General features: G+C 46.4%; 2 protein-coding genes and 1 long non-coding RNA gene across 3 annotated transcripts; all 3 read left to right on the top strand.

Moving 5' to 3' along the window:
* Positions 1 to 58,498: 58,498 nt before the first annotated feature.
* On the top strand, positions 58,499 to 125,852 carry LOC135908911 (FGGY carbohydrate kinase domain-containing protein-like). The gene is made up of 13 exons (XM_065440741.2): positions 58,499 to 58,560; positions 61,430 to 61,694; positions 68,633 to 68,738; positions 70,680 to 70,831; positions 73,013 to 73,238; positions 84,322 to 84,450; positions 88,308 to 88,399; positions 89,470 to 89,577; positions 90,629 to 90,693; positions 92,735 to 92,885; positions 109,688 to 109,762; positions 119,790 to 119,910; positions 123,282 to 125,852. The coding sequence occupies exons 2-13, from the start codon at positions 61,521 to 61,523 to the stop codon at positions 123,542 to 123,544; spliced, it is 1,662 nt and encodes a 553-aa protein (XP_065296813.1). The 5' UTR covers positions 58,499 to 58,560; positions 61,430 to 61,520; the 3' UTR covers positions 123,545 to 125,852.
* Positions 95,870 to 100,673, top strand: LOC135908943 (uncharacterized). Its single transcript, XR_010566506.2, has 3 exons — positions 95,870 to 97,186; positions 98,129 to 98,256; positions 100,300 to 100,673. It is a non-coding gene; the product is annotated as an uncharacterized lncRNA (long non-coding RNA).
* A 13,931-nt stretch (positions 125,853 to 139,783) lies between the features above and the next one.
* LOC135908956 (uncharacterized) lies at positions 139,784 to 140,980 on the top strand. The gene has a single exon (XM_065440815.1). It carries the CDS (start codon positions 139,784 to 139,786, stop codon positions 140,978 to 140,980), a length of 1,197 nt encoding a protein of 398 aa, XP_065296887.1.
* Positions 140,981 to 144,179: the final 3,199 nt, after the last annotated feature.

The raw sequence follows: 144,179 nt of genomic DNA, 5'->3' as shown, positions 1-144,179 counted from the left end.
CCTCTCTGACTTTCCTCGTGACGTTCTTCCTTGCTGTGTTCTCACCGTACAAGCCGCCTATTTGCCGGTAAGCTTCCCAGTTCTTTTCGTCCCCAGTAACTCAATTATTTCCCTGTGAAAATGCCTAACACTCTCCCTACCCACTTACTTTGTTCCATATTCTTCAGTAGTTTCTCATAATCAATTTTACTCTGAGCCTTCTTCACTTCAATGTTTCTCCAGCCCATATCACCATGCACAGCTTCATTTGTAGTCTTCCCGTGAGCGCCCAGTGCGAGTCGTCTTTAGTCACCATCGAGTGCTAGCCAACAACCGCATTTCCAAATGCAAGTTGTGATATTCTGTATCGATACCCATATTCGGTTTCGAATGGCTATGATCGCTAGTGCCACTCCGTGCCCAACGCTGTAAGTATACCCTGTCATGTTTCCTTTCCCATCACTGGAATAAAGTCATTTTTTTGTCTGGTCCCCGACTATAGCAGTCTGGCTCTGCTCTTTGGGCGCTTTGCACCCGGCCGTTAGGCCAACGCCGTAGCTGTCCAATCCGGCCGCCCCGTGGGAGCAATACCACAAACTAGCGACAAGGTAAAGCGTTTATTCTGCTTGCTGCTTGCCTCTTCGGTTTTATTACTGCTCATACATGGCTTCTGGCAAGCCTCCCCTCCCCCAAAGACGCTACAACTACTTCTACTTCTGCTCCGTCATTCTCAACTACCCCGTCTTTGTTCCCGGTGCTCAGCATGACGTTCGCACCGCCTACGCCGCCTTTCTTTGTTTTACCCGCTATTCCTACGGTACGGAGGTTGACTTGGAAACGTTTTTCTTACTTCTTTCTCCAGGTGACCGAATGCGAAGCGCTACAAGATGAGAGGAGGGCCATTTTACTCAGTAATTTAGGCTTTGACGGGCAGCGACTCTACTTCGACCTGGCGTCGCGAGCGCATCTGATAGCTGCAACATGCGAAGTTATTCTTCGCATCTTCGACCGACATTACGAAGAAAGCAGAAATCTGTGGTAAGTCGTATTAACGGCTCAGTAGTCATTCACTAGGGAACATTCATTACCGCGTTCTTAACTTCATTTTTATTTTCGTTATTATATGTTCGTGCAAGACGCCCCTCGTCCTCCAGGGGGTAGGTTTCGACGGTAGAAAACGTCTTCGCGGAGCACGAACATGCGCAGCATTGGTGTGAATGCGAAATTTCGTCAATGGTTGAATACTTTGCTAACGCAACAATATACTTCGCCTTCTGGACAGAACAGCGTGTACGTTTTTTTTACAAATGCTGCCATTTATTCACGCACACTTAAATTCGCATGCACAAGGGTTATAGTTTTTTCCCTCTGTTCAGGAAATTTTAGGTCAGCAGCAGAGATGCTTCTCCAAGAAGACACCACTCAAATGTCTGCAGCCTCCACCCCTCCCGTTCTTAAGACACACTCAAGATGCTGCCGTGACGTTCTAATACGTAATTTTCTACAAGAGGTATAGATTACTCACATGGTTTCGCTTCATTAACATTTACATACAACACGTTATTTACACCCTATTACACAGCGCCTCATTTTCAAACAGTTTAATCTGATTGCCCTCCTTAGATCCCCAAAGAATATGGGTAATGGAACGAATCGTGCATAAATAATGAAAATAGGAAGAATATGTGGGCCCGTTCTTCTATTGTAAGGTAAGCGCAGTCACATAGGCTCAATTTTGCCATTTCAGTTAAAATGAAATGAGCCCCATTTTCGCGACCACGAAACTCGTACTGACGAAGAAATTTCTCAAGATACTGGGTAAAGTTGCTCATAAACACCGTATGACGAGTTACATCGAGCACCATCTCAAGTATAATTCGCAGTGACCGAAACTGGCTCTCTAAAAGTTTACTAGCGTATCAGGCTAGAAAGTGAATTCTGCGGTTTACGTGCCGAAACCCTAATTTCATAATGAGACATGCTATAATCGGGGAAGCCTGAGTTACTTTAACCATTTGTTTTTCTTTAACGTGCAGCTGAATTAAATACAAGACTGCTGTTTTGCATTTCGCACCCTTAGAAATCGGGCCACCGACGTCTCGATTGAATTGACATCCTCGAGCTCGGCAACGCAACGCTGCTAAGCTAGTGCGGCGGGCATCAGAGTGATCACACCAGGGAGTCTCGAACGTTTAGCCTTATAGTGTTAATATAATCAACTCCAGAGGCAAAGCTCCTCATATCACCCGTGCATTGAAATCTCCAACTGCAAGGGTACAGCCTTATTGCTACACTGTGCGTGTGCAGACGACTAGATGCGACTGAAACTTGACGGCCTCTGAAACTTGACGCCATGTAGATATGTCGCCTGCATACGCATACCTTAAGCCGCCGTAAATATTACGTGCTATGTTTTTAAATTGCCACCCGACTTTTCCGAAAAATAGATTCAACTATAGGCAAAAAAGGAACTCTTAAATTATTTTTTTGGAATGATAGTTTCAATGTTAGCGTTACAGAATTGAATCGTATAAAGATTTAGGTGCCTTTTCGGCAGCCACTTTATTCAGCACTGCTTACCTTCTAATGCATTTAGTGCTAAAACCATTACACCGTCATACCCTCGAACTCTATTCAGCTAAGTAGTGGATAAGGAAATCTATTTTTCAGAAGTAACGAAGAAGACTACGATTTTCCTATGGAAAAAAAAAGACAACTCAGAAAGAAGACGTGAGCAGCGTATGTTTTACGTTTGTATTGTGGGATTCTGGTTTCCGTGTGGCTAATATCTGTTGGGAAATGATGAAAAAGGTATATAACGACCCAGAAAATCCGCGTAATTTTTGTTGCATACCATGCATGCAGTGTTACTTAGTGTGCTGGCTCCATTCACGGCGGTGCGCCCCAGACGTATGTGGGACATCATATATTGGAATTTCGCCCGACAGTACGGGAAATCAAACGCTGCTGTTGATCCCCTTTGAGTTCCTCTACTTACAGAAGCGAACCATTCCTTTACAGATTTGTGACGCAAAGCTAACCAGAAATGTACAGAACGTGAAAAATTTGTGTCTCTTAGCAGTGAACTCAGCCCGACTTGGTTTTGTTTCTGAAGAAGGCGACGCGTGAGGGCACACAGCGAAAAATTTTTTCAAGCACCTAGTGGACAAAAGGAAAGTTTCCGCAAACATATAGATATTTGTACTTCTTCCAACACCTAGTGGATAAAAAGAAAATTTCCGCAAACATACAGATATTTGTAATCCGCTGCAATTGACTGAGACGAATACGTTCTTGAGTTATCTAGTAAAGATATTCTTCAGGTTATATCCCAAAAGCAAAATAATGAAGTATATTTTTTTCACGCTCGCAAAGGAACACGGTTGCTCAAATACGCACAATGTTTAGTGTACAACTGCTGCCATAAGTGTATAACGTAGAGATATATCATTGGCATCATTTGGCACATATATACCAAGAGAACTATCGCTCGTGCATGGTCGATGTGCTTCAATCAGAAAGAACAAAAGTTTTGGAACAACACACTGGAGACACGGTCTTGCAGAAATGTGCTAACGGTAATTTGTTATTTGCTATAGAAACGCAAAATATGTATTTATTAGATATTTATTTGCACTTAGGCCCGTATGTCAATTGCAGAAATTCTTACGGTCAAGGTCAGTGCAGGTCCCCTAAAAATGAAATGCAAGCCTAGGACAAATTTTTGTCCAGAGGTGCTCTGTTTAATTACAGAGGTGCTCTGTTTAAGTTTTTGCTGCCTTTCTCCAGGCAGGTTTCTTGGAGCATTTTCAAGTGCAACTGAACAGACCTCTTAACGAAAATTTGTTGCGGGGACACCGCATCCGCGAGGCCAGATGCAGGTTGAATTTTCATGTCCGGTCAACTGCTGTCCTAATTGTCTGATGAAGTTACTTGACTTGTATAGCTAATAAATTATTCACACAAAGTTATTGATATTGACTTTACCAGGCATCAGTACCTCCATATGAACTTTTGATAGAAAAAAAGATAATAGGTTGCTTTTAGGCATTTTACTTTACCTACGGCGAACGGTGTATGAATGTATGAATGTGCCAATGTATGAATAGATAATGGTTATCAAGGACAAATAAAGAAAAAGAGGTAATCAGGATACCATACGTACTGCGTCTCATCGATACCACAGCCGCTCTTGACTGAACTTCGTTGATTACTCTATGCTTAACCATTTACATTTAAATGTAAACTCCCACGAATTTGCGAGTTCCCCGGATGCGAGTAAAATTTGCTGAGAACGTTACTCTGTGCATGCACATCGGTCATATTTTCCAAATAGCAGGTTTGAGAGTTGCCATTTCTTGTTTGATTGTCTGAAAGCACGTACCTTCTCCTAAGTTATCCTAAGTTCCGCAGTGCATCACACGCATCGCAACCCATTATCACCGCAGTCATGTTTTCAACATTGTAACGCACTACTAAACATGGTTGCTGGCGCTATTTGGCCGTTGTAGACGTTGCGTTATGAAACCGTAATATAATAACATCACTATTTGCGCATTACCGAAAAATTGTTCTTGTATTCAAGCAATGCCTAATTAGTTCCGCCATAAATATGATAATGCTGCCAGCCATGCTTTAAGATTCACAATAGGGAGAAAAGTGAGCTCACTTTTCCTTGCAGGTATAATGACACAAACAAGCGTTAACTTTTCACTATACAATCAAAATAAGGCAAGTCAGACTTTCCCGACATGCAAACTCGTAGCTGCGCAGAAATTTCTCATGAAATTGGAAGAAGAGACAGATAAACGCCGTATAAATAGTTGGAGCACTTGCTCAAGCAACTTTTGTAACGACTAAACTAACGTTCTTGAAACATTACTAGCGTATCACGCAACAGGTTTATGTGATGATGTTTACCTGCCGAAACCACGATTTCCTTATGACGAATGGTATAATGGCCAATTCTGGATAAATGTGGCCTATGTCGTGTTGTTTAACATGCACTTAAGTAAGATAAACCAGTGCTTGTTTAACCCGCTCTCATCGTAATTCGACCGCCATGGCAACTCCCGAGCAAGAGCTCATAAGTTCACCCATGCATTGAAATTGTCAAATGCAAGAGTGCCGATATGTTGCTATTCTGCGCAGGTGCACAAGCACCGAAGACGGAACGTGATTGAGACGAGACACTCAATCAAGGCGATTCCAAGAACCCCTCTGTGCGGTGGTGCCACCTCTATCAGGATGCTGCAAAGGCACTTTATTGTACCGTAAGTGAATCAACGCTGAATAACACCTGGAATGGTAACCGGCTTATACAGATTGCATGGCATGAACTTGAACCCGCCAGAGCTGGGCCACCTCCTCCCACCGGGGGGGGGGGGGGAGTGAAACAAGGGCTAGAGAACCCTGACTTCTTCCCACGAACACCAAATTCGAAACAAATTCGAAAGCCTTGCACGCTGACAACATAGAGTACCAGACCCTCAAGAAATTTACCGAAGCACAAACACATACACTGCCGCTGCCTTACATTACGGTGAAGGTTCCCGACAAAACGTATGCCTCTGCCTCTTGTTACATAGAAAACGGGCAAGTCCACGCCGTGAGCCACAGCGGCTCTGCTTACTGAACAGCCACCGAGCTTGAACTACAAGGAATCGAAGAATATCATAAGAAGCCAACAAACACGGACACCAAGGACAAGATAAGGGAAATTGCTTGTGCTAAATAAAAAAAAATGCAGGAACGATAAATTAATGGAAATAAAAGTAGATGAAAATAACAACTTGTCGCAACTTGGGAACGATCCCAAAACCTTTGCATTTCGCTTGCGATGCTCTACCAATTGAGCTACCGCGACGCTGTTTTCCCATCACTTTCTTGGGTATTTATGTTTCCTAGTAGAACCCTAGGAGTGTTAGCCATTGTCACCACTCACAGAGCTTGGCGGTAGATGTCCCTTACTTCTCGTTTAAGGCATCGAAGAATCCATTCAGCTATGCGTATGGCACATAGAAGCTATGGTTCACATATACCCTGACAGTCAAGAGGTCATAAAGATACTGAACTCCCGATTCTACACGACAACCACAGCGCACCGCATCAAACAAGCCTGCCGCCGCCTTCGGGGTAAGAGACGTGTACGCCTTCTCTTACACGTGACACCAGGCAGCAGCTTCGGTGCAGCGGGGAACACAGCAGCCTATGAAGCTGCAGGCGACTAAATTAGGGAGGAAGGCTATGGCAGCCATGAAGTGAGCCCACCATTGATGAAGAACACCCATAAATAACCGCCATCCATCACTGTGCCACCCCACTATTCTGCCAGACTGAAGCCGGAGCGGAAGCCTCTGCTCCAGGAGTCCATTCCTAGCGCCATTCTACTCATTCCCATTTGCCTTTTCCCAGATCAGCCCAGTTCTAATCTACAAGGCAAGAGCTAAGGTAACCAATACAACGGAGTCCTGAGCAACTGGAGAGGAAGTGAGATGCTCCATCGGCGTAACGGTCAACGTCAACCTGCAAAATCTAATCCGGTGCGGTCCTACCCCAGCCAGCTTCAGGGTGATGCACACCCGACCCCTAAGTGTGGTGCCGTAAGACGACTGACTCACGCATCAATTCAATTCAATTCAATTCAATTTATTTCCCAGAAACATCTGGACGGCTTCCTGGCTAAAAGCTGCTAGAGCAGCTTGACAAAAGGCGCAGGAAGCCGTTACAAGGCATAGCGGACAAGTCACATAAAAAAAAACAGGTATAATCGCAAGCAATGGAATCAAACACGATTTCAGTTTAAGAAATCAGTTCTGCAAGATACGCCAAAGAACAGCAAATTAAGTATTGAAAGAAAGAAACAAAGTTGAGAACAGGTAACGAAAAGACACAAAGTTGAAGTTCATTCTCAAATAACAATTTCAAAATGCACTGTACGCAATCAGTAGGCATGAAAACACAAAATGAAAAAAAAACAATATGTCTTACAACACGATACATAAGCAATCGCAAACACTCTGTACATAACAATACACAATAGGCCAGAAACACGATTTCAAACCAAATGGCCATTCACAATACGCTGGATCTTTTATTTAGTTACAGTTGCACAACATATGTTCGAAGCTGCCTTCTACTATATCCAGCAGTATTTTGGTGCTTGTTAAGTGTTAGGGGAACATTGTGAGCAAGTGACTGAAGTTTGTAATTCGTACGAAAATGTGGTATCGCCCACATATCAGTGCAGCGCGTTTTAAAAGTCGACGAGTAACGTTGTAACGATGCCAGAGAACAGAGGTAATTAACGATTTTAATTGATGAAACATTAAACAACTGCAATAACCGAAGAGAGAGAGAAAGAAACGTTTATTGTACGAAACAGTGTCCCGAGCGAGGACGGGTATCACCCTAAGGTGGGAAGGCTCCTTAGTCCAGGAACCCTCTGGCTTCGACTGCCCTCTTGGCCCTGGCGACGAGTTGTCGTTGGTCTTCCAGGTCCCCGAGGGTTAGCTTGGCCTCCCACGTTTCGAATAGGTCGTTTGCTTCTATTGCTAGTTTCGCGTGCGTCTCTGGTTGCATTTCGCTGCCTTCCTGCCACGGGCATTCGAGGAGCAAGTGGGCCAGAGTGTCGGTACGTTGCAGAGTGGGCAGAGGTATCCGTAGAGCGTCGGGTAGAGGCGATGCATTATCATTCCGTGCGTGTATAACCGAAATTCATACATTTTATCCGCGCGAAGTAAATTATGCTCTAGAAATGCTTCTTTCGTGGTATCTGTGCGTTCAAGATTTGAAATTTGCCGTATAATTCTTTTTTGTATGGTGACAATCTTATTTATATTAGTTTTTGTTGTGGTAGCCCAAACCAGGTTGCAGTAGTTTATGTGTGAGTAAAACAGAGCGTAGTAAATTTGAAGTTTTGCTTGTAGTGGAAGAATACTACGACAGCGCGATAGTACTCGTGTAACTGCAGGTAACTTTCGACAAAGAAATGCGATGTGAGTATCGCATTTCAAAGTTGAAGAAAAAATATATTCCTAGAGTTTTGTGGTCACTGACAATGGCAACAGGCTGGTGTTCATAACTAAGCTGATGGGACGAGGAAACCTTTTTGTTGTTTTCACAGAATATGATCGCCTTCGTTTTAGTTGCATTAATCCTGAGTCGATTCTTTTTTGACCATAAAGACACCTTATTGAGAACTTCATTGCATTTCATAATTGTTTGATCTAAATTAGATCCGCAGACAGTAAAAGTGGTATCATCAGCGTATATCATAAATTTAATTTCGGTGTCTATCAGGACAATGTCATTAATATAAATATTAAATAAAAGTGGACCCAGTACGCTACCCTGAGGCACTCCGTGCGTGAGGGGTAAGAAAGATGATTTGTTATTGTTAATAAAAACACATTGCTGTCGGTCACGCAGGTATGACTCAAGCAAGGCCAAAGGTTTCCCGCGAATCCCGTATTGTGTAAGCTTTGTCGTAAGAACGTCGTGGTGAATGGAATCAAAAGCCTTACAAAAATAAAAAAAGACCTGCTGTATACAATTGTTGTTCAATGTTTCCCAGGATGGTTTCCTTTATGGATAATAACGCTAATTCTGTAGATCTTCCCGCTCGGAAGCCAAATTGAGAATCTGTTATTGCATTTTTTATGTCGAAGAATTTCGTTAATCGTGAAAATATTTTTTCCAACCACTTAGAAAAAACAGATAGAACAGAGATTGGTCTGTAATTCGATGCATTGTTTTTCTCTCCCCCCTTGTATATTACTGATACTCTAGCCTTTTTCATGGCATCGGGAAAAATTCCACTCTCCATCGCTAAGTTAAAGATGTAAGGAAGTGGGGAAGCGATGAACGGCAAAACATGCTGCTTAACGGGTTCAACTTGGATGTTGTCGATATCTAGAGCCTTACTATTTCGCAATATCATAAACGTGCTGTGGATTTCATGTTCGTTGGTTGGTTCGAGAAATATACTGTCAACAAAATTGCTATATTGTGTGCCGATGTCTGGTGGGCTATTATCGGCTACATTTACATTAACAAAGTGAGTATTAAAATAGTCTGCAAGCTCTTTGCCTTTAAGTTCACGGTGGCCTGCAGTTAACGTTTTGATAGAAGGCATACTAGTATTACGACCGAGAATATCATTTATTTTCTTCCAAGCAACACCAGGGCGTTGCCGAGTAATATGTCCAAAAATGTGTAGATAATAGTTTATCGTGGATCTCCGCAACTCTGTGTTAAGCTGATTTCTAAATCTCTTCAATTGTTTGAGCGTTTTTTTCTGAACGCGTCCGCAAAAAAGAATGATAGAGGCGATTTTTATTTTTTATCATGTTTATATGTTCTTGAGTCACCCAAGGCTTCGTATCTTTTTGGATACCTTCATCGCTATGAGCGGGAAATGTCGTGTGTAAATGCGCACAAAAGCCTGCAGGAATTCTGTGTATGCATCATTTACATTGGTTTTATGAAACACAGATGACCAATCATGGTTCATGATGTCTTGTTTAAATGATACGAGCCTGTCCTGTGTAACTCGCTGAACAATCAAAGGCTCAGATCTGGTATCCCTTTCCGTGGAACGAGAGGAGTAAATAAGAAAGACTGAGGCAATGATCGCTTAAATCTGATGCTACTGTGCCAGCACTGCAAATGGTAGTGTCATTATCGGTAATAAGAAGGTCAAGCGCAGTGGAGCTACATTGTGTTACTCGGGTTGCAGTGGTAATTAGGTTGACAAAACCCTATGAAGACAGCGTGGTGTTGAACTCACGGACAGACCAATCTTGGTCCAGGATATTTAAACCAAAGTCCCCACCACAAACTAGGTAATAGTTGTTCTTACTTATGTAATCTAGCAACTATTCCAATAAATCTGAAAAACGCAGCACATCCCCTGTCGGAGGGCGATAGATAACGGAGAAAATTTGCTTTTTGCATACCAGAGTAAGAATATCATAGTCGTCGGTGATTCTGGTAAATTCTGAAACCATTTCGCATTTTTTTCGATCTGTAACATAGGTGGCAACTCCACCTCCTCGTTTACTATTCCGATTTATGTAGAAAGCATTGTAACCGGCTAGATTTAATATTTGGGAATCATTTTGATACCAGCTCTCCGAAAACATGATTATGCTGAACTTGAAAGAAAATTGGTCTAAGAAGAAAGCGATGGAATCCTGTTTGTTGTTGACAGAACGTATATTAATGTGTAGGGCTGATTCACACGATAAATCATAAAGCTGAACTGTGTGTGGCAAACAAAACTCGTGATAGTTCATCGCGTCTTCGCTGTTTTAAGCAGAAGCGGAATTCCCTTCACTGCACCACAGCAGAGCCTCGCACGTCGGCGGGCGCTTCGCTTGGTGTACCGGTAACCTGACGAGCACAGATCTTGCTGACATCATTTATATTCGTTATCGACACAATGGGTGAGTCATCAGCTTCTTTCGCGAAAATCTTCCCATTGTATGACCAAACGCTTTTCCAGTGGTATTCATGTTTCCTTTTGACAGCCATGGCAAGTAGTTTCCTTAGGGCGGGGCAAAGATGTTCGTTCACGTAAACTGGTGTTGTGTTCTGAAGGCCAAGGTCATTGTTCGTTAGTCGAGTTTTCTTCGCTTTCTTAAGCACAGCGTCGCGTTTTGTGCGCGATTTGAACTGGACAATAATATGAGACTTATCAGCGTTGCGCGTAGGCACGCGGTGGCAGACCTCGATATCGCCGTCGTCAATAGGCTCGTTTATTGCAGAGCCAACTTTGGAAAGGATTTCAGTCACAGATTCGTCGTCTTTCCTGATTACTCCCTGTATCTCTAGATTGGCCTTCCTCGAGTATTGCTCCATGTGAACAAAGCGCCTTTCTAAGTCTTGCAGTGTGCTTTCCATCGCTGCGTGCTTTGCGTGAAGCGCCTCGTTCTCAGATGCAAACCTAGCATTTCTTGTAGTCTCAGCGTTCAGTTTTTTTGTTAGCTATTTAATGCTTCCGTGAGCATACTCAAGGCTCTTAGCCAAAGCTTGTTGTTCGATTTTCAATTCACGGACCTCGCTCCGTATTTGGCGCTCGACCGCTTCGCCGTGTTCTTTCAGCTCTGCCCTCATTTCTTCTTTTAGATTCAAAAACTCTGCCTTCATCTCCTCCTTCATTTTACCTATTTCTTTAGCCATTCTGAAAGTTCATACACGGCGGTAAGGAACACAAAGTCGGCGAGAATTTACAAGAACAATATCTTGGCAGGAGCGACGAGCGTAAAGAGAAAGTACTGCGATTCGTGTGTTATTGGTACTGACCTGCAGCACAGGCAGAACGTGATTAACGTGTCCGGAACAGGCTCGTCGCTACTGCCAAGTGTCGGGGCCAAGACGAAGAAGGTGCTTTTGTACTGCCGATGCTGTGACGTAGAGGTTGACGCGGCAGGTCACCGGTGCAGCCGACGATAACACCTTCCTGGTGGTAGACGATGCAAACTTGACGGTTCCGCGCGTAGCGTGGGCCGGGAGCTTGATCCTCGTAGGCGTGCAGTGCGGCTGCGTGGCAGTCACCTGCAGCACAGGCAGAACGTGATTAACGTGTCCGGAACAGGCTCGTCGCTACTGCCAAGGGGACGCCACCAGAAGAATTACCGCTGTGCTCTTATTCGCTAAGGAAGAAGGTGTCTTTCCTTTCACATGATCCCTCACTCACATCTTAGGCCAAAGGCCCTTCTTTCTAATAAATGTTTCCGTCCATCGTGAATATTGCCTCAGAATGGTATTAATGCCCATCAGATCTTTCTGAATGATAGACGGTATCTTTAGGACATTCTCCACATGTACACCCTACCTGTAAATTATTCTTTACGAATAATATTTCCAACATTTGTAGCCGTAAAAATAAATGAAACCTAGAAACAGGGCAGTGAATTTGCGGTTGCCACTTGTTTAATCCAGCTTTTTCACTAATGCATTTAGCGGTAAAACCATTATGAAATCGTACCTCACCCCCGTATTCAGAAATGCGCCTAAGTGGAAGCTCATGGATGACTTGTTCTAAATGACGCTTGTCAGGAGCTGCCCGAAAGAAATGCAATGTGTCTCCTGGACACGTTCACGCCAGCCGTCATTTAGGCGAAATCGAGCACGAGCTTAGAGCTAAGAGAGAGAGAATAAACATTTTTATTAGGTAAATACGGCTTTGGAGAGGCATCCTCATTCCAGAATACCTTGAGCTCGGGCCGCATCCAGGGCACTCGCAATCAGCCGTTGCTGATCCTCGAAGTGGGAGCTGGCCAAGGCTCTCTCTGAAAGCTCCTTTGTGTGGTAAGGGTTCGGAAGATTTAATGAAGCCGCTTTACAAACCCCTACTATGTACCTGAGGGACCAGGGCTCTCCGCAAAAGCGGAATGGCGGAGAGAATGGTGTAGTGGCTATGAGGTGATTTCTGGTTTGGTGGGGGAATGTATTAACCAGTAGAGCTCGGAGGAATCGCTCCTGTTCTATAGGGAGTGATTGTGTGGGGGTGCATAGTTCTGCGGGTTAGCTTGTGGTTTTGTGTGATCTTTTGGTACGAGACTAGAGGGTACATGCGCTCGGGTTCAGATTCCTCGGCGTCTGCTCGTTGGGTGATATCTGGAGCCACGTGGTTGGCGAGCTCGTAGCCAGCAGTGCCGTGATGAGCTGGCGCCCAGACGATCATGACTGATCTCGTTGGTGGCGTTTGATGGTGGATCTGGAGCTTAGTGCCATGAATTTGCCGCTAGCAAAGTTGCGGCATGCGTGTTGGGAGTCGGTCACTATGACTTCAACTTCTGTCTGGGAAAGCGCAAGGGCTATGTCCGCTTCCTCGGCTTGGAGGGGATTGTTTGGGGTGAGCGAAATGCTGCTCCGAGGTTCTTTGTTGACTACGGTGGCTGTTGAGGCTGCGCGTCTGAGGTAGGACCCCGAATCCGTGTAGGCTGAAGTGGGTAAAGTCCCGTATTGCTTTTGTATGACACGGGCCCGGGCCTCCCTTCGCTGTGCGTGGTGCACTCGGTTGAGTGAGCTCGGTCTGAGGCGGCGGATGGCTGACAGGGACAGAGAGCCCCAGGCGTAAGAGGATGGACCTGCCCGCTTCCGTAACCGCCAGTCTTGTTCGCTGACTGGATAAATGTGCCTTGATCAGCTCCTAGGCCATGTTGTGCATTCCTAGTTGTAGTAGGCGTTCTCTGGACGTACTTATCAGCAAGGCACATCGCCTGCTTATATGCCTTTCTGATCATTGTGTTGATTTTCTTGAATTCCGTTGCGTTGAGTAGTGCGTATGGAATAGCGTATATTACTGGAGACGCGACGAAGGCTTGGACAAGCCGAAGCGTGTCCGCCTCCCCATACCTCTTGCCATCGTTGTTATTCGCCACATCATCTGGGTAACTTGGGCTGTGGTTTTCCTAAGCTTGCGAATTGATATTCTGTTGGTGCGATCCGACTGGGAAACCATTTCCAATATCGGTACGCTCTGAGAAAAAACAATGGCGTGTCCCTCCAATTGTATGTTGATAGTGGGCGAGTCTCATGCGTGCTTTTTTTGCCGTAGGACCAGGAGCAGCTCCGAATTTAGGGGGGCGCAGCTGAGGCCGCATGAACTAGCATAGTCGCGCACCACGTCTGCCGCTTCCTGCGGGCGGCTCTCCATTGCCCCGATGGACCCGGTGGACGACCAGGTGGTAATGTCGTCAGCATATAGGGAATGCCGGATCCCCGGGATGTTATCGAGGAGACGTGGAAGCCCTATTAGATCAATACTGAAAAGGAGAGGGGATAACCCTGCGCCCTGTGACGTGCCACGCCCACCCAGTAGGAAGGGGTTTGTGGCTTCGTCGCCGACCTTAAGGATGGCTTTTCTATATGAGAGGAAATCTCTGATATAGGATTGGGTCCTGGCGCCACAACCCAGCGTGGTTAGCCTCTGTAAGATTGCAGTACGCTTGACGTTATCGAACGCCCCTTTAAGAACTAAGGCTCGGATAGCCGTGGGGGAGTTGCGTTTCGCTGGTACAATCACCTCCCCTTTCAGCATAAGTAGGATGTCTTGAGTTGAGAGGTGTGGACGGAATCCTGTCATCGTTGATGGAAGTATCCCCGAGTCATCCCGGAATAGCTGTAGCTGGTTGAGAACTATGTGCTCTGGGAGCTTTCCTACGCACGAAGTGAGGGAGATCGGTCGTAGGTTCTCAATGGCTTGTGGCTTGGCTGGTTTCAGTACCAGACGAACCTCGGCAACCTTCCTGTCCTCTGGAAGCTTTCCTTCCCTCCATACTCCGTTAAGATGAGCGGTAAACTCGAGTAGCGAGGGGTTGTCAAGATTGACAAGTGCCTTATTGGTGATTTGGTTCATTCCCGGGGCTGTGTAGGGTCTCAAGCCCATTATCGCAGCTGTCACTTCCTGTAGATTAATGTCCTCATCTAGGAGTTCGTTTTGGGTGCCGGTGTAGGGTGCCAGAGGCTCCGATGGATGTGTCGGGAAGAACTGGGCATTGAGAGTCCAAAGGAGGTCCACCTCGTTTCCTGGACATTGGTGGATTACTCGGGCCATATTGTGGTGGCATTTCATTTTGCTGCTGGCCGTGTTGATTAAATCCCTCAATAAGTTCCAAGCTGATTCATACCTGAATTTTTTTCTTTTCATTCATTTTATTGTACCCTCAAGATCGAAGTATTAAAGGGGCTAAGACAGGGGTTAGTAGTCTATCATGCAACGTACTCTTTAAGGAAATATACTCTGCCGAAATAATAGAGAAGACGGGCGTTTTCATTTGGCAAAAAGAAAATTTGAGTATATAGACGTCAGCTGCGTATAATTTAAGTGCGACTTAGTGATCGCTCTTTCCATGGGCGCGGTGTACTTTGAAATATGGAGAGAAATATGCCTGCAGAACGCAGGGCATGAGCAGAGCTCGTGCGACGTGGCTACAGTGCAGTTCTCATTAAAATTTCGGCTCCATTCGCACAGTTGTCGCATGTCGTACGCTAACCACATAACATGTAGGAAAATTTTCGTAACTCAACGGAGTCATCAGAAAATGAAAGATGTTGTTCGTTGCCTCTTTTCGTTGCCATGTATTCAGAACAGCTATGTTCTAATGTATTCACAAGTCGATCTAGTTGTGCATTTATCTATTGAAGAAACGACAATAGAGTACCAGCTTGTGCTTATAATGTGACGATTTTAATTGCGATAGCAGTTACATGGACACTCAAGTCGCATTTCTGCCGTAGCAGTCGGCGTCACCGTGAGGTTCTGTATGAGTGAAAGCTTGTGAGGGTGAGCCGTAGAACTTGGTTTAATTTAGCGTGCGCGAGTGAGGAACGCGGCCAGCGTGCGTGCCCTCTCCCGTGTCTTGCGAGGCAGGCGAGGGTCGAGGGGCGCTCTTCTCTGGCTGCTGCTACGGTGCCACGATGTATTCATCGCCCCGCACTACTAACCGAGTGGAGGCAACCGTGGCGTTGACTACGGCGACAGCCACTCGAATCGCGCACGCCGTAGCAGACGCCTTAGGCGTGCGCCGCAGGGACGCGTTGCCTGCGCTCCTGTATCTGGACACCAGCCTGCGACGTAGCTAAATTGCGCGCCCGTGCGGGCCTCATCTTCAGAGCGTTCAGCAATGTTTGTAGAGTGCGCATTGTGCTGGTAGCTTGGTATGCACTGTGCTGTCGACGTTTCGTACGCCTAGAAGCAACAGGTGCCCGGATGTCAATTGGTTTGCGGCTCCTGTCGAGATTCCTAACTCAAGCGTTTTCACAGACAGTTTTCGCTGTCATCGATCTACGCGTGTTCCCGTTTACCTGTATGCGCCTGACACCGTGCGGGTTAATTTACGTGAAACACGTTGACGGGTTACTTGGTTTGAATTCATAATAGAATGTGGGAGGCGCGACTGAAGAATGGCGTAGAAAAAAGCAGACACACAAGGACAGCGCTGCCTCCGTGTGTTTGCTTCTTTCCACGTCCTTGTTATGTCCTCGTTAAGTCACTACCACGAATTCTGTCATTGTTAATTAGATTAGTAAGCGAATGTATATAAATTTAGAAGGCCGCGGCACCTTCTATCCTTACTTCGTACAGCTATCTACTAATTTGCTATCGCAATCGGCACTTCGCATTTCCGGCCGAACTGCGAATGTTTGGCGGGAATATTGCACAGACTACAGGTAAAACTATGAAATAGGACATTTGTTTTTGTACCGCTACTTGACGTACTGTAAGCTAAATGCTTAGGGTTATTTCGCGGCAGCTGGCCACATACACCCAAGTATTTTTTTTACGTAAACTGGATCGTTACAGCTGCAAAATGCGCTGGCGTGCCGTTGCAACAATATCGTGACGGTGCCGAGTATTGAACCGAAAAAACAAAAAGAGAAACAAAAGTAAAAATAAGGGGAGTGGCTATAATTTTCATCTGTTTTCAAGGGCTTGAGCTTGCAATTAAGTTTAATTATAAAAGCGTATTATACACTATAGGTGTCATGCTTGGGAACGATTTCTTCACCAAAATTTTCTAGAGAGTATTCGGAATATATAGATGGAGATGCCCTTTGGAAAGAACTAGCCGGCATAAGTCGTTTCTACCGTTGAAGGATGGGTAGCTGGCAATAACACGTTATTTTTGGATGCTAGTTAATATTTGCACATTTTTCTTATGACATCAAATGAGTTTTTTTTTTGCGCACTGTTATTCAAGTGAGATGAAGTTTTATGTGTGGGTGGGTGGTATCTTTGAAAAATGAGCCAACAGCTGCACTAATGAATTTTTCGGAGGCTGTTGTTTTGCACTTCTTTTCCTGAAAGCATAGTTTTCGATTGATGTTTTTTCTGACGCGAAAGAAACTATATCATGGTGTTGATGTTTTCTTGCCGCTATCTTTACATCGCGTGATGTATAACTTAGCAGGTGAAGGCAAGGCGCTTGAAGGCAATTGAAGCAGTAAGCAGCTGAAGCAAGAAAAAGACTGAAGCGTCTGCCCTTACAAACCAGCATATGCTGCAACCTTGATCAAAACATCACGACAATTGAAACCCTTAATAAAACGAACTTATTTCCATGGTTCTTGAATTTCAGCCTAATGACAGTCCACTTATCATGGCGTGACATAAAGTGCTCCCGAGAAATTAGGAAAGATATGCGATAGCTGGGGTGGGGGGGGGGGGAGGCTGCATGCCGATGTCTCACACTGACATAAACAAATTTTACTATTGTTATTTACCAATTATATGGACGCTATGGTTTAATTTTCACCGCTCGCGTCGAAGTGAAGTTCTATATGAACCCGAAGTGCGATTATGTCACACTTCGCGCTCCGATTGCTCTGGGTGCGAGAACAAGCGGGCCAGGATTAACTGATAACGACCGCGGCCTAATACGCTTCATCCTCCTGCGTGTCCATTGGTCGAAGGCACGCTAACGTGGCGGACGTGGGAGGGCGATGTGGAGGTGGGCGGCCGTGGCTACGGATGGTTTTCCGTGCGGTTCAGCGCATACATTGGCAGTGCTCTACCTTGTAGTTAATCTGTGCCGGAGGCATAGTTTAGGCGAGCAGAGATGGCTGTTTCCTTCGCGTGCCTAATGGTGGAGGTAGCGTGATAGCAAGTATGGGACAGGCATTGAAGCAAGGTGCAAACCCCAAGGTTGGCTTCCTTACATGGGCGTTCTTCTTCATGCCAGTGTTTTCATGTTTACTCTTGCCGACGCCACATTGTCCTTGTACATTTTGTTCATTTTAGGTCTATGAACAATGCTTTATGAATTGTTTAACACTTTGCTATCGCTAGAACAAAGTTCTCCTTCTGGTCCGAACGGCGTATTTTTTTTTACAAATGCTGCTATTTAATCACGCGCATTTAAATTCGCATGCACAGGGGCTCTAGTATTCTCCCTCTTCTCAGCAAATTTTATTTCAGTGGCAGTAATACTCCTCCAAGGAGACACCACTATAGTTTATGCAGCCCCCCCTCCCCCCCTTCTTAAGGCACACTTAAGACGTTCCCGCGGCACTCTAACATATAGTTTGCTACAAGAGCTATAGATTACTCACACCTATTCGACTTCAATTGTCATTACCTACAACACGTTATTTACACCTTTTACAGAGCGCCTTATTTTCAATGCAATCGAAGTGCTTTCCTTAGGTCACCATTGAATATGGGTAATCGAACGAACAGTTCATAAAGAATGGAAATAGAGAGAATATGTGGGCCCATTCTTCTATTCAAAGTTAATTACAGCTACAATGGTCGAAATTTCCCAATGCAGGTAAAATGAACTGAGCCCCATTTCCGGAGCAAGTAAACTGGTACTGACGTGTAAATTTCTCAAAATAGTGGGTAACGTTGCGCATAAACACCATATAACGAGTTTGCTCGAGCACCAGCTCACGCAAATTTTGCAGTGAACCAAACTGCCTTTTTTGAAACTTTGCTGGCGCCTCAGGCTCGAAATTGAATTATGGGTTTTACGTGCAGAAAGGAAAATTTGATTATGAGACACGCTATAAACGGAGATTCTTGAGTTCATTTAACCGTTGGCTGTTCTTTTATGTGACCCTAAATTAAATACAATGGTGTTGTTTTGCATCTCGCACCCATCGAAATTCAACCGCTGGCGCCGCGATTGAACGGATGACCTTGAACTCGGCAACGCAACGCCACTAAGCTGCCGCGGCGGGCATCACAGTCACACCAGGGAGTCTCAAACATTTCGCCATATAGTGTTTACATAATGAACTCCTGAGGCAAAGCTCCTCACGTTACCCATGCATTGAAATTTGAGACTGCAAGGGCGCGGACATGTTGGTACGCTGTGCATGCGCAGACTACGAGATGCGATTCAGGCGAGTCGTGCAATTAACCCGATGCGGAGCCTCCCTCATTATCGTCACGCCATGCAGACGTGGCGCCTGCACACCGATGCTTTAACCCATCATAAATATCACGTGACAATTTTTTAAATGGCCATCCAACCTTTCCGAAAAATAGATTCAATTATAAGCAAAAAAGAGGCTATTCGAGATTATTGTTTTTCAATGACATTTTCAATAATGTTAGCATGACAGAATTGAATCGTAGAAAGACGGCGGAGCCATTTTGGTAGCCACTTTATTTAGCACTGCTTTTCCTCTATTGCGTTTAGCGGCAAGACCATTATACCATCATGCCTTCGAGCTCAATTAAGCTAGGTAGTGGATGAGCATATATATTTTTCAGCACGAAAGAAAAAAACTAGCATTTTTTATTCCAAAAAAAAGAAAATGTCAGAAAGAAGACGCGAGCTGCGGATATTTCTCGCAGGTATTACTGGATCCACGTTTCCATTTTCTTGAAGCGTTTCGAGAAAAGAAGAGATAGTTATTTGAAGACCGCAGGGCAGCTTTAGAGGTTCTGTAACGTTTCAAGAGTGGAGTCCATTTGAGAATGTTGGCTTTATTGACGCTAGATCGTTGTCGACTCCTTTCACATATGCCATCGTTTTCACTTGAAAACATGTAGGCAAATGTCCTTCACAGTACGGGAAGTTAGATGCTGCTGCAGATGCCGTTTGACTCGCACTACTTACGGATGCAAACCATTCTTTACAGGTGGGTGCCCCAAAGCTAACCAGAAATTAGTAGGACGCGAAAAATTTGTGTCTTTTAGCAGCGAATTCATCCTGATCTCGTTTTCTTTTCTTATGAAGGAGAAGCATTAGGGCGCACAAGACATTATTTTTTCCAACACTTACTGGACAAAAAGAAAGCTACCGCAGACATATGGATATTTGTGCACCCGCTGAAGCTGACTTAAATGAAGTCGTTACTGAGTTATCTAGTAAATATATTCCACAGCCTTAATCCGAACCCCAAAATAATGTGTTATTTACATTTGTAGCGTAAAGCTACACTACGGGGGTTGGAGCCGAGTTTCTCATGCGTGTGCGCCTGCAATACTGCGCATGCTTCGCCCTCACCGCTGCCGACTGCGGCGCATTCCAGAGGTGTGACGTCACAGTCTCGGCAGACGCGCCGTGTGCGTCCGCTTCTGCACTTAAGGCCTAAACATAGTCTGACGTAGCGTGAACGCGCGCACACGTTACGCCACGTTGGTGAGAACAACAGCGCCCGTAGTTCGACCGATGGTTCGACGCAATGGCGTCGCCAACGTAACCAGACGTGATCCACCAGGCTAACGTGCTCCGACGCCCACTGCGTTTAATGACGCTCGCCCGCGCGCCGGTAACGTCGGACAACGCGCCCTTACGATTGCGGCGCCGCGCGGCACTGCGCATGCGCTAGGAGGGCGCACCGTGCGTATAAATGCGCGGGCGAGACGTTTGATGTAGCGCGCTCGACATGCAGGTTACGGAGAGTCAAGCCGCTCCCAGTAAGCGAGAAAGAGTGGAAAATTAATCAAACATGACCGTACCTTTGCGCTACGTATATCCTGGCATAGCTGAGCTAAGCCACTGCCAAATTTTTCACGCTCGCAATGGAACACGGTTGCTAGAATCCTCACATTTATCATTTTAGAACTTGTGCCATATGCGAATAATGTGCATGCGTCATGAGCCAGAGACGCCACCGAAGCGAGTGAAGGCGGTTGTGCATGTTATCATTCGTCCATTTGGCGACGAGTATGTCTTTATTGGATGCAACCTAGTTTCTTGTGCTTTCGGTGTATTCTTGTCTTCCTTCTGCCCTTCGATACGACCGCAATACTCTATTGGACTACGGAAAGTCGAAAATTTTTGTTTTACAGTCTGAGCTGCCTTTCAAGCAATTTAGGCTTACGGCATGGCACATTGCGTTGTGACGTAGTAAGCAAAAAAAGAACAGCTCAGCCGCTGTGGCCAGGTTGCTTGACGTGCACTCGAGCATCCTTGCACATGTTTGCGACGCTTTATATGGGCCCCAACGTTACTGTCATTTGTTTCGTTACTTTCTGGGCACGGTCGCTGAAACTGACATTTGTGACGCAGCTGGCGAGAAAGCAGCTTCGCCGCGGTGACGCAGTCAGTTTAACGTGTACTGCATTTTACTCGGACAAGTTGCTATGGCAGCCAGACATGTGTACCACCTTGCATTCATGGGACAGAAAGTTGCTTTGCCTAAGCGTTCGGGCTGTGTCATCAATCATTTCCTGCACCTGAGCGTTGCTAGGGAAATTATTTGTGAGTGGTACCTGCCCTTTGTGAGTACGGCGTATGCACCTTGTAAGGGGCGGAAAGTCGGTGGCAGTGGAAGAAGACAAGTGGGATGAGTTTGAAAGCCGATCAGCCCAACTCACCTTTGTTGGATTCGTTCAAGGGACCTTCATTACTGCTTTCCTCTCGCTCCACTCGATTTTTGACTGTGATTGCGTCCCTTGGTCGTTTGCAGCTGCTTCAGGCCGTTAATATCGGGGTGTCACTACACGTGGTAGGCTTTGTCATCTGGATGTGGACGTGTCCGTGGATTTATCTCGTTTCTTTGAATTCATTTATCTTTGGATTGACCGGTATATGTCTGCGTTCGTTTCCGTGGAAGCCGTCGGCTATTTTGACCCGTAATATTGTGGCTGGCTGGTGCTGTTCCCAGTTTTGTTGTTAGCGGGAAGATTCCTGGAATGACTAGCGTATCCCATTTTACGCATAAAGTGTGATTTGTTGAAGGGCTTGCGCTGCCTGGCTGGACAGCTTGGGTCCGTAACAATGTGATCGCGTCCACACAGCACACACTTCTGTTGGCATTGGTGGTCCTCCGTTTGGTTTTTGTATCCGTAGTTCATGCACCGAGCACTCTCCAGCGTGGGACAAATGTCTACCCAGTGCCTCGTTTTGAGACATATGCTGCATACTTGAGGTAGTGGTCGGTAGGTTCAATATACTAGTTCTCCTCCTTAATAATTATTTGCTCTTCGTACTTCCAGCCCATCGAAAGTGATGATAGCGGCCGTCAACTTTCTGAGGATGCGTGCAAATAGAATCGGTGCTTGCTCTAATCTGCGGCTTCATGCATGTGGAAACTTACTCAGAACCTACGCATATTACCGGTTGTTGGCACTGAAGCATCTGCCCCCTACAAACCGGCACATTCTTCAGCCTTGATCTAAACATCTCGGTAAATGCAACTCTTAATAAAAGGAACCTTTTTCCGTAGTCCCTTGAGCTTCCGCTTAATGAAAGTCCACTGAGCATAGCGTGACATGAAGTGCTCTAGAGAAATTAGGAAAGATATCGGATAGCTGCGGTATACCAATGTTCCACACGTGCTGAAAGAATTTTTACTGTTGCAATATAGCAATGAAATGGACACTCTAGGTGAATATTCACCATCGTCGTCGAAGCGAGCTTCCGTACGAAGCAGAAGTCAGGTTAGATCACGCCTCGCATTTCGTTTCCTCTGGATGCGAGAGTAAGCAGGCGAGGAATAACTGATAAGGACCGCGGCTGGATACGGTTCGTTTCGCTGCGTGCCCATTGGTCGAAGTCAAGCAAACACGGGGGAGGTGGGAGAGTGATGTGGAGGAAGACGGCCGTTGCTACGGATGCTTTTCCGTGCGGTTGATCGCATACGCTGGCGGCACTCTACCTTGGAGTTAATATGTGCCGGGGATATAGCCTAAGCGAGCAGAGAAGGCTGGTCCCTCCGCGTGCCTAGTGTTCGAGGTCGCGTATTTCAAAGGGAGAGACAGGCACTGAAGCCAGGGGCAAATCCCAAGGTTGACATCCTGATATCGCCGTTCTTCATCATGTCAGCATTCTTCTCGTTTGTTCTTGCCCAGGCGAAATTGTGCTTTTCAAATGTATTAATAGGTGAATTTTTCGTGTGACTTATGCTGCTGATAAGTCTATGAACAATACTTTAGGAATTCTTTAATATTTTGCTATCGCTACAATATACTGCGCCTTCTGGGCATAACGGCGTATTTCTTTACAAATGCTGCTATTTAATGAGGCTCATTTAAATTCGCATGTTTTTGTACAGCTCTCACAACGATCTACGGCCCAGATTGCGTGGCGATGCAAGTTTTAGTACTTTCACATACAGGGTACAATATGTTCCATTTCCATGAATCCCCAAGTGTGTTGCATGCTAAGTTACGATAAGAACTAATGCATCGGCACGGCAGTTGAATTCACAAAGTGTTTCGGTTCCCGCGATTACCCTGAAATATGTGGTATGTTCAACGACACTAATGAACAATGCATCAGCACAACGTAATGCTTTGATATTAAAGTCATCCGAGAAAACGCCTCCGTCCAAACCTATCCCTCTGCGACTATGAGAATTTATTATGAAACCGGAGCAAAGAAAAAAAGAAAAACAAACAAATTAAGCAACAACTCGCATCGGCACGGCAGTCGAAGTCATAAACTGTTTCCACTCCCGCAATCTCCTGAAGTGTGCGGTATGTTGACCTTGCTCAACGACGCTAATGAACAATGAATCGGAACGATGTAATGCCTTGCCACTAAAGTCATCCGAGAAGACACCTCACTTCCGAACGTATGCCCCTGCGACTATACAAATTGACACGTGTATTTATATTTATCGGGCGACCAGGTTTCACCACCTATCAAATCTTATCGCGCAGCGCGGGACACGCTTGCATGTATCCGAAGTTTCTGGAAAGTTATCGATGCTTCTATCCGCAGTCTGTTGTTGCCGAACCTTGTGATATCTGATTTATTCGCCTGACGCGAATGATGTAGAACTTTATGGAAGGCACGCGGGTCCCAACGATTAGTCTGGAACATTCGACGATTGTGTATAAAAGCCGACGCGCTTGAACCGCTGATCAGATTTTCGACGATCGCCGACTGTGTTCCATTCATCCATTCATCCATTCATCCATTCCATCCATTCAAAGTCCTCAGCGACCATCACGCCTTCTGTTGGCTAGCGAATTTAAAGGATCCCTCAGGACGGCTGGCACGGTGGAGCCTCAGACTACAAGAATACGACATCACCGTAACATACAAGTCCGGACGAAAACACTCAGACGCCGATTGCCTATCCCGCGCCCCCATTGACCCGCCGCCGCAAGAGGACGAGGATGACGACGCCTTCCTTGGAATAATAAGCGCGGAAGACTTCGCCGAATAACAACGAGCGGACCCGGAACTTAAAGACCTCGTCGATTATTTGGAAGGGCACACCGACGTTGTCCCCAGGGCATTTAAGCGCGGATTATCTTCCTTCACGCTTCAAGACAGTCTACTCGTGAAGAAGAACTTCTCGCCAGTCCGCGCCAATTACCTTCTTGTTGTCCCGTCAGGACTTCGTCCAGAAGTATTGCATGCCCTACATGACGATCCGACCGCTGGACACCTCGGATTTTCCCGGACACTATCGAGGATACAAGAAAAGTATTATTGGCCGCGCCTGACCGCCGACGTCGCCCGTTATGTCAGAACATGCCGAGACTGTCAGCGACGCAAGACACCGCCGACAAGGCCAGCCGGATTACTACAGCCAATCGAGCCTCCTTGCCGACCATTCCAGCAGATCGGGATGGACTTGCTGGGACCCTTTCCGACGTCAATAACCGGAAATAAGTGGATCGTCGTGGCGACGGACTACCTCACCCGCTTCGCTGAAACAAAAGCACTGCCGAAAGGTAGCGCAGCCGAAGTGGCGAAATTCTTTGTCGAAAACATCCTGCTGCGACATGGCGCCCCAGAAGTCCTCATCACCGACCGAGGAACGGCCTTTACAGCGGAGCTCACCCAAGCCATTCTGAAATACAGTCAGACAAGGCACAGGAGGACAACGGCTTACCACCCGCAGACGAATGGTCTTACGGAGCGGCTGAATAAGACCCTCGCCGACATGCTAGCGATGTACGTCGACGTCGAACACAAGACCTGGGATGCCGTCCTGCCGTACGTAACATTCGCTTATAACACGGCGGTGCAAGAAACAACACAGATCACGCCGTTCAAGTTGGTTTACGGCAGGAACCCGACGACGACGCTCGACGCCATGCTGCCGCACGTAACGGACGAAGAAAATCTTGACGTCGCTACCTATCTCCAGCGCGCCGAAGAAGCCCGACAGCTCGCCCGCCTACGAATCAAGAACCAGCAGAGAACCGACAGCCGACACTACAATCTCCGACGACGCTTCGTCGAGTACCAGCCCGGCGACCGTGTTTGGGTATGGACCTCTATACGCCGACGAGGACTGAGCGAGAAGCTTTTGCGTCGCTATTTTGGACCGTACAAGATCATCCGACGTATTGGTGCACTGGACTACGAGGTCGTGCCAGACGGAATTTCGCTGTCACAGCGGCGCCGCTCACGACCAGAAATTGTCCACGTTGTGCGGCTCAGGCCGTACCACCAGCGTTGACGAACTTTGGGACTTCGCGCAACTGACCTTTGGACTTTATTTCTTTTCTTTGTTTCGTTACTTATGTTGAATAAGTGTCCCTTTGTGTTTCGCTCTCTTTGTAGCATCGGGACGATGCTTTTTAAGAGGGGGATATTGACACGTGTATTTATATTTATCGGGCGACCAGGTTTCACCACCTATCAAATCTTATCGCGCAGCGCGGGACACGCTTGCATGTATCCGAAGTTTCTGGAAAGTTATCGATGCTTCTATCCGCAGTCTGTTGTTGCCGAACCTTGTGATATCTGATTTATTCGCCTGACGCGAATGATGTAGAACTTTATGGAAGGCACGCGGGTCCCAACGATTAGTCTGGAACATTCGACGATTGTGTATAAAAGCCGACGCGCTTGAACCGCTGATCAGATTTTCGACGATCGCCGACTGTGTTCGCCGCTTTCGTTGTGCTATAAGTATAGCCTGTTTTGTGGGCACAGGTTCGCCCAATAAAAGCTAGTTTTGTATTCCACCGTACTGCTTCTTTCTTCGCCGTCACTACCACGTGACAAAATTTAACATGGTACCGTCGCAACAAAATAGCAACAAACTCACCTTGGTCAGGGCTTCTTCGCCTTGCCGGCCACGAATTCTGTCAATTGTGTTGCAAGCTCGGCTAGGGACGAACGGCGCTAACAGCTTTCTGCTCCGTAGTACCTATGCGAAGAGAAATCTCAAGGACCGAAAGTCCCCACGTTTCTCTCTCGCGACTACTGCTCCTCGCGCATGCGCAGAAAGAGCGGAGAAATCCATTTATGATGTGCTCGTCATGTGGTAGGATTGAAAAGGAGAGCTCGCATGCGCCGCAGCCACAGTTGAGGCGGCAGTATGGACGGCGATAATTCTGATAAACAGCAGGTCTGGAGTCGACATCGGAACGAGATGAAGAGGAAACGAATCGCCCAGGAAACAGGCGAACAGCGCGCCGAAGGACTGGCTAAACACCGCAACATAGCTAGGCAACCAGACTAACCTGGACTTGCAATCAAGAATAACCAAGGTTTACCATGCTATGGCTTAGCTTTCGCTACGTATATCCTGGCATAGCCGAACTAAGTCACTCTACACTGTACTAAGCCACAGGTACATTGTCGCAATGTGGTTGAAAAATAGTTTTGCTGGATGTATAAGAGGTATTTTTCTCACATTTTTTATCACATTGCGTACAGGTCCTTAGTTATACATCATGCGATCTACAGGTAGCTGCAAGGAAACAAGCAGACTGCGATATAGTTTCTTTCGCGCCACAGAAGATCAGAACTGTGTGGAAAAGTGTGCCTCCGGTAAAAGAAGTACATATTAGCTTCCCTCAAAAAATGGATTCGTGTAGGTGTTGGTTCGTTTTTACATGAGACCACCCACTGAGGCAAAGAGAACTTCATCGCACATGAATAACAGTAGGCAGATATAAATCACCTTGATGCCGTAAGAAAAATAACCCATTTAAAATCGGTATCCAAAAATAACGTTTTCTTCACAGTTCCTCATTGCTCACCGAATGAACGAAGTTATACTGCCGAGTTGTTTGCGAAGAGGAATCACAGCTATATATCCCGCAGACGCTCCAGAACAATTTTTCTGCCGAAATCCTTGCCGTTCATAACACCTTTATTATGTATTATACTTCTGTAACTGAAAACAATTTGCAAGCTCGAGTTTTTGAAAACCGTCGAAAATTAGGCCCGCCCAACATTTTGTCTTTTTGTTTCTTCAATGCAATACTCTGCACCTTTACCATAGTGTTGCAGCGGAACCCCAAGCTATTTTGTAGTTTCAATGCTGCAGTTCAGGGAACGAAATATTCGGGTGTATGTGGCCAGCTACGGCGCCCTAAGCCTAGGCATTATTTCTGGAATTTGAAGAAACTTCGTGTGACTTCGACGAATTCAGCGCTGAAGTAACGACCTTTTGAGTATATACAAGACCTCATAGCAGGAGACAGTTAAATTGACGGTGGTGCAATCTTCCTTCGTCTAATTGTCGTATAAATGGCTACCACTAATACCGATTCGCCTTTCCGGCGAAACCTCAGCCTCTCTCTCTCTTCTTTTGGGGAGACCGACAGTAAGCGCTGCTGCGCACGACTACTCTTGATCCTTATATCGAGTGAATTTGGCTCTGCCTCATTTCGGTTACGGAGTGAATTATACAGTGTTCCCCAATTACCATGCGCCAAGTCCTAAAAGAAGAGCAGTTCCGTTACTCAAAATAACCTAGTGCATATTGTTTCCAGCACAGTGCAGTAGCCTCCAGTAATTATTTCGTTATTGAGATTTATTTCACCTAAAATATTGCCTGGCATGTAAATGACGTAATTTGCTACAAAGCCTGTCCTTAAATCGAAATTTTTTTTTATTTCTGCTCTGCATCACCCACATGTGCCTTATTTGCAAGCAATATAATGAAAGTGCCAAGTTTGGTTCACCGATGAATACGGGTAATACTAAAAACCCTGCATAAAAAATTAATATAAGTTGAATGTGCGGGCGCGATTTGTTTTTTTTTTCTTTTTTGCAACTGGGATCACAGGTACAAGCGAAAAATTTTCGTCGTGCATTAAAAAAGAGGATGGGTTCAATTTTCGCCGCATGTAAAGTCGGAGTGGTGTAGACGTTTGTCGAGATACTCGAAAAGACGCCTGATAAATGCCGCATAACGAGTTAGGACACGTGCTCACGCAATTTTTCTAATGGCTCAAAGAGTCTCTCTCTTTCCCTCCCCATTCCCCTCCCCACGTGTAGGGTAGCAAATTGGACTCAGTCTGGTTAACCTCCCTGCCTTTCCTTCTTCCCTTCTCTCTCCCTCTCTTTTCTAATGCTCAAACGGACGCTTCTGAGGCAGTGCTCGCTCATCACGCTAGATATTGAATTGTGGGCTTTTACGTACCAAACAGTTTTTGATTACGAGGCGTGTTATAATGCGGGAATCTGGATCAACTTTAAGAATGACGGGTTGCGTAACGCGACCCTAACTTCCAGTACATGGGCGTATTTTCTTCTTTTATGCGAAGCATATTACGAGAGCTCAACCCAGCTCCTCAGGCGCGGCGGGTGTCGCCTTGAAACCACGTGACACTGTGACGTCACGACAGAGGAGAAGTGTTTGTGGCTCAACTCTTGCAAGACGGGCTGGGTGGGAATCGAACCAAGGTCTCCGGAGTGTGGGACGGAGACGCTACCACTGAGCCACGAGTACGATGCCTGAAAGCGGTACAAAAGCGCCTCTAGTGAATGCGGTGTTGCCTTAGAAACGAGCTGTTTCTAAGGCGTGCGTCTCTTGCTCAGGCGCACATTTCGTTGCCGCGCCGAGCGCTGCTTTGCTCGACGCTCACCGCGTCCAATGCGGGGCGCGTAGTCGCTGCCCTGTAGCCCATTGTCTTACACCCCTTGGCGGGTCGACGGGAACGCTGTCGCGTTCCACTCTTGAAGGCGAAGCAGTAATGCATGAGTTGTTTCTTCGTCTAGCCGAACCAAATATAGCCAAGCAACAGCAGTTCACCAGGCTAAACAGTGGTTCAACAACTAAAATAAAGGCTAGTATGCTTCGCATCCTGGGCTTAACCTTACCTAAGCCACAGCCATTTTTTTATTACGCTTATATCAAGATTCACTCGTCGTGGCCCCGCTCGCATGCAGGACCTTGAGCTCAACAAACGAACGCCATAGGCACTAAGCTAACGCGTTGGGTATCACCCTAGAAACTCCAACATTTAACCATTCAGTTATTACAGCCAAATTCTAGAGAACAAGCTCTCCATGGCACCCATGCAATTAAATCGACAGCTGTGAGGGCACCGCCATGTTAGTATTTTGCATCGTCGAGCCGGCGCAGACGACGAGACAAAATTAAGACGAGACGCGCAATCAACGCAGCAAGGAGCCTACCTCAGTATGGTGGCGCGATATAGTTCAGGTATCTGCAAACGCGTCATTTAACGCACCATAAAATTTTTCAAAATGTTTGTTGAAAATGCATCCAATCTTACTGAAAAAACAAAAGAAATGTTACCTTCACATATTTTCCCTGCGCACGTGCTAGTTGTAATTGACTTTTTTTGAATAATATTTTTCATGTTTTTACCGCAACAAACGTGAGTCGTAAACACATGGAAGTTTACTGTTGCCACTTTTTCAGCCCAGATTTACTCTGATGCGTTTAGAAATATAATCATTGGGACGTGATATCTTAGTGCGCTATCAAGCTATGTTATGGCTAAGGATTTATACTGTGCAAGAACAAAGAAGACAGGACTTGCACTTTTGCTAACAAAAAGAAAATGTCTAGATCAGAACAGACGTTATCTTATATAAAGATTATTTGACTAGCGTTGCCGTTAGCCCAGTTGCCTCTTGGATGTTAAGAGAAACTTATGTAAAGGTTGAAGGGCACCTATGGAGTTTGCGTGACATAGCAAGACTGCGTTTTTCATTAGATCGCCGGCTCTATCGCAAACACCAACCGCTGTGCGAACTTTAGCAAACCGCGGAGGTAATCCCTTTCCGCAATGTCACCATAGAGTGAGAAATGAAACAAAAGGGGACATTCGGCAAAAGCTGGCCACAGGAAACACGCAAAGACTAGTGTTTATGCCATCCGTTAGCTGACGCGAGCATCGGAAGAAAAATCGACCCACGATCAGGTTTCTTGGTAATGCGATCTTTCAGTGGAGCTGCTGCCTTATTTCCACAACAGGCATCCGCACACAGAACACGCAGTGCCGAACGCAGATGGTTCTGCGTTTTGGACTGGGCAGTGCACACCGCGATCCGCCGCTGTCCAGCCGGCGTTCCGGCGACGCTCCATTGCGCCATCTCCAAAGCAAGTTGACCGAGGCTAGTATGTGCGTGCAAACCAGATGTTTTCATATTTGATGGCATTGTTCGGGATAAGTCAGGTATTTTCTACGCAACGTGTACGTTAAAAGCGAATTGGTTTGATGAGTAATGCCGCCCATTCATCACTTTCACGCGCTTCGCCTCTACACACAGTACTTTATTAATAATAATAATAATAATAATAATAATAATAATAATAATAATAATAATAATAATAATAATAATAATAATAATGTTTATTGCCACACAATATACAAAACAACACAATCAGGCCGGTCTAAGCCTTAGTTGGCTTGTAGGACCGTGCCAATGAATATGATAGACAAGGCAAAAGATGTACAAAAATTGATGAGAGATGAAAAAAAATAGAAAAAAAATGAAAGGCAAAAAATAAGAACAAGATAACATTTGTTTATCTACATACAACAAAAATTGAAGAGGTAAATATTGCGATGCAAGAAAAAAGCAATGTACAAGAGGGTAATTTTACTCTAGCTGTTTTAGGATGTGCTTGAGCGTTCTTTTTGATGTCGCGTTAAATAACTCTTCTGGTAGTTTGTTAAATATGTCAGGCACATAAGCACAGCGTCTGGCCGCGCCATACCTTGTGGCTGAACGTGGAACAACATAACGGAGATGTTTTCTAAGCTCCCTTGCGGCGGCACGTTTTTGTTTGAAATCGGAATTCCAGAAATGTTTAAGGACAACTGTTTCTATAAGTAATGAATGGAAGTTTGGTAGCCCAAGTTCACGGAAGATGTTTGCAGATGTTACTATTGGGGAATTGTACGCAACGTTTTTAAGAATGTTTTTTATAATCCGGTCAACCCTGCATCTCCAACGATCCGAGCAAAAGCCAAAGACTGTAATGCCATACCTTAACACACTGTAACCTAGTGCCTGTGCTATAATCTTTTTTACAGACAAGGGCGCAATACTTTTGATATTAAATAACAGCCAGGCTACTGACCTCAGTTTGGAACAAACAAGTGATAAGTGATGTTGCCACGATAAATTACTATCAAAATAGATTCCGAGATATTTCACACAATCCACGTATGGAATAGGTGCGCATTTACAATGAACACAGTCTGACTCATGCAAGTAGAGAGGCAAGTTAATAACAGTAGTCTTAAGTGGGGAGCGAAAACAAAGGAGTTTTGTTTTTTGGGCATTTACAACAATTCCATTATTATAGAACCAAAGCATTGCCTTGTGCACGTCATTTTGCAACATTTCAGTGGATGTTTTATAAGAAAGGTGTTTCGCTAATAATACAGTGTCGTCAGCATACTGGAATACTGAACATTTCGAAATTGCCAAAGGGAAGTCGTTAACAAAGATATTAAACAACAATGGCGACATAATGGACCCCTGAGGAACTCCAGCTTCTACCGACAGCTTAGAGCTAAATATGCCCTTATCATCCGTAGAGACCACCTGAAATCTGTTGCTCAAATAATTTTCGAGAACTTTGTAAAAAGGCCCACGAAATCCCCAAAAATGCAGTTTACTTAACAAGATTTGATGATTCAGGGTGTCAAACGCTTTCGCTACATCTAAAAATAGCGCACATGTGAAAAGATTATGATCAAATGCCGAAAACAGTTCATCTGAAAATTCCTCAAGCAGTGCCACAGTACCACGCCCTAAAACAAAGCCAAACTGTCGATTGGTCAGGATAGAAAATTTGTTAAGAAAAGAAGACATAGTGTGGAAAAGAAATTTTTCTAAGACCTGAGCAATAATCGGCAATATTGAAATTGGTCGATAGTTTTCAATACTATCTTTCTTCCCTGACTTGTGTAGTGGCACAATAACTGCAGTTTTTAAGCATTCTGGAATTTCGTCGCCTTCCAAAAAACCATTCAGTATATGAAGGATAATATCCGACAGCGCATTGAAATTCCTCCTGATGGTGTGTAAAGAAATTCCATCATATCCAGTGGGCTTGTTAGGACGGAAACTGAAAATAATTGCCTCCAGATCACCCTTCAAAATTTTCGGAAGGAAAGCCGACGCAGATACGGAATGCCCTAACGGTGAAGTGCTTGTATATGGGGAAAGGGCCCTTTGGGACGCTTTAACAAAGTGCCTGTTGAAAGCATCAGCCACTTCTGTGGGAGGTTGTTGAAAAACACCGAAAATAGAACGGCTATTGGAACTCACTCCTCTGAGATGATTTACCAAAGACCAAGTTTTGCTTACATTATTTGAAGATTGTTGGAATTTATAAAAAAAGTAACGGCGTTTGGCGCCACGCAGAAGAGCAACAACTCTATTTCTTGCCGACTTGTATTCTAATCGCAGTCTTTGGTTTCTGGGATTTCTTTTGCAGCGTTTCCACAAGTTGTCTCGATACGAAATGGAAGCAAGAATTTCCGTGTTCATCCAGCAGTGACCCTTCCTTATCGGCTTAGCTATCAGCCGTGTGCAACGCAATTCAAAATTTTTCATTTGCATGCAGAACCTTTCATATACTTTGGCCGAAGAATCTTCTTTGGCTAAGGATGACCAGTCAAAAGAAACGATAAGGTTATCAAGCTTGGATTGATTAACAGTAGGGACAAGGCATTTACGCTGCCCAGATCCAGTTTCCACCGATAACTTTCTAGACGCGTCTGGTAGAACTAGACGACATGCTACGAAATAGTGGTCCGCCATGCGTTGTAGAATAGTACATGACCTAAATGAACAGCAGGGAGCTCTGATCGCTATGTGATCTAAACAAGATTGCACTAGGCTATTATTAACTAATTCCGCTCTAGTAGGAGCTGCAATTGTACATTCCAGACCATAAGCGGACAACGTAGATAAATAATCACAAACAGTCACTTTTTCAGGGCATAAAATATTGATATTCAAGTCTCCGATCAAGCAAAATTGATCCACTGAGCTCCACTGCCGCAGAGCTTCTTCAAGCTCAACAAGAAAACGTGACAGGCTGCATGAGGGTGGTCGATATATCGATAAGATATGGACAGAAAATGACCTTTTACAAACTTTGACCATCATAGATTCGGCATGTACAAAAGATGCATCAATAGAAGAAACTTCACAGTTGTCGTTTACGTAGAGAGCAATGCCCCCGCCACGACGCCCGCTTCGTGTGACAAAATGTGCGGAAAAGCCCTGTAATGTAAACGTATCAAGACAAGCCTGGGAAACATTGATTTCTGTAATCACAAATGCGTCTACAAAGTTAGCTGCGGATTCAGCCTGAAATTTAAATTCGTCCCAGTATTTACGAAGACTTCGAATATTAACGCTCATAATGGTAAAATCTTCATCAGAGCTGCACAGAAATTCTGTTTTAAATGAACTGAAGTCTGGTAGTTCGCTGAAAGAAAAAGGCATGTTGGCTAAGCAATGTTCTCCAGGTCTGCTTGTTTACCAATTCGAACAAGAGACGCTGTTTCATTCTTTTTCACGAAGATCTTGCCTCCTTTCGTCCAACAAAACTGATAACCCTCCTCTTTTGCCTTCGTTCTCGCTTTCCAGAAGAGATCACGGTTAACTTTGGTCAAGTTATCATTGAAGTAGATCTTTGGAAAAGATGCACTTTCACGTAGTTTCTTCAGCTTTCCCCGCGCTTCAAGCCATTTTTCCTTCCAAATTACAGATTTAAAGCGCACCAAGACCACGGGTGTACCACTGATTTTGACTTTTAAGCGGTGTACGGCTGCAATATCGTCAGATGAAAACCCCGAGAGGTCCAGATTTGCTGCCATTTGCGTGATTGTTTGCGTTAGGCTTTCATTACTTTTCACTGGCAAACCGTGGATCTCAAGATTCTTTAGTCTGCTGTACTGCTCACTTTCATTTTGATTTTCTTCTAGCTTTTGTATTGCCGCTGCCTGAGTTACCACCGTTGTTTTCAGAGCTTCCAGTTTAGCGCAATCGGACATTTGACGTTCCTGAATGTCCTTTTGTTGTTTCCAAACAGAATCATACTTCTCAGAAAAAAACAACACCGATCCTTCGAGTTCCTTAACTGTTTTCGATACAGCCGTGAACTCTTCCTGCAGTAGTAGGAGAGAATCAACCTTCTTATGCAGAATCGGCAATGATTGCAAATTTTTTCTGATTTCCCTTAGCTCATCCAACAGTGATGACTCAGAACCACTGTTATCTTCCAGTTCAGCCTCTGTGCCGCTGTTTAGTTTCTTGTTACTTCTGCACGTTTTACAGACCCACGCATCTCTCTTAGCATTCCCCATAGTAGTGAAAGTGTTAGCTGCTATTCCAGAACACGACTGTCCTAGATGATATGAATATTTGCATTGAGCACACACCATTATTTTTCCATCAGTAGGCAGAGCCTTATGACAGGAAATGCAGCTGTCGTCGTTTCCCATTGTTCACAGCAAACTAGTTGGACAATATAAACATATGCCAATATACAACAGCAGGGAAACTAATCTACAAAACAGGGGTTAGAAGGGGAAAACTGTTCATTGAAGGAATTCTTGTCGGCTAGTATCGCTCACCAGGCGAAGCGCAGCAATCATTAGTGGCACGCCGTAACTGTCACTGGAACTGGCAGCTTGTGTTGCCTCGCAGAGGGCAGCCCAAGGCGACCACTATGAGGAGCAGGGGGCGGAGGCAGGCACTTTTACGTTGACGGCAGCAAGCAGCGACGCACGCGCACCAGCGTTGCCCGGGGTAGTGCTGCAGTAGTCTTGTGGGAAAAAAAAAAAAGGAGCCGTGCGCGTGTCTACTGTTCGTCAGTGAGAGGACGTCGTCCACGTCCCGCAGCAACCGTCGTCGTAGCTGCCAGCTTGTTGCCTCGCAGAGGGCAGCCCAACTATGACGAGCAGGGAGGCGAGGCAGGCACTTTTACGTTGTCGGCAGCAAGCAGCGACGCACGCGCACCAGCGTTGCCCGGGGTAGTGCTGCAGTAGTCTTGCGGAAAAAAAAAAGGAGCCGTGCGCGTGCCTACTGTTCGTCAGTGAGAGGACGTCGTCCACGTCCCGCAGCAACCGTCGTCGTAGCTGCCAGCTTGTTGCCTCGCAGAGGGCAGCCCAACTATGACGAGCAGGGAGGCGAGGCAGGCTCTTTTACGTTGTCGGCAGCAAGCAGCGACGCACGCGCACCAGCGTTGCCCAGGGTAGTGCTGCAGTAGTCTTGCGGAAAAAAAAAAGGAGCCGTGCGCGTGCCTACTGTTCGTCAGTGAGAGGACGTCGTCCACGTCCCGCAGCAACCGTCATCGTAGCTGCCAGCTTGTTGCCTCGCAGAGGGCAGCCCAACTATGACGAGCAGGGAGGCGAGGCAGGCTCTTTTACGTTGTCGGCAGCAAGCAGCGACGCACGCGCACCAGCGTTGCCCGGGGTAGTGCTGCAGTAGTCTTGCGGAAAAAAAAAGGAGCCGTGCGCGTGCCTACTGTTCGTCAGTGAGAGGACGTCGTCCACGTACCGCAGCAACCGTCGTCGTAGCTGCCAGCTTGTTGCCTCGCAGAGGGCAGCCCAACTATGACGAGCAGGGAGGCGAGGCAGGCTCTTTTACGTTGTCGGCAGCAAGCAGCGACACACCCGCACCAGCGTTGCCCGGGGTAGTGCTGCAGTAGTCTTGCGGAAAAAAAAAAGGAGCCGTGCGCGTGCCTACTGTTCGTCAGTGAGAGGACGTCGTCCACGTCCCGCAGCAACCGTCGTCGTAGCTGCCAGCTTGTTGCCTCGCAGAGGGCAGCCCAACTATGACGAGCAGGGAGGCGAGGCAGGCTCTTTTACGTTGTCGGCAGCAAGCAGCGACGCACGCGCACCAGCGTTGCCCAGGGTAGTGCTGCAGTAGTCTTGCGGAAAAAAAAAAGGAGCCGTGCGCGTGCCTACTGTTCGTCAGTGAGAGGACGTCGTCCACGTCCCGCAGCAACCGTCGTCGTAGCTGCCAGCTTGTTGCCTCGCAGAGGGCAGCCCAACTATGACGAGCAGGGAGGCGAGGCAGGCTCTTTTACGTTGTCGGCAGCAAGCAGCGACGCACGCGCACCAGCGTTGCCCGGGGTAGTGCTGCAGTAGTCTTGCGGAAAAAAAAAGGAGCCGTGCGCGTGCCTACTGTTCGTCAGTGAGAGGACGTCGTCCACGTCCCGCAGCAACCGTCGTCGTAGCTGCCAGCTTGTTGCCTCGCAGAGGGCAGCCCAACTATGACGAGCAGGGAGGCTAGGCAGGCTCTTTTACGTTGTCGGCAGCAAGCAGCGACGCACGCGCACCAGCGTTGCCCAGGGTAGTGCTGCAGTAGTCTTGCGGAAAAAAAAAGGAGCCGTGCGCGTGCCTACTGTTCGTCAGTGAGAGGACGTCGTCCACGTCCCGCAGCAACCGTCGTCGTAGCTGCCAGCTTGTTGCCTCGCAGAGGGCAGCCCAACTATGACGAGCAGGGAGGCGAGGCAGGCTCTTTTACGTTGTCGGCAGCAAGCAGCGACGCACGCGCACCAGCGTTGCCCAGGGTAGTGCTGCATAATAGTGCTGCTTAATAATAATAATAATAATAATAATAATAATTAATTATATTATTATTATTATTATTATTATTATTATTATTATTATTATTATTATTATTATTATTATTATTTCTTTTGAACACATATATACAATTAACACGAAAGGGAAAGCGAGGAGCAGGCTGGCATCTGCCACCGGAAGGGGAACAACGCCTGCCTACTCTTCAGACACAGAAATGGAAGATAGGAAGGAGGGGAGAAAAGAGGAAAGGAAGAACAACTGGACAAATCTAAAGAATAAAGTAGAAAGCAGTACTGATCACACTCAGTAGGGACTGTAACTGAAGGTCACGCTACTACAGATTGTTGAATATAATAGTTTCGATGCTACAAACGTGAACCTAAGTTAGTTAACTCAAGGAAATAAGTAGAGCGCGATGAGCCTGATCACGTTTAGACGCACAACCACTGGGGTACAAACATTCGTCAAGTGTCGTACAGCGCAGGCCAAGGAGACAACAGTCTCTCTCTAGCGACATTCGCTGCGCACTGAATATGGGACACTCAAATATAAGATGCTGAAGTGTCTAGAAGCAAGCACAAGATATACACGATGGACTTGCCACACTTCATTGCCTGTATAAACGTTCGTGCACGTTCACGCAGCCAACCTTCAGCTTAAATAGTTGTGCTCTAGCGTGACGAGGCAAGTCTCCACCGCGAGCACGGGGCGAGAACGTTCTATTTGCGACGCGCTGGTCTTGATGCTGCTTGAGAAGATGGCGACAAATCAGCAGACGAGCGTTTCCAAGCTTTCTGGACAGTCACAGTTGTCATGAGCGCAAGTTTCAGCCAGCCGATCAGCCTATTCATTTCCGACGATTCGTACGTGGGAAAGTATCCATTGAGCAACGAGAGATACCCCGCGTGACGAAATTTTGCGCGCAGAGTCAGTAATGCTGCCCACAAGTGGACGCTCAATCTCACTGCGTTGTAACCTGCTAAGGGCAGTGCGGGAGTCCGTAAAGACGGCAATTTTTGATGCAGTCTTGCACGTATTTCAGTGCAACAATAATCACTGCTAGCTCAGCAGTTATTGACGATGTTCGATGAGGTATTTGAAAGATACGCTGCACTCGAGTCGAAGGGCAGAAAAAAGCTACAGAGGCGCCTTGACCGTCCATGTGTAGAGAGGCATCTGTAAATACTTGAAGATAACCTGGAAAGTATTCGATCATGTGAGACTCAGCGAATTCGAATATTGCCGAAACAGGCATATCCGATTTTTGTGCATGTCAGTGATTGTGAGGTAAATGGGGAATATGTGTTTCGTGACATGTCTTGGAGGCGGCGGCGTAACTGAAGCAGCATGTTAAGAAATGTCAGTGATGTTCATAAATAATGCCGCCATTTTTACCATGCAAGATAACGGGTGGCGAATGAGACCATCAAGGAGCGAAATTACTTATTTATTGTTTTTTATATAAATACTGCAGCCGAGAAGGGCTATTGCTTGAGTGGGTGAATACAACACGTGGAAAATAGAAAACACCATACAAAAGAAGCATGTGTGAGTAACGTGGCTGAGGGGAGTACTCAGTTGCATCCCCAAATTTTCTATGTGGTAAACAATGGATGGAACCAGGCAGGTGATTCCAGAGTTCAATTTCCTTAGGAAAAAAATTGTATGTAAAAGTGTTGGTGCGAGCAAGAAAATAGCGATAAGTTTAAGTGATTGCAGTTTCTCGCGATAAGGAGCTTTGCACAGATCAAATATGTGTTAGGGGAAGCATAACGTGGAGAGTAAAATAGAGAGTGTAGAAGTTTCAGAGAACTAATAGGACGACGGTGAAAAAGAGGTGTTAAACCGAGAATCTGCAGTTGAGATGACAGTGAAAACATGGTGTCATGGGGGCGGTATATGGATAGAAAATGTCGATATAAAAGCATACGTTGTGTTTATTTTATGTAATGCTTTTTAGATAAAAGTTTTCATATTCCCAATTCCTTTCGATATATGTAAAGAAACTTATATATCGGTGGCAGGGCACTAATGGAGTGTGTTTGACATAGGAAGAGTGCGCTTTTCGCTAAATTTTCGGCTCCATTAGCACTGGAAATCCACGAACTCCAATCTTGCCTAGCCGCTGACATAATCGCATGCACCAACATCACTTTATGGAATGTATATGAGTGTTTTCTCTGTTGTGCGGGAAGTAGTCAAGCTTTCTGTGAAGCTTTTTTCCCCTACATCCCACATCCCGCTGATGACATATAAAGCTTGTTATTTTTTTTTAACTCTGCTGCGTCAGCTATGCTGCTGACGTTTTCAACTTCTATAAAGAACATTACCTTGCAGCGCACACTTGCCGCCACCGATGAAATTCCTCCCAGAAAGCTCCAGCAGCCCGAGACGCGAGGTGCCTCGTCATAGTACGGGCGACACCTCGAGATCCCTGGCTGCAGACGCCAGTCAGAGTGCGTTCGTGGGGTCTCAGAGCAGAGAGTTTGTCAGGCACGCCTGCCCTCGACGAATGCGGGTGGTGTTTCGGCGATGGGCCGAAGGAAAATATGGTTCGTAGGAGGGTTGGTGGTTTTCAAGGCGATTGCCTTTTTTGTAGCCCACTCAGAGTGGCTGCTGTAGGCGAGAACGGTGTGTCCGAATGGCACCGGGTGAAAAGCTTTCCCGCTTTTAGATCAATCCGTCCTGTCCCGGTGGGCATCACCCCGTCATGCTCAGAAATACTACAGAAAAGGTACTGCGCTGCGATGAGGGTGAGCGCAAACGCAATAAAAAGAGTCGGTGGACAGTGGGGGTAGTTTCGGTGTTGGCAATAAAGCGTTGTCCTGACAGTGGTAGGGAACGAAAAATTCAAAAAAACTTTTCCGTATGTGGCTCTATATCTCCAAACTTCATAACAATAAACAGAAGTGATAGAATTACCTGTAGAAATACAATTTGCTGTTAGCTATTTTTTTTCGGCATCTCATATCTTTATTTGATCGCTTCACCTGTTGCGCCAACGGGCGACGCTTTCACTATTATCGCCTGGGCTGCCATTCTTTTCGCGTGCTCCTGCCGCTTTCTATGCACGTGCGCGTTTTCTCGCATGCTCTGCAGTTTAAAATTTCATTTCTCTACAGTGACAATCTTTATGACAAAGCATGGGAGCGGGTGCCGCAGGGCTCATGCAGAACGCCCTGGCGAGCGGCTAGCGCACTGTCCTAGTTAGTAGTTTTGGCGGATCGAGTCCCTGACCTCACTCGAGCATCACTTGTGAAAACCTATTTCCAAGCCGTTACCACACGATACCACACGTCGCATAATTTATACAGATTCCGCTCGGTAGCGGTGGTAGCAGACGACGAGGGAGTGCGCCGCTAAGTTCAGCAGCTGCGAAAGTGCGCGAGGTGCTCGTTGGGGTGTACCACGTGTACTGTATGGCACGCGCTCGCGTGTTCTCGGTAATAAAGATTGTTACTCAGTAATCCCGTAGGCTTCACAGCTGGCGACTTTCGGCGCTGGCATTCACGGTAGGCTTGGACGTACCGCTTAACATACTTGGCAATTCTCGGCCAGTAGTAGGATATGCGCACTCTATCAAGCGTTCGCGTAAAACCCAAATGGCCAGACGGAGGCTCGTCATGACAGGCGAACAAAACTTCGGCACGGAGGTCTGCTGGAATGACTAAATGGTAGGTCTTGTTGGTGGCAGCGGAATTCTTCTTGTATAAGACGCCATGTCGTAAACAGAAAGGCGACAATCCTCGAGCGATATGCCGGGGTATTGTTGGGTTTCATCCTTCCGGATGTTCGAATATAGGCCGTAGTGCGTCGTCTGCGCGCTGCCGTGTGGACAAATCAGTAACGCTTATGGCCCCAAGGAAAGCGCCGTCGTCCTCAATGTCGTGGTCGGTAGTGTCGATAGGGGCGCGCGAGAGTGCGTCAGCGTCTTCGCGTATGCGGCCCGACTTGTACACGATGGTCACGTCATACTCCTGCAAACGTAGACTCCATCGTGCCAATCGTCCAGAAGGGTCCCGGAGATTTGCAAGCCAGAATAACGAGTGGTTATCAGTTACAACTTTGAATGGGCGGCCGTAAACGTAAGGTCGAAATTTGGCCAGCGCCCATACGACGGCAAGACACTCTTTCTCCGTGGTGGTGTAGTTGGTCTCTGCACGCGATAGTGTGCGACTTGCGTAGGCGATCACTCTTTCAATACCTTCCTGCCGTTGTACAAGCACCGCACCAAGACCAACGTACTGGCGTCTGTGTGAACTTCCGTGTCCACCTCCTCGTCAAAGTGGGCCAAAACTGGTGCTGACACCAGACGCTGTCGAAGCTCGGTGAAAGCAGTGGCTTGCTCTGAGGACTATACGAACGATACATCGTCCCTCGTGAGGCGAGTCAGCAGCTCCGCCATCTTCGAAAAATTTTCGATGAAACGCCGGTAGTATGCGCAAAGGCCCGGGAAGCGTCGGGCACCTTTCTTGTCGGTCGGTGTTGGAAACGAGGCTACAGCGGCACTTTTCGCGGGATCGGGGCTGACGCCTTCCGCGCTGACCACGTGTCCGAGAAACATCAGCTCCTTGTAGCCGAAATGACACTTCTGAGGCTTAAGGGTGAGGTTAGCCGATCGGATGGCTTCGAGAACTTGCCGCAGTCGTTTCAGGTGGTCGTCAAATGTCGCCGAAAAAACAACCACGTCGTCAAGGTAGACGAGGCAGCTTTGCCACTTCAGACCAGTGAGAACGGTGTCCATCATTCGCTGGAAAGTTGCTGGGGCCGAACAGAGACCGAAAGGAAGTACTCTGAATTCGTAAAGGCCATCTGGAGTGACGAAAGCAGTTTTTTCGCGGTCTCGTTCATCGACCTCAATTTGCCAGTAACCGCTCTTTAGATCAAGAGACGAAAAATACTTAGCTCGCCGCAACCTGTCTAAAGAGTTATCGATACGTGGTAGTGGGTACACGTCCTTCTTGGTAACATCGTTGAGGCGTCGATAATCAACACAGAAACGAAGCGTTCCATCTTTTTTCTTGACTAGAACGACCGGGAGGACCACGGACTGTGCGAAGGCTGAATGACACCATCATCTAGCATCTCCTTGACTTGGGCTTGAATTGCCTCACGTTCTTTCGACGAGACACGATAAGGCTGTTGTTTGATGGGACATGCGTCGGCGGAAGTCATTATTCGGTGCTTCGTGATTGGCGTTTGACCCACCTTAGTAGCCCAAGTGAAGCACGCGCTGAATTCGTTCAAGAGTTCCTGCAGTGCGCTCTTTTGGCCGTCCGTAAGCTCGGAGTTTACATCGATGTCTCGGAGCGAACCGTCGTCTGTGTCCACCTCAGAAGCAAAGCACTCGACGATGTCCATTGATGATTCCGCGTAGGCGATGGCAGTGCCACGAAAAATGTGCCGATGTTCAAAGGTAAAGTCGGCAACGAGGACCGTTGCCTGGCTTTCACGAAGTTCCACAAGGCTTCTCGCTACACAAATACCTTGTGCCAGCAACATAGAAATGTTGCCTTGGACAATGGCTTCACCGTCTTGTAGTTCGTCGGACTTGACCGGAACCATAACACTCGCACGCGGCGGTATCGGGATGCTCTCGTCCGAAACGCGAAGTGCGAATCTGTGTCCAATGGCGTAGGTCTGTGTTCCCTATGTGTCGAGAAAGTGTTGCAGTGCTCACGGAGGTCAGTAATGGCGCCATATTCCCGGAGAAAGTCCATCCCAAGGATTAAATCGCGGCAACACTCGCGTAGAACCAGACAAGTGGCGAGAAAAGCAGCACCGCGAATTTCTACTCTGGCCGTGCACAGGCCAAGCGGTGTGACGACGTGGCCACCTGCCGTACGAACTGGTGCCCCGTTCCAGGGCAACGTAACTTTTTTCAGAACGCTCGCCGGTTTTCCACTACGAATAGAGTAATCGGCGCCGGTATCTATAAGTGCACTCACTGTTTTACCGTCGATCAACACAGGTATGTCCAGTGAAATCTTGTTCGAGGAAACTGGTTCTGGCGTCATCGTGTTTTCATTAATCTGCGGTCGGCATGGTACGAGGTCTTGAGCGCATCGAGTATCAGCGGCCCCGCCTCGGAAGGTCGCTGACGTCAGTTTTCCCGGCGTGGACTTGATGATCGCCCTTGCGTCATCCTCGAGGTGGTATCGTGAGCAGGGAAATATCGCCGCGGTGAGGGTGAGCGTGACTGCCCCTGCGATGGGTCCAGTCTGCGCTGCTGTTCGAGGGATTCTGGGATGTCGGGTGGCCTTTGGCCGAACCTAGGTCGAGGTGGATCAATAGAAAAGCCCCGTAGTCCGAGTCGTCGGAAGGGGCACTCCTGATACACATGACCAGCTTCGCCGCAGTGGTAGCACAGCGGTCGTCGATCGGGTGCTCGCCAAACCTCTGATTTCCTCGCGGGCGTTCGGCGATCGTCGAAATACGGTAGCGGAGTTGTCGGAGCGGCTTGCGCCGCGTGCAACGCAACTTGCGGCACCACATAAGTAGGTGCGAAAGCTTAGACGGAGCTCAGTGATGTTTCTGCGTACGTCTTGCGCCGGGATTCGCTTGGCAGAGGCGGTGATTGACTGCTGGAAATAGATGCCTGCAGTGCCTGCTGTACTTCGTTGCGTACGGCGCTGGCGAGGGAGCTGACTGGATGTGGCGACGTGCCGTGGTGCTTCTGTAGCTCATCGCGAACCACTGAGCGAACGAGCTCGCAAAGCAAGGCGATGTCGCACCCCAAGCCTACCGGCGTATCCGGAGTGCAGGCGGCATTTACTTGCAGGGGGCATCCCTGAATTGCTAGTAGGTAAAGCGGGGCGTGGCACTTGCGGAGACGGCAGACGTTTGCGCGCATGCGCTAGTAAGAGCGGATGCGAGAGAGGAAATGGGGGACTTTTCCTCTTTTAATATGACTCTGCCTAGGCACTACAGAGGAATTTCTTAGCGCGTGTTGTATGCGTTTGTCGCTATGCATGTCGGCGCAATTCGCGGGGCGTGGTAGTGCTGAACTTTGCGTCGCAAGTTGGTGGCTGGACGCAATTATATTTATTCAATCCTGTTTTTTTGCCAGTTGAAACAACGTCTTATTTCGCCATAGTGGTGGCTCCTCCAGGACACCAAAGCTGCAGCGGGGACATCAAAGCTGGAGCCTGAACTTGTCCGTGGGTTGCGGCTCGCCGAAGCCTGCGCGTGCCAAAGGTGTATGGGATCAGCTGTCTGCTATCGCGGACAGCCATTTTTTTATGCGAATACCCCCTGGCATGCTTGGGCCTCCGCGGCCCCATCCCACGGGCCGCCTTGCTTCCAGCTTTGACTCCCCCGCTACCCCTTGAGTGCCCTGGAGATCCTGCGCCACCTGCTTTGTTGAAACCTCAGGTGCTCTTCTGAGGCCTCCATTTGCCGGTTACATGTGCCCTCCTGGAGCAGTGCTTGTAAAAAACCCAATTTAAGCGACGGAAAAAGCGGCCCGCGACTTATACCACGCCAGTCAGAACGTTGCGCCTTCAGACACAGCGATCATCAAATGCAGCGTCCGTGCCTACCACCTCACCACGCGGGCAGCCAGCGGCGGAGCGTAAACCAACTCAATCGCACTCCACAATGTCGGCATGTCTTGGGGAGAAACGCATACAAATCGCGCTGAGAAACCTCCTCCGTAGTGCCCAAGTAGAGCCACGTATTCAAGGATCAAAGGCCCCCAGATTTTCCCTCTCGCACCCGTTCTTACTCGCGCCTCCACGGAAACGTCGAACGCGGTGAGAAACGCCACGCCTCGCTGTACCTGCTAGCAATTGTGAAAACGCTGCAGGTTAGCGTCAGAAGCAGTCGGGGATCTTTGAATGCTATCGCGTTCCATTTTTAAAGGCGAAGCCTAAGCCTCCTTCAAATTTGTAATATTATTAATTTTATTATTATTATTATTATTATTATTATTATTATTATTATGTCGCCATTGTTGTTTAATATCTTTGTTAACGACTTCCCCTTGGCAATTTCAAAATGTTCAGTATTCCAGTATGCGGACGACACTGTATTATTAGCGAAACACCTTTCTTATAAAACATCCACTGAAATGTTGCAAAATGACGTGCACAAGGCAATGCTTTGGTTCTCTAATAATGGAATTGTTGTAAATGCCCAAAAAACAAAACTTGTTTGTTTTCGCTCCCCACTCAAGACTACTGTTATTAACTTGCCTCTCTACTTGCATGAGTCAGACTGTGTTCATTGTAAATGCGCACCTCTTCCATACGTGGATTGTGTGAAATATCTCGGAATCTATTTCGATAGTAATTTATCGTGGCAACATCACTTATCACTTATTTGTTCGAAACTGAGGTCAGTAGCCTGGCTGTTATTTAATATCAAAAGTATTGCACCCTTGGCTGTAAAAAAGATTATAGCACAGGCACTAGGTTACAGTGTATTAAGGTATGGCATTACAGTCTTTGGCTTTTGCTCGGATCGTTGGAGATGCAGGGTTGACCGGATTCTAAAAAACATTCTTAATAGCGTTGCGTACAATTCCCCAATAGTAACATCTGCAAACATCTTCCGTGAACTTGGGCTACCAAACTTCCATTCATTACTTATAGAAACAGTTGTCGTTAAACATTTCTGGAATTCCGATTTCAAACAAAAACGTGCCGCCGCAAGGGAGCTAAGAAAACATGTCCGTTATGTTGTTCCACGTTCAGCCACAAGGTATGGCGCGGCCAGACGCTGTGCTTATGTGCCTGACATATTTAACAAACTACCAGAAGAGTTATTTAACGCGACATCAAAAAGAACGCTCAAACACATCTTAAAACAACTAGAGTAAAATTACCCTCTTGTACATTGCTTTTTTTTGCATCGCATTATTTACCTCCTCAATTTTTGTTACATGTATAGGTAAACAAATGTTATCTTGTTCTTCATTTTTTGCCTTTCATCTTTTTTTTTTATTCATCTCTCATCAATTTTTGTACATCTTTTGCCTTGTCTATGATATTCATTGGCACGGTCCTACAAGCCAACTAAGGCTTAGACCGGCCTGCTTGTGTTGTTTTGTATATTGTGTGGCAATAAACATTAATATTATTATTATTATTATTATTATTATTATTATTATTATTATTATTATTATTATTATTATTATTATTATTATTATTATTATTATTAATATTATTGAATAATATAAATCTCCTGCGTTAGCCATGCTGCTGATGTTTTCGCCTTTTGTAGAGGCCATTACTTGGCAGCGCACCGAAGAAATTCCTCGTTGAAAGCTCGGAGCCGATACCACTCGTGACTCGAGGCTCCCCATCATAGTACAGGCGATACCTCGAGAACTCCGGCTGCAGACGCCAGTCAAAGGCGTTCGCAGGGTCGTGGAGCAGAGCGTTTATTAGGCACGTCCGCCCTCCACGAGTGCGGGTGGTGTTTCGGCTAAGGGTCGAAACACGTGTGCTGCGGGTGCAACGCGGACGTGGCAGTGGGCCCACGCTGTCTCGTTTCTATCGCCAAAGTTTTCCTATATCTCCAGCGTTTTCCTTATTCCGTGTGATTGATTACTTCTGAATACAATACCGTTCAATGAGAATAGGTTTATCGGCCTTTCACGCGTGGTTTCGGGGTGGTTCGTGGGGTATTACACTTACCACGCGGTATTAGCCTTATGTGATTTGGGAAAAGACACGGCGAACGTTAACGAGGCGATGTGATGTGGCATAAGTTGCGATCATCCTTTGCGTTAAAAATTGTTTGTCTATGTAAATGTGTGCCCAAAAACGTATTAAACTTGCAAAGTGACTGCTCTCGCCTTGTGTGTCCTTTGAGTGTATGGCTGTGCAGTTGCTTTCACAACCGTTGCTTCAGTGAAAGCTAACGAAATTCAATGGGGCTTGCCATTGTGTTGCTATATGCTTATTAGATATGCCGAAGGTTTACGCTGTAGATTTAGAGGACGGTTGATTCTAAAGGAATAGGTGTGTGCTCTGTCGTAGCCAAACTCAGTAGAGGTCAACGTTAGGTTGTCAGCGCTATTTTTATAGCGAAGGCTTATTCTAAAGAAAGATATGGTGGGTAGCAGGCGTAGTGGGTTTTACATTGATATACCTTTTGTAGCCCACACACAATGACTGCTGTACGCGAGAACAGTCCCTCCGACAGGCACGGAGTAAAAAGCTTTCCCTCTTTTAGAGTGATTCCTGCTGCCTCAGGGTACATCACCCCGTCATGCTCAGAGATACTGCGGATAAGGTACTGCGCTGCGATGAAGGTGAGCTTGAACGCAGTAAAAGTGAGCCTGCTGCTGGAAAAGAAAGGAACGCGTCGATGAGCTTTACATAAAACAAAGCAAAGTACAATGGCTGTGCCAAAGAAAATAATTTTAGCGCGACCTGCAGCGGTAAGGGCCCCTTGTCGCTAAAAATCCGGCGTCGGCGCCGGCATCGACGGCGGCGGAGCTGTACGTGAGCGCAAAGTTTTCGTATATATTTAGGTAAATGCAGTATATTCGCGTTTTATTTCCAGACCATTCTATCGCTGCAGTTGTTTATACCTTGTCAAACATTCTTGACGAAGAGTTTCCACGAAATTTTGATAATGACAGCCCCCGAACAAATACCATGAAGCAAAACAGCGACGGCGCATGCATTTTCCGTTCAATTTTCTCAGAAAAAAATAGGGAAAGTGTGAAACGTTAACAGAATCCTCAAAAGTTCTTTGTTTTTTTTTGGGGCGTAGCTTTGAACTAGCTCCGGGATCGGCTCACGCAAGATTCGCCGCCTTTCTACCTGAAAGCTCGCCTTCGTGCAATAGCATTCGCCGCCAGCGTTACCCGGTAAACATTAAGGTTAAATAAGCTGCAGTTGCCGGGAAGAGTGAGAAGCCGTCGGGGATCTTTTATTGCTGACCCGTTCCACTCTTAAAGACGAAGCTTAAGCATCCTACAAAATTTTGCTTCTGATGTAAAAGTTCATTTGAGCTGCGCTAGGCTGTTTTGTATCCTCACTGTTTCTTGCGTTAACAGACGCTTCTCTTCGACTCCTGAAAGAGGCGCTAAGTACGGAGAAATGAAGGCCGTGTCTCAGCTGACTGAATATCCGTTTACCAGGATTTCACGTAGCCTAGCCTCCCACGCCATAAGCGCAGGTGAACTTAGCCGAAGCAGTTGAAAGTGCGTGTTCTGTAATTGCCATTACATGCAGCTGGTGTTCTGATGGTTTCTGTTATATTTTATTGGTAAAAATAAACCTAAGAACTTTCCATTCAAGCTGTTTGAACATCATCACGCTGCTGCACTGGCGTACGCGATGTCACCCGCACCCATTTAAGTACCTAATTGGCTTTGACACAACAAAAGAAGACACAGACACCGCGAGAAACAATTGCTCGAATTCTATCGCACGGAATAAAATACTGGTAGTGTTCAACGATTGATTTTAACGCGCCGAATCTGCACAGGGGTCAATGCGGGATGCCGTAGTCTATGTGACGGAATAATTTTGATCATTTAGGATTTCGTGAAGTTCGTTGGAGCGTAAAGATACACGTTAGTGTAGTTTTCCTTAAGAAAAAGCCGTCCGGAATAGTTGGGTTTCAACCCGCGACATCATACAAGGCAGCAGACCACTATAGCCATTGGGACAACGCAGTGGGAATCGCGAGTTTTAAATTGGTCCTGCACATCCGTCTATATTAAGTTTAATTACGATTTTTACAACCCTTAAGAAAGAGGCAAGGGCGTGCTGCATAGCATGCCATTTATGCAAGGAAATAAAAGACTGGACGTCTGCCTTTAAGGTGAGCTTACGAAAAAAAATGGAACTATCCAATGTTGTTGAAAGTAATGCGCCTTACTTGAAGTGCTTCGTGAAGCAGGTCGTTGAGCATTGATCAATTTCAGAATAATGTCTGTGTTGGGCTGCTGAGCACGTGGTCGCGAGATATAATCCCAGCCACGGCTGCCGCGTTTCGACCATCAAGCCCCCTTTTTTTTAGATTGTACTCCTGCGTTCTCAAGGCGCGACTGAGCCTCTCTGCGCGTCTATCAATTGCAACAGAACTGCCAATTGACAGTAAATAAGCCGGCCGCTAGTCTTATGCGAGCGGCGCTTAAACGATAAGCCATTCTTGATTCGCAAACGGTGGTGAAAGCTTCTTGCATGGTCATGTATTTGTTTTTTTTATGTGCACTCCGTTTTTGTCCATGCACTGTGTGTGTCATCGCACCAGTTTTCAATCTTGGTCTGCATGCCACGCGGTGTGAAAGATGTGAACCAAAAGCGATGTCCGGAATTGCTGGGGTGTACTCGCAACGCAGCAATACATGTATGTCAACACTCAATGTACCTTCAAGGCCCGAAGGCGTTACAGAAGGTAGCGGAGCGAAATACAGACCATGTACAGGTGACAGGTTATCCTTGCAGCGAGCAGCTCTAATTTTACAGTGCACCCATATATAAGGGTTCTTTTTCTTCGTCTTCTTTCTGCCTTCTTTTTTTTCTTGCACCGCGATATCCAATCAGATTTAAAGGAAACCTGACATGATACTTGTTATGCTTCATTGCATCAGGGCTTACGCTTTTCACAAATACCTATTGTAAACAATTTTGGTCGGTGTCCAGACCTGTTCCTTTTAAGTATGTCCTCTAACTGGTAAAAATATGTCAGAGCGTAGATTGCGCCCATACCTTAAGTGTCAGAAAATCTCCAAAGGAAATTAGCCATACATACTAGTCGATATTGACTTCTTCGCGCTTCAGTTAATCCAGGTTTCAGTTGGCGCTTTAGTTATTCCTCCGGACTACCAGTCGCTCGTGTGACCTCACGGCTCCAAGCTTCAGCTCTTGCGCGATCTCTCTAGCCCTCTAATGGGATGTAGCAACGTTGCATTTAGCGGGCTCTCATATGACGTCACTGCAAGCACAGAGCTCGAAAGTCGTGCGCTGTCTGTGTGGTGCTCTTGCGAGTATGCCGCGTACTCTTCTGTGACGTCCCTGCTCGAAGCCATTGCGCTATCTGTGCGGTGACAGTCGTGAGTCATCCCGGGGCCGTCGCTTTGCCGGTGCCCCGCCGCGCGCCTTCTTGCCCAGCGCCCCACCTGGGTCCCATCCAGCGGCACGCCGGCGTCGCACGACCGCGATGGCTGTTTCATGCCGTCGGAACGCCTGGCACGCTGTGGGCGTTGGAACAGGGATCCACTTTCTTTTCGCGCCCTTCCGCACGCGCCGTCGAGGTGTGCGCGGTCTTGAAATAGCCGCCGGCAGCCCCGCGGCCGAGCCACCGCTAGGAGCTGCCACCCGCCAGCCCGCCCGGCGCCGCTGCCTCCACGAAGTGGGCACGATCGTTCAGCCAACAAGTTAGACGGACGCGTGTTGTCTTTCGTCCGGAGAATTGGCGCCCGCAGCCAACACATTGTGTCAGCGCCTCGGAATGGACCAGCCACCTGGCTGGGACTGAAGGGTGCAGAAAGACACTCGCTCATTCTCTACAAAGCGTGAAGGGGTAAGGCTTGGAAGTCTTTGAGGTTAATTTTTATGGTTGGTAATGTTAGGGTACGGCTTTTGTTGTGATATTCTAATGCTATATTATGGTATGATTAATGCTAACGGTTTGTGTCTCCACATGCCATGGGTCATCATCATCATCAGCCTGGTTGCGCCCACTGCAGGGCAAAGGCCTCTCCAATACTTCTCCAACTGCCCCAGTCATGTACTAATTGTGGCCATGTTGTCTCTGCAAACTTCTTAATCTCATCCACCTACCTAACTTTCTGCCGCCCTCTGCCACGTTTCCCTTCCCATGGGTGTAGTACATTATTGGATGTACGCCATCGCTGACAGCCTAAATGTTCTATGCAAGCAACCACTAGAACTTGTTGGTTTGCGCGGGCCTAACTCACAGACCACACAGGTCGTAGTTTTTATTGCGATAGCAATTATGTAGACACTCCAGGGGAACTTTTTCGTCGGCGTCGCCATCGCTGTGATGATCCGTATAAACTCTAAGGGTGATAACCCCGTCGTCGAGCGCCATATACTGTATCTGCAAGCGAAAGTGCGCAAGGGAAGCTGACGATCTGGGCTCAATCTGGCGTGCAAAACTGGAATTAAACTCACCGTCTTCCATCGTCCGAAACGCCCGGGGGACGGGATGGAGCAGGGTGGCGTTGTACTTCTGAAGAAACGGCAGATTGCGCGGCCGCGCCTGAAGGGAGCCGACCATCGCGGCTTAATCTAGCGCGCGCAAGGGAGGAAAATGGGGAAGCAGCGCTCTGTCTTCCGTCGTGCACATGGTCCCAGGGGGGGGGGGGGGACGGGAGAGGGGAGGGTCGGCGTTGTAGTATCTTGTAAGCGATCTGCAGAGTACAGGGGTGCAGACGGCACATACTTTTGTGCTCGCCGCGTTCTCACCACTCGGTTCGCGGTGAAGCGATAGACAGCACGAAGGTCACTTCGCTCGCGGCTGCTCCCACGTTTCCTCACGCCAGCGCTTTGACAACGACGGTCCGCGCTGCTCGAGTGTTATGTGTGAATGTTTGCCTGTGCGCGCTGACGCTATGCTTGTTAACGTAGTAAGTGAATGTTAGCAAGCTTGTACGGCCGATAAAGCTACTACCCTTACTTCGTATAGCTGTCTACTAATTTGTTATCGCAATCGATGCTTCACCTTGTGGTCGTAACTGCGACATGTTTAGTGGCACGAGCATCAAAGGACTTGTTTCTTGCGCAGCATCTCCGGTTCACCTCTTGTGACTACCGGGGACGAAACTCAATATAAATGAGAATAGAAAAAAATAATACAATACGAAATTCATGGGTTTGCTTACAGATATAATATCAGAGCATAAGTTTAGTTACCAGTTGTGTCACTCAAGTGTGAGGAATAATTATAAATAATGCGAAATCATTGATTAGCGATCACTAAAGTCCAGAATTACACTTAGGAGACCCGCCACGGGAGCACGGCTCTGCCGAAATCCCAAGGAAACCGAAAATAGAAAACGTACGTAATAACGTCGCTAATGACGTCAAACAGAAGAAGGTGGCACGATATTTAACCAGCTAAATAATGGAAAACAGTTGCCCGGCTTAGACTGAACATCTGCCTAGCAGAGCGGATGTGGCGTCTCTCCCTCCTCTCTCGCTTCTCCTCTGCCGACGCGCATCCGCACTCTCCCTCACGTGCTGGCAACAGCTGCGCGCGCGCGCTCGTTACATGCTGTGACGTCAGCACCGGAGAGGGTGCGTAAGGTGAGCTTCGCGCACCGCTTTCTAGGGGGCTACGCCTCGCCAGCTGGTGGGCACTGCCCTTCCTCCTCGCCCTCCGTCACTCTTCGCCAGCATTTTGTGCCAGCGGAAAGAACTTCGCTTGCTTAACGTTAAGAACATCGACGCCGAGTGGCGGGTGCCGCTAAGAGACACCTAAGTCAAAGATAAGGGTCCCCTAAAATTTTTTTTTGCGTTTCCCCGCTGCCTACTGTTGCCATGCCTTTCCTGCGTCACATCCTTTGCTAGAGACTCAGGCGATATCCCGAGGCCTCTGTTTGCCGGCATCATATTTCTTTCTTTTTATTCTAGTGCTCTAATCGATCTCGCCTTAACACTTGCCAACACTTGTACGCCGATACTTGCGCACATACACCGCAGTGCAGCTCTTTGTGGGGGCGAAGCTCACCAACTGCCCGATTGTTTCCGACGAACCATCCCGAATTTCACGAATGTTCGTTGGCACATTGATTCAATACATATATATATATATATATATATATATATATATATATATATATATATATATATATATATATATATATATATACAAATCATCAACTCCTTTTTTATTCATAAAAATAAAAATAAGCCTTCATTTTACTCATGCAGTGAGGGAGTGCGGAAAGAAAGCTGACATGTCAGCTTCACTAGTTCCCAGCTCCCCGGAATACAAAATACAAGAAACAGAACACTTTTGGCATGACAACATAAGAACCACAAACAAATAGCAATACTATTGCAGCAATAATTTGTCATCTTTCAAATATCGAATATTTATATGTCGCAAAAGAGCCTTCGACCCGCAGTTTTCATGAACTGAACCTGAAACTGCTTTTCGCTCACACTATACACATTTAAATGCAGTTTTTCCCACGTACTACCGACCTATGAAATTCTTTAACCGGAAATATGCGTTCCCTTGCATTAAATCTATTTTTGACCACACTAGCAAGAAATGTGACCTAATATCCTATCTATAGAACTGTATAAATGTAGATTGCGTTTCTATTATCATGGTCATTGTTTTCTACTTTATTACTTGTACGCAATCCTGCAATGGTCTATCCTGGTCTGGAGTACGTATCAATTAAGATAGACAGACAAAGAACTTTAATGACAAGGTCTTGAGAAGCTTTGCCCTAGGGCAGAGCTGCGGGCCGCACCCACGTGGGGACTGGTAGGCCGAGCCTAACCGCCGCATCGTGGGCTCGCTGGACAGCCCAAGTTTGACGTGCATATTCTGAGCTCCGGATGGCAGAGCTCCATTCTTGTTCTGTGATGCGATTGGGTCCCTGTAACGAGGGGCATCGCCAGAGCATGTGTGCGAGATTGCTAACAGCCCCACAGTCGGGGCAAGTAGAGCTGAAAACCTCTGGAGTGATCGTGCGGAAAAAAGCCAGGTTTGGATAGCACATCGTCTGAGGCATGCGTAAAGTGAACGCCAGAGGTCTAGCCAGTTTGATGTGAGGGGGAGGATAAGTCCCCCTACCGAGGTGATAGTGCGTAGTAATTTGGCTGAAAGTAGTGAGAATGTCACGAAACTCGAGAACCCCCCGGAGTCTGAACTCGATCCTACTCCCGCGCGGTGGGTTAGTGCGGGCGCTTGGGAGTGGGCGATGTCATTCAGATTGGGAAACGAGTCAAGCTGGGGGTCGAGGTGAGCCAGAAACCACGTGATGGTGTGCGGAGAGATTGTCTTGTTCTTGAGAATCTTGTGAGCCTCTTCAGCGATGGATCCTGAAGCGAAAGCCCTGACCGCCGATCTCGAATCAGTGAAGGTTTGTGATCTGCTGTTGTCTAGGAGTGCAATAGCAACTGCGGCATGCTCCACTCTGGTTGGTGTTGAGCACTTCAGGGAAGCCGCATTCACTATCTGTCCGTTGTGATCAACGAGGGCAATGGCGAAGTTAGACGACTGTCCATATTGGGCTACGTCGACAAAACATGCCGAGTAGGGATCGTCCTTGGTGCGCTTGAGGAGGGTGAGGGCTCTTGCCCTGCGTCTGCCTACGTAGTGTTGAGGATGAACATTGCGGGGAAACGGTGCAACCCGTATGTCAATATTGAACGCATATACATGCAAGTCTCTGGCCCTTTGGAAGTGGTGGTGGTGGTGCTTTAACTACTGGCTATACTGCATATACTCTAGCGAAGCCCATATTACCGAAAACTTTGGGTTCGACACTTTTGAAAAGAAAGACAATGGGGTTTTACAAGCCAAAACCATGATCTGATGATGAACAACGCCTTAGTGGGGGATTGCGGAAATTCGAACCACCTGGGGTTCTTTAACATACACCTAAACTTTTGCACACGGTTGTTTTCACGTTTTGCCACCATCCGAATGCGACCGCCAAGGCCCGGATTCGATCCCGCGACCTCATGCTTAGCAGCCCAACACCATTGCCACTAAGCAATGGCGGCGAGTTTCGATCACTTTAGGTGTCACTTAAAATTACGCTGCAATTGTCGTGCATCCATCCTGCCTGGAGTTCACCAAATTTAGGAGAAAGAAAATAGACACGTGTTCTTGAAGGTAACAGCGCCATACACCGGGCGAACGGTTCATATCTCTGTTAACTTCGAGTTTGCTTAGCCGTCAAGCATCCCAATTCAATACGCAACTGCCATTCAAGTGCGCTGTCGCACATTTTGGAGCTATCTCAGGCCTTAGGAGTTACTTCCTGCAGAAATATACTATCATGTAAGGAAGGATTACGTTATTCAACAGGCATGAAATAATGAATCACCAACCGAGTCCGCATTAGATAGGTTGGTGATAAGCGGAGTAAATAAAAATTGTAATGAAAAGATATTCATATTTTGGGAAGCTTGAACTGTAGGTAGGTTTTCGTTTGCCGTCGTACATAACGCCGCTGTATTTAGGTGCTAGAGGGCTACTAGAGGGCTACCGCGTGTTCCAGCGGCGCTAAAGAAAATAGAATTAGTAACGACTACGATTATTCTGGTTTACAATAAAGGTTAAAGATTAGACGATTATGCTATTCTGTCAGGCATTTAGGCTCAAATTGCGCATCGATTCTTGGAGCTACCATATTTAAGCAAGGTCACTGTACAACCTTCCCGACAATGCAAATAACCTTCATCATTATTTATCTTTACAATTATACGTGTTCTTTGGCATCGTTCATCGAGAAACAAAGAATAAGAAGCGAGAACAGCGATATGGGGGGAAACCAAAATTTTATTTATTTACCAGTGACTACCACGCGAAGTAACATGCAATGAAGCCAGAGAAAGGAGGCCCAAGGTGATCGGCATGTTTATTTTATATTGTATAAGCACTTACGTAAAAAGAAATGAAAGTGAACATAGCGATGCACACAGGTGGGAGCCGTACCTGCGCCGTTCTCATTAGGCGTGCAAGTATTTACCATTTGGACTACCGCACATGCCATTCCATCGTCAACTTTCTCGGGTTTTTGTGTATGCATACGCAATTAGCTGTGATGTCATGGTTAGCTGGTACCACTCACGGCAATGCGGCCTATGACCACAGCCAAGAAGTCTCATATATGCAACTCGAAACTAAAAGATGTTATCTATTCACATATTAAAAAAAAACTATGGGAAGTATTGGCCAATCGCCGCTCTCCTTTGTTGAATAATCGCAGCAAATAGGCGATAAAAGACATGGGTGCAAGGAAGGCTACCATACAAACCTGGCGCCATGTGTGCATTGGGTAGTGCCTATTTCTTGCCTTCATGATAAACCTGCCACAGCGTCGATACATACATACATACATACATACATACATACATACATACATACATACATACATACATACATACATACATACATACATACATACATACATACATACATACATACATACATACATACATACATACATACATACATACATACATACATACATACATACATACATACATACATACATACATACATACATACATACATACATACACACACACATACATACATACATACATGCATACATACATACATGCATACATACATACATGCATACATGCATGCATGCATACATACATACACACATGCATACATACATACACACATACATACACACATGCATACATACATACATACACACATACATACATACATACATACATACATACATACATACATACATACATACATACATACATACATACATACATACATACATACCACGCAAGCAGAAGTCGTTTCTGGGTGAGTCACATAGGCATAAGAAGTTTGCTCGATGCTTGCAAAACAGGAATGACAAAACTGCAACAGCAAAGGCTTGGACTATTGGGAATTTATAATGAATAATTGCACTGCGCTACTCTGAAGAATGACGCTAGGACGAAAAAAAAGGAGTCATTACAACGACGTGACAGATAGCTGCCGATATTATGCGCCACGGTGCCAGCGGTTCTGCTCACGGATGATTGCGTCACGTTTATTTTTTGGCGGAAAATACGATAGAAGGCATTGATGAATGTGTATGTTTTAGAGATGCATAATGTGATCCTCTCTTGCGCGTGTTCTTGTACGCTTTACTTGTAGTTTTTTCCACATGCCATCTTTAGACTTCTCAATATAAGCGCCTGTACGTACGCAATGATTGTGTAGAATTAAAATTTTGGCACAACTCATCTCACGATGACTGTCGACGGTAATCCGTTAGCATCGAATCAATATAGCGACCCAACGTATTGCCACCATCGAAGCGAGTTATGCGTGAGGCGTGTACTGCAGTAGGATTACACTGTCGCGCTTCCCTAACACTACTCGGCTGCATCTAGCGCCGCTACCCAGCTACCCAAGTAGGCGGAAAAGTGGTTAGATATAAACAAACAAATAAACAAAGATCGATAGATAGATAGATAGATAGATAGATAGATAGATAGATAGATAGATAGATAGATAGATAGATAGATAGATAGATAGATAGATAGATAGATAGATAGATAGATAGATAGATAGATAGATAGATAGATAGATAGATAGATAGATAGATAGATAGCCTTCGGAAAGTGCGCAATGTGCCATAACAATGCTAAAGTATTGAAACAGTTATCACTTCGCACTTGTGAAGTATCACCGTCATCCTTTCTTTGCATCCTCGAGTGGTATTTCGCACAAAGGCGCCGCAATTGTTCATCACGAGAAAGTAAAAAAAAAATATGGGGTTTTACGTGCCAAAAGCGCTTTCTGATTATGAGGCAGGCCGTAGTGGAGGACTCCTGAAATTTCGACCAGATGGGGTTCTTTAACGTGCACCTAAATCTAAGTGCACGGGCGTTTTCGCATTTTGCCCCCATCGAAATGCGGCCGCCGTGGCCGGAATTTGATCCCATGACCTCGTGCTCTGCAGCTCAACACCAAAGCCACTGAGCAAGCACGGCGGGTTACCACAAAGTATCAGTGATCTAATTTTCCGTTTGCCTTACATTTAAGAATGCAGTCCAATTTCCTCATTGAGCAACTAGTCAAAATAAAACAAAACATAAATATTCGTCACCTTGTTAGCGTAGTTTGTATATATTTTAACATCACCACGAGACTGAGATATTCACGTCGAGGCGATAATGTGCCTCTGGTAATTAATCAGGCGGTTCAAAACGAATAAATCGCAGTGCCTGTAAAGCACTTCGAACAGCCGGCAGATGATTAGCGTGCCAAAATGAGCCTCCCCAAGACCCAGTTCGCTGCTTCTGCGCTCTTGCTCGTCTGTTCAGCGCTGGCTTGATGCCCCGGCGTCGGCTACCCACTGCTGTCATTTAACTTCGGCTCCTCCGGCTTGCTGCCTGCGTTACGCTTCTGTCAGGGGATGCTTCCTGCTGGCATCTAGCCTCGGCAATGCTTGCTCGCCGCTGGCACACAGCAGTTGGTTGCGCGGTTCGCTGCACAGCGCAGTGTGGAAACACAAACAAGCTTACGTAATGCGAGATACGCAAAAGTAGACTGCGAAATATTTTCAAATTCCTTGCTAAGCATAATGATACGACCGTGCCTGCGCAATGTACTTGAGTCCTTGTACAGAATGAATGCATTTACCAGCGACCTTGAAAGATCCTACCCTTATGTCAGCTGACGGAAGCTAACGCCTACATATTTCCGAACTTGAACACACTGCCTAAGTTTCTACCACCGTCGTTTGCACCTTTATTCCTCAACAACGGTCGTGTTACTCTATACATTCACTAGTAGTTCGGGTCATCCCGTGACCTCCCTAACCGTGCGACAAACAAAATAACTTTAGGGTTAACTTCCCAGTATTTCCATCTGTCTTACTGTCGATACTGCGACCTTGCTTCTCCAACTCTTACACCTAATGTTAAAGAAGCATGTGCTCTACCCACCTCTAATCTATACGGAACCATCTTCCTGTGTCTTATCGTTACGCCTGTCACTTTCTTTTCCATTGGAGCAATCATGGCGATGCGTAGACCGCAAATAAAAAGTGCGTTGGTCTTAGCCACGCTTCCAGGCACAGCAGCATTTTTACCTACGTGGAACCCGCTGAAAGCAAAAGAAGGAAACGAAGCTTACGCTAGGCCGCAGGCCACGTTTATGAGTCTCACCGGCAACACTATCGACATCGTCAATGTGTTGTGAAAGTCTGAAAAAGTGATACGCCCTAGTTGCTTCCATACGCCCCAGAAGCGCAGCACTGACGATTACCAGAGGTAAGTGATGACCGAACGTGCCTTCATTATGATTTCGGTGCCATCGAGGTGTGTCGCGTCGACGTTCGTCGAGTGACGTATCGTGTCAAGTGCGCGTCGGGCAAGACAGGGGTAACTGGACATCGCTAGGCAAGGGCTTCGTCCTGTGCTTGTTTGTTGACGAGAGGTTGTTCGTTGACGATGATGGTGAAAATAACGGTGTGGCAATGGCTTCGGGCTCGTTTCACTGGGTTTATGGCATTATGTTATAGAAAGGGATATTTACACCCACCTATGCTGTCGTGGTCATTCAGTGGCTAAGGCGTTGTGCCGCTGTTCAAGAAGTTGTTGCTTCGATTATCCAGGCGTAGTTAAGGAGCGCTGGATGTTCTAGTTTAGTTTGGAGTGTGTCGGCGTGTATGCGGCGTCCCTCATAATCAAGTGTGCTGTTTCGAGACTCTGAGTACCACAATTTAATCGACCACCTCTCAATTTGGTTTTCGTGCGTTTCCTTCCCATTTCTTCATAACTCTCTGAGTAGCTTAAATTGAACCGCACTGTACCGTGCTGGGAGACCTTGTTCGTCGTTGCAGTAGTTCTACCGGGCAACATTTCTTTTAACTTTTTCCGTGCATATGAAGCAAGAAGTTCTACAAAATATGGTTAGTTTCCACCCATTCGATTTTCGTGCATGGTCTTAAAGGTTAGGTGTAGAACACGGACGCCATAGCAAGAAAAAGAACAGCAAAAGTGCAGCAGAGTAAAGGAAATCATTGAAAAAAAACGCATGCAGGCGCGAACGGACCCAGAGTTAGGGAAATAGAGAGAGAGAGAAAGAGAGAGAGAATGATCCTCATGCTCGGAGAAAGGCAGCTGAAAGCATTCAATCTTTATACATGCGTGTACTTTCGATAAATATCGGTTCGGCTGTGGTAGTTCTTCAGAACGAATATTTGAAGGGTGGCTTACACATATGCTATCGCAATTAGTGATATGGATCGCCTCGAACGTAATACTCATTTAATCCTTCCTGTGCTTAAATAGTAGCTCACTATTTTCACAGTATCGATTACATCGTTTTCATTTGCACGAGTAAAACAAAAACCTTACATTTCGTCTAATTGGTCACCGATCTTAGACCGTCACTGGTCTAAGTGGTCACCGTCTAAGTGGTCACCGATCTAAGCGATCACCGAGCCTCATTGAATCTCTGACTGTGTTAGCGACCTCCCAGGCTTCTATGAGCTCTTCTCAACAAAAGCATTCATTAAAGTACTGCAGCCGGGCGGTATACAAATTTATGAGTATCTCGTGCATAAGGCCACGTCAGACCTTTCTTTTCTAAGGCTCCTTCTTTCTCTGAACGGCGGTGAATAATTTTCTTAGTTTACGTGTAGCCGTGAAGATAGTTAACACAATAATCAGTCACAGCAATTAAGAACTGAACTGAGCCATACTACATGTAACTTTAATTCCATATATACTGTAAGATTTATTTCACCTCCATAAAGCTGTCATCTCTTAACCGATATCGACTGAGAGCATGCACTCGTGTCCATGATTGGCACTGCCTTTATTGAAGCATGTCATTTCTCTTTACGTCTTCGTGCGTGGGTTTCTCTGTGTCTTCATTTTCCGCTACTCCCCTGCCTACCAGTTGATAGTTCACATTGTTCTCGTCATTTTCGTTCCGCCCGTGAATTGTATACCCAATCTCTCAATTCATGTACGAGGAATGAGCACTCTTGAAACGCTTGCACTCTCTGCTAACCTTGTCCCACCAGAACAATCGTCATCTATTCTGCGTGCATTTCGTTACCCTTGTGTGCCGGATGCTTCCAGGTCACGAGTGGCCTGCCTGTTATCTGCGTAACATAGTACACGTGACAACAAAGTAGCCATAGCGCAGAATTTTCAACAAAGGAAACGCAGACGAGACAAATAGCGGTTTTCATTTGGGACAGAGGACACCGCACTAAAGGTGTAAACGCTTTTAGTGTCAGCGTTTAACTAGAAGTAAGAGAAAGTGGTAGAAGAAAGGGATGCCGGGTGGAAATTCTACAACACATGACAAACATGCCAAGTACGCAATAGCGCAGATCAGCCAAGAATTTGTTATCAAGAACGTGAAAGCAAAAGCCAAAAAAAAGAAAGAATGATAAGCGAGTGCTCAAAATACTTGCCATGACAACCTGAGCGATAGCGTGTGTGCGAAGTCAAATCAGCCGGCAGCCGAGCACAACCAGGCCCGAGGTACAGCGCGACAAACCTAAATCGCTCCGCAGGCAGCGCAATGAAACGTAGGGATGGCAGTGTCGGCTTCTGCTGTTGCTGAGGGATCCAAGACGAGCAAATTACCGCGATCCCCCTGCAAATGTGAGCACTATACGGTGCAAGGCTACAGGGAGTGCGTTCCGGCCCAAAACACGCTGGTGCGACACGGCCGTGTATCCTTCACCCTTCCTTCTGCGTTCTCGCAGGTGCGACCGCACAACACGGCACCTGGCTTCTCTCAGCGCGAGGTAAACATTGCACAGGCGGCGGCGGCGCCGGACCCTCACGAGCAGGTGTGCGCTGGGAGAGAGCAGAGAGGAAGCCAAAATATACGAAAAAAAAAAAACGTAGCGAGCTTTAAGCGACAGCACGGGGAACAGAGAAAGAAAAAGGAGGGGGATGGGGCGGTCGGGGATGGGGGCGCTGAACGTAGCGCGCAAAGCCTGCGGTGCGGGAGACTGCAGAGACCGCCGCCCAAGGTCGGTCGGCCGCCGAGAGCCTGCCGAGCGGGCGAGGCAGTTTAGCGTGACAGCAGCCACGCCGAGATAAGCGCGCCGCCAACGACACACGCCCCCCCCAACTCGAGACACGCGCCGCGTCGCACGCTGGCTCCCAGCCCCAGGACGGCCGCCGCCACGCAAGGGGCGCGCGACGGTGCGAGCTCGCCGCTGCAGCGACCGGCATCGCGTGCGGCGGATAGGGCGACCATGCAGTTCGTGTCCGTGGACGTGGGCACGCAGAGCGTCCGCGCGGCTCTCGTCACGGAGAAGGGCCGCTTCCTGAAGACGGCGTCGCGGCCGCTGGAGACGTGGAACCCGCAGCCGGAGTTTTACCAGCAGTCGTCCGACCAGATATGGAAGGCCTGCTGCGAGGCCGTCAAGGTACTTGACCAGCGAGTGTGTTTTTTTGTGCTTTCGTTTCGTTAAAGCGTCGCTTAGACGAGCGCCGAAATTCTGTCTGTATTTGGGCTAAGACGAGCGCAATCAAGCCGAAATCTTGAGCAAGTTCATCGAACTGTTCAGGTGTATGTTAGTTGGGCGAACGACATGGTTGCTTCCTTTTTGTAGAATTTTGTAGAGCACCGAACAGCCAAATCAAAAGCTGAATAATAAGTGCTGATCATGCGCGCTTAAGTTCCAGCTTAAAATTTCCGAATGTAGGTGATGCGTTTCGCTGACAGACAGTGCAATACACCCACCTTTTGTCACTGTGAATAAAAAGCGTATCAAAACACACATTTGGTCATTGCTGCAGTACTATGTATTCCCCGATGCGAAACAAGTGAGCACATCCGGTGCAGAAGTATTAATGCGCCTGAAAAATAGACGTTTTCGCAACCTTGTAATGTGTACTGTACCTTACAACATAACTGCTGTCTTTATAACACTAGAATATTACAGACATAACTGTGTAAACTGAAGTGCTTCGACTGCGTCTACTTATGCGTTATGTTTTGACTTATATGGGAAACATGAGGATGCTAAGCTATTTATTCCAACAGAACCTTTTGAAATGTACGTTTTTCACAATGAATTTAGCTATATATATACAGATTAAATTGTCCGACGGCAGAATTGAACCACGACCCCTAGCACAACATTACGTTTTAACTTAGTCGGCTTAGGTTTACTTCAATTCGTACAGCCACTACTGTTACAATTCTTGCACTTCGCATAATACATTGACGTGTTGCTGTCGCAAATATTTCGTCCTGATGACGAAACTGTGATATTTCTTTTGGCGAACTAGAAATATCATCGTCGATGTAAAATAGATCACACGAAGTAACCATAGGTACTTACGCTTTCAAAACACGCAGTGACTGATCACATCTCAATCCGGGTTTCCCGCGGTTACGTTCATCCACTAACCGTGTTGAATCCAACTGTCGCCATGTCATCGCTCCCATCGAGAGGCCAGCGTAGAAATTGTCACTGCCGTCATACGACTCTGACAGCGTGGTTGTCGTCGTGCTCCTGCCATCACACGTGCACACGTATGTTCGCGACCCACATGCACAATTGCTCAAAATACAGGAGCATATTCGTCCACGTAGTATCGTAGTGCGGAAACCCGAACTACGCTGGACAGCCAGGTACTTGCAAAATGGTTTGCGTAATGCAGTCTGTGGGATCTACACAATTGTTTTGATGAACTTACGATAGATGGCATCAAGGTTCTTATTTTTTTCATAAGTTGCGCCTCAAATTATGCATGTGCTACAAAGAGTATGTGCAGCCGGGTTCACACGATTAGTTTACATGTTGCACCACAGCTAGCTTTTTTTAAATGATCACATAACGAGCTAGTCTCAATATTGTCACGTAGTGGGGACGGTGAAGGTCATAGCAACAAAACTGTGCATGCAGAAAATAACGTGTAAGTGGGCGAAGCTGTGCCCACAAAGGCAAGTTGCACTCAACGCACAACAATAGCGGCGAACCCAGTCGGCGATCCTCGAAATATGATTAGCGGGTCAAGCTCGTCGGCTTTTGCACATGACTAGTCGAAGGTTCCAGTGTAGCCGGTGGTGCCTGCGTGGTTTCCGAAAACTACCACACAATTCATGTCACACGTACACTTTGACTGCACAAGGTTCGGCGAGGGTATAGAAAACAGGTAGAATCAAAGATAACATTCGCCTAAGTTCTAAATTACGCAGGCGGGCCTTGCGCTGGGCGATAACCTTAAGTTGTTGGAGGGCGAAAGGCAGACACTGAGAAAAGAATAGATAAGTGCACATGTCAATATCCATTCCATACAAAACTAGCTTATCTTTTCTTTCACTGGCAACAAGCTCAATACGGAGACGTGGTACCGGAAAACGTTTAGTAGTAAAGCAAACAGGAGGTTCTTGTCGGTTCAAATGCGTTCCCGAAATAACGTAAGTAGACGCGCACAGAATTTTCTGGCAACACTATCGGGCTTGGCTGAAAAGCATCCACCAGAGAAGCTGCAGAGCTTTTATTTTTTTCCGTTGTTACGTAGGTCTTCTTTCATATGTACTAAGCATTCAACAGAAATAATGCCCCTGTCTGCAAAATACAATTTTCGATAGCCTTGACCCGTTTGAATGCAAGGGCCCCGTCCTTTCGGACAACTCCGTGTGTGTTGAACAACCTTTTCGCAATGTCGTAAAACATGCAGGGCTGAACAACTTCCTGCAGCTAAATTTTGCTCAGTGGAACGAGGCCTACTCGAAAGCGACAGGTTGAGTTCGGTGCCAACACATCGACAAGTGGACCTGCCTCGGTCAGGGCCGTGACAATGACATGTGCGCTCGTTGAAACGTTGGCAGCCAATTGAGGCCCTGCCCTATCTTCGTACTATTTTTGTTTCAACGTGCGTTTCTATTTTCTCAACCTGCTCCACGCGACGTCTCTTCGGACAGGCTAATGACATTGAACTTGTTGCGGGGCAGCTGCGGACAGCCATACGAGCTATTTTTACGAGGTGTTAAAGGTATACCAATGGATGGCACACTCTTCTTTTACCGATGACGCTTAGGACGTCCTGCCGCGACACCCTTCATTTATCGGGTATGCCTTAGGTTCCCTGTGTGCGTGGGTGTGTTTATTAACCAAGCTCTCGTTGCTTTATTCCGGGCACTTTGCGGGTGGTCAGCAGGTATTCTCGGTCTTGCCGCCCTCCGGACATCTGTATTGAATGAAATGCGTGATCGACAGAAACCTTTGCCTTCGAGCAAAGCAGCCCCATGCTCTAACCGCTAGGCCATGGCGCCTGCATATTCCTTTGGTTCCAAAACCGACGAACTCTTTCAGATGCTCTGGCACGTGCGTCACGAGCCAGTTCCTTTCGTTCTTTCTTCATGAGGGCTGATGCCTTGAAACGCGTGTTAGACTGTACCACCCCCTGAATAGGCTTACCTTCCCCAGTATACATTGCTAGTAGTAGCCAAGGTAATGTAGAAACTCTGCGACGCTGCTCCACCTTCATGATGGAAAGTTGAACAAGCTTTAACGATTCATTGTCGGAGTACAAATGCCATTGTCATTTTGACGTAGACCACGTAACATATACCCTTGTATACGAAGTAGTCGCTAATGAAGTCACAGCCGTAGCTTCTCTCTCTTACGCTCGTCCAGTGCCTATGTAGAACGCAACGATGGACCTCTCCCTTTTGCAGACAGCGTGAGATTGCGGGTCATGTGCTAAAGGAATTATTTGCGAGACGTGCGCGAGGAGCTTTTGGGCAAAACATTTCCCTCGCGCCATGGCTACCATGACAACTGCTGCGATTAATTGGTCCAAGTACGTGATTTCGCTGCCAGGTGCTGTCCGTCAGCTGTAAGCCGAGAAGCTGCTACCTGCAGGCGAGCAGCACTCCGATCCTTTCCTGATAGATGGCTGGAAAAGCCAGCTGAAGTGCTGGCCGAACGGGTGATTCAGCTACGTATATGTATGCATCGTGAAGACATTTAACGCACACTATGGGAGGAATGAAATCCGACTGCTTACTTAAGGTGTACGGCTTTGCCAAGAGGGTGACATGTGCGGACGTTTGGATTAGCTTACTGAGCATTAAGGGTACAGACAGTTCACATCTACAATCGCGATCAAAAAGATCGATCACCATCCAATCATGCCAGATTGAGCTAAATTGCGATCGAAGATGGTCCTGTAGCAGCAGTGTATCCGGATCGGGCTCCGCCGCGACCGAAAGTGCTCGTGTGCTTGGCGCATCAATCGAAGCGGCAGGAGGTTTCAACGATTGTTTGCCACAGTACCAAACTAATCTTCACTTAATCCAATGTATTCTAATAAACACATCAAGTAAAGAGTGGTCTACGTGACATACGATGTTTTCATCGCGTAAATGAAAGCGTGACCGCATTTGCCCCTGTGACGGCCTCCTGTGTTCGCGCTCTAAATAACACCATCCAGCATGAAAGCAGCAGGACACTGCCAAGGCAGCAGCCGCTTGTTTCGAGCTCTCAAGAACAGCGCCAGGGAACTCGCCAGGATCAGTCGGCGTATGACAGCTGCCATTTGTCGTGTTTCATTGCGAGAAAACACATTTGCTGCCGCTTCTCGCCTCTTGGGAAAGAGAAACACCGTACCTTGCTGCATTTCTTCGTGCGATTTACGCAATCGACCGCGAAACAACATGTCGTCATGACGAAGCGGCACGGCATACGCGCACAAAACACACAATAAATGCCAGAACACCCGCGATATACGAGGCTGCGCGCGTGTGAGAACGCGTCTGCTCCGTCCTTTTTGTCCACCAAACACTCCCGCGTGTGCTGCGAGATCACGTGGCCGACACCTTGTGACGTAGGCCGGGAGAGGTCCAGTGGCATGTCGTATGTTCATATCGAACATCCGCAGTAGGAAATATGACACCGGTATCGTACGATCGTCGTCACTGTCGTCTCGCTGTTGTCCATACACACACGCTCGCGTGAGACAAACGTCCTAAACAAACACGTTGGTCCATCTGCTGAATCCAAACGATGCTAGCTAGCCGGCTACGAGCAGGAATCCTCCAAACGACATCGAATTTCAGAATGCTTGGAATATAGATTATTTATTGTTCATAATAGTATTAGCGTTATGCACCTAATCATATGTGAAATGTGTTATTTGTTTGTTAAGCATTCCTCAGTTTGATGTTTCGAGCTCTTGAGTAGTGTTAGAATGATTCATTTGTTCCCGCTGGAAAGACGGTATTTCGTTAGGTGCGGCGAATGGCAGCATCCACAAAGTTGTGAAAAGGCTAAGTGAAACACCAAATCCTCCACACAGCACAAAGAATTGAAGCATTGCAAGGCATAGCAAGATGTTTCTCTTAATCGGAGTACCACTAATGTACACGTTAGTTTACCTGGCGTCCTGCATGTAGCAGTGCGTTAAGTAATACATCGCAGAAATAAAAACGACAATGAAGAATCAACAAAATTCCGTATAAGAGTTGCCGATGTGTCTGTGTAGCTTTGGTCCTATAAGTTGTATTGCTCGTCTTTTGTTAGTCATTTAATATCAATTTGAGCCCTCGGGCCGATGATGCAATGTCGAGCTTACCAGCGTAGCACCACAGCCACTAACCAAGGCGACGGATTGTCATTGTGTGCCTAAAAAAAAAAAAACACCCTCATGTATGCAACCCTTGGGATTGAAACATAGCTCTCGAGGTTAGAGTGGCTGACGAAGCAGTACTATGCGCCGCCAAATACACACAACAGCACAGACATTTCCCTAAGGCAGTGAATATAATCCCACTTCATTTGCAACGATGTGCGGTATTCAAATATATAAAATAATGGCAGTGTGCGCGATGTACGCGCAATTTTGTAAAATGGAAGTAAATCCTTCGGTTGTACGTGACAGAACTATAACCTGATTCTGAGGGACGCCGTAGGGGGCGATTCCAAATTAACTTCGACCACCTGGGGTTCTTTAACGCGCGCCCAATGCAAGGGACACGGGCATTCTCGCATTTAGCCCTCAGCGCAATGCAGCTGCCGCCGCCGCACAATCTGGATAACAGTACGCCAGAAGGTATAAGCCGGCTTAAGCTAGCACATTTGTCCTGAGAGTGGTTGATTTCACCTGGAGTTGCACTTACGCATGGTTTTACCTTTGTGGTCATGCGTCAGTTTATTCTTTAGAATAAAGATGGAACATTCCTGATGCGCCTTTTCCAAAAAAGAACTCAGTAGGGAATCAACGCATGCTTGTCCATTGAACGGTGTCCTAGTCTTTAGTATGTGTTGCAGTACAAAGACAAACAGTTATCAGCTCGCCGAATTTTCAGTTGTTTTCCATTTATTCAGCTGCGTTGACCCACGCGCGACAGAACTGTACCAGCCATGAAAGGACGTGCCTAACAAGACATGATTACGAACACTTTCAAAACACTGCCACGTTATCCGTGCCACACAATCACGCGTTTACCGAACCCAACTCTTCTTCACTGCTGACATCAATGCTGAATGTTGCATTGTATGTTCCTCCTTCAACGAATTATTCTTGGAAAAGAAATCATTTGATACTCTTCCTACGTGTTCAGATGACCCATATTAAAGCAATGTTAAATTTCATATTTCATCCACCACTTATTTGCATGACTATTATTGTTGCTGCAGTTCGTAGTTTATTTCTGCATCTCTCAAAACAGACAAGCTTTTGAAAATGGGCTTTCATTGGGCGGCTTCTTGTTGATCACACATTTGTTAAATTTTTGTTTGCTTCTTATTGTCGTGCCATCGTACTCACTTCTACAATTTTGTCTCGTTTCAGTAAAACGTTTTATATTTCTTGCTATGCGCAGCCCTTGTTAGGGTCTTTTTAGAACACGAGCCTTATGTGATTTTTGTCCGATTAGTGCCTGCATGTTGTAGTAGTAACCAAATTACAACTTGTTTAATTTATCATTTGCTGCTTCTCCCGCCAGTATGAAGGAATTCAGGGCGCGTCAGACTGCATGCCGCGATCAGCTTTTCTACCCAATTTTTTTTCCTGAACGTGCAAAAGGTAATGGAACTATAATTTCCTGAAGTCGCAGAGAGAATGAGAGATAAAAGTGAATGAAGAACATAAAGGCTTAACCAGAGGATATCTGCGGTCGGCTATTCTGTACGAGGGAACCGGGAAATTCACGCGAAAGATAAGAAAGAAGGAGGGGGATGAATGAATAAAACGTGACATTGTTGACACTGTCGCGGTAGCCTGTCGTTACAGATACTCTGTCACAGCATATGACTACAAATCAACCTTTCAGCATAGGTGAGAGAACAGCAGCGTTTTGCGATTGGCCGTAAACATCAGTCTGATGTGCAGTCAAACCCCTGCCCAGGAGGTATGCCGGGAAGCCAAGGATGTGCGCGGCATCGGCTTCGACGCCACCTGCTCGCTCGTGCTCCTGGACGACGCCGGTCGGCCGCTCACCGTCAGCCCGAAAGGTAATCGCCGACGCCTGCGAAACCATCGTTGGCAAGCCAAGTGGTAGTTCAACAAAACAAAAAAATATTTTTACCGAAGGCCATCGTTGCACGTAGCCGGATTTCACGATTCTCGCCACTAGCGACTAGGCATCGAGCTGTATCTCTCTTAGGATGCAACGCACGACACTGTACCACCGAACAGTCGTCGGGAGCCGGAAGAATTTAACTGTAATGCATTTAATTCCTGTCACTGAACTTTCGTTGCGTTGATGAAATTCGCGATGTTATGCTTACAACAGGTCATAAGAATTACATTTTCAGCATTCAATTTACGGTTTTACTTCTGTGTAAGTGTGGAAGTATTCAGCCGATGTTACCAGGTTTCCCGAGGCGGCTACAGGGAGCTTCAAAGTGCAAGATTTCAGAAATACCCGTGCATTTGAAGAAAATTAAAGTGTTCCTCAATAGGTCGGCTTTCCATCCATGATTGTGTGCTAGGATTACTGCATATGGGCTTGTGATGTCCTCTCAAATAAATCTCGTTTGTTCGTTAAGTTCACGTTCCTTTGTTTTATACAGCAGCTAAGAATTTCAAACTTGGCTTTGCTGTCTTCATCCGTTCTTGACGACGAGGGTGCCCGACAACGAAAATGGGCGTCGTCGTCATGTCATATGCTCATCCTAACCTTCACCCTCGCCATAGAATGAAGTAGAAAACTTAACTCTATGAAACTTCTACATCTTTGAAGTTCTATGAGAGCTTCATAGAAACCTCATTCTATGAAGTTTTTATGAAGTTCTACTCCATTCTACTTCTTCATGAAGTAGAACACTCACCGCTGCGCCTGATGGTTAAACTCATCTCAATGCTATGTTCGGATCTGGCGCTCAGCTTTGATGCTTTGTAAAATGCGCGCAGTTTTTCCCACCACACGGAGGTTCACTGTGGCGGCTTCTCTTAGTGTATGTTTGGGGTCAGGACACGCATTACGTTAGCCACAGGCGGATCTAGCGGGGCGAGATTGCTAAAGCAAGCACTACAGACTCCATTGGACGACGATTGCAAGAGCGAAAAATCACGAACGCGGAGAGCAAAAGGATGCATGCTGCAGCCGAAAGACAGGCGTAAGGGGGTGATCACCGGGAGAGGTCCGCATTGTGGAATGGGTGCAAATAAGAGTATTATAGGGGTGAGGATGATAATTGACACGCGCAGTGCACAGCCAGGTAGAACGCGAAACCATTATTTAATGTTGCAATATGAAAAAAAAAGCGCGGAGGGGGGTGGAACATGTAAATACGCGCAACACATGTCAGCGAAGAATAAAAGAGTAGCATGAGTAGAAACGCTGTAGGGGCGCCTATGGGAGCTGTAGTTTACTGCGGACTTTGGTTTATTTTGGAACGAAAAGCTCGAGCATAGTATACAATAATCTTTGATGGTCACTACAGTGGGAAGGCGTACATACAAGAAAGGATACTTCTGCTAAACGTGCACCGAAAACTCGATGTACTAACATAGATGCACTGTTCATCACAGGTAAGGTAGACATCCAGACAGGAGACAACTGCGAGTCACATTCTGATGTGTGCAGCTTCTTTTAACGCGATTCTCAATGAATTCATGCAGTTGTTCAGAATTCGACAAGGCTTCGTGAAAAGCATGGCAATTATTAATATCGTCTGCATCACAAATTTTTTATGTTTATTTTATTTGATGTGTTCGTTTTCCTTACGACTGATTCATTCTTGTGCTCCAGTAAGGGTAGCAATACCTTAATGGTATTGTAAGGGTAAGTATTGTTACAGCAAGGGTAGCAACACCTTTTGCAAAGGAAATTCTCTTGAGTAAAAAGGAGCATTCCATGGAAAAAAGCCACCGTTGATACCAAGATTTTACGGCACACTTTTTTCAACTCGGCAACAGTCTGTTACCGCTTGGACCGCTCGTACTCGCAGGTGAGGCCGAGCAAAACGTAGTGCTATGGATGGACCACCGTGCCGTGTTGGAGGCCGAGGCTATCAGCGCAACGGGACATTCCGTACTTCGGTTCATCGGGGGAACAATGTCGCCTGAGATGCAGCCACCAAAACTGCTGTGGCTGAAAAAGGTAGGTGGCAGCTCAGCAAGTTTTCTCTCTTCACGTCCCGTCCGCTATATTAAAGTTCCGGCCTTGACACTTATTGGCGAGTTACTAGTGTTAGTCTCGTGGCTTCGCTATGAAGCAGTATAGAAGGAAAGGGCTTCGTTAACGAAGTTACAGATTCATTTAACCACGATATAACGTGTATAGTAAAACTGTTATAAATGGAAACAAATATTTAAGTAAACTGCAGTAGGAAGAAAATTAAATACGTAGCACTGAAGTGACACACGAATGAATAAAGAAAATAATGTTAAGCAAGTTTTTCAGTGAAACCGAACAATAAGAAATATAACACAACGAAGTAAGTAAAAAAAAAGCCTTTGAGGACGCTTAAGCTTCGTCTTCAAGAGAGGAACGCGATAGCATTCTAAGACCCCTGACTGCTTCTCACGCTTCACGGCAACTGCAGCTTATGTAACCGCAATGTTTACGCGAAACCCTGGCGGCGAACGCTAGGCCCGAAATTGAGTTTTCTGACACATACGCGATGCGACCTCTTTCGTGGGTCAATCCCGGAGGTAGTGTACAGCCGCGTCGAAAGAAACGCGCCATTTTCAGGTTTGTGTTATTGGGTCGATTGCAGTTTTACTATTTATGTCCGAAAAGGTGTAGAATAAAAACATGAGCTCTTATTGTTTCGTTTCATGACATTTGTTCGTGGGCTGTCATTCTCAAAATTACGAGGAATAACTTTGTCAAGGATGTAAGGCAATGTATGAGTAACTTACTAGCAGAAGGGTGTGGCAATATAACCTCATATACCGCATGCGATTTAGCAAAACGTGCTATTATGTGTACCTAAATATATGCGCCAGGGAGACACCGACGCCAAGCGCCGACGCCGACACCGGATTTTCAACGACACGGAGCCCTTAACGCTATCGCGCCAACAAGTTGTCTGTGATGCGAGGTACATAAAGCAATGCCGGATAGCGTTTCACAGTAGCCAGTTATTAGGTAGAGGCTAATAACTGCACTAATAATTGCAATGAAGCTGTGTCTTACCGGTACTCACGTACAGGGCAGAAACATGGAGGCTTACGAAAAGGGTTCTACTTAAATTAAGGACGACGCAACGAGCTATGGAAAGAAGAATGATGGGTTTAACATTAAGGGATAAGAAAAGAGCAGATTGGGCGAGGGAACAAACGCGAGTTAATGACATCATACTTCAAATCAAGAAAAAGAAATGGGCATGGGCAGGACATGTAATGAGGAGGGAAGATAACCAATGGTGATTAAGGGTTATGGACTGGATTCCAAGGGAAGGGAAGCGTAGCAGGGGGCGGCAGAAAGTTAGATGTGCGGATGAGATTAAAAAGTTTGCAGGAACAACATTGCCACGATTAGTACATGACCAGGATAGTTGGAAAAGTATGGGAGAGGCCTTTTTGCCCTGAAGTGGGCGTAACCAGTCTGCTGCTGCTGCTGCTGCTGATGATGATGATCATGATGAATAATTGCACTGACAGCAGAGACTACCAAGCTAATTGATATTACAGATTATTCAAGATTTCGTGTGTATTGCACAAATAAATATCGCAACGAAGGCGCTCGCAGTTTGAGAACAAAGAGATAACAGAAGAAATTAAAACATCAATATATATAACAAAGGCAAGTGATATACCGGTGATGTTATCGTAACTGTCTTTGCGACCAAACAGTACCGTTGAACACATGAAACGACATGACATCATGAAATGAAACAGCGCGCAAAAACTATGACGGATAGAACAAATGAAACAGACCACAAGCGTTGTTTGGTTACCTTTCTTTTACTTAGGGTTTATTCAACAATTTACGCAAACGACGACGTTGGAAACGCTGAATTACGATTAGTTTTTATATATTCATATATGTATTTCATGGTGCGAGGAAACAAGAAGGCAACAAAAAGCACTGCGTAATCACAATAATAATGCTATTGTTCTAGCCTCAACTACAGTTACGTGTAAGCAAATAAAGTGAATTTACCCTGTTAATTGTTTTGGTTTGTCTTTTGCTCTGCTGTGCCATTCCTAATTTCGAACCAACCAGCCCCAGCGTCCACGCTGGTCAATTTTCGCTGCACGGGTTAGCGTGCTTACACTTATCCTTCGTCCATTTTTGGCGCCTTTTTTTCTCTTTTTATTACCGTGATGCCAGAACCTGCCTGCAACGTGGGAGCGCCTAGGTCTCGCCATGGACCTGCCTGACTTCCTGACGTGGCGCGCCACAGGCTGTGCGTCACGCTCCCTTTGTTCGGCGGTGTGCAAGTGGACCTACCAGGCGGGCTCAGCTCCGGGTTCGGACATGGAGCCCGGCTGGCAGGAATCCTTCTGGATTCGTATAGGTCTCGAGGACCTCACGCGTGACAAATATCGCATCATAGGTGAGTAGCGAGTGTACCTCTCGGTAACAATCTTTTGATGAGTTAGCGATACTTAACGATTTCCGGAGGCTATAGGTATCTGTTTTTGTGTGCATCTGACCCTTTTGCCTCTAACCTGGCTCACTGCGTAGTCCATGGTGAAATGGTTTGAAATTCCGGCTGGTGTGCTGAGGAAACAGGGTTAGAAGCCAGGCGTCTGACCAACTTGAGGCACTGAGTATGTCGCAATGAGTAGACATTGCGCCAGCCTCAAACAAACCTCCTTCACCCGAACTTGGGTCATTGTATACGTTCGGGATTGGGTAGTACCGCTGTTCAGTGAATCTCTTTGACGCCGACTTTTACCACTCAGAAAGTACAATATAAATGTGTGCTGCTCTTCAATGAAAGGCCTTGAAGCCAACTTTGATCACTAACTATGTGCCACTAGAAATGTGCCGTTTTACAATGATAAAAGAAATGCTTTAAACTCGTCTGATGCTTGGCGGAGTGAAACCTTCATCACATGGGTTTTTCATGATAGCAACCAGGTGGTATAGCAAGTAGCAAGTGGCGGCACAAAAGCATTGGTTATATGTCGCTTTTCAGTGAACCTCTTTCACGCCAACGCTTTAGTGAACTCCGTCATGAATGCACTGGTTTGTGCCACACTTAAAAACCATCTCCCTAACTGGGGTCTGTGTGGCGCTGGACGTCCGGCAAGTGAGGGAACAATTCTTAGCGTTGGCATGCACAGGCGCGCGCGCTGGCTTCTTGCATCGGAGGCCACGTGCGAACTTCTCGGCAGCACCACTAGATAGTGCATCGTTTCGAAAAGTAAGCACTAGAGAGGAGCCCAGCTGCCGCATGAGGCGCTTCTCAGCATTCGCATGCACCACCGTACCAGGCTTTTTGGGGGCCATACGCAGGCTTCGCTTAGGAACCACTAGATGGCGACAAGTGTTTTTAGACAAATGAGGGAAGCTCGGAGTAAAAATGATAGTGACGGAGGACAGAGGAACATGAAATAAACTAAATGGGCTGCTGGAGTGTTCAGATATTTGCGTAGGTAGAATATTAATTTTCAGTGGAGGAATAGAACTAGAAAGCTTAGCAGCAAGTAAGTGACTGGTAAGGTGAGCAACATGGCAACAAAAAACGACAAGTGAGAAGTGAGAGAGGCTGAGACAAACTCATCGGTGGCGGCGATGGGAAAAAAACCTGTTATGAGTAACTACTTAAGAGGGGAAAAAACGAAATCAGGAAAGAAAAAATTTATAATAGTTTAAGGGAAGCTGTTTCGTTTTCGAAGCGAGATCAGGGTGTCGAAGAACACGCATAAAAAAGCGGGATACAACAAGGAAGAAAAAGCATGTGCTTGCTGCGGTAAATATGGGGAAACGATGGAGCATGTTTTCTTAGAATGTGAAGATATCTGCCCAGCGGTCCATTTAGGCATCTCTGGCCTCCTTGAAGGCCTTGGATTCAGCGAGAGCAGGGTGAAAGTAAACATGTCCGCAACAGAGATTAGTAATGACGATTGAAAGACTGGAAGAACATACGTAGGGAAACGACAAACAACGGTAATGTACAAAAACAAAATTATTCCCAATGAGGGTTCAGAAAGTTTGGTGATGAAAATTCTTCGGGTACTATTTTTTACTGTAGGTAGTTCATTAGGCAATAATAAGAGCTTTGTGGCGCAACCCATTTCCCCGTTCCAAAGCGAACGCTGATAGCATCGATCCATTCATCCTTTGATCCATGCATGTGCAAAACTTGAATGCCGCTGCTTTACACGCCTCATACATAACTCATTTCGACAGTGACAATAAGTTGTGTCGCTATATTGACTCAATGCTAAACGCATTGCGGTGGTTCCTACTCGATACTATATTCCAGCAAGGACTGCAGAACTCTTTTCTTATACAAGAGTTTGCGAAATGGGGGTTCATGTTGGACCAATCCTGATAGTTAGTACACCCCGCTATTTGGCATTGGGCCGCAGTAAGCCGCATTGCGCCTGCAGTGTCTGGCGATAATGAACAGGCATGCTGATACCATCATTGGCCGGTGGGGATTTTGTGTAGCCTTCAGTAAATGCTTTCGTCCAAACCCGGGCCACCCAATTCGCCTCTGTGTACCAACTGTAAGCTACTTCAGGCTACTTCAGCTACGTAAGCTAATTCAGCTTTGTCACTGCGTTGACTACGTCAATGCGCGGTTAAAACAAAATATTTTACTTGATGAACAGGGACAAACAGAATAATTTTCAATGGCTTTGGGACATCAATGTAAACAGAACTGAAGTCACGGATGGGTTACCGTTTTATTTATGCCATTCACGACTTATAGACATTCTTTGATATTTTAATATCTACATTTGATGAGTTTGTTTATTGCTTCATTAGTATGCATCATCTGGTTGTTTTCATCTTTTCCTTTAATCATTACACCTGAAGCAGCAAGTGCTATATAAAGGACGGTTCACATTTCCAGCTTTCATTAAACTGTTTCTATGTCTGTCTTTCCAATCTCTCGCGAGACAACTGCATCAACATGATCATAATGACATGGTGAGCAAGTCGATAAACGCTCTCAATTATTAACACCTCCACAAATTGAGGGTGATACTAACTCTATAAATATCAATGTAATGACAGAGTAACCAAATAAGGCACACAATAATCAAAAACGTGTGCAGTCCCCCCAAATGCAAATGATATGACCTACCCCAAATTACCTCGGCAACAAAAGATTTACCGGCAACACGGATAAGGCGATTATAGTGGGTGGGTTTAACGCATCCTATATACTACGAGGATACGCGAACACGTCGCCCAAAGGGTTCCTACGTGAGCGCACCGCCACGGCTTGGGGCTTACGGGCAATACATCAAATCGGCAAACCAACGCGCGCGGGTAACAGCATCAGCAGATGACATGGTGCATGACCGCGTATTTACAAGGAACGTCAGAGACGCGCAATGGGTTTTCTTTGACGAAAACCCTGGGAAGCAATCAGGAGATAATCAGAATAGCGCTCTCCACGCCCAACATACGGAGAGTGATGGGAACTACTAAGTTAACCCACTGGCTTCCTTATAGAGAACTTGTGACTGCGCGGAAGGAGTCGGATATGGCCCCGACCAACATGCGGGAATGGACCCAATTCCTTCAGAAAGTACACGGGGACACCACCGAAGCCATTTATAGCGCAGCGGAGGCGCCGGTGATAGACGCTCAGTTGGTCAGCCTAGGGGAAGAGTGGTAGAAACTGGCCAAGAGGTGTGAAAGACAGCGTCTAAAGAACCACCTGAAACAACGCATACCTCTCTTGGCAGTAAAAGCCGAAGGAAACGCCAGCGAGCTAGCTAAAAATGAGTGAGCGACGTTCTGCGGAACTTTATCAGCAACTCTGAGAACGACCAGTACTTGGTGATTAATACGGAGCATGCTATACCCGATAACCATGCGTAGTGAGAATAACAAGAAGCTTTAAATTGTTGTATTCAACTCCGAGGATACAGACCAAGAACTCGCCGATGTATTTCGAAACAAATACGTAGGACCTTCATGCGCGACGGAACCGCCCTAGGAGACGAGACTAACGCGGGGGAGGCAATCCTAATAAGACGAAGAAATATAATAAGTGGAGGTGTACGAACCGGCACAAGAGAGAGAGAGAGAGAGAATCAACTTTCGTGCTGAGCCCTTAGTGATGGTTGGTGCACGCTTGCACCAGATGGGGTGGAACCTTCTTCTCAGGTCCCATATGCGTCCAGCAGTTCCTGGCCCCTAGCCGCCAGCGCGAGCGGGGTCGGTAGGTCGGGGCTGGACAACAAGGTCTCCCATCGCTCGGGGGGGTTGGGGCTGGGGAGGGGGGGGGGTAGGGATGGTGGGGGGTTCTTGAGCTTAGTGCACTCTGCAAGGATGTGTGCTAGAGTGCCTTTTGACCGTCTGCAAAAAGGGCACGAAGTGTCATACTCTGTTGGGAACATCTTATGCAAGAGCACGGGATGCGCTAGCGACCCCGCTTGCGTGCGTCGCACGATCGTTTGCTGCATTCGGTTGAGTTGCGGATGCGGACGGGGAAGCCTACATCTGCCGCTTCTGTACATTTGCGTGATTTCTTTGTAGCTTGTCACGGGGTGCGGTAGCCCTGGGTCGTCCTCGGTCCGAATCGACAGTTCTCGGGCATAGTGGTCGGCGAGTGCGTTGCCTTCCACTTGCGAGTGAGCGGGGACCCACACGAGCTCAACGGCCCGCCCCGGTGATTTGCATTTGTTGAGGATCGCTAGTGCCGCGGAAGAGATGTTCCCCTTGCGGTAGCTTGCGTAGGCCGTCTGGGAGTCTGTGACCACGGTCCTCACTCCCGGTTGTGCGAGTGCGAGGGCCACGGCCACTTCTTCTGCTTCGGCTGTATTCGTCATCCGTATCGACGTGCCTGTGACCAGTTTATCGATGGTGGTGACGACCGCCGTTGCTCTGGTTCCGTGCTTGGGAAGCGAAGCGTCCGCGTAGAGGACGTCGGGGTCCTCTTACAGCTGTCGAGCCAGTGCCTTGGCCCGCGCAGAGCGTCTCTCGTTGTTCCTCCCCGGCTGCATGTTCCGGGGGAGGGGCTTGGTCTTAATAATGTCTCTCCACGTTGTGGGGAGCGGCTCCGTTGTCGGTAGCTGTTCAATTTGCCATCCTATCTTGCGTAGGACGGCCCGACCGTTCTCTGTCCGGCTCAGCCTTACCCTCTGGTGGGATAGGTGTGCTTCCACCAGCTCTTCCACCGTGTTGTGGGCACCCATTTCCAGCAGCTTCTGCGTTAACCATTCGGTTAACCATTCGGTACCGGGCCCGGACACTATCAAAAGTTCAAGAATTCTAAACATGGATTCGACAGCCCCTGGGAAAATAAGATTTTCAATAGCGAGTACTGGACCAAGGGAAACTTGCCCGAAGAAACGAAATTCCCTAAAATAACCAAGATCCCCAAAGAAAAACAATAATCTCTCAATCGACACACACCGTCTGGCACTGTGCACGTCCTGCGTGGTTAAGCTCTATGAAAGGTTGATCAATAGTTGATTGCAGCGACATATATAAGAGTGGAGCTGGGTCCCTGACTCTATGTAGGAGTTCGCACAGGTTTGTCTTGTCAAGACGCGTTCCCCCTACTCAGAAACGAAATTCTAAATAATACACCGTATGGTGACGAGATACTAGTCTACTAGGCCTCAAAAAAGCGTTCAGCGACGTGTCTCACGCCGCAGTACTCGTGGAACTCGAGCTCGCCGGTTGTGGCGAGCACAACCACCACACCACAACATGTGAGGGCGTTTCTTTCAAGCCGAGAGGCAAGCATCAGTATTGGCGAAATCACATGGGAAATACTTAAAATGCCTAAACATGGAACACCGCAAAGAGCGAGAGTATCGCATGTCCTCTTCGATATGGCGATGTGTCGCCTCGCGCGTGATCTGAATCGGATACCCGACCTAGGTTACACGCTCTACGCGGACGACATCGCGCTGTGGATGAACATAGGTTCCCTAGGAGATAAAGAATACACGATCCAAAGCGCAGCATTATCAGTGGAGAAATTTGCTCGATGGCGTGGTATAAATTGCGCGCCCTACAAAGTCGAGGTCACCCGGATACATGCGAAAGGCTACATATTTAGAGGGCCAATTAGCATCGTGGTTCAGGGCCAACTGGTTCGAGAACTGTCCACGGTGCGAGTACTGGGTTTGCGGCTTGACAGCAACGGGAGAGCAGTACACACACTTAAAACACTGAAATCCGCAGCCCATAACCCAGCCCAAATGAAACGTCGGGTGACGTATCGAAAGGTGGGAATGCGAGAAGACGATACTCTAGGGATCGTACAGGGCTTTGTGGTTAGCCGAATCACATGTGGCTTACCTTACGAGATACTGAAAAGGGAGGCCGAAAGGCAGGCCAACACGACAAGCCGAACCACTTTCAAGGCGACTCTGGGTCTGCCTATATGCAACCTCCACGGAGCGCATGCTATCTTTGCGAGTGCACAATACGTTTGACGAGCTGAAGCAGGCCACTCTGAGGGCTCGGAGGCGACGCATCAGCTTTACAAGAACTGCTAGGGCAATATTGGCTGGACTCAATATCCCAGCATACCGGATTTATTTCACTGAACAGTCCTAAGCTCTCCGTCCTTAAGCGAGTTCCAGTATTACAGTAGCTCATATTCCTAATATTATGCATCCTGAGTACAACAAGGTAAGGCGAAAAGCACGCGCACCACACACTCAAATCAATGTACCATAGGTACAATAACCACAGGTACAACACGTAATTAGCGGAAGCAGCTGCGTATGCAGAGGCGACCAGAAAGCGCTTCCGAAGGAGGTACGCCTTGGTCGTTATGAACGTGATCTGCCAGCAGCAAATAACCGCGTTGACCACGATGAGATCCCCACTTCGGCAGGAATGTTAGCAGTGGCGATCGAACTCGATCACGCGAAGCGTTTGCAAAAGGACTCTGTTGTTGTCACGGACTCCAGGGGAACATGTCGCATGTTTCTCAAGGGGCACGTGACTGCGGCGAGCCTCGCGATAATTCCCAAGCCTTTCAACCACCATCAAAGAGAAGGAAACGAGCAGGCTAACGCGTTAGCTCGAGGACGTACTGGCCGGGTGACGGCGTCCGCTTGTAACATCAACTATTAGCACCATCCCTTTCAAAATCCAATCAATTGAAAGGCCAAAGACACTCTTGCCCATTAGTGCGATGACCTCAGAAGATACTCGCAGCCTCACCCACAAGTCAGCATGGAAGAGGCAACCAATTGGCGCAATATAGTGCTATTCTTCCATCTAACATTGCTAAACATTACCTATCCCATTCGTTATTGGGCCAGCCACCCCGGTCGCATGCCCGCCCTAATACATGTAAACTAAGCGCTCATATAGGCCATATAACAATAGCAGAATGGAGCAGTGGGAAGAACAGCGTCCGCGGCCCGACATGGCTTTTGTCTAATATAATTTTTGTCTACTAGTCAGTCGGGTAACTGCGGGGTGACTGGTTATCGGTACAAGAAAACGGTAGTGCAATCCATGATAACCATCGAACAGCATTGCGCACGTTCAGCGCTTGTAATGCTGGTGCGTCTCTAACTTCTACATTGGACGTTGTGTTTCAGGGTTCTAGTGTATGTGTTGTTTCGGTAGTTCTTTCTTTTCTTTCTCTTGGCTTTCACTAAAATTGGCGGGGGGTCTCTTCCCCGGTGTTCTTGCAAATTCGGCGACTTCCATTACCGCAGCGGGGTTTACTTAACGTGCACCTCATCGTGGGGCACTTGGAACGCGTCCACATTTCTCAACTGCTCGTAGTATGCGCCACAGCTTCCGCGAGCCCGGATGAACTCACCCCTGCTGGCTGTGCTGGCACTTATTTGCCTCGCGTGCAGAAAGCGCGATGCCGAGACCAGCTCCCGGAGTCGCAGCAGACGCGTGATGGTACGTCCGAGAAATAAGTTTTATGGTGAATTTGCATATTTTGTTGTGCGCTTCATTTATTTAGTATAATTTCACAGATTGCACTGAGGCTTAGAGTATAGCTGTTTAAATGAGTAGTGACATGACATGTACGCCTTCTTATATGAATATTGTATATTGGTACGTGTACTTGTTTATAATTTTATGGTCACTACGTTTTGCCAGGTTCACAAAATGTCAAAAGTTACCGCTCAGCGTAAGACGCGCCTGAATGTCACAGAACATTCTTGTCGTCGCTGGTTATATGTGTTGTCTAGTTTTTCTGCTAAACACTAATCTTATCTAATCAGCGGCGACTAACGTACAACTGAAGCAAGGTGCAGATAGTTGGAACAAAGATTAAACATAATAGGTGGTTTGCGAGGTTCATCGGCGTAATTAATGGAAGCCATTTAATCCGGCAGGTGATTCGAATCACGGTGGGTGTTTGAAAAAGAGAAGATTGACCACTTGTAAATGGGGGAGAGAATGCTCTCCTTGGGATAAAGGTCCGCTGCAGCAGAAACATAATATGCCGGGGCTATTCAGCGTGAACATTTCACACCATCGGCAAACAAATTTTATTGAACAGTCGTACACGGGATACTTTTATTGCAGTTCACTGGCCAAAAACATCATGATCAGCGTGCACTGTTAGATTTACTGCGATCTCCAATTATTCCTACCTCACGCTAGCTATTCCCAAATTACGCCAGCAAAGTTCCGAATTTCATCACCCCACCCATTTTTCTGCTGTTCACGACAGCCCTTCCTTTTTCGTGGAACCCATTCTGTCACTCTAATGGTATACTGGTGATCTGCTCTACGCAGTACATACGCAAACATAGTAAGCTAGAAAATAATTTTATTGACGAAATGTTTTCCAATACAGTAACATTGTTATGGCTTAAATTAACAATTGTTTCGAACTCTTCAAACAGTTCAGGTTACTCGACCAGTGTTGCATAATGTTGAGGCATATTATGAGGCTGGATATAGGTTGTGTCTCGTTATATTTAAAGGAATGAAGATGCGATTAAGAAAAAAAAACATTCTCCGTTAAAATCCCGAACATCTGGTAAGCTTCGGGTTGTAACCTGTGGTATTTTGCGGTTGCCAAGAAGTATTGTGAAAAGTATTGCGCAAAGGTATTTCTAGCAGGGTGTACATTCTGCACTACACGTTTCTTTGTCAATTAAGCTGCCGAGCCGGCCCCGCCCCCCTACAAGACTAACCCTGCTTGCCGTCGACAGCGTAGTGACGAAGTTTGCAGCCGCCAAACGTCCTTTCAACCACTCTTGTCACGTATTACGCGCGGTTAGGAGGAAACAAGCTTATTATTGAGGTCATTTTGGATAAATGCAATGTCAGCGATTTTCCTTGTATCCTGGCAGTCCCGCAACTGGCAGTTGCAACCGGCGTTTCCTACTGGCAGTTGTAACGCCAGTTGGAAACGCCGGTGTAAATGAAATCAAGAAATGAAGCGATGGATTTCTTTGCCATCGAAATTGAACAAGGCGGAGCAACTTGCTTCGAAACTGTTCGCCTTGACGCACGGCTGATGCAACCGTACCTGTGCTTTGCAGTGAATGTATTGATAAACTCTGAAATAGGAGCATACTCCATCAGAAATTCCGTAAAAGTAGTGAAAACTGATTTCGCTCCAGCTTAACCTTGTTTGTTGAGAAAATGAATTTTTTTTTACAAGTGCCGCGGATGAAAGCGTGATTCTGACTTATGAAAAACAATACCTAGGGAAGAAAGCAGTACTTGCACAGAAAACAATATTCGATTCGGTGTACACGTGAACGAAATTCACTAACTCACAAGACAGTTCACGTCTTAGCTACGCATAAAGCCATTCGCGAGTTGTGCTTGCTGTAAAGTATGCAGTTTACACAGTTCACCTTAATTAACACTATCCCGATTATATTCAACAAGGTTGCGACCCCGATGATCATCCTGTGTTTCGTGATCGCATCCTTCTATTTGCGGCGCGCTATTTTAACACAAAGTGTTATATGCCGGGCCTCACAAAAATTTGTTTGGTATACATGCGTCACGCTATGAACATCGCGCAAATTTGTGAGATGACGTTAATTTATCCACCTGTTGGTTATGATAGTAGGCGCAGGCAGGACAAAATGACTTGGTTTGTTGAAAGAATTGTGCTCTTCAAAAAGTTGTTGCAACGAAGACTTTAGCTATCATTTGTTTTATCCCAGAGTAACATTGCGATCATTATGCCCAGCAGCCTGTACACTTAGAAGAGTAGTAAAGATAGTAACGCTTAAAGGTGCATTTGCGGCCATATTTTGTCACTTTGTACATGCCCAATAGTTCGCCTAGTAGGTATAAAAATGTTAGAAGAGGAAATCATCTCTTCACGACAGTAATTCTTGCAATATGACCCTTACGTATCATTTATTTTTTCACTGAGTAAGTATGTACACAACTCAGTCGGCGTTCCCGCTTGGTTACACCCGTCACCGCTGGGCGGCGCCACGTCGGCTCAACGTTTGAGATGTCTATGGGCGAGCAAGCGATGCGCTCTCGCCACGTACCGAATGACTGTTGGCATAGGGCATGCCGGCTTTCCGTTTCAGCTGAACCGCACCACAGTCGTCGAGTGTTTGCTATCGCTGCCACTGATTCCTTCTTCGAGCGAAACTGTAAATAATGAGAGTGCACCTTTATGGACTTCTGTTTGTGGATGTCCAACGAAAATGGCACTGGTTCTTAGAACGCAAGTTACTCTTTCGTGTTATGAGGACTTATGACCACTTCCTTTGAAAGAGGAGTGAACCATTTTTACTTCACTTGAGAACTGACTGAAACGTTTCTTGAGTTTATAAAGAAAACCTACATAGCTTACATGGGATGTTTAATTATATTACGCTGGTTGTGAGCTATGTTAAGATATTTGCTTGCGTGAACAATTTGTTCCCGATGAAACCATTATTTTACCTCCGCTGTGCACTCTTTAGGAATCCTTATTATATGTCTCTGCTGTGACAACTTGTGCAATAAAACATCGCTCTTTCATTAGTTTACTGGATTGATTTGTGTATCGATCAAGCCCTCTGTGGCTGCTTAGTGGCTGTGGTGTTGGTTTGCTGAGCACGAGGTCGCGGGACTGAAATCCGCCCACGGCGGTTGCATTTCGATGGAAACGAAATGCGAAAACACCCGTATACTTAAATTCATGCGCAACTTAGAGAAACCGAGATGGTCCAAATTACTCCGAGGTCCCCCTCTACGGCGTGTCTTATAATTAGAGCGTGGTTTTGGCACGCAGAAACCTATGATTTTTTGCTGTATCGATCATAGAATAGTTGCAACGGTGCTTATGCAAGACGCTGTTGCAAAATGTCCTTGATTAATTCCACCGCCTTACTTTCGTTACCATGCACCCAATTATAGAAACACAAGCGTTTTCTGATCCTGCCACTATCGAAACATAGCAGGGGAGACCAGGCATCGAACCTCCGGCCTCGTGGTCAATATCAGCATATGCCTGAACAGCCATTATAGGGGCCACCGTGGCTGCTGTACTCGACAAACCTATTAAACAAACCTATTTGGGGTGACAGGGCAGGAGTTCTGGCCTCCCGGTGCCCCATGCGGCCGTGGGCTCAGCATGGAAGCGGGGCTGCAACTGGGACTAAAGAAAGGCACGCCCGTCGCCACCTCCATCATCGATGCGCATGCCGGAGGCCTTGGTGAGTAAGTTCGAGATGCTTCACTGAACGTAAACAAATTAAGGGATTGTCGAGGACGGGCTAAACAAAATCTATACAAAATATTTGTTGCCTCACATTGGTTATTTTTTTTTCCTGTTTCCACAAGCAATGTATTTTGGGACCATGCATTTGGCGCATTGTGTACCTGAATGTATCCGCGAAAAGATTTGCTAAGTTCTTATATGCGTAACGTGTGCGCGTGGCATTGGACTCTTGTCCTAGCTTGTACTATTGTATATGCGCAAATTGTATGGAATCTGTTGGCACCACGAATAATGCGCTGAACTTGCATCAGTTCAATTTATATTTTGGCATTGCAAAAATATACAAGGGCTTTTTGTCCGGCACTGGCAATATGCAATTTCAAAGGCTTTTAGTCCGCAGTGCTGAATGTTTTTGTGTTAGCGAACCAAACTGTGGGTGAATTAGTGTTGTTAGCTTTTGAGCGGAATTACCGTAAAATCATATGCATACGAGGAAAGATGGCGAGCGAGTGGTCGTCTCTCCATCTTTTTATATGCGGACGTGTTTGGTAGTGCGAATTTTCCTCAACACTCAAGGGCTTATGATTTCGCAAACTAGGAAAGCTAGGGGTTACACGAACATGACAGACAAAGCTACGGACCCCATGACATGACGAGCAATCGCTAGTGCGCTAACAGGAGTAAGATTTCAACAATACGACTTAAGAAGAATGTTTCGTTCGCGACCAACAACAATTTTCTCCTTCTAATACATGTGAAAGCAGGAGTAGTTTTATGTGACAACCACAGCACCGACATAAAGGAAAGAATGTTGCATTTGATCGAAAAGTTACACTCAAGCGACCTTAAAAAACAGATCGAAACTAGGGTCATCCAATTTTTAACAAATAGTCACTAAAATTGGTGATTTAGACAAAAAATTGAAGCACGATGATTACAAATCTATGACTCTGAACCAATACAGATATCGTAGTTCTGGAAAAGGCATCTCTTAGAGTAATCTAAAGAGAATAAACTTGATTTATGAGTATGCACCTTAGATGAGTTAGTTACAATGTTTACGATGGTTTTGCGAGAGTCCCACTTATGAAGTACAGTTAATTTCAGCACAGAATAAGAATATACTATGTCACTTTGAATCTATTATCAGGTTCACTTTACAGAATTGTATTATTATTTTATTTATGTCTGAGTTACCGAGTTTAAACGTGATAACCGACCTTAGAATAATTGCAAATTTCAATGCTTCTTGCCAAAAAACTTCTACCTCTTATATAAGAAAATCGATTTCGTACAGCAACCAGACTTGCAGTTTTTCAATTAAATGCAACACTGATCATCCTATTTGGCGCAGTGGTTGCCGACAAAAATTATTCTCCTCTTCCTACGTATTCAGGTGGGAGCTACCAAGCTAAAGCTTGCCAACAATTGTCTTTCTCAGAGAAACAACTGTTTTCGTGCTAGTTTTTATGATATAGCAAGCTCTCACACATGAGGGGATTAGCGAAAGTTGGTAGAAACGAGAGAGCTATGCTCAAGCTAAAGGTAGATAAAACATCTAAAAGGGTAGATTCCTTCTACGTTTCTTTATCGGTAGTAGACAATAATGGCAAAAAAGTCACGTGTAAAATAGTTCTGTTTTGATGTGCTCGGTTTCGCCAGAAAAGATGAAGTTGGCAACGATGTAATTTTGATAGCTGAGCCACAAAAGATCATTAAAGAAGAGAAAACCTGGAGGGCTAACCTGAAGAGCGTAGTTATTATTGAAGAGCGGCAATAGGAAACGAAAGCAATGCCGGAGTGATTGGAAACAAGCATGAAAAAATTGACATGCAATCACGCGCTTTGCAGAGGGGTAAGCGAAAGCAAACAAAATTGAACGAACGTATAGTACGCTACGAATGAAGCGAAAAGGCAGCACTGTCCGGACATTGTGATTTATTAACATCCTTCCGCCTGTAAAAACAGTAATATTATTCTCGTTGGTACAGAAAATGCGCTCCCGAAGTGCCTTTATTGTGGGCGCGTTGGTTGGCTATTATAGAGTGACTTCTTTCCTTTAACAGCAGCTTGCCTCTGTTTAACATTAGCTTGCGTTCTTTTTTCCTGTTAGAAATACACAACTAACATTGATTTACCACTAGGATCTATATTAGGGCCTCTGTTGTTTTTAATGTACATTAATGACCTCCCAAAGTACCTAAAGTCCTCTCACTGTGTCCTTTACACTGACGACACTACCATCTTCTTCTCAGACAAAAGTCTTCATTAGTTGAAGTGTAAGCTTAATCACGACGCGGCGAATATTGCAACCGGGTGCCAGCTAAACAGACTACACATTAATACTGCCAAATCTTACTTCGTCATATTCTCAGCTAAACAAAAACATATCTCAGTGCATCCATCGCTAACTTTTGATTCCAGTGTACTTTATCCTACTGATAGTGTACTGTTTCTTGGCGTCATGTTAGATAAACACCTAAAATTTGACGAGCATGTTTTATCCTTAACAAAGAAGGCAGCATATGGAATTAGAATACTAATTAAAGTGCGCGATTTCTTTAATATGGAAGACACTCATCTCCCTCTACTACGCTTTTATTCACACGCATATTAATTATTGCATATCATCATGGGGAATCACGTATCCCACACATTTATCTCCACTACAGCATACCCAAAATCAAGCAATTCGCATCATTACACGTAGCAGCTACACATCGGAAGCATCTCGATTACTCAGATCTAAGGGCATTTAATCGTTACAGAAACCAAATAAATACTCACTTGGAATACTTGTTTATAAATCTGTTAATGAAATGCTCCAATTCCCTATAATTACTACTAGCCAGTATCCATATTCAACGTCTACCCGTTTCGCTTCTACCAACGGCTATTTACTACCAAAACCTAGAACTAATTATGGTAAATTTACTACAAATTTTTCAGCCACACTACTTTGGAACTCATTACCGTGTCGTATTAAGATATTCTCTCATTTTTACACATTCAAATCAAACCTTCGTAAATTTTTGCACTCAATATAACAATTTGATCTTATCATGACATTAATAAGTGCTTTGTATCGGTAAATATTTGACAGCGTAAGCTAGTGACTAACTTAATATGGTGTCTTTAGTGTTTACATATAGCTGCTTTGTATTTATATATTCTACTAATTTGTAATGGGAGGTCCCCTGTACAGTCTGTTGACTAAGGGACCTCTCTCTGTATGTATGTATAATCCCCATTTGTGACCTTATTATTATGCAAATAAATGACAAAAATGACAAAGAAATGACAAATGCCTTATAATTGTGCTACTCTGGTCACACTATTCTGTGGAGAGAGAGAGAGAGAGAGAGAGTGCTGTCATAAAAGAGCCTGCTGCAGTGTACTACTATACTTTTAATTGAAGCGTTGTTGTTTTTCAGTGATATCTACGTCTCGTAGATAACTTATTTGTGTAGTCTTTAAACTATATCCAAAACTTGATTTTTTTTTAGTGGATTCAATAGAAAGTTTCTAAGCAACGGCCTGACTTTTGACTGTGCACGTTTTATCGACGAAAGTCTATAAAATATCCGTGAAAGACACGTCTGGAACTGTGGAAAGCGCATCGTACTAGTCGAAAAAAAACTTGTCAGCAGGCTTTGTCTGTAAACAGTATCACCTTATGAAGGTAAAGAGACGTCCTGATGAGGCATATTGATCGACAACCAGTCTATAAGTAATTTACAAGAGCAGAGCAGCAAGACCAATCCAAATGTACACATTTGTGAAGTTCCAGTGTAAAATCTTGTTATACTACAGCTGTCAAATTCTCGTCTTGCATTCTTCACTCGTCCGCAGGATTGCTTGGCTGTGAGGCTGAAGGCGAATTCTGCAAGTCATTCTCTCGTCGCCTGGCCGTAATTGCCGGTACATCCACCTGTCACATGCTGGTGAGTGACGGAGACGCGCATGTCAAAAGCAGGTGCGCTGCTACCTGTCTAATTGTGATTTTCGCACAGCTACCGCTTCGGTTAGCCATGTAGCAAATAATGGCACTGGCCAGCTTTCCTTTTTCCACAGCAATAACGCCGAATGTAAGTCGTAATTTATTAGCTTGGTTTATATATCCAGTTTCATTCCGGATTGAGAGGAACGAGGTGACTACGGACTCTGGAGTCATTTTGACAGCTTGATATGAGCTACGCCTAACTATCTCGATGCCGCTAATACGGCGTTTAGCCAAATGGTCCGAGTGGTGCCGCCGCCGGAGAAATTGTGGTGGACCACCTGTCAAGATTACCGCAGGGCATCACTGACAGAAGAACCGCGTGGAATGAAGCAGCCGATGCATTTTATTTGCCTGAGCCTCTTTCCAGCAACGAAATACCAGACCGGAGCAGAACAAAAAACAACAGTATAGTGGCTGTGACTGTCTGCGTCATGTCAAATGTGCTACAGGGAGAAATGCTCCACTGTCTTGGAAGAAAAAGTTAACATTATTTGTTAGCTACCATAAGCAACGCGCGGGTAGGGATTTCGGAATAATTTTGATCATGTCTGATTTTTGAAAGGGCACCCAAGATAAAGAACATGGTGGCCCCCATCGATATGGGACCACCGAGATTGGCACTCTATCCCGCGACCTAGTTCCCAGCAGCAGGACGGTGTCGCCAGTGTAGCACCACTGCGCTTGACAAAAGACGCCTGTAAAGCGTCTCCATCCCCACACGCGTGCCGGAAATTCAAGGGCACTCTGAGCCTTGGCAACCGCGTTAACTGACTCAGAGTAAATACAAGTGCTACAGAACCCTAAGATTAAAGTGTGGAACGAATTAGAAAAAAAAATCAATCTTCTCATTGAAAGTTAAGCTTCAACTGCGTCCATCATTCGTCGTGTTCCACGTATGTGTGCGCTTCTCATCGCTTTTGCAGTTAAAGTCCATCTGTTAGGCAGTGCAATTTTGCCCACCTATTTAGTTTGTAGGCTGTTTTGGCATGCTCGCGAAACGTGTGTGTGCAGGCGAACGAGAACTGCATCTTTACTCCAGGCGTGTGGGGCCCCTACTTCTCGGCGATGGTTCCGGGCATGTGGCTGAGCGAAGCGGGGCAAAGCGCTGCCGGTGCATTGGTGAGCATCACGTGTTCTCCACGTACATTTCTGCATTCGTCACGCTTGGGTGACCACTAACGCACGTGAATGAATGACAGTAGCAATCGGATAACTTCATTACTAGTAATTCGATTCTGTCACGGCATCTATAAATTTAGTTATGACGGTGTTGCAAAGATTAGGTTAAAGTAAACACATTGTTGCAAGCACTTATCCGCAGCTACGGCTCACTAGTGGGTCAGAAATGCTATCATTGCCTAAACACTAATAAGTTACAGGCCACCATTTTGGTTTTCTTGAATGCACTGCCGAGAATGGCATCTGCTTAACAAAGTATTGCGATTTCGTTAGTATTTAAACGCGTGCTAAACAAAGGGAGGCGGTTTCCAATTCGCTAGACCATTCCGTGTAAAAGTGCGATATGGATGCTAGTATACCTCATATATTTAGCATAATTGAGAAAAGGAATGAATCTAAGCAAAGCATAAGGCAAATTAGGCGCCCATTTCAAGTGAACGGGGGAAATATAGGAAGGGAAATGAAAGGCGCTGAAAATGTTACCGCAGCTTGGAGCCAACAGAGGTTACGTCAACTGAATTTCGCCTAGCCTTCGCCTGGTCGCCGCAAAGCGAGACAAAAAAGAAAGCCCATGTACTGAGTGCCATTTGTTTTTACTGCTATGAGAACAAAATGATTGCTCGCGTTATGACGTTATGACGGATGTCTCGACGCGACATGCAAACGAAGGTAAAAGAAGGCCAGCGTTAACACTTTGGTTTACCCGAATCAAGGCTCCGACGTTCTAGGCTGAGCGCGACCTCCCGAGAAGCTCATAAAGCATTCGGTGGTCATTTATTTATACTTTTGCAAAGTTTATGTTTGGAGATGATCAAACTTATCAATGAACATTCGTCAACCTAAGACAGCATCACATACAATTTTATTGCCATTTGCACGTGATTTTGTCACTTGCAAACGGCAGTGAGTGGAAGCGCGACAGTAATGACACGAAGATGATAGGGTGCCTAACACCGGCTCTGACATTTTCCATTGCATCCCTTCGCTACAGGTGGACCACGTGATTTCGACGCACCCGGCATACGCGCAGATTCAAGCGAAAACGAAGCCAGGACGGTGAGTGATTCTAATCACTGTGAGAGCACCGGTGTTTTTTAATTCACTTTGTAAAAAGAAGATAGTGTTCTTACCGTATGCCCAGTTCTTGGTCAAATTTTTCTGTCAGATTACATTTTAAAATCAGAATTGTTAGATATAACTACTGGCACTGTTTTTTCCACAAGAAAAATGTGAGCATGTAGTCGTCTGCGCCCCTGTTTCTGGTTGCATCGTACCCGAGTGACATAATGGCACCCGGTCTGGTAGGTGACGCTTTACCCTGCTACAGACGTTGAAAACGACGAATAAAAACGTCACAGCCACCAGCTTTGACATGTCACTCACTGCTAGGAGCAAAGGCGGAGGCAACTTGCAATTGTTCATTGATAATCTATGCAAGTCACAATGCTAAGTACTTTACTGAACGATCCCGATCATAAAACGCAATCCTAGTGCAAATTACGGGAAAGAACAAAGCAGCAATAATCAAAAATAATCGAACGCTGGTGCCCTGCGTTCTTCGCGCCAAGCATAACCCTACAGAATAAGTGGTCCCTGATCTAATTGCTTATCGATTTGAAGTCTACAAAATAGGTACCTCTAGACTATTGAATGACAAATAATGCGAACGAGATGGCTTCGGGTTCCTGTCGAACAGGAGGTCGTTGATGAGTCACACATGCGAGTTTTCGCTTGTATCGTAATAAGTTTTACGACTCCGCACTACTTCGGATTCACGTTGAAAAGCCTTTTAATGATCAGCATAAAAAACTCGTGTGGCACGTCTCGTAATGGCTGTGTGACTTTGAAAGCAAATTTAACGGAGTAAAACGTACAGAAATAGTCAGTTGGTAGCTCGCTGGATAAGAGGCATGTTGTCGTGCACTGCACATCTTATGCCACCAGTTCTCTAGTTGTTAAAAAAGCATACAGAATTGATTTCAGTATTTCTTCCTTCACAGTGAGGCTTTGAGCGTGCTATAAAAACCTGAACGGATGCCATAGAGAAATCTAAATGGCGCATGGAAAAAGCAACAAAAGTGGACGCGAAACTGTTACGTTTTCTCTTCTATCTTTATGCATTTTCCTTCCACGCTTTCCGCCAATAGCTACGACTAGAGTTATGTGTTCATCTACAGTTCCAATCATTTATGCATAGCAAAATGTCACGTTGCCTTTATAGGTGTTGCCATTCATAATTCTACGTCGCTCCACGATATACTAACTTCCTGGTTAGCTCAGATGGTAGAGCTATTCCTACGGACAGGCGTTCGTCCCGGGAATGGTTCCCGGACCAAAACAAGTTTTCTTTCGTGTGTGAAACTATTGGTCCGAGAAATCTGCTTGGGGCTCCCTTGTAGCTTCGTCGCACACGCCAGGTGGATGACACTTTTGTGTTTCATGAACACTCCGATTCGTGTTGCCGATTGCAGATTGCCTCTTACAGCACAGTATAGCATCCAAGACATTGTGCGATGCATCAGCGTGTCCCCGCCCCTTTAAATCTTCTTACTTTGTTATGACTAGGCTTGAAAAGGGTTTCATTTCATAGTGTAGCTCTTGGGCGCCCGTTCTTTTGGCGAGCGTCGGCGTCGGCCTCCCACCTCGTAACCGAGGTAACGAGCAGAGAGAAAGGTGCGACCGAACATGCAGCGCAGCGGCGAAGAGAGCGCAAGGAAGACAGCGGAGGAGGGGGGTATGGTGAAATCGCGAGAAGAAAATCGTAGTGCAGCGCATCAGTGCCATTGCGGCTACTGTGGCTACGAGATTGCGCCAGGGTAGCGCGCGTCGTCTGTATGGACACTATCGCTGCATGAGCGGGGGTTGTCTGCGGCTGCTGCTGTCAAATCGTGCCCGCGCCGCATGACCCACGTGCTCCCTCTCGTGATCTCCCGATTAGCGAGGCAGTCAGGCTACACTCGGCTGCATTCGCAACTTGCCGCACGAGACAGAATGCACGCGCCAGCCAATATATCGTGAAATGAAAACATGTATAGAGCTGCGCTGAAATTTCGCAGTAGGGAGTGTCTTAATCGTTAGGGAATTTTTTTCTTCTCAGGAGGCCAGAGGACACGCTCAACGCCTTGCTGCGGACTATGTGCGAGCAACGCGGCCTCGATTCCCCGTCGCAGTTGGTGGCTGACTTGCACGTGTGGCCCGACTTCCACGGGAACCGGTCACCGGTCGCCGATCCCAACATACGGGGAATGGTGCGCACGAAATCCTTGCTTCCTTGAGAGCTTCCTACCATTGCACTTTTTGCAGATAGCAGCTGCTAACATTTCGTCGCCTATGCTTTCTCTGTCTTTTCTTTGGAGCGAAACTTGGAAACAGTTTGCTGAGTGCACACAGAATGTCTTACTGTAAATTTAAGACTGTTTGAATGAGGAAGAATCTGTAACAAAAGGAAAGAGTATACATTAAGCCATGGAGGCCAAGTAGAACCTTTTGTCATATCCCACCCTGGTCGGTGAGAAATGTCGAGGAAAGAGAAAGCGCTGCATAAACGAAGTCAGCCACGTACATCGTCAAGCGATAACAATGGCAACAGTAATTGTCCTAAAGATCTGTTATACAGGACCATCAACCTCACGCACTTCAACAACACAGGTATTGATTCCAATGCACCGACTCTTTACGAGCACTGGCCATGGGCTTTTTGCCGGACCCGATTGCCCACTCTTTCGAGGTTTGCGCGCATCACTTGCTTCTGTCAACGCAGTGTGGTCAAACACCGATAATGAGTGCAAGCGTCTCGACAGAGCTGCATGTGTACCATGTATGACTGTAGTCTTCTCAGTGAGACATGCATACGAATTCAGTAAACGCGACGCCGAGTCACAAATGGCACAAGAGGGTCTATTCTTGTCATGGTAATGAGGTGGTAAACGCAGTTGTAGGTCAGGAGCCCTACATATAAATAGGATATTGAGACGTACAAATCATTATGAGGCGCAAAAAGTTTCTGAGCGTGACTGTTACATTCGCGGCCAAGTTCGGGTTGACCATGGGCACCAAATTTATAACGTGCGCTACGAGTGTTAATAACTTGGCTTCGGCAGCCGCCTCCCCGCTGTCACGAACTGTCATTTGCCCAGACACAAGGCTTGCCGCTAGCAGGAAATTAGGCATACAGAGCGTGCTTAGCCGCTGTTATACACACTAAACATTTTTACACCCTTATGGGTGTTAATAAGGGTGCTTTTGGCATTTACACCCATGCTCACACCCTTCTAGCACCCTTTTCGGCCAAAGCACCCTATCACAAGGGTGGATACCACACATAAGGTGTGACTTTGCTCAAAGAAGGGTGTTAAATCGACGCCTGAAGGGTGTTGAACGTATTGATGCATAAATCTGAGTAACGTGTACACGTCCACGCATTGAGCAATGTGTGTATGTATTGCATTTTTAATGTGAAAACGTTTCATGGCCTTTCAGGTAGGAAAGGTGGCGTTCTCCGCAACAACAATCCATACGGGACCCTGCTCATGCCAATCTTGTCATTTCCCTTGAAAGCATTCAGAAAGCATTCAGGACCGCGCCGCCCGTTTTATTCTCTCAAATTATTCACTTCATTCTAGCGTCACGTCCATGAAAAGAACACTAGGTGAACCTGACCTTTGGTTACGTCGCAAATACTTTCGTCTCTGTCTTTTTCATAGAATATGCTAATTTAACCCTTCTCGTAAAGAAAATCTTTTTACCACACGAAGTTCTCGTCTCGCATCGACCATCAACACAAAATTGATGTGCCATTCTTCCTTTTTGCCAAGAACAGCCACTGAATGCAACCGCCTTCCCGCCTCCACAGTCTCAATTTGTGACACCACTAATTCAAGGTCGCCGTTCAAATTATCTTATGGTTTGATTTTCTATTTTTGCGCTGCATTGCAATTATTGCATATTTTCACCACTTCTTTCTGTTGTGCCTACTAGGCCTTGAATGTATATAATAAATAAATAAAATGTGAAGTCATCACCGTCTTGTATGACGTCAGTAGTGATACAGAAGGTAGTAAATACAACAACGTTAAGTATGAGCAATTATGGGTAAATAATGTGAAATAATGTGAATAATGGTGGAATAAATTGCATTAAGGTTCGTACAAACTATAGCACGGTGGATTACGGGACATTAAGGTAGAATTGTGAAGAACACGTGACAATGTATGAACTAACGTATCATGGTCACGTGACAATTTCAAGTGTAGATGCGTGAAGCGATTAAGTTTTCCCATTCCTAAGTGACTGTCGATATTTCTTCAAGGATTCTGATGTTACTGGCATGACGGCCACTCCAAAAATGTATCATCCAGAAAAAGAACGCCCTTTCACTTACAATTCCATTATCATTATTTTTCGTGCTCACAGGAATATTAACAAGCAATTAAACACTTCTAGAAAAACTGCAGTAGCAGAGCGAAAACACGAGAGCAACTTGCGCAATTCTGCACTAATATTTCGGTGCCCTTAATAGCCCAACAAAAAGTAGTGAAATGGAAGAAGCTGTTTGGATACATTGCTGAACAAACAGGGACGTGCTGTTGGACGAGCCTCTGCTGTACAATGGCATCAACGTATAATTTGCATGGTGAATCCATAAAGAAGACTTATAGAGGCGAGATCACGTTGGAAGTTCTCAAACCCGAATTTCCACGTACCTTGCCTAATTCATTCAGAGGTTTACAAAGCTACTGATCTGCTTTCTAAGTGCTTTCTAAGTCCTCAAATACAGCTTGTAAGGCAGAGCCTATATATTAAGGGCTGGTGTCGTCAAAGCTGTAATTTCTTATCCAGAGCATACGCATTTGCAAACGCAGTCTTCAGTCTCCTCATGAAAGTTTACGCGTCGCTGTCGCACGACCAAGATGTGAGCGTCTTTATCGAGCCATGATATCGCTGAAACTACGCTGTGACCTCGCAAAGTTGCTTCGTTCGGACGCAGCGAATAATCTAATCGCACCAGCAGAAGAGCGCCGATCGTCTCGCTCACGGTCCCGATTTGTGTACTGTACCCTCAGTGATGCAGCACAGACTGCGCCCCCTACCCCAATATAAAATGCCCGGCACGAAACGTAGTAGCAACTACCCGCCTCACCGCTCTAGTTAGAGACCACAACGAAGCAGCAGCAAACAGGTGGCCATGCGAGCAAGCAAACCTGTCAGAATAAACGTTCAATTTGCGCGGCCGCCCCATGCCCAATGAAAAGCGACCGGAAGTGACGACCGACGCTGTACCATCACTTCGGCGTGCGGCAGGATGGGAAGGCGGAAGCTGCGCCATTACGCTCGTTTTCGCGTGCGTTCGCGTCACGCGCTGTGCGAAGTCATTTTAAACGTGTAATTAGTTTTGCGCGCGGGGTAGAAAAAGATGTGGCCCATGCTTTGAGTATTACTCGTGCCCCACTTCAAAGCAAAGCGTTCGTACGCACTGGAAGATGGATCCACGAAGGCTGAAACGAGAAGTTGCAACGTGCCCGGTCGGTAGTACTGGCATGATGGAAACTTTCAGGCAAGTGCCCGTTTATTTGGTATTTGTTTTGTTCGCTTTAGAAATATCTCACTGTGATCTCGTAGCATAATTCATAATTCGCTAATGTAAGAGCAAGAGCAGCTGCACTCCTACTAGGGCAAGTTAACTACCTCGATCACGTCCCGTGTGACTAATGTTTGTCAAATCTACATCGGGCGTGGTGCGCCTGCATAGTTACGCTTTATCTTTAAGCGCTTGAACGTTCATTGATGTGATTCTCTTGTGCGTTCGGCGCGGCTGCTTGTAATACGGTCGTTCGCACTTCAGTTAAATGTGGTCGACCACTTTTGCGTCGCGTAGAAAAAGGATTGGCTTAGCCACCTTTCGAAGGAACCGGCGCGGTATTGGTACTCCCTGATGCGGTCGCGTGCTGCTGTTGCTGCTTGCCGGACGCCTTCAGCATTTTTTCGGCTCGCTTTGTCTGTGCGTGTGCGCGTGCTCGCGCTCGGCTTGATTTGTGTTTGCGCTCAGCTCAGCTCGCTTTCTGTGTGTGTGTGTGCGTGCGCTCGGCTCGCTGTGTGTGTGTGTGTGTGTGTGTGTGTGTGTGCGTGCGTGCGTGCGTGCGTGCGTGCGCGTGCGTTGAGTACATGCCGGTTTGTATGGGCCGGCGTGTTTGCGCGTGTATAGTGCGTACGTGTTTTGTGAGTGTGTTGTCTGTGGGTCGCTGTGTGTGCGTGCACGTGTTAGCGTGTCTGCCTGCATGCATGTATGTGTGCTTGTTTGTGTTCATCAATGTGCGCATGCGCGCTTTTGTGTCTGCGCTTTGAGAGTGCGTATACTTGTGTGTGCGTGTGGGTGCGTTTTGTGTGCGTGCGTATGTATTGCATGAGGCCGGTAGAGTTTTACTCGCAATAAAACTCTTCCGATTTGGTGCAGCGAGTGTTCCCGCCTGAAAGCCGAGTTTGGTTTCAAGCCACCCTGGACAACTGCTGTATGAGGCGCCGTTTCTCGGGAGGACCAGTGGGAAGGCGCCAAGTATACGCTTCGTCCTTTTTCCTCCCATGCCCTGATGAATCGATATCCTTGTTTTTTATTGTGAAAGGAACGTTACATCCAGAGCATAAATAAATGATTAAGAAATCTGGTAGTGTGTTTCGCCATTACAATAATTCCGATCTTAAAGACGTGGATTTCCCATTAGCCCACATTTCTTTCGATGCAGACAACCGCTGAAATTGTTAGCGGCAGGTTATTCGAGACGTTCTACGTATATAGCAATTGTCTTCAGGAGCTTTAATGAATTTTGAAAATTTGAAGTGTTGTGCTTTAGAGGTATCATATACAAGCTTTAGGTCTCCGGGTAATTTGCATGCCCTTCGAGAGCTGTCGCCTATAGCCCTATTGAAACTCGTAACTACAGTTTGGAGCACTGGGGAAGCTAGAAGGCTTGTCCTGGCTCTCGAGAAAGTGGCTGGAGGTGTAGGTTGAGGAGTATGGGGTTGGTAACACAAAGTATTTTTTATGCCTTAGCAGTAGGAGTGACACAGGATAAAAAAATGTGTGTTTCAAGCACAGGAAGCTGCTCATGTGGTAGAAGCATGCGTGTGTGTGTGTGCGCCCATGCATGCTTGCGTGTGATGAATTCTCTCCTCAAAAGGGAGTATGTGTGTAAGTGAGCTATTTCATTGCTGGTCTGTTTGCCAAGAATTGGCAAGAAAACACAATAATCAATTTAACTTGAAATAATAAACTTCAAAGCATACTGGCGACAGCAGCATACAAGCATGCAGCTGTGTGACAATCTTAATGCATGACTGCAACAACTGGAAGGAGGCTTGCTTCTTCTTCAGTAAGCAGCACAAATTCCATATTCTTGGCTTTTCTCGTGCAAACCAAAACGAGGCTCATTGCCAATGATCTTGTCTTTTGCTCTAATAGCATTTGTTTATCCTGTACTTAGAGCGTCGTTTCTCGCAGGTCATGCAGATGGTAGCAGCAATTTCACAATGCCCAGCCTTGGCGCCCCCCATCAAGAGCAAGCCACTTGCGTTCGCCTTCAGACAGATGGTTAATGTCTTCTTCAAAGCGGTTGAGAAGACAACATTGTAAGTAGATATGGTTGTGTAGGTAATATAATAAGTCAAGTTATAATTTAAAACTCAGGCTCCTTGGCCGCCTAAGCTTGATATGATGTGCAGTTGTCTGTGGTTGTAAATATTGCCGATGGTACAGTGCATACTGCAGGTATGACTGCTGATCCAAAGTATGCATTTGAATTTTCTTGATGGTCTTTTATAATGAGGATTTTCTTTGTGCAAGAATATTCACAGAATGCCGGGGCATTGTAGCATCATATTCTTTATTGTGCATTCACTGCTAATTTCGTATGACCTTCCTGCTACCAATTTATTTGCAGGAAAGAAATATTTGTTTACTCTCTGCAATGAGCTTGTTATTTGCTCATTGCATTACACTCTTCTACCTTTAATTTATTCCCATGTAATTATCAAAACCTTAAAATTTCAGCTGATCTAATTTTGAATACAGTATCAAAATCAAAATGCACCGGATTGCAATCTAGACTGCAAGGGATTTGAAGAAATTACAAGAAACCAGGGCCTCTCGGGAGCTTTAAACAAACGTTTCCGCAGGTAATGTGCCTAATTGTACTGAGCTAGCTGCTCACGAAAATTGCTAGCATATTTCATTTCACATAGTTTTGCAGGATATAGCAGGCCTATCATAGTCTCTGAGCACAACCTTACCTCATTTGCATCATGAAAATGTCTCATGCTTAATTTGGGACAAGTTTTGAAAAATGAATGTATCATAATTTTGAAACTACACAAAGTATTGGTTGAGGCTAGACAGTTTTCAAACAACTTGACCATGTTGAACTTAGCCATTACAGGACGGAAAAAAAAACATGCACAGGAGCACTCATTCAATGAAATGTGATGCTTGTGGTTATTTTCCACATGCAAAATGTACTTTTAAGCGAGAGAGGGCAGGTAGCCAATATACAACCATTGTGACTCATGCGGGTAGTAGCAACACAGGATGAGAAATGGTTGTGTCTTTGAGGTTCATTGAATATGTGAAAACTCATATACAGTACCCCTCCTATGAGGGGTAACCGTGCAATATGTTTTGGGCAAGAAAGGCGATTGTTCTTGGAGACAAGAAATTTCAGGATCTAGTTGAGAGGCTACAGAAAGAAGGACCATGTAAATAGTCACAGATTAACATAAACTGCATCGGAGTGGCTTCACAGTTTAGAGCATGAAGTGGGAGCATGAGGAAGGATTATAAGTTTAAATAAGGGAATACTACTTGTCAGTGCATTGCCAAGCTAACCCATTGAAAGAAGGGGGCGTGCTCTAAGAAAAATAGTTGACAACACATGCTAAATTTTCGAGGAAAGTATGCCAAAATGCCCATTCTTACTAAATTAGTAAATGAGAAATACACGATAAATTTTAGGATGCAGAAAGTGTAATAAACTGCATTGGAGAGTTGGATATTGTTGGGCTGGATGCATGTATTGCAGGGCAAATGAGAATGCCAGTGGGGATTCCCTCATTTTCATTTTGTGTGCACTCTCTGTAAAACAGTTCTCTTTGTCTCCTAGTGTAATAATGTTGTGTAAAAACAGTCATTTTTTAATGCCTTGTGCATTTCACTCTTAATGTGCCATATCCCGTAAGCTTCTCACCTGCAGTACTTATAAAGTGTAATGCAGATATATTGCAGATTTCATAATGTCAATTTTGTATCAAGGTCACATACACACTCTTGGACAAATGTTTGTTGTTGAGAGATGTCATTGGTAGTCTTTAAACTTTATTCACTCTTATTTTCTATGGTGAAAAGGCTACTGTAAATTTACGTTTTTGCTGCTGTATGTGCCTTGTGTTCACAATGACATAGTGGTTTAGCATTCACAGTAACATGCAATTCCTTAATTTGCAAAATAGAAACTTCTCCTACCTTTCACTGTCTTGCCCAGTTGCCTGAGTGGTGCATTCTGCCCATTAATTAAGTTTGTTACTTTGACGAGCTTGTTGCTTTATCAAATTTTCCACAAAGTACATGTGTAATTGCACGGACTGAATTCTCATGATTCTCTTCTTATTTTGCTAATGCAGGATGCAAGATTCCAGCAATGCCATGCGCTGCATTTATTGGTCAAGATGCTCAGAGAATGGAGTCCCTGCACCTCGTGGTTAACCGTGAACATTTCTTTTTCTTTTGGAAAGCTAAAGGCCATTTGCTGCATCACTTGCATTATTGCAGCTCAGATGTGTACTATATTGTTCTAATTTTGAATCAATATTGGCTGTTCCGTATAAAAAATGACGTACAGCGTGAAGGACAAGGACTGCGAGAGACACACTCCACTGACTTTCAACAATATTTTATTGCGTTGCCACATCGTGTGTGTACACACAGAGGGGTCATGCGCAGAAAATGAAAGCCAGTCACAAGGGGTGTTCTAACAGCAAGTCATTGTAAAAAGAACATGGTCACTTGAAAAAAAAAACATCACAATTTCTATCTGTTTAGATACAAAATTTCACTAGGGGTCAGCGTGATAGCGGGGGCACTAACGCACACACTACCCAGTTTTCTGCTGAAATCAGCTTCAATAATTTACCGGGTGAGCTGTGTCTCGCAAAATTTTGTTATCTTAAAGAGGGGCATGCAGCCGCAGTCCCGGCAATGAATGCCCAAGTGGCCTTAAACAGTGTTATTGACGTTGTTATAGTGCTCTCTTAAACGATCATTTAGGCGCCTGCCTATCTGTCCAATATATTTACTGCCTCAAAATGGGAATTTGGGAAACCACATTCGTTGCACACATCGCAAAACGTTTTCTGTGCCCGGCAGAGCAACAACTCTGACGTGATTTAGGCGCGTTTACACACTTACAGAGCCTTGCCAGCTTTTCCGGGGCTGAGAAAAGGACTGTGATTTCTGCAGGTTCCCTAATCTTTTTTAGCCTATGGGAGACATCATGAACATACGGTAGCACTGCAAACCTGTGTCTTTCAACCGGCTGGTTCCTTGACCGAGCGCGCTCATCATGTTTTGTGGACTTCAGAAGCTGTTCCGCTATGGCTGAAATTAAGGCAAAAGGGTAGCCAACCCAAGAAAGGCAATCAGCCTGTGCAGCAATGCTATGTTGCATCTCGTGTGAGCAAGATTTATTGAGGCTGTTAAAGAGGCAAAGCTTTACAATATCTCATTTGACTTTGTTGGACAGACAGGCAGGCACCTAAACAATCATTTAGGAGAGCACGATAACAACGTCCATAACACTGTTCAAGGCCACTTCGGCATCCATTGCTGGGACTGCGGCTGCGTGCCCCTCTTTGAAGGTACGGAAGCTTTAGCGAGACACAGGTCATCCGGAAAACTATAGAAGCAGATTTCACTATAAAACTGGTTAGTGTGTGCGTTAGTGACCCCTCTATCGTGCTGACGCCTAGTGAAGTCTTGTATCTCAACAGATAGAAATTCTAATGTTTATTTTTTTCAAAGGACGATGTTCTTAGTACAGTCACTTGCTGTTAGACACCCCTTGTGACTCATATTCTGCGCATGCCCACTTTTGTGCAAATACACATGATGCGGCAACGTAATTAAATATTGTTGGAAGTCAGCGCAGTCTGTCATCTCTCGCAGTTCTTGTCATTCAAGCTGTACGTAATTTTATCTAATTAATTGCAAACTATCCCAAGAAACTACCCTTGTTCAGTATAATTTTAATGTTTGATACGACCATTTGCTGGCAAATGTTAACAGTGTGATGTTTAACTTGAACTTTTGCATGACTGCCTATGCCTGCGTTCTTTTAGTAACCGGAGTATGGCTAATTTATTAAACCATATTTGCTAATTTACATGCTCACATGCTATAGCATACCCTAATCTTGAATTACTGCATCTAAGTGCAAATAATTTAGAAATTTACTATGTATTTTATTACACTGTCCACATTTTGTGCTCAGCAAAATCGTTAAAACAGTGGTTTGTTTTTATCAGGCCTCCTACTGCACTTTGCACCCAGGCACTAGTAGATGTGGAATATGCACTCTTTTGATTTATAGTAAGAAAAGAACCTATTTTCAAACTACATATTGTATATGTACCAGAGCCTTAGAGTTACAAAACAGAAATTTATATAAACTGGTATTGTAGTTAAAAAAACCGCTACACAGCACCTTTAGCCCAGAGAACTCTCGTTTCACAAAAGAGGACAAACTATGTAGGCACTAAAAAATTCTACGCATCTTTTGTGCTCAAGTAATCTTGTTGGCAATAGAAAATTAGCAATAAGGCTCCTGGCATAAACCTCACTTAAAGCATTCTATGCTAGGAAAGTATTGTTTCAGTCTGAAAAATCTTGGCCAGTTATGCTTTACATCGACTTTCCAAGCTTTTCATAATGCTTTGTGATTACATTAGTGTACAAAATAACAGGTGTCTTGTGCGTTTGCTCTGCATTTCAATTGCTTCCCTAATTCACCTTTGCAATATGCCTTTTTTTAAGGCATCAAAACTGGAATTTTCGTTCACTGGAGCCTAATACTAAAAATTTAGTCCTTTATGTGGCCCAAAACACTGCGAATCAACCCAGGCTCTTTCAGTGCCGCTATACATAGTTTCTTCTCCAATCACAGATTTGATCAATACATATATTTTAGGTACCTTTGTGGGGAATCTACATGTTCTTGTACTTACCGATGTGTTTGGTGATTGTGCATATTTATATTTCATGTGATTTATGTATATGTTGTACTCTGTATTGCAGCATACAATAAATATATTTGCGTTTTCTTGAAAATGCAGCATATATCTTACCAGTCTGTGTTGCATGTTATTTGGATATGGAAATCGTGATAACCTTGGTGTTGATATACATGCTCAAAAGTGTCAAGTTTGCTAGGATGTATTTGTGCAGCGCAGACAGGTTTTCCAATATACACCATGAATTACTAATATGTAATGTGATCCACACGTATAGGTGTTGTGTATGCCCATCGAAGCTTCAAGGCCGGCTGTTCGACAGTGTGTTTGGTAGCCGAACTTGAACCTTCTGGCACACGCAATAGTTGCGCGTGGATCGCTGTACATAGTAGTAATTGAAGGCGTGTACTGCCGAATCTGCCTTCCATACACGCTAGAAATAAAACGGTGTACACCCTTCCAACACCCACACAGATGGGTGTTAATTTCGACGAGCACCTTTACACCCTAAATTTATTTTGCTGGACACCCTTCCTTTAGGGTGCTATAGTGGCACCCCCACTGTAGGGTGTAGACAACAGCACCCTTAGGGTGTTCGTCTGGCGACAAACTGATTTACACCCTTAAGGGTGTTAAAATGTTTAGTGTGTAGGTATCCAGGCCCGTTTATTTATTTCGTTGTACGTTTCCGTGAACAATCTTCATAAGAATGACTATTAAGATAATGTTGGCATATTGTTGATGAATTGTTGACTAACTAACCTTTCAAAAATACTTCAAACTATTCAAAGCACACAACAATAAATTAACAATAAAATTGTTGGGTCGTCACAACAAAAGTATTTGAGCAAATGCTGTTGCCATATAGTTGAATATTATTGCGTATTATTGAGCCATTATTAAGTAGCTTACAACAGTAAAGTCGTTTACTAAATTTAGGTGACATTGTTGAATGATAATGAGCATTATTCAGTCATCGTTGAGTGTTCAGAACAACAAAACAACAAAATCGTTGACTAAATGCTGTTAACTTATTGTTGGAGAACATTGACTCTTATTGAGTAATGTTGAGTTTCGAAATATATGTGTAAATCACACGCATATGCACATGTGTGCGTCTTTTGCACATATATAGCTTTATTGATTACTTATTCACCCTTGCATATATACAGGGTGTTTCACGTTACTTAAACCATAGACGCATCTACCAAGTGGGCAGCGGGGCACTGTCCCCCTGACAACTTGGTAGATGCACCTATAGTTCTAGTTACCTGACTTTGCCCCGCCCCCATTTCTAAAAATGTGGGAGAGGATATGCCCCATCACTTTACTGGTTGGGCGCTCCCTATCCACCCAGTAGATACGTCTGGGGCTCAAGTTACGGGAAACACCCCCCCACATATATATATATATATATATATATATATATATATATATATATATATATATATATATATATATATATATATATTGACACGTGTACGTATCTCTATCGGGCGGCAACGTTTCGCCGCCGAACAAATGTTATCGCACAGCGCGGGACGCGCCTGCATGTATCTGAAGTTTCTGGAAAGTTATCGATGCTTCTATCCGGTGTCTGTTGTCGCCGAACCTTGTATTATCTGATTTCATCGCGTGACGCGAATGGTGTAGAACTTTGTGGAAGGCACGCGGGTCCGAATGATTAGACTGGAACATTCGACGACTGCTGTATAAAAGCCGGCGCGCTTGACCCGCTGATCAGATTTTCGACGATCGCCGACTGTGTTCGCCGCTATCGTTGCGCTTTAAGTGTAGCCTGTTTTGTGGGCACAGGTTCGCCCAACAAAAGCTAGGTTTGTCTTTCACAGTACTGCTACTGTGTTCTTTATCGTCACTACCACGTGACAATATATATATATATATAACTTCATGATGTAAGCATCTATGGCTGCCGCAAGGCTTTATTTGAAAAGTTGGCGGACTTGAAAAACTCTCTCTCTCTCTCTCGCTCATTCACAAACATGTTTTTGATGCCGGGTCTCGCAGCATACCTTATTTTAGCCAGAGTTAAACAATATGCGAATGCCACGTAGCTAGATAGAACCAAGGTAATGTTGCTTGCCATTGCTTGGTGATTCTCAAATTATTTTTTCATTCCACCGAATTGCATAATTAATCCTAAATAATTATTCAACTTTTCAAGTATTATACTTAGTTGAAAAGTGTGAATGAGAATATTGTTTAAAGACATAAAAAACTTCCTATACAGCTTTCTGTAGCGCAATACCAGCTGCATAAGAGTGCTTTTCCGAGCGTGAAGGTAGCCCGCAAATGCACGCAAACTTGTCGCGCGACTGCCCGTTCGAGGCAGTAGTCTGCGTGTATTCGCGCGCTTCTTTCACGTTTGGAAAAACACTTATGTACCACGTATTGAGCAACAAAAAGCTGTATCGGGAGTCTTTCATGTCTTTCTACAATTTTCTCATTGACATATAAAGTTACGGAAAACACTCTGTGCGCGCGCACACACACATACGTACGTATATATGACTTCAGAATAGAGGTATGTATGGTTGCCGCAAAGTTTTATTTGAAAAGCTGTTGCATTTCTTGAAAAACAACTTTCTCTCTTTCACGCGCATTCTTTCTTATACAGGGTGTTTCAGCTAACTTTAGCTTGAGTTTAGGAATACGCCGATTCACTCAAAGACGACGGGACTACATGCATGTTGCTCACTTTTTTATGTAGTGCGTCGCGTAATTTTTGTATTTTTCTTGATTAGATGATTATTCAAGATTACTTAAGGTGCTTCTGAAGCAACAACGTTAGGCAAAAAATTCAAAATAGAAACATGTAAGCACTTTGCAACACGTCCGATTAGGCAATTTCTAAGCTATCTATTAAGTATTCGTGTTTTTCGCCTTACTGTGGTTCCCCGCGAAATATTTCAATAGTACCACGTGACGTACCCGCTTGCGCGCAGTGATTGCAGTGCTCCCAAATTGTCCGCGTACAAACTAACATGGCATCTATCAGTGCGTGTGGCCGCCTAAAAGTTGATAGGGCAGTGACGAAGACGTTAGCTGTGCTATTTACGCCAGCGATGTGCTTCCCTCGCGGCGGTTCATGATAGTAATAAGCAGATGGGTGTTCACACCAGCTGAATGCTATGTTCGTTTATGCGAGAAAAGCTTGGGAGAAGTGCAATCACGACTCGCAAGCGGGCATGTCAAGTGATGTTCTTTCTTTCTATTTCGCGAGCATCCGCAGTAAGCTGAAAAACACTAATACTTAATAAAAAGAAAGACAGAAACTGTTTATTCGAGCCGATAAATATTTGGCTCTTTTTGCCGTTTTCATTATTGGTCGGACTCTGCAATGGAAAATGTTGGTTCGTTTGGTCTATTTGTTGTCATTCGTCGATGAGCTGTCAAGTGTTACATCCAACAATGTCGAGACCCTCCTTAAATGTCATCTTCCTGTGAAACAAATGAGCAAGGACCTTAACAGAGAGAGTATAAGAATGAGGTTGCAGAATAATATGCAGAAGACAAACATAATTATCAATAGCCAGGCAAGGGTACACGAGTTCAGGATCTCCATTCAGCCTCTAGAGTTCGTGAAGGCGTACAATCAGTGCACTTTACCGGTGCTGACATATGGGGCAGAGACTTGAAGACTGACAAAGAAGCTTGAGAACAAGTCAAGAAGCGAGCTAAGAACAATGGAACGAAGATAAGAGGGCAAACGCGTGTAGCCAATATTCTAATTGAGAATGAAGAAAAAAATATAGCTGGGCAGGTCTTCTAATGCGCAGGTTAGATAACGGTTGCACCATTAGAGTTAAAGAATGGGTACCAAGAGAAGGGAAATGCAGTCGAGGACGGCAGAAAAATTGGTGAGGCGATGAAATAGGGAAATTCGCGGGCGCTAGTTAGAATCGGTTGGCGCAAGACAGGGGTGTTTGGAGATCGCAGGGAGAGGCCTTCGTCCTACAGTGGACATAAGATAGGCTGATGATGATGGTGATTGCACTGTTGAATGTAACTCTTGACACAGTTACATGCCTAGTTATTAAGAAAAGAATCCAAAGGTGTCTTCGTTTAAGACGATACACACTGCTTGTGTCACACAAGCAGGGCACATCGACATAAGCGTAAGCTTGTGTCGCCGCCTGTGGGCAGGCGCCAGAAAGCAGCCGTTCAATAAGAGTAGCCGCGTGTTGCCTCCTTCTCTAAAACACGCGGCAACCTTCCATGATAGGCGAATTGTACTGAACAACGCAGCCGGAAATGAGAATTTTGGCAAGAACACAGCAGTGGTCATGACACAATATAATTGCTAAGATTTTAAGCGAGATATATACATTCCTGTGTGTCTGTATATAGCCCAACATTTGAAAAAACTTCGGTAATGTTAAGCAATTACACCGAAAATATAAAAGCCTGATTTTGGCTTCTAGCGCGAAGTGAAACACGGACACAGAAAGGAGCAGACAGGACGAGCGCTAACTCTCAACTAAATTTTTATTAAAACGAAGAACATATATATAGGTGATTGCAAAAACCGTAGCATAAAAACATGACAAGGTAAAACGCATCAGTTAAACATATCAGGGGGTATGGAAGTCAAAGAACGAAAATTACTTCAGATTAGTACACGTATTGCCTTCGATATATAAAAGCCTTCGAGAGTCTTGTCTCAGGTAGATTCCTTGCGGTGTCGAAACAGATACCTAGGACTTCGTGTGGCTTTGAGAACTTCCTTACACAGGTTCGACGCCTTGGATGTACCAGTTCCTTTTATCAGCCTGCGCATGCGGATGTGTCTTGCGCCGCCTTTTGCTTGAGACTGTTTATGACTACGACCCTGGGATTTTTTCGCCTCCGCAGCCTAAGCTCTACCAATGACTGCGGGAGGAGCATGCCGCGTGCGCCGCTGGGTTCCTTGCAGTACCGTCAGGTGGCGCCCTTGTCTGCGGTGGCGCCGGCCATGCTATGGAAAGAAAAACAAAAGAACCAGAAAGCTAATCTTCGCGCATAGCGGTTGCCTCAAGCGTTTCCCGGCAAAGATTCCGCTGCATAAGCTGCAGTTCGCGGGAAGCGCAATTCCCGGGAAGCGCAGTTCCCTGAAGTTCCCGGGCAACTGTAGCATACGAAGCAGGGAGTGACGTAACTGCACTTTCATCTCCAAAAGAAAAACCCGCCTAGTAACTTATTTCATTTGTGTTCTGATATTGCTATGGAAAAGCCATGTGTAGTCAGGACTCCCGAACAGCAGCGTGAACACGAGTGGTGACGGGAACAGCAACGGCAATATACACAACGGTGTCGTGCCCAGGCTAGGCAGGACCCAGTTCAAGGCTATATCACATTCATCTCACAAAGCACGTGAATTCCTCTACTTTGCTGGTCAACCACATGTACAGCGCTAATGGAAGCACATTTTCTGCTGTTTCAATAGCTTGCGACACCCCTTTTCGAACACGCCACTTTAATCGGCTAGTCTTGCTTAGGCACCAAGGCAAGACAGCTGCAGCCTTGTGGCCGGGTGCAGTGTCCAGTGGGCCACGACGAGGACACCATTGCGATAGCGCTCACAAATTAGTTGCAATGCGAAACAAATATTTCCGAAAGCAAATCGCAGCCTTTAGTTTAAAGTGGGTTGTTCGGATACAAAGTTCGCGTTTTACACGATATGCTTCGCTAATTCTGTTAACGTTTCCACTCACTCAACCACGGCAAAAAAAAAAAAAACTTTACAACAGAAAGCATTGCGAATACTGGAGCATGTGCAATGATACTGAATAGCTGGTAGAGGTTGCAAATTGTGTTGGCTCTGTGGATTAACACATTTATGAACAGAACCCTCGTTTGGCGTATTTGCCTTTAAATGTGGTAATAAGCACGTTTGTGTCTGCTGTGGCAATTCTTAAGCCATGTAAAAACTTAAGTGTGCGATGCCCCGCTGCTATTCAGTTCTCAATCAACGTACGTCGCACCTTTGTTCCACCAAACTTCTTCCTCGTGTGGAATTTCTTCCCAAACGGGCCATCGCGCAGCAGACACTGATGCTAGGGCAATATGACGGATGGCGCACGGCCGACTGAAGCGGGGAGCAGGCGACGAGAAAGGAATTCCGCCAATCGTATGGCGCCCTCAAATCAGGTGCACTCAACAAATAATAAGAGAGCGTGGTGCGACCCTTCTTTGGTGCGGTAACTGAAGGAATCCAATGACTGCATAGAGCCTGCGTTGGAGGGAAATTGAAGAAAAAAGACGGCTCTTTCAAATGAGACCAACATGTCCGCGCTACAATGCGTGAAACGGCAGCTGCGTTTCGTAGAAGTGCCATTTTAGTATTAATTTCGGCTCAAATTTTGCTAGTGTCCATGAAATGAAGTAATGCTGCGGCTAAAATACCGAACAAATAGTTTAGATAGTCGGTCTGGTTGTGTAAAAAAGGCTGTAGATGTCAGGAACACCATTTTCAAAAAGTCAGTTTTTGTTAGCTATTTCTTCGCCCCAAACACCCGTGTCCCCCCGTTATTCAGACCACGATCTATTATGAGTACCATTTCATTATGTTTGCAAGTTGTAAATGATGTAGGTCTATATATATATATATATATATATATATATATATATATATATATTGCCTGGTGCTAATAAGCATTCATATTTTCCGCAGTAAGTAGCTATAATTGCTGTGTTATAATGTTAGTCGGGATGAACATGTACTGTGCATACCTATCTTATTAGGAAGATGTGAGCCTACGCTGGATATCCTTTTTTTTCGCAGATAAGCGGACTGACGCTGTCGGCTGGCGAAGAGGACCTCGCGAAGCTGTACCTCGCTACTCTGCAGGCGCTTGCGGTGAGCGAACATAGAACATCCACAACAAAACGTACAACAGCCCTTATAATATGTGGGTATGAAAGTGAATTGGAATGGTGCAACTTTTCAAGCAGGGTATACCTATTGCCATGCTCACTCGAACGTGTGGAAAGATCGGAGATTTCCTTTTTATGCAAAACCAATTGTTTGCTAAAGTTCGTGAACATAACATAATTAAAAGGTATGCAGATCGCGCGTACTGTTGGAATTGGTGTAAGCTAAGCTTACGCGTTTTCCTGCCCCCGTGACCGAACCAGTGCACCACATCACCTCAACGCATTTTCGGTCGAAACGGCACCGCAACAGCTCTATTACAGAGTAGTTAACGCCAGCCAATCGTCGAGGGTCCTGGGGTGCCGATTTCCCCTCACCGATCTGCCGTTCTCTCTCTTTTAACCCTCCGCACATTCTTCTGAAAAGTCCACTCGCCATCACAGCATTTTAACCCATCGGACGTATAGAAAACGGCCCTTTAGAGATGACATCACCAGTAATCCTAGAAACGCAGAAAACAGCTCGGAGACGCCGGTGGGAGCCTCGGGAGGAGTTTTCTCTTTGAGGAAATCGAGTCCCTGTAATGGATTCACCCCGAGATAGGGACGGTGGCTCCGCAGAGCAGTGCGGCTCTTGCGCTGTGCGGTGCACTCCTGCCAGCTCTTGAAAATCTGAGTGAGGGAGCATGATTTTCGTGCCGGATCGTACCCACATCCGCAGCAGGTCGTTAAGGTGAACAGCCTCTAGTCGATAGGCCAATGTAGGCAAGGGAGGTCGGCAAAACGGATCCGTAACTTTGAGAAAAGGATTGGCTCTGAGGGCTGAGACAGTTACCGACATCGATACCACAAGATTGCACTCAGCTGCACAAGGAAAACTTCGCTTCAGAAGTTTAAATCTGGTAACACTTGCATGAGTTAAGGTTAAGCTCTCTGTGTATGCTTTGTCGTACACCTTGCCGGTCAACATACGGAACATTGCGGAAGCATATTGTCACGTGGTCGTGACGGTGAATAACACAGTAGCAGTACTGTGAAAGGCAAAACTGGCTTTTATTGGGCGAACCTGTGCCCACACAACAGGCTACACTTAAAGCACAACGATAGCGGCGAACACAGTCGGCGATCGTCGAAAATCTGATCAGCGGGTCAAGCGCGTCGGCTTTTATACAGCAGTCATCGAATGTTCCAGACTAATCGTTGGGACCCGCATGCCTTCTACAATGTTCTACACCATTCGCGTCAAGCGATGAAATCAGATAACACAAGGTTCGGCGACAACAGACAGCGGATAGAAGCATCGATAACTTTCCAGAAAGTTCGGATACATGCAAGCGCGTCCCGCGCTTTGCGATAACATTTGTTAGGCGGCTAAACGTGGTCGCCCGATAAAGATAAGTACACGTGTCATTACCCCCCTCTTAAAAAGCATCGACCCGATGCTGCAAACAAACGAAAGTAACAAATAAGCACTCGTAGCAAGGAAAACAATAAAATAAGGGAAGTTCGTTAGCGTCCGTAAAACGGTTTAAGACGCACCACGTGGACCACTTCAGGTCGTGCGCGGCGCCGCTGTGAATGCGAGATGCCGTCTGGCACGACCTCATAGTCCAGTGCGCCAATACGTCGAACGACCTTGTAAGGTCCAAAATAGCGGCGCAATAGCTTCTCGCTCAGTCCTCGTCGGCGTATAGGGGTCCATACCCAAACACGGTCGCCGGGCTGGTACTCGACGAAGCGTCGTCGGAGGTTGTAGTGTCGCCTGTCCGTACGCTGCTGGTTTTTGATCCGTAGGCGGGCGAGTTGTCGGGCTTCTTCGGCGCGCTGGAGATAGCTAGCGACGTCAACATTCTCTTCGTCAGTTACGTGCGGCAGCATGGCGTCAAGCGTCGTCGTAGGGTTCCTGCCGTAAACCAGCTTAAACGGCGTGATCTGTGTTGTTTCCTGCACCGCCGTGTTGTACGCAAAGGTTACGTACGGCAGGACGGCATCCCACGTCTTGTGTTCGACGTCGACGTACATTGCTAGCATGTCGGCGAGGGTCTTGTTCAGGCGCTCCGTGAGACCATTCGTCTGCGGATGGTAGGCAGTTGTCCTCCTGTGGCTTGTCTGGCTGTACTGCAGAATTGCTTGGGTGAGCTCTGCTGTAAAAGCCGTTCCTCTGTCGGTGATGAGGACTTCTGGAGCACCATGTCGCAACAGGATGTTCTCGACGAAAAATTTAGCCACTTCGGCTGCGCTGCCTTTCGGTAGAGCTTTAGTTTCAGCGAAGCGGGTGAGATAGTCCGTCGCCACGACAATCCACTTATTTCCGGAAGCTGATGTCGGAAACGGTCCCAACAAGTCCATCCCGATCTGCTGAAAAGGTCGGTAAGGAGGCTGGATCGGCTGTAGTAATCCCGCTGGTCTTGTCGGCGGTGTCTTACGTCGCTGACAGTCGCGGCATGTCTTGACGTAACGGGCGACATCGGCGGTTAGGCGCGGCCAGTAATACTTTTCCTGTATTCTCGACAGCGTCCGCGAGAATCCGAGGTGCCCAGCGGTTGGATCGTCGTGTAGGGCGTGCAGTATTTCTGGACGCAGCGCTGACGGTACAACAAGAAGGTAGCTGGGGCGGACTGGCGAGAAGTTCTTCTTCACGAGCAGGTTGTTTTGAAGCGTGAACGAAGATAATCCACGCTTAAATGCCCTTGGGACAACGTCGGTGTGCCCTTCCAAATACTCGACTAGGGCTTTAAGCTCCGAGTCTCCTCGTTGCTGTTCGGCGAAGTCTTCCGCGCTTATTATTCCAAGGAAGGCGTCGTCATCCTCGTCATCTTGCGGCGGCGGGTCAATGGGGGCGCGGGATAGGCAATCGGCATCTGAGTGTTTTCGTCCGGACTTGTAAGTTACAGTGATGTCGTATTCTTGTAGCCTGAGGCTCCACCGTGCCAGCCGTCCTGAAGGGTCTTTTAGGTTAGCTAGCCAACACAACGCGTGATGATCGCTGACCACCTTGAATGGCCTGCCATATAGGTAAGGGCGAAATTTCGCTGTGGCCCAAACGATGGCGAGGCATTCCTTTTCGATTGTAGAATAGTTGCCTTCTGCTTTTGACAATGATCGGCTAGCGTAAGCTATCATGTGTTCATGTCCATCTTTTCTCTGGACTAGGACGGCACCGAGGCCTAGGCTACTGGCGTCAGTGTGTATTTCGGTATCGGCGTGCTCGTCGAAGTGCGCAAGTACGGGCGGCGACTGCATGCGTCGTTTGAGTTCTTGAAATGCGTCAGACTGTGGCGTTTCCCACTTGAAGTCGACGTCACATTTAGTTAGCTGTGTCAGCGGCTCAGCGATGCGTGAAAAGTTCTTGACAAATCGCCTGTAGTAGGCACACATGCCAAGAAATCTACGCACTGCCTTCTTGTCGGTGGGCTGCGGGAACTTTGCGATGGCAGCTGTTTTCTGCGGGTCGGGGCGTACTCCGGATTTGCTGATGACGTGGCCTAGGAATAGAAGGTCATCGTAAGCGAAGCGGCACTTTTCTGGCTTCAGAGTGAGCCCTGATGACTTGATGGCCTCTAGTACTGTGGCAAGCCGCCTAAGGTGATCGTCAAAACTTTCGGCGAATACAACGACGTCATCCAAGTAAACGAGACAGGTCTGCCACTTCAATCCTGCTAAAACCGTGTCCATCACGCGCTGGAACATTGCAGGCGCCGAGCACAGTCCGAATGGCATAACCTTGAACTCGTAGAGGCCGTCTGGGGTGATGAAGGCGGTCTTTTCACGATCTCTTTCGTCGACTTCTATTTGCCAATAGCCAGACTTGAGGTCCATCGACGAGAAGTATTTAACGTTGCAGAGCCGATCCAATGCGTCGTCTATCCGTGGGAGAGGGTATACGTCTTTCTTCGTGATCTTGTTCAGACGACGATAATCGACGCAGAAACGAAGGGTTCCGTCCTTTTTCTTCACCAGGACAACAGGGGATGCCCACGGGCTTTTCGACGGCTGGATGATGTCGTCGCGCAGCATTTCGTCGACTTGTTCTCTTATAGCTTCACGTTCTCGCGGCGAAACTCGGTAAGGGCTCTGGCGAAGTGGTCGAGCGTACTCCTCGGTGATTATGCGATGCTTGGCGACTGGTGTTTGTCGAAGCCTCGATGACGTCGAAAAGCAGCTTTTGTATCGCCGGAGCAGAGTTCTGAGCTGCTGTTGCTTAATCACAGGGAGACATGGAATTATGTCGTAGTCTGGTTCGGCAACCATGGTCGTCGGGGTAGATGCGGCGGAATCCGAGAGGACAAACGCATTGCTGTTTTCCAGAATTTCCTCGATGTATGCGATCGTCGTACCCTTGTTGATGTGCTTGAACTCCTGGCTGAAGTTTGTCAGCAACACTTTCGTGTTTCCTCCGTGCAGTCGAGCGATCCCTCTTGCGACGCAAATTTCACGGTCCAGCAGTAGACGTTGGTCGCCTTCGATGACACCTTCTACGTCAGTGGGTGTTTCGGTGCCGACGGAAATAACAACGCTGGAGCGAGGCGGGATGCTCACTTGATTTTCGAGCACACTCAAGGCGTGGTGACTACGAGCGTTCTCCGACGGTATCGCATGGTCTTCCGACAGAGTTATTGACTTTGACTTCAGGTCGATGACTGCGCCGTGTTGGTTGAGGAAGTCCATGCCGAGAATGACGTCTCGTGAACACTGTTGGAGGATAACGAAGGTGACAGGGTAAGTCCGGTCGTGAATGGTAATTCTTGCCGTGCACATTCCAGTCGGCGTTATGAGGTGTCCTCCGGCAGTACGAATTTGAGGGCCTTCCCACGTAGTCTTAACTTTCTTCAACTGGGCGGCGATGTGTCCACTCATGACGGAGTAATCAGCCCCTGTGTCGACTAAGGCGGTGACTGCGTGGCCGTCGAGAAGCACGTCGAGGTCGGTGGCTCTTTGCCTTGCATTACAGTTCGGTCTTGGCGTCGGATCACGACTGCGTCGCGTTGCCCTGTGGCTGGTATGTGACGTCGTCAGGTCGTCTTTCGTCGTCGCATTCTTTCCTTCCAGACTTCGTCGGGACGGTGGCGTGTCGTTATGTCGTCGAGGTAGTTTCTTCGTCGTCTTCGTCGGCGGCGGAGGACCTTCGTCAGTTCGACGAACAGCAACCGCACCTCCATCGGTTGCTGCTTTTAGTTTTCCGGGTATGGGCTCGCAGAGCGGCCCCGGGCTGGGCCAGTGTATGGACGGCGCTGCGGCGACAGGTAGCGGCCTGGTGACGGCGAACGGGACGGTCGTCGAGAGTTCCACTGAGTGGCGGCGAGGTAGTCAGCGATATCGCGAGGGCGTTCACCTTGCTGCGGGCGCGGAGCGTTGACGGCGAAACCTCGCAGTCCCATTTCCCGGTATGGACATCGTCGGTAGACGTGACCCGCTTCCCCGCAGTGGTAGCACAGCGGGCGGTGGTCAGGAGCGCACCAAACGTCGGTCTTCCTCGGGTAGCTCCGCTGGGCGACGGGTGGGCGCGCTGTCGCCGGCTGCGGCGGACGACGGAATTGCGTCGTTGCAGGGCCCTGGCGTGGTCGCTGAGGAGGGCCTTGACGGCGTACGACGGCGGCGTAGGTCATCGCTTCGGGTTGGGGTTGTGGTAATTGAGGTTGCACCTCCGGAACTCCAAGCGACCGCTGAACCTCATCTTTGATGATGTCAGCGATCGAGGCCACTTGAGGCTGCGACGACGGGAAGATCTTCTGAAGCTCCTCTCGTACGACTGCCCTGATAGCCTCGCGCAGGTCTTCGGAGGCCAGTGATTGAACTCCGGCATAGTTTGTAGCGTTGGTGCGGCGGTCGAATTGCCGGTTTCGCATCTCGAGTGTTTTCTCGATGCTAGTGGCCTCGCGAAGAAACTCGTCGACAGTCTTCGGTGGGTTTCGTACCATACCGGCGAAAAGTTCCTCCTTAACACCACGCATTAGTAGCCGGACTTTCTTTTCCTCGGGCATTTCCGGGTCGGCGTGGCGGAATAGGTGGCGCATTTCTTCTGTAAAAATCGTGGTGGTCTCGTTGGGCAGCTGCACTCGGGTTTCCAGTAGTGCTTGGGCTCGTTCTCGTCGTACGACGCTTGTTAATGTATGCAGGAAGCCGCTTCGGAAAAGGTCCCAGGTCGTTAACGTCGCTTCTCTGTTCTCGAACCACGTCCTGGCAGCGTCTTCCAATGCGAAGAAGACATGTCGCAGTTTGTCGTCGCTGTTCCAGCTATTAAATGCAGCGACCCTCTCGTACGTCTCGAGCCAGGTTTCCGGGTCCTCGAATGTTGAACCGCGGAACGTGGGGGGCTCCCTGGGCTGCTGCAGCACGACGGGGGATGCTGGGGCTGCCATTGGGGAGGACTTGGTGGCAATCTTCCTGCTCGTGTCAGGTAGGAGTCCGTGCTCTGGGGGCAGTCCTTGCAGCCGGCGGCTAGCTCGCTGGTCTTGGGCGACGTTGGTTTTGTCCTCGGGCTTCGGGCTTGGATCGCGGCTTTGCGGGGGCGTTCGGTACATGAACGCACAAGCACCTCCACCAAATGTCACGTGGTCGTGACGGTGAATAACACAGTAGCAGTACTGTGAAAGGCAAAACTGGCTTTTATTGGGCGAACCTGTGCCCACAAAACAGGCTACACTTAAAGCACAACGATAGCGGCGAACACAGTCGGCGATCGTCGAAAATCTGATCAGCGGGTCAAGCGCGTCGGCTTTTATACAGCAGTCATCGAATGTTCCAGACTAATCGTTGGGACCCGCATGCCTTCTACAATGTTCCACAACATTCGCGTCAAGCGATGAAATCAGATAACACAAGGTTCGGCGACAACAGACAGCGGATAGAAGCATCGATAACTTTCCAGAAAGTTCGGATACATGCAAGCGCGTCCCGCGCTTTGCGATAACATTTGTTAGGCGGCTAAACGTGGTCGCCCGATAAAGATAAGTACACGTGTCAATATGGGTGTGCTTTCGGTGTTTCTAGGTACTGCCAGACTTGTCAATGGGCAACCAGCGCTGAAGCTTCGCGTGCCGACAGCAGCGCCGTAACACACAGCCTAGCGAGCGGTAGACACAGTTTCCAGTAGCACACGCAGTGATTTCGTGTCAGCAAATTCACCGATTGTCTTGAGTCCCACTTTTCACGGCTCCTCAAACGGCAGGGAACCGACGTGCTAGGACGTAACAGCGCATGCGCTCTACGCAGCGCGCATGGCCATGGACAGAACTTGGCTGGCCGCATCGGGCTAGACAAACATTGATACAGGCGCACGTTTCTTATCGCTAAATATGTCGTGCCATCTTCGTAGCCTCCCTATCGGACGGTTTCAGCATATTTTAGTAACGCATGAAAAATGTCGTAGCGCCTCCTGGCCAGCGCTGGTTCCCCATTGCACAACAAACGTCGGCCAGCTTGGGCACGCAACCGCTGCCAGTCGGCGGTGTGAATGAGCCCTTGTTTAGGCAGTGTTTTCGCTCGTTTTTGTTCGTGGCGTGTGGCTGCAAGCGTGGTTACGCAAAGCTCGAGTGCGGTGTTAGGACAGCTACAGCATTGTGTCTGCTTTCGTACAGCAAAATACGCCAGCCGCCGTAAAGTACGACGGACTTGATGAACATTCCTACCGCAGGCCGTCAGAGCTTTACAGCAGAGCGATATTCCAGAAACGTGATCAGCCACCGGGTAAATCTGTGAGCGACTACGAAACAGCGCTACGTAAGCTAACTACGCGCTCCATCTCCGGTATTCGACCATAGAATACCATAGAACAATTCGCTGCTTCTGCTGCCGCTCTTTCTGACGTAGGCGCTTAGACACCCCGTGGCCGTGGTCATCGAGTAATATGTGTTCGTGTTTACCTGTGCACGCGGGACATCATGCTTCTTAAGTTTAGTTTTATACGGCCTATGAAACTGCTAACCTTTCTTCGTATAGTTGTCTGATAATTTGCTATAGCAATTGATGCTTCGCCTTCAGGCAGAAACTGCAGCATTTTTTCTAATTCCCACTACATGTCCCCTGCTAACAACTGCGCGCGCTCCTGCATGCCAAAATCTCTTCAATAAAACCACATCCGCACTGCCGTGGTTTGTGCTTGTTGCTCAAGCGATGCCTCACTGACGGACGCCCGACACATTATCGTACTTAATTGACTTACGCCGGCCCGTTGGGAAGATCACACGGCTCTACAACTATGGTATAGAACCATCATCAGGACCGCGACCATTCCTTCAATTTCACTACCAGCTCTTCGCGAGCCATGCTGCACCGGCATGGTCCCACGTGGCGCGTCTCGTGGGCTACTCTACTTGGTTTGTAGGCACAAGCCAATCTTTGGAAAGGAAGTCTTTGGTAGCGGCGGCGTCATAAATTCGAGTCTTGTGTTGCCTAATGCGCGCTCCCATGGCCGTTTCGGTCTCCGTGCTCGCGAGTGCCTTTGGAAAACGAGCCAGAATGTCGCTTTCCGTTAGAAACGGCGTCTTTAGTGCTCACGCATCTCCGCACGCAAAACCATAGGAGCTTTGTTCATTGCGCACGTTGATATTCACAGAACGCTTCCTCATGTAAGGCATAGAAGTTTGGAGAGGCTTATAATACCTTCACTTGCGAAGTCCTGCGTTCAGTCTCCTGACATACTGCTTCACATCGCGATGATGTTCGATGTTAGCTTGAGGTATCGGTTGATGGGCTTGTCAGACTGTCTGTCTGAACTGCGGCTTTCGTCTTCCTGTGAGTTGACCAAAATACAGCGCTTCCTGATTGAACACCACTGTTTCAGTGCTTAACGCCTTCTCGCTATTTGCAAAGCTGCTCGTTTTCTTTGCGACGAGCCGCTTTGCCCGTGGATTAAATGTTGTTAAGCCAGCCAGCCGGCTATTTATTGCATTATTGCTTTTTGTGACGACATTCATATTTATGGTTGAACACAGCTTGACAGTGCACAATAAAAATTGCGAACATGTAATCTTTCAGTTAATACCTGCACACTGTGGCATGATCGATAATGAGCCGGTACATGCTTAAGCAAGCACAATTTTCATGATTCCTCTGAATTGCGGATGGCTTTTCTGGTCTGTATACAAATTCCCTGGAGCGCCATGTAATGCACCGCCTTTTAATCGTTGAATCAAAGTCCGGCCGCCTCCCGAGTGCGAGCATGAGCGAACAAGTGTGGCGCATTGCATTTGATCTGCGTCGCGTTCACCAGGCGCTGTCGACATCCCATACGTTGTAGCAACGGCATACGAAATCGAAACATTGTGTTCTTGCCAGAAACACCTGTTTCGCGTAGTCCGCCGAATACTAGAAAACGACCACTGGTGGTCCCTGCGATTACGGCCCCTGTAACTTCATCTTGAGTCCTTGGCATGATCAATCGTCTCCAAAACTGGTCTTTTCAAGACCTAGAGCGTTACCCTGCATTGTAAACGCCGCAGCGGAAAAACTTCAATATGTTGGTCTTTTAGTATGTACCTCCACCATTTCAGCACCAGTGCATTCCCTTCACGTCTCCTTTTCGAAGTGCAGCTTACGGGGCCGGGGCAAACTGTAACTCCGACCTATTTCTCTAGATTTCCTCGAAAAACCTGTCTCCTGCTTTAATGGGCCAAATAATTTGTACGAACATAGCCGTAAGTGATTAATTGGGCTCAGCCTAATTCGTGAGAATTTTACGTTCCACCAATATTTACCGATACCTCTGGACGGCATCGCTATCATATTGTTCACGAAGCGAATTTATTATTCAAGCAGCCTCTTTCATATCTAAGACCTGTAATTGACTTTATTTCAAAATTCTGGTGTTTTACGATGTAATTATGAACCGTGCCGCAGTGGGGGACTCCGGATTAATTATGACCACCACGGGATCTTTAACATGCGTCCAATGCACTGCACACGCGTGTTTTGGCATTGCCGCGTTGTGTAATTCTCGTTCGTTATCTTTCAAAGGGCACTGTTTCCGAATACAGTGGCAGTTTCCTTTATTGCGAAATGTGGTTCGTTCGCAGTACGGGACACGCCACATCATGGACGCACTGGCCGACACGGGTCACTCGGTGTCCAGCCTGCTCATGTGCGGAGGCCTGGCCAAGAATCCGCTCTACGTTGAGCTGCACGCAGACGCCACGGGTGAGTGGATTAGATAAATGCACTTGCAAGAGCACTCCTTCAAACGACAGTGGGAGGTGTTTGTCAACAAAGGTGACGGTAAATATTACGCTAAATGTGACGCTAGGCGGTTAGTACATTCAACGTGTTTCCATTAGGTGTTCCTATGAGCCAAAAATTTTTGATTTGTGTCGAATGAAGAAATAAGATCCTGGAACATCCCAGTACTCGCCGGGGTGTCTCAACAGCTACGACTGCCTCCTGCTTAGTACGCGGTCGCCGTTTCGTTGCCCACCCATAGCTACCGCCTCCCACTGTGGAAGGGAGGAAGGTAAGTAAAGAAAAACGTCGTTGCAGCGCGTTTTCAGTGCACGTTAAATAAACCAAACGATTCAAATGAATCAATCAGAAGAGCTCCATTACTGTGTCTATATCATTTCAGTGTGGCGCTTTGGGAAGTTCAACTGCAGAAATTTAGTTTCTATTTGAATGTCCACAGAATACCGTTTCTATATTGAGTTTTTGGAACCATTCCAGCTTTCTATGTAGAAAGGTAGTAAAAGGTGCGAAATAATATAACTGTTTTATTTCGTTTGTTATGTGCTGCGCTTCTCAGCAGTCATTTAATTTAGGTTGTAGATTTGGAAAATACCAGGCGTCGACTATTTCGTGGCTGGCTTACGAGCAACTATCTTCATGTCTTGCTTTTTTAGTGGCTAGCAAAGTCGCCTAATCCTGCCTTTTCGCATTATGCAGGTCCTTAAACAGACGCTCAAAGGAGGCGAATGTCGCATTTCGTTTGCTTCGATGTTTATTTCCGACAGTGAACATTACAAAGAGAAAGCCGGGGAAGTTGATAGGAAAATATACGAGAAGACACAATGGTAGATACACAAACCAGTTAACTACAACACAGCAGAGTATCACAATTACGAAACACCATGCCTTCGCCTGAAAAATAAAGAATGAAAAAAAAAACTCGACATTTGCGATCACTTACGTCATCTGCAAGAATATTGAAAGGGCGTTCTGGTGTGGAAAACCAGCTATTTGCACGCGCAACGTATTTTTCCAATCAATATGTTAGTTTTCAAACCAAGCATCTGATTCGTATTAGCAATAACGAATATAATCATATATTAGTCACATATTTGCAGAGTGTTGTCGCCCTAAGACACCACGTTCATTCCATTGGTGGGACGCGACCTTGTGATACCAATTCAAATGTATCTGATGTGGCACGAATTGAATCTCTATAGTGGTATTTCGCAGGAGTTCTCAGGCCGAACCACCCGCGATGAGCGCCTACACATCGCATTGTAGCGGGTGCTGTGCTCTTCGGCGATCGCTCTCTTTCTCTCTGATACCTTCAGGGACATTGAGCCCTTCATAAAATGAATCCACCACCCACCCAAGGAGCACAGCGGCACTAGAATATGTGTGAGATCGCCTTAATAACTTTGTCCTCGAAACTTCTGCGACATTTACTGCTGCATATTTTCACCGTGGTAGTCAAACAAGCTAATGTTCAAGATATCTTCCCGAAATCCCTAGTTTGTAGAACTTGTTTACGATGGTCGTATCGACACAAATAATTTACAAACCTTTTTTTTGCGCATAATTTATGGCTGTACTTTTGTATAGTTGGCGTAGGTGCTTCATCTTGTCCAAACCTGACCCTGGCTTACGGGTCTGGGACTTCAACGAATCTGCATAACTGGTGACTGAGGATTCCCTTGTTTATCATCTGTTAATAGCATCTCCTCCATCTTTCTGTGAGCTAGCTGTTATATGAAAGTCACTGCTCATAGCTTTCATGTGTCTGTGTTCGTGGATTGGGTGTGCTCTTTGTATATCTGCGTTCTTTGTATATTATAACTTTTGCCAAACCTCTCGGTACGCGTGCTAGGTGGACTGGCAGACAGGCATTTCCAGCTCACCATTAAAATATTCATCTCTTTTGAGTGCCATCTTAAACTGTGTTGATGTATATTTTCGTAAATTTCATTGCTTGTGCTTTACCGTGCCATGATAGGAGGAATCAATCTGCGGGGCATAAAACCGCACCCAAAGAGAATAAGTGATGTTAGTCCGCTATCTGAATGTTAGCGTTTGTAAAGCTTGGCGAATGAATAGGATGTTACGTATGGTTCTTTTTCCTAAGAACTTTCACAATATCCAGAAGAAAAGTAGAGATGGGCCGTACTGTGCTTTATGGACCTAGCATAACAGGTCATACAAACACCATTGGTTCTGCGCTACTTTGGGATTGCCTTATGGAGTCCGTGCAAAACGCAACTACTCTATCCGCCACAGCTATTGCTTTCAGCTATCTGAGTAATAAGGATTTTGGCATTAAAATTATACAGAAATTCTGAGATTTGTACGCCAATGCGTAAGCACTCTTTTGCTTGGTTGTTACTTAACATTTGCATTTCTTTCCCAAATTTAAAGTTGGCCCACCTCAAAGTTTAGGCTTGTTCTCTCCCGAATTTCAAGTTGACCCACCGGCAAATTTTAGTTGGCCCGCCCGTACTATAGGATTCCCCATGCATTTTCTATGCAGCCGTATGCATCGCAATGAGTAAAGTGTCAGGCTTTGCGCGTTGTGCATAAGATTTTGTTTACGAAATTGCCGGGGTACTCGCCTAAGTATGCTTACTAATTAATAAATATGCTTATTATCCCCTTTACTCGTCATGAAAAATTTATAGTCAATATTGGCACAGTGGAATACTTGCCTGCTGAATAACATATGTTGCAGAAATATTCAATGGGCAATCACAAGAGCAGCGATTTATTTGCGCATGCTTCATGCACACTCAACTACAGTATCACGTGTTTTGGTGGTACAACGACGGCTTCTAGGCCCACATAGAAGGCTAGAAGCAACTGCCCGAGTAGCGGCTAAACTTCTGTACTGACAATGGCCGTAGCCAACAGCGCAAGTTTGCTTCTGCATGCTGTTTACACGTCCAAAGTATGAGACATTTAGCCGATGCGCTATTCCCTCAAACGAGGGTAGTTTGGCCGCATTGCCGGATATGCGAGGGCGTAAACGTGGGCGGCCGGAGCGGTGCAGCCGTCTGGTGCCTTAGAGCTCAGTCAGACAAACACAGTGCTTAAGTTGCAGTAACCTAACACATTTTGGTTCACCGCTGGTGCAAATTTTCGGCAACACGATTGTGCCGCTTTCAGAAGTTTACACCAGCAGTTAAGCAGAGTATTGTAATTGGCTCTGTGTTAATGTGGCTGACCTTCGCACCACCAGCTGGAGCCACCCATCTGGCCAATGACGTTTACGCCACCGCTCATCCGGCAAACCGCCCCCGCTTGCCGGAATACCGAACGCACAAAAATTCTCTAACAACATGGCTGCCCTCTCTACGCAGGGTTGCCGGTGTTACTACCCTCAGAGACAGAGTCGGTGCTGCTCGGTGGCGCCATCCTGGCGGCCAGCGCAAGTGGTCGCTACTCCAGCGTCACGGAGGCTATGCTCCGGATGGGCGGCTCAGGCAAAGTGTTGGCGCCGCGTTCGAGTGAGCGGCGGTTCCACGATGCCAAGTACGCCGCTTTCCGCGCGCTCCTCGACTGCCAACTACGTCTCAGGGACATCATGTCGCCCGGTGGGAGACCGTCGTCCTCGTGTTCTTGACCTTAGTTCTCGCTCCTACTTTTACGACCTCGATGCAGCCCCCTTACCCCCCTCACTCGGCATCCAAAGGAAGAATACGAATGCGTGGTGCCGATGGAGGCCTCCTTATCGCTCAGTCGCGAAGTCAACCAAGAAGACCTTTTTTTGTTACTCTCTCGGACGGCAGATATCTTCGTGATGAGCTTATTCCATCGTTATTCTACATTCCCAGTTGTAAGTTGTGGACAAAAGGAACATGAGTGCAAGCAGTATGAAAGAGAATGCCTTACCATCACGGAGGCGCGCTCCCAGCTGCTTTTCTTCTAATATGGTTTGCTGTCTAAGGAGCTATACCTCAGTCTGAAAGGCTGTGTCATTTAAGCGTTCCATTCCTGAACGTGTTCATGCTGAATCTGTCACAGACATTTGTGCCGAAGCAACCCGTGAGTGGGTCGATGCTCAAGTCATTGTGCTCAGCTTGTACTGTCATGTTAATCTGCGCAGATTGTGACACCACTATGAGAAGCTGAAGTTGTTACAGAAAAACACACATGCGTACGTGCGTCGCAACCACTGCCGATTACAGTACACATGCCTAGCCTTCCTTCTGTCTCAAGCACAGAAGGATTTTGATTGTCGCTGATTTTAAATCGGTCGTTTCTATCCAGTTTTTTTTATATTCTTCCGTTTCATGACATTGCGCAGCTATCTGCAACATGATGCTACAATACGTTCACAGTTTGCGAAACGGAATGAAAATAGTTTCCGGGATGTCATACTAATTGGATTGTTATCGGTGCTTGCTTGCAGCTGATTCTTGACTTGGCAAGCTCTTTGCTGCTCAGCTGGACACTCATGAAGGGCAACCACGAATATATAGTGACGCTTTCTCAGAACTTGCAGGGAAAAACGACCCTATTACTTCTTGAGTGCTGTGGTTGCTTGACACTCATTGGTATAACGGGGTGCTCATTGAAGAGAAGATATTTTTGACGTACATGAAACATGCGCCTAAATAATAATTTTTCCGAAATTTCTTGGTAGTACACGTGCTTTTGCTTGTAAGAGCACATGAAGTGGCGGGGACGCGGTCAGTGACAAGTTAGCTTAGATAAATATTGGCGTCAGGAAATTGCTCCTCAAAGGCAAGATTTGCAACGGGGAAACAGCCATTTCAGGCAAGTAGTGTTGTCTCTTTTAAAAAGAGGATTTGAAGATGAGGTGAGCTTTTTAGCGCAGTCAGAAGATACGTGCACTAACCTACGTGAACTACGTAAATCAAGAAATGATATAGTTTGACAATTTTCTGGCACCAAAATTATCCTTGAAATGTCCGCGATGTATTTGCTACGTGAGTAAATTTCGTCACTATTTGACCTCACGCCATAGTGTGGCAACCAATGCCCACAAAACTAGTGCTGGTCAAGTTTAGCGACCGTGACGTACATTATCAATCTCTGCGGCTAAGTCGTTTCGATGACACCTGCACGAACGGAAGTTACTCTTGATTGCAAATAATGATTGCCATTTACTTGCACCTGTTGAAGGAGAGTGCGCCTGAAGTGAACATACACAGATGTTGTCAAAGTAGAGCGTAGCTTCCCAATTGTTCGGCTAGCTGGTGTCATTAATTCCATGAGATCATCATATCCAGATATGACATAAGAAAAGAAACCGAAGGGTTCAATGGCAATGTCCGACATGCCTAACGGCAGCGTTTCGCTTATGGCTGCAATAAACCTCATTTCAGGAAAGAACCCCTCTAAATAAATAGCTATGTCAGTCGAATTATTTTTCATACACTACGCCTAATAAAAATGTCCTGTGCGTACCCGTTCTCTGCAAGCTACTTCTTGTACGCGCATAAACATTTAGCGTGCCTTAGAACTAAAGGGTGCCTTACTTTGCAAATTCTGTGCACTTGGTCTTTACTCGAAAACTAGAGTTAAAGAAACGAAAGAAAACACAAAACATACACGAAGAAATATTTTGCGCACAATTGCGATGTCATGGTTCGTTAATTTGGCGAAAATATTACTGCTATTTACTCTTGCTGTAGAGGTATGCGTTTCCACAAGGGAATAAAGATGTTGGGCATTTCTGCAGTTCTGCGGCTGCCGCCGCAGTATGCCTACACTTTACGTATGGAAAGGCGCTTTCATGAACTTGTGTTTCTCTAAACCTTTACCGTCGAGGACCCGCAGCTGTTTAGAAGCGCCGAAGTATGGGTGAATGATCCTGTCTAAACAATTTCATGGTGATATTCATCTGCTGTCTACGATAACCAACGGACCAACAATCTGATAAAAATAAACTGAACTATATTGTCCCCGTGTTGTCCCTGCCTTTTTTTCTAATTATAGGTACACCAATTGATAAACGTATGGATATTTATTTATGTAGTTATTTATTTGTTAATTTATTTTGTAGTTATGCAATCCTGGTCAACCGACGGCCCACAGAGAGGACTGTTGGACTGTCGACAGTCCACACAGGAAGTGTGAAGAATGCGGCACAAAATTTTGCCTGCGAATTGAATGCAAGCAAATCTAAATGCCGATGATTTAAAAAAAATTCTCAAAGCAAGATATTACTAGTTACCAGTGCATCCAGTCGCAAATTTATTGGTGTCTTGAATTGTGACAATAATTTATATAGGAATTTCAATTTTATTCGATCCGCAAGTTTTTGTACAAAGCAAACACGTAAAAAAATCGTACCAATCTAACTGATAATTTTCGATCCGTCGTTTACACTGTAGACTGTGAGAGTTGAACTTTACAATATATATTACATGAAATTCCGTACACCAGAAAACGCATGCGCTAATAACGAAACAACTTTCATTTCTGTTGTAGTGAAGAAGCCATAGCATAAGTAAAGAAAAGGAGATGACATGCACTGTAGGAAAAGGTCAACGCGAAGCTTTCTTTGGGTGCTTGAAAAGAACGCTGCTTTTGTATAGCTACTGTTTGCAAGCATAGATGAAATGACCAAGTTGGACAAATTTTCACACACACGCACAAAAAAAACGCCAGTATCAAAGATGTGGTGCTAGAACATGAGAATCCCGCCTATTTCGACGTTCGTGTGACTACAACAGCGTGCCGACAGTTACGAGATAACGATGGGATGAAGACAACGGCGTAAAGATACCGAAATGTCTACGACAGAGTGACAACTACTAAGGACTCTGACGGCATCACGAGAATGAAATGACCAAGCAGGAACGACAGCGCTGGAGTGCCAGCCGCAGCGTAACAGCAATGGGATGATTCTGGAAGGATGACAGCGGTATGGTGACGTCAGCGTACCACGACGGCATGACGACAATCGGGTGGAGACCCACGTTGAAATGCAGCCGCACTCCTATCCAGCGCTTCCACTGCACACGCTGCGCCATCTAGCAGTGCCGCCGTAAAGTTCACGCTGGTAGCAGGACTGATTCCGCCAAGCATCGGAGAAACAAAATGGTCTTTTTATCACTGCAAATTGACACATTCCCAGTCTCCCATTTCCACTTCCCAGTGGCCTGGGGCGCAATAACGTAAAGCTGTTCCAAACGTTTCCAATTCTCCAATCATCCATCCACGATTGGTCAAAAAGTTTTCAGAGTCACCACCCACTGCGCCTGTCACGCGACGTCACGAAAACTGCGAAAACGTCCCACATGATAGGATATGTGTACACTGATTAAGCATGATGAGGCCGAATGACGAAAGAAAAATAAGTTTTGATTCGACTGCATCGTTTGAGCAATTGCTATTGGTCAAATGTTTTCGGGCTACGCGCACTAGTCTGTCATGCGACATCTCAAAACCATGAAAACTCATCACGTAAAACTGACGCGTACTTGTGGCAGACACATTAATACGACGAACAAAACTGAAAGATTCTCTGAATAGCCGGGCACTGCCCCGTTCCAGAAGGAATATAAGTTGGCTGCCTACCGATCGCTGTGGCACTGGCTGCTCAGATCTGGCGGGAAGCATGAATTTGTTTCTGTATAAAATTTTGCGTGTTAGTATAGCGTTATCTAGACCTTTTGGCACGTATACGACATAGCTCTTTCGACTTTACCTTGTTGAGGATACATTTCAATGGCATTTTCAACCTCCCGTTGCACACCGCCGTGAATTTCGACCAACCACTGCAAGCTAAGCAAGGGGAAGTGGACCAATCGCAGACGCCCGCAGCACTCTCTTCATCCGCCTATCTACTTTCACTGCGCTGGCTCGGCCCCATCGAAATACTTAGTTCGAGCGTGCTTCTGGCCTCTTCTCAGCCAATTAGGCACAAAAAACTGCTCAAGGTAGGCTGTGCTTTTCGATTTGAAAGCAAACGAAAGCGACATCCTATAGACGAGAAAACCACGGCCAGGCGGCGCTACTGCGCCTCCTGACAGCGCCCCAATGTGGAAACGCCAAGCAGCGCGGTCGCGTCGTGGCGCAGTCTCCGCTTTGTTTACATTGTGCCGTCCGCGCTATTCTTCGCTGCTCGTTCTCACGGCGCTCCGTTTTAGACGGCGGCAGATCGCCTGCTTGCGCAACAGCGATGCAAAGATTGCCGTGTGGTTTCAAGAAGGTTGCCGACGCCGACAGCTTTTTTTCGTGGCGGCAACCTCACGATAGGGGAGCGTCTGCTTCCGAACGTGTACAGCGTTGAACAAATTGTGGACATGTGAAAGTGAAAGCCAAGTGCGTGTCACAGGTGTCCGACAAGATCGTATACGACGTCGAGTTAGAGGGACGCACCATGTTCAGAAATTTAGCCACTTTTATTTCAATTACAACATAAGTCACACTGGCAGCAGGACCTTCTGTTGTCATACCACTCGATGACTGCACATCCACTGGGCTGCTTCTTGATGGTTCCGTCACCTCACAAAGGCAAGTTCTGGAGTCTGTTTCACACGTGTCTTGCTGCTGCTCAAGAGCGGTGTCACTGCAGTACGAAAGCACATGTCGCGGTGGTGCTGACTGCTGAGAAGACTGTTGTAATTGCCATTGGTCTGTTTGGCGCCGCTTCCATCTGCATCGCATATAAATGAAACAGTATGTGTGCCTATTTGTTGTGGTGATTAAATTACTCCCAATAATATGTTTGCAAAGGTAACGTTCCTGTGATTGTGTGCATATATTATTCTACAAGAGTGGTACCACTACAAGTTATGATACTTGCACACTTAGATACTTAGAAAGCATGGGCAAACAACAAACATAACGCGCACGTCTCGAGCGGCTGCTTTCCGATCTGCCGCTTCCCGACGCACGCCACGACCGCGGCTTGCATTAAATACGGTCTGCTACCACACAAAAGTAGCACGCGGCCCCTTTCCTTACCTGCACAACTAGTAATTTAAGTTGCAGCGTTTGGAAAAGGGAAATAATTCTCTCGAGCTCGTCCATGTCGATCGTGAGGGAAGGCACACTGCAATCAAATAAATTCGGGGGTTCTAAGTGCCAAAACCATGCCAAAACCACGAAATTATTATGAGGCCCGCTGTAATGAGGAGTCTCAGGAATAATTTTAACCTCTGGGGGTTCTTTAACGTGCACAAAAATCAAAGCACATGGTAACAAGGGTGTTCTTGCATTTTGCCCTTATCGAAATGCGGCCGCCGTGGCTGAGAATCGAGCACGCGTCGTAGAGCTTAGCGGCGCAACACGCATGCATTTACCGCTAACAAACGGTGGATGCCACCACAATTCAACAACGCGACACGACTAAACAAACGGCCGTGCACTAAAAACAGGCATATGACTATTCCGCTTTCAAGATATTACACGCGAATGCGAAAGTATGAGACTTACTTGACTCGGCGCACTGCAGTTATCCATGCTTGTCGTCTGTCCTTCTCGTACCACTTCCCAGAAAATCTGTAGAACTTCACGGGCAGCGTACGACCTTTCGTGTTTTCGAGGCTGTTGTGGCAATCAACAACACATCAGTATTACGTGCCACCTTTCCTGGCTGATGAGGTCGCACTCGGCATCGCAAAAACCACGCGCACGAGCGCTCCCGCCGTACAGAACACGGGCGCGCGCTAGCGCAGCGACGACCCTCGAAACTTCCATCGGTCCGCTAGGGGAGCATTCGGCGCTGGTGCCGCGCAGGCAAACTTTAGGTTGCCTCGTCTATAAACGAGAAGGGGTTTTGATTGGGATTTTCAAACAACGCTGCGGGTTACCGCCCGATGCTTGCGTTGGTGCTTACATAAATTTGATGTCAGGAGATTGGAATAAAAACAGATTGGAATAGGTTTACCTTATAGGGCTCCTAGTTACCTAAGTTGGCGTCAAGAACGTTTATGGAGAGATGCACGCACCTGCGGCTACAACCTTAGTGACCCAAGTTGGTATCAAATAGGTTCGTTGATGAACAGCACAGGCCGAATCACAGAAACAGATTGTTAGAAGTCAGCATCAAAGAGATTATTTCAAGAGCCACATATCGACAGTCCCCCACCCCCAGAGAACTGTGTGGGCTCAAACAGGTTTGTTGAAACAGCGTGCATAGGCGCATCGGGCCACATATCAAGTGAACCAAATCGATCCACCGGTTGGTTTCGAATCATGTTCCCCCAGCAAAGCGGCCCAACGTGCCGTCCATTCTACCTTGGACTACCTAAGACTGAGGGTTCCGGCAATATGGTTGACAACATAGATAAGTAGACCGTCTATGAAAACCCGAAAGTGCACCCGAATGTAGCGTTAAATGTCACGGGAAGGCTAATGAAAATAAAAAAATTAGAACAGAGCCAATGTCACGATCAATGTCGACATTATGACATAAACATTGAAGGCATACATCGACATACCATATTTCCACTGACGAAATGCATCTTGTATGAGACGTGTATGAAGCTTGGCTCCTTTCTCGCGCTTCCGAGGGCGATAATGATATTTGTTGGCATTCCCTGCAAAATAGGGCGTGAGGCCAATAGTCCCAAAACCTCACGTTTTACTACATCTGTCGGTAACGAAAGGCTAGAGCCTTTCGTTATCGATATAACGAAAGGGTCTAGTCTTTCGTTATCTGATCTGTATCTTACCTTTCTTATTTAAAACCTTCAACACCCTACTGTACCATTACCTACACTTCTAATGACTCCGGTTGTTTCAAACTCTTCTTTGCTTTCCTTCCACCAATACAATAGCCCTTTCTTACTTGACTGCCCACCAGTTATTCTTTCCATCTTCTTTGAGTCCCAACGATTGTTCAAGGTGGATGCTCTCTGCGGGTGTCGCCGGGTCGCATTCCTTTACTATGTGCCGAGTCGTCGCCTCATCCTGTAGCACATATTTCCTCCAGTACGTTATGTCCTCAGACAGCCAACTCGGCTCCCAAGTAGTGAGGCAATGCCTTTTGCGTTATTATTCATGACGACAATCGGCCTGATGACCATCGGGTGGTGACGCACCCTGAAATGCACCACACTCCTATCCAGCGCTTCCACAGCACACGCTGGGCCATCTAGCGGCGCCGCCGTAAAGTTCATGCTGGGAGCAAGATTGATTCCGCCAAGCATAGGAGAAACAAAATGGTCTTTTTTTATCATTGCAAGGCAACATATTCCCTGTCTCCCATTTCCACTTCCCACTGGCCTGGGGCATATTCTGTAGTGCATATTTCCTCCAGTACGTCATGTCCTCAGACAACCAGCTCGGGTTCCAAGTAGTGAGGCAATGCCTTTTGTGTTATTATTCAGGTTTTCCCTCCCGATTTCTTTTTGCTATTTTTAGTAAAACACTATCATTTTGTCTGTTTCCATCATTGGCATCCAGTTTACCGCCATTCTATCTGGTACATATTTAATGCCTTCTAGTTTTCTATACACACGTCTAGTTACCCTGTACTTGGCTGCCAATTTTCTTGAGCTCTTACATCATACCATTTCACCCTTTTCACGTCCAGATGTTCGTGCAATTTAGGAGGCCATTTATTTTTCATCCATATTCATTAGTCTTTCTTCAAAACTATTCTTGCTCTGCGCTTTTCTTACGTCGAAAGAAGGACAGCCCATGTCACCTTTCCAATGCCTCATTCCCGATCTCACCGTGGGTCCCAAGCAAAGCCTGTCGGCCCCCACCGCCCTCTGTTAAATCTCTAAACCCCGACAAGATTTCCGATATATAGCACAGAATAGCATTTATGAATTGTAGCGCTGGCAGCATTACACTTTTCCAAGTTCCTCGCATCACCTCGTATTTAATGTAGCCGCAAAGTGCAACTTATGGGAACACTGTATTATCTACCAGCACCCACCCACGAAGTCCACGCATGCATACGTGGACTTCTTATACAAAGACGCACCATAGTTCTTTGTGTGCATATTAAGACAAATTTGTCTGAATATTTTTTTCACTGGTTTGATTCCGCCCAACACTGAAGACATAATAAACAATTGTTTCTTTTCATTAAAGAAGGACTTGTACTAAACGGCACACACTAAGCGATGCAAAGAAGTTCATTGAAGAATGGAACATAAATTCTAAGTACCTAGTGACACGTTGTCATGAAAGAGGTCAATTGAAGTGCGACACATTGCCCAGTCACCAAAGTTAGGAGGAAAGATGTTCATTGAACACCTGTACATCCGAAGTATCACATAACCAACGACTAAGTAGTACACTGTAATGAGCGTGCGGAAACCGTCTGCTGCAGACTGTTTAAAGGGAAGCTGAAAGGCTTTCCAGAAAAAATGAGTGAACGTCTGTACATAATGGTTTTCAACCCTCCAAATTCGAATATCGTATCAAAATTGAGCGAAAGAAAGCGCAAATATGTTTTATTTCGACGAAAAGTGCAGCAGCGGACTCGCCCAGCTCGCGCGTCTCGTTTCCGCCTGTGATTGGTCGGATGCCTCGTGATGTCAACTCTGGTAACCGACCACTGCCGCCACACATGAAGCGTGGTGCCAGTTAGTTTGGTGCTGTTTTTCTGAGACGGTAATGGAAAATTTAGAGACACTGCGTTTTTTGACGAGTTCGGCGTTACTTTCTACATGTACGAGCCGATTGCGAAGAGCCGGCCTCTCGAAGAAGCAAACGATGCTGGTGCGAGCAGTGCTTTCAACGCGAACGAAAGCAAAGTCTTGGGATCTCCTCGTGTTGGAAATGCTCTTTGGTGAGTATGTTTTTTGCAAAGCGATCTAGTGATCTCGCCGATCTTTCGCCGATCTAGTGAGCTCGTTTCCGGTCAAACAACTGTAGTGTTCTGTTCCTGCATGCCTCCTCGTGGAACGTAAGTGGGGATGCGATCGTCGGCATTTGTGCGCTGTCCAAAGCTGTCGGCAATCTACAAAGACGGTTTAAACGCGTGAAAAGCTTCCCGGTTCATGCAGTACGTGTAGTGACCTTCATCTGTTGACTACCGCTCACGTTGACTACCACTCACGTTGATTACCACTCACGTTGACTACCACGCACGTTGACTACCACTCTACATACACGCAGACGCACCAACAAAGGAATGCAGGGTCGATCGAAGCAGATCACGATGGCACGCACGCAGAAAAAAGCGCGGTGAGGCATGGTCGCGGACGCTGCGAAGGAACGAAACACTAGAGTTGACGTCACAACACCGCGGTTTCCGGTCTCCACTAGCATTGTCAGCGTCAGCAGCAGCGCGAGGCATTCGACGGGGGGCGGAGCTACAGCGCAATTTCAACCGACGATTACGTCGCTCCTAATTGAAAAAAAAAAACAAATTTTACCTACATGGTATATAAGGTTCCCGCATCCGTATATGAGCGTCTTATTGAATTCGACAGACTCTTCAGCTTCCCTTTAAAAGTGCGGTCACAAATCACTGCGGAACAGCGGTAGCTCCAAATAACCTCGAGTGGCTCGCAAAGAAGGCGATGTTGCTGGGTGATACACAAGATGTCGGACGACAGAGAAGGAACATCACCCAATCAGGTGGCGGCACGGAACTAGCGGGATGAGGAAACAGGAGAAAAAAGGAGGACAGACAGGAACGCTGGGAGAACAGAACGCTCGAGCACGGGGTTCGAAGAACGCTGGTGTCATGGTCGCTGTTGTAGGGGTCCGGACCCGAACCCGAGAGCCTCAACACAACCAGGATGACCTCACCTGTTTCTGGAGAGTTCCGCCGAGCGTATGGCTCAGCTGTTATGGCTGCACCTGCTGCTGTGGGTGCTGATCCTGATCCTGGTCGTGGTCCGGATTCTTAGCTGCCGTGCGGAGAGTGGAGCTTACCTTAGGCAATGCTGGCGAGAGGTGCTCGGGAAGAAGCGCGAGCCAAGGAACCGGTACAGGTACCACTCGAGACTGTAGTGGTCACACTTCGATGGCCTTGGCTCCGACAGCCTTGGCCTAGGACTCGGAAATCCGGGGTTGGCGTTGCAGTGTGTCCGCGTCGCTCGTTCGCCATTGCCTGCCACGGCGCTACCACCGTCAACGCAAGTGCAATCGCTGTCAACGCATCGCCACCCAAGTAAATAAGACTGTCGATGACGAGTTCCTTTTTCTCGTTTCGGAACGTGAGTAATTTGAACTCATAGCATGGACTAAGGCGGCCAACTGTACTTTTGTTATTTTGCACTTATTGTGTGCTGTTTGTTATTCTCTTGTTTTCTTTTTTATCGTAGTGAATATTAGGATTTGCTTTTGAGAAAAAATTGTTTCGTCTTTTCTGGACTGATCCTCTGCCTCAGTTGAATAAATCGTAATCGAGGTTCCTGTCATCACATGCACATGCCCAATATCACGTACCAAGAGGCCCTAGTTTTTCTTACGGTTGGTTTCGAACTGGGAGCGTCGGGTGCAGCAGCCAGACGCTCTGCCCATTAGGCCATGGGTTCGAACTTAGCCAGCGGCCCAAGTAGCCAAGAAAGAGGCCAGGCACTGAGGCTGACACTGTAAACCCGAAAAATGCGTTAAGTACTCTCAAATGCTAATCTTAGGGCCAAACAATGAAACCCTCCTTTCCTCAGTAAGGAAGCCTTCATTGCGGTGAGGCCACCTTATGTCACTTTGAAAGCTTCCTTACTGAGGTGCCCTCGGTGAAGGCTTCCTTGGTACTTCCTCAGCATAAGGAGCCAAACAATGAAATCTTCCTTACCTCACTAAGAAAGCCTTCATTGCGGTGAGGCTACCTTATGTCACTCTGAAAGCTTCCTTACTGAGGGGCCCTCGGTGAAGGCTTCCTTGGTGCTTCCTCAGCATAAGGTAGCTCCAAAGCTACCTTCATGCGTCCTTACGCCGCTCCTGGCCCTGAACGAGCGCTTCACCTCACTGCTTAACCACGTGGCATTCGCTTTGGCATGCGTACTGTCGCCCACCTGCGGAGAAGCGCGAGCACGGTACGTCTTGCCAGGCATGTTCGTTTCAGTCACGCGTGCGGCATGAAAGCATTGCTAGGCGTTACTAGGCGTTGCAAGACGCCGGCGTGCCAGCGTTGCTGGAGCACATCAAGTTTTGCACTGTAATGCGCAACATTTTTTTAACTTCAGTAAACAAAAGTAGAAGAAAGCGTCCACGCTTCTCTATATTAGCTATTCAATTTAAAGATTGTTCGATGATACAACATTTTTTTAATAGAATAATGGTGTTCGCGGAAAGATTTGAAGAAATAATCTCGAACCCAGGCACGCGGCAACCGCTCCTAAGGTGAGGACGGGTGAAGGGAGCTTTCAGCGTACGCTTGCTTCCTCCATCGGTCCTTCGCTCTAAGGACGCCTCACGTAAGGTTAAGAAGCGCTCCAAGGAAAGGAGCGTTTTATTGTTTGGGCCAAGCTACCTTCATGCGTCTTTACGCCGCTCCTGGCCCTGAACGAGCGTTTCGTCTCAGTGCTTAACCACGTGACGTTTGCTTGCGCATGCGCGCTGTCGCCCACCTTCGGAGAAGCGCGAGCACGGTACGTTTTGCCAGGCACGTTCGTTTCAGTCACGCGTGCAGCATGGAAGCGCTGCTAGGCGTTGCACGACGCCGGCGTGCCAGCTTTGCTGGAGCACATCAAGTTTTGCACTGTAATGCACTGTAATGCTGTTTTGCACCTAAAGCTTTTAAGAGATAATCTCGAACCCAGGCATGGCGGCAACCGCTCCTTACGTGAGGACGGGTGAAGGGAGCTTTCAGAGTATGCTTGCTTCCTCCATCGGTCCTTCGCTGTAAGGAGGCCTCACGTAAGGTTAGGAAGCGCTCGAAGGGAAGGAACGTTTCATTGTTTGGGCCTTATTATGAAATGATGTGGTTCACCTTCGACGTCCGTAGACATGGAAAGTGAGGATGTTTATGTTAGCACTGTTTCGTTATTTCCGCATATTCATGGCCTCGTTGATTTATTAGATCGTCATCCTTTGGAATAAGCTTTATTTTGGAAATCCGCAAGTCTTCAGTGACTCTGACCATCTTCTTTGATATTGCGATAGATGTATCTTGTATATCAAAATAAACGATACTTCAGTTGATGTATTCATAATGCGTCTACTGAAACACATATTTCCAAATGCGGCATGATACCTACACAAAACACTCGAATAGTGTCTTGAGACATTGTTAAGGTACATTTATCTTCAATACTGCCTAGCCCCTACACTGAGGTGTACAGTTGCGCACTTAAAGGGCAGGAAATAGGTGTTACCCTAATAATAAAAGCCATGCCGTTGGTTGACATCGTGAGAGACCGCTTTTGAAGAGAGCAGCTACATTGCATGAAAAACTTCTAAAGGTTGTCCCAAGAGTCGCTACTCTAGGACGCCATTGCACGGAGGCGGTGATCGTAGCAGTCCTGCCTCAGTACATCAGATGCGCCATTCTTCAACGTAGTTGAGTTGAGATGGCCTTGTGATCGTAGTAATATCGCTGCGTTGCCTTGGTCTTGTACTTCGTCGGCAGTGAAGTTGCGCTTCCTGCCACGCTTTGCTGTCTCGCCTGATGATGTAGACGCGAGCGATTCAAATTTGCACGGTGATGACTCCGTAGCGCGCCACACGGCAGACGCCTTAAACGCATCGTGGTTTCAGAGGCACCATAGGCATACGTACGTAGCGCAATCCGCAAGAAACATTTACTTCCTCATTACCGCGCAACCGCGGATGCGCGGTGGCGAGCTTTCTGGCTCTTTATGTGTCTGTCCCCCTGCACGGCAGATGCTGCCGCTGCGGCGCTTGCGACGTGGGCGCGGAGGTGAGAGCCATGTAGTGGTTTTATTTTTCGTTAGATGAAGATGATGTAATTTGTGCGTTGTTTTTCGGGCACGGGTTTCTTATGATTGCGAGGTCCCGCACAGAGGCAAGTAATGCTCTCCCATTAAAAATTCGTGGACATGCTCGCACTATGTCCTCGGCCGTAGCCACGGTCTCTTGCTCTCATTCTGCAGAGATTAGAAAACAAACAAAACGATAAAACAACTCGAAAACATAAATGAAAACCAGCGTTCGTTGAGTCGATCATTTGGCATTTGCAAAATAGTGCATTTTATCCCGTACTACATGGTTAAGCGCAGGTTTCCATTTGAGCGTTTAAAACAGCGCAGTAAAAATTAATGTTACACTGAGATATTACGCGACGGTCCCTAAGGGTCCGACTACAGTGGAATTAACCTTCCAAATTAACCTTCCCTATGTTACTTAATGTCCTCCTAAGCCGCGAGTGCAGGATTGAAGCTTGTCATTGCTAGAGGGATAAACCTGCACTATAGTAGGAATCGGGTGGATGGCGCAAGTTGCGGGAAATTTCGTGCGCGAAAATAAATCGGCATTTGCCGTAGCTATAACGTGAGCGGGAGCGTAAGTAGACCTACTTCGAAAATTGGAAGTGGCACTGCAGCAATATACGGGGGTTTTCCTTTCTTCTTTTCAACCATACAGAATATATTTAGGTAGCCTGCGGAAGATAGTGTAAAGGGAGTCTCCTGGAGTTAGATTGCTCGAAGCGGCGGACAATACTGTCAGGGTAAATGGAAAAGTATAATCGACTAATTAACCAGAATGCTCTAATTACATTTTTAAGTGCTTGCTTTACAGCATACATTGCAATTTATCAATTTTAGCAGGTGAGCTTTCGAAACAGATGCACTTGTAACGAATTCTAAGGATTGTATGGGATTCGAGATATACGCCGTGAAACTTGCGGTAAAAATGCACTGGTGTTCTACTTACTTTTTAACTAATCGTCATTTTTTAAATTCAACCATAAAGGTAACTCCAACGCCATGCATACCACTGCAGACCTTGGAAATGAATATCTCGATACTTGGGCCATCCTGAAAATTTGTTCCACGTAGATAGGTCTTACTTGGAAACTCACCAGCTACAGTTCGTAAATTGGAACTTCTGCCCTGAAGTAATTACTTAAAAAGTTATTTGGTAAATTTCTCTTTCCTATTAGTCGATCGTGCATTTCAATTTGTCGTGGAAATAATGTACTTAGCCTACTCTGTTGTGAACGGTACGGTGTGCTATCTATACAGCAACGTCATCTGTATAACGAAGGATTTCGGAGGTCCTAAGTACTTCCTTCTAAAGGCGTTTGGCTAAAATTGCAGTGACACACCGATCCCGTTTCATATTATATCCCAAGTTTATGTTGTTTGTACCACGGTGATTCTTTCCTGCCGCGCTGCATACATGTATTGTTTAAATCAACGGTCTCTCAGTTCAGCTAGAAATAAACCAGTTGAAAGTTCGTTTTTGTCCATAGGTTCATACTAGCGATGCATTTTTCCTTCAACACAATGAAAGAGCTAGCCCAGCAACTCGCCTGCGCAGTTTCTATGTGTTATCTAAATATTCGTCGTACCATCTGGTGCACTAAAAGAATAAATAAAACTTGTGGTCGTTTGTGATAAGATATTGTTGCTTACAGAATAAAAAAATGTCAGCAACTTCTCAGTAGCTTTCAGACGGAGCAGCAGTGACAACCTAAAATATATACCGGGAACATGAATTGGAACTCGGAAAGAAAGCAACTGATCAAACGTCTGTTACCCATAAAAACATTATGGAAGCGCGGCTTCTAAGCATGAAGCCGTATATGTATATGTTTTGCGGTGTCAGTTGGGCAAGTGTTACAAGAGCCGGTGAACCTGTAAACGGAAAGACGCAATGGAGTGGTTTCGGAATTGTTCGGGTTTACATTTATGCTAATGCCGCATCGCAGGACGCTATCGCGCTATAAAACGGACCAGCTACACTACGCGCCTGTTCTTTTCACGTAAGCCGTCAGCGAGAAATACGCTTGGGTCTCAACGTAACGCATTAACACACATACGACAGTAACTCAAAGATCGAAGAAAGGTTGAGCTACAAACAGTGCATCACCAGGCAAAGCACATCACATAGCTGACATTTTTTTTCTGCTCATCCCGCGCACGAGCACGCACACCTCAAAGCCGGGGGCATTGGTTGCTTAACTAGACTTAACGAATACATAGACACAAATGATCAACCACATTTTTACAAACGTGAACCATACCGTTAGTTCGTGGCCTGCGGGCGCCTTTTGGTTTGTATTAACCAACGGAGAATGATTGATTTTCGTACACGTAACAGAGTAACACACCCACACTGCACCTCAGTATCCTAGAACGTTCGCACTACGTGTACATTGTCCGATCAGACGCTGCACTTTGGCTGGTTCTGAGCTGTTTGCAGGATTAGTTATCATTACATTCTTGAGGCGAGCAGCACGAACATACTGAGATTAGTCATCATCGCATTCTTGAGGCCAGCAGGACGAACATACTGTGTGTGAACGGAGGAAAGCGAATGCTAGTTTACTAGTGGCGGTGTTTTTTTTTAATTTATTGATTTTTCGAATGCCCATCACGTGCGCAAACACGCACACCTAAAGGCCCCGGATATTCACTTTAAGCCCACCCAACCAAGAAGGAACGATCACGCGCACAGAAGTGTGAACCACCAAGAGACAAAGCTATCTCTCTGCTTCCGCACCAGGATTTCCCGCACCCGGCATAGAATATAGGTATCGTGGCACGTCAGCGGAGAGCGTGGGCGAAATGAAACCACATTATCAAAGCGCCAGTGACATCACGTCCTGCACCCACTCTCCCGTTTCTTCGATTTGCCACTCTGTCCATCTCGCCCTCTTCATTACCTGTCGCAGAAAGAAGCGGCGTATGACGGTGTTCTTCCCGCCAGTTACAATTTCAGCGTTCTTTAACATCGTCATTTGCGCGTTTGTGGTTGTGCGCCCGTGCCGAGATGTTTGGGTGCAGCACGCTATAGCTTCCCGCGTTTCGCTTCTTCTCGAGCGAAAGATCCGGGAAAGATGGGGGGTGCGCAATACGTCCTGACGGGCTTCGGCGACTTCTTCGAGCGACGGCGCATCGCCTTCGTCGACCCACTGCCTCGCAGCCACGTGTGTTGTGCCTGTGGTTTCGTGTCGTCCCTGTCCGTGAGGCTGCCGTGCAATCACGTCTTCTGCCGGCTCTGCAGAAGTCAGATCCCGAGCGACGGTGCCAGGTGTCCCGTGGAAGGCACGCTGTTCAAGAAGGACGACGTCGCGTCCCAGACCATCGAGCTGCCTGACTTGGAGCACCTCCGCGTCTTCTGCACCAATGGCGGCGGCAGCGGCCAACGCTGCAACTTCGTCGGCAAGCTGTCGGAGCTGCCCGCGCACGTGTACGAGTGCGGCTACGACGAGGTGAAATGCGAGAACTGCGACGGTGCCGTGACTCGAAACGCAGCCGTCGATCACCGCCGACAGTGCTCCGCCGATCTGCCGCTCGCGGGGCCAACGGGAAAAGCTGCCGAAGTCGCTGCGGCGAAGGGAGACCCGGGAGCCGTCGTGGAGGACGTCAAGACGTTGCGCCAACGCGCGTCGTGGAAACAAGTCGACCAGGAGGGATTCGAGAAAAAAGCCGACAGCAGCTTGGCGGAATGCGCGACCGACCACCGAACACACTCTATTCGCGCCAAAGGAACGTACAGCGGCGAAGTCAAGGAGCCCGACACGTCGTCCGCCGGGCCTGTTTCGAGCTATCTTGCTCCCGGACCTCCCCGCACCGCTTCCAAGCAATGTGTATTCACCGCGTGGTGCAGGTTCGACAACATATACGAGAAATACGAGGAGCTCCAATATAAGTACGCTGCGTCGGCTGTCACAAAGGGTTGCGCGGGGGGCGCCTACCCGTTTTCGCTCAAGTGCACGCTCACCAAGGAAGAAGAGAACGGGGGAGTGGAGTTGTACTTTTCTCTCTATTTGCGCAGCGGCGAGTGGGACAGTTACGACGAATGGCCCTTAAGTAAGGACGTGACAGTGATCCTTACACACCCTAGCAACAAGGAAAAGGACGTGAGATTCCCGGTCTGTATATTCAAGAGGGACAGATTTGAGAAACCTGCCCCACTTGGTGCCACTTGCAATGAAGCTCACCCCATGATTGACGGCGAGAGTTGGGAACGCATGGAATTAGGAGGTTTCATCCATAAGAACGCCCTTAACGTCATTGTCGAGTTTGAGTGACGTACTGATGACTTCGCACCGCGAACATTAGTTTCGGACGTTTTTACAAATGTTCAGTGCAAGTTGAAGACCATTTGATTTCGTCAGAAGCTACTCACGTGTGCTAGAATCTAACCCGCATCTTTGCGAGAACCACCTGCTGCCAATTAGATAACGCTGCATGTTTGTATTCGGTGTGTGCGTTCATTTTCGTTTTCTTTATTCTAGCCCCATGTATTGACATCATGCTGGTTGCGTGCGTCTAAATGTCCTCATTTATTGTTAGCATCATCTAGTCTTGCATATTTTCACTATCGTGCAATGATATCTTATTGAGGTTTTTTGTCAACCATGAAACCTGTTAATTGGAAAGTGTCTTAGAAGGAAGTAAATTTTCCAACGGATTACAGCAGTTTTGCGCAAGTTTACTACACTTTTCGCCTGCAATATTATGCACCGCCGCCTGTTTGCACTGACTTATCATTCAAACCGCAGCCTTTTGTTTCTGCAACCCTATGCACTGAATGTAACATGTCATGCATATTCTAGAGTCTACACTCACCTATGCAGCTCCCGTTTACATTTCTTTTCTAACAAAACATTCCATAAATGGATGGTTGTCAGCCTTGAATTCACGTCGTGAGGGCGACCGTTGTTGAGGGGTACCTTTTCGTAATTGTCCCAGCGTCGTGTGAATGCATCAGCGGTGAGAGAGACATTTGGGGACTTTCGCTTCTCGGAATCTGCATATGCCTAGGTACTACAGCACCGCGGAGCAGAACGCGCTTTGATCTGTTTGTCCCTAGCCGAGCTTCACTCAGCGACAGCGTGCAAATAGCCCGGAGGGGCTCGCTCTCTGCGGGTCTTTCGTGGCGCCGCACGATAGCATTGCGCTAATTACTGTAAGTTCCTAGGTTCGAATTGTGTTTATAAATTATATTTTTAATGCTGCATTCTATGCCAACCTCACCGCTTGACTTCTGCAGTACATGTTCCTTCTTCCTATGCTTCACCACCGCGCGTGGCATGAACGGCTCCTGCAAAGTGATAATGTATAGGAATATTTTGACCCGTCATGGTAGCTTAGTTGCTTTAGTGTTGGGCTGCTAAACATAAGGTCGCTTGATCGAATCTCGGACACGGCGGCCGCATTTCGATGGGGGGCGAAATGCGAAAACACCTTTGTACTTAGCTGCACGTTAAATAACCCCAGGTGGTCCAAATTTCCGGAGTCCCCCACTACGGCGTGCCTCATAATCAGAAAGTGGTTTCGGCACATAAAACCCCATACTTTTTTAAAAGAATATTCTGAGAGAGTAGCCATGGTTTTGGCTTCCTCTGGTGCGTTTCGAGTGAGCAGCCGTACAGCGGCGATCTCGAGGGCTGCCTGCGCTCGGTTAGCGAGCGGCCAAGTGGCGGCTGTACCCTAGAAGCTGGAATTCTTTGGTTCTTCTTGGTACGGAAACCATTTGGAGTATATTTTCCCTTAATGATGCAGCATGAAATAGTACTTACACATTTCTTATGCATTGCTTCAGGGCTATCGCAGCAAGATGCGATATGAACGATGTGTCAAGCAGCAGCTTGCGCGGCTTCGCACCGATTACACAACACGGAAACAGTTATGCACGATTTGACTACGAAGGGAAACGTGAAAAAAAAAATTGACGCGTGCACGCACACAAGGAAAACAAAATTAGCATCGGGAAAAGATGCGAAAAATTTACCCGTGTAAGAATAAAAAGTACATCCACGCAAGTCGACAGAGTCAAGGTTTTAGAAGTGCACTGTTCATTCGCGGGGATGACTCCACTCACCGCCATTCGATTTTCGTTCACGGTCGTCAGTGCTTTGCTGCTATGGACGCAGAGCATGATTTTAACGAAACTTCTTATCTCCGGCTTGCAGTTTATCAAGCGAGGAATGTAGAGTAGGGTGGTTTTGTGAGCCAGTTGGTCCATGACGAGATTGTCAAGGTTCCAGCGCGTAAAGACGCGAGCACTTCGAAAAAAGAAACGCACAGGATAAAGCTGAACGCAAACTGAAGTTTTATTCCGAATGAATTCCGCAGGTCGCCGCCACGTATGCCTGAAAACAACGCAAAAAAAGAAACGGCAGAAATGTAGGTCATACAACCTCCTCCCTTCCACCCTTAGCCCTGGATCTCGGCAGGTGATTATGTAGTGTGGCATGTTTAGAAGTAGATTTCAAAATTCAAGTGCCTTATCGATTCACTCACACATAACTTGGCGCCAAAGTTTGTTACGTAGAAAGCTTCATATATATGTCTTCCCGTTTCACCACGCTCTCTCCTCGCTATTCTCCCTCTCTGCTCCGCGCATTGATGTACCGGCAACGTTGGGCCAACTTAGAACCGACTGCAACAGGGAGGTATCTTATAAACGACATAAGAAGCGCATTTCCTGAAAACGGTGGTGTGTGGTCTTTTTCCACAGTCACTGCTGGCTTCTTTATTCTATACTGCCATGCCATTGAACAACGCTTCTACTTTCGTCAGCGCATAAAGCACCAGAGTAATGGCATTCGTTGTGGCCACACGTTTTAGGTTACGACATAAACCATGCAAATACGACATCGCTCAAACCTTTTTTTTTCTTTTTGAGGATTGCGGGTTCTCCGCTGCCTTTCTAGCTTTTTCCTTTTTTTCGTTTTCCTGAACGAGGTTTTAGCAACAGCCATTCAAAAAATGGCCAGGCTTAGCTTGGAAGCCAGGAATGCGTTGCATATTGCGCGAGTTGGGGCCCAGCTTTTCCTCCGGCTGTCGTGACGTCACGTCACGTGGTTGCGCTAAAGGTCAATGTTGGCTGCCCGGCGGCGCCCAAGGGCTGAACTGAGTGATTGCAATATGCAACGCATAAAAATAGAAGCAACCTAATAACAAACATAGGAAACTTAAAAGAAAATAGACCTACATATGAGACGCGCAGCAATGAACAATGGCTCATACCCTCAATGGTGGCTGCCCGGCCGCGCCCAAGGGCTGAAGTGAGTGATTGCAATATGCAACGCATAAAAATTAAGTGTGGGGTTTTGACTTGTCAAAACCACGATCTGATTATGAGGCACGCCGTAGTGGGGACTCTGGGCCACCTGAGTTTCCTTAGCGTGCACCTAAATTTAAGTACACGAGTGTTTTCGCCCCCATCGAAATGCGGTCACCATGGCCGGGATTAGATCCCGCTACCTCGTACTTAGCAGC

The sequence above is a fragment of the Dermacentor albipictus genome, chromosome 9 (assembly GCF_038994185.2).
Source record: "Dermacentor albipictus isolate Rhodes 1998 colony chromosome 9, USDA_Dalb.pri_finalv2, whole genome shotgun sequence".
Taxonomy (NCBI): domain Eukaryota; kingdom Metazoa; phylum Arthropoda; class Arachnida; order Ixodida; family Ixodidae; genus Dermacentor; species Dermacentor albipictus.
Note: the sequence above shows the minus strand (reverse complement) of the source record. Positions and strands in the feature narration are given on the sequence as shown.

Excerpts from the sequence above, each read along its gene's own strand:
- LOC135908956 (XM_065440815.1), top strand. The coding sequence starts at position 139,784 with ATGGGGGGTGCGCAATACGTCCTGACGGGCTTCGGCGACTTCTTCGAG.
- LOC135908911 (XM_065440741.2), top strand. The coding sequence starts at position 61,521 with ATGCAGTTCGTGTCCGTGGACGTGGGCACGCAGAGCGTCCGCGCGGCT. Across the intron at positions 73,239-84,321 it reads TGACAAATATCGCATCATAG|GGCAGGAGTTCTGGCCTCCC; the intron begins GTGAGTAGCGAG and ends TTGGGGTGACAG. Across the intron at positions 88,400-89,469 it reads CATCCACCTGTCACATGCTG|GCGAACGAGAACTGCATCTT; the intron begins GTGAGTGACGGA and ends GTGTGTGTGCAG.